General features: G+C 32.0%; 2 protein-coding genes, 1 long non-coding RNA gene and 1 pseudogene across 3 annotated transcripts; 3 read left to right on the top strand and 1 right to left on the bottom strand.

The window, feature by feature from the left end:
• Nucleotides 1-17,584: 17,584 nt before the first annotated feature.
• LOC123206135 lies at nucleotides 17,585-19,067 on the bottom strand (annotated as a pseudogene).
• A 36,136-nt stretch (nucleotides 19,068-55,203) lies between these two features.
• Nucleotides 55,204-62,607, top strand: LOC123206138. The gene is made up of 3 exons (XR_006499948.1): nucleotides 55,204-55,468; nucleotides 56,241-56,329; nucleotides 62,369-62,607. It is a non-coding gene; the product is annotated as an uncharacterized LOC123206138 (long non-coding RNA).
• A 2,210-nt stretch (nucleotides 62,608-64,817) lies between these two features.
• LOC123206129 (homogentisate phytyltransferase 1, chloroplastic-like) lies at nucleotides 64,818-79,388 on the top strand. The gene is made up of 13 exons (XM_044623260.1): nucleotides 64,818-65,027; nucleotides 65,184-65,234; nucleotides 65,917-66,167; nucleotides 66,350-66,433; nucleotides 66,522-66,596; nucleotides 67,205-67,288; nucleotides 74,048-74,137; nucleotides 76,634-76,735; nucleotides 77,553-77,648; nucleotides 77,829-77,900; nucleotides 77,984-78,079; nucleotides 78,374-78,478; nucleotides 79,095-79,388. Exons 1-13 carry the CDS (start codon nucleotides 64,976-64,978, stop codon nucleotides 79,134-79,136), a joined length of 1,200 nt encoding a protein of 399 aa, XP_044479195.1. The 5' UTR covers nucleotides 64,818-64,975; the 3' UTR covers nucleotides 79,137-79,388.
• Nucleotides 79,389-87,345: 7,957 nt separating this feature from the next.
• Nucleotides 87,346-94,865, top strand: LOC123206128 (lysine--tRNA ligase, cytoplasmic-like). Its single transcript, XM_044623259.1, has 17 exons — nucleotides 87,346-87,576; nucleotides 87,700-87,775; nucleotides 88,128-88,193; nucleotides 88,299-88,464; nucleotides 88,546-88,639; nucleotides 89,332-89,417; nucleotides 89,807-89,961; nucleotides 90,042-90,104; nucleotides 92,042-92,167; nucleotides 92,293-92,575; nucleotides 92,683-92,779; nucleotides 92,883-93,039; nucleotides 93,588-93,731; nucleotides 93,853-93,921; nucleotides 94,011-94,154; nucleotides 94,244-94,295; nucleotides 94,555-94,865. Exons 1-17 carry the CDS (start codon nucleotides 87,476-87,478, stop codon nucleotides 94,566-94,568), a joined length of 1,893 nt encoding a protein of 630 aa, XP_044479194.1. The 5' UTR covers nucleotides 87,346-87,475; the 3' UTR covers nucleotides 94,569-94,865.
• Nucleotides 94,866-144,179: the final 49,314 nt, after the last annotated feature.

Below are 144,179 nucleotides of genomic sequence, written 5' to 3'. Positions count from 1 at the left end.
TTATCAAATGCCTTCCATCTTGAGTTTTGAAAAACAAAAGTCCTACTGAAACTTTATCTTAGTTGTGTCTTGATTCAGTTTCAACTCATACTCTTCAAAAAAAAAAGTTATTTTCTTTACATTGTGTAGCTTATCTCTACATTCATACGACTCAATAGGGCAAACAAGATCATAGGGCTTGTAAATGTGTTTTTGATTAAGAAGGTTATAAATGCTAAGATCATTGTCAAAGGAAAATCATTCTCTTTGGATGTCACATTCAATTAAATCAAAAGATATTTTAAAAAATTGACTTCGAGAAGAGAAAACAAGTGAAGATGATTTTTGCCCAAGTTCTATGGTATTCCTTGACAACTTAATGTGTAGCCATGACTCATTTTTTGACACCTAAATTAGTTGATGTTTCTAGCTATGAGAACCTAACATCCAACCTATCTAAGTTAAGGATGTACTTCAATCGAGTCAACAACCACCAATCCAAGCCAAGACTCAAACTTTAACCAGGTTAACCAAGTCTCAATCACCAATCCAAGCCAAAATTCAAACTTCAATCGAGATTCAATCATCAGACAAAACTATATTATCTTTTTTGTAGATCATTACAAAACTACCTAAAAGTGACAAAGAGAAGACACTAATCACTATAAAAATATCCAAACTTGACAAAGAGCGAAAAAAAAATTGAAAACTAAGTTTCTCAAAAACCTCAAATTCTAGCTTAAAAAAAAAAACAATATTATAAGAGAGACTAGTCTGCTCCAACTCTAAAGCAACTCTAAGACTCCATCCCAAGCTTATGAGAATATCTTATATGACTCTTTGATTAACATTAATCAACTAACTTTAATTTTTCTTCAGATTCACCTAATAACCCTCCAAACACTACCTTATACCTTTATCTTCCTATTATTCTTTAAAAGGTACTGAAACATGTATCAACACTATATATCTCACTTTGTATCTTCACAATGAATCTTTTTACAACAAAAAGCCTTTTTTTTTCTACCTTGAATTCAATTAAGACTCCTAAAAAAAATACAATGTGAAATCAATTTAATGAAACAAACATTGTATATATCTAATGTATTAGTACATGATGAATTTATACATGACTAATATCCTATACAAGGAAAACAAATAACTATACAATAGGAAACACAATATATAGCAAATAAACTAGGAAATTATATATTCTAAAATATATTCTAGCAACCACCCTTAAACTCAAGTAGACAAAGAGTTTGCTAGCTTGAGTTTGTGATTTAAGTCATGAAACTGTCTTGGAGGATGAGCTTTAGTGAATACGTTAGCTATTTGATCCATAGAAGACACTGAAGCACGATGAAGGATATTATTGACCAAAAGATGTCAAACAAAATGATAGTTAATCTCAATGTATTTAGTGCATTCATGAAATCCATCAATATAAGTAATTTGAATCACACTATGATTATTACAATAGATATTTATAGCTTTGGATTGAGAAATTCCTATATACTGCAACAACCATTAAAGCCAAATGAGTTTGTAAGTAGTGTTAGCAATTGTTTTATACTTTATTTCAGTACTTAAATGAGAAATGACTATTTGCTTCTTATTACCCCAAGAGATGAGAGAATCTCCCAAAAGGAAACAATAACTAGTTGTGGAATGTCTATTTGTAAGATCACCTAGCTAATCAATATCAAAATATGTATGTAGTATTAGTGATGACTGAGCAGAATAATGAAGACCATGAAACAAAGTACTTTTAACATAGCAAAACTTATGAAGTATTGCTGCAAAGTAAGTAGTACGAGGAGCAACCATGAACTGACTAATAATATGAATAGTATATGTTATGTCTAGTCAAGTGGCAATTAAATACATAAAAACTGATTGTCCATAGAGAGTATGATCATTTAGAATAGTTCCCTTAATAGGAGAAAGTTTTGACATTGGCCTCAAGTGGAGTGTTGGTGGTTTTATTACTAGACAGACCAACATAAGATAAAAGATTAGTAGCATACTTGGCTTGAGATACATAATAACCATCACCGTTAGAATAAACTGTTATGCCAAGTAACTCAAGTGACCAAGGTCCTTCATTTTGAACTGTATGCTGAGGAATTATTTTATCTCTTTAACACTCTAGTAATAATCATATCATCAACATATAAAAACAATAAGATACATCCCTTCTCAGTTTTGTGGATGAAACGAGCATGAGCATAATTGCTAATAAAGAATCCAAATTGGCTGATTGTAGAGCTGAATTTAGAAACCATGCTCTTGGAGCCTACTTAAGTCCATATAAAGCTTTATGAAGATGACAAACCTTGTCTGGTGGATGATTATATCTAGGTATGGGTTTCATATAAATTTCTTTAGAAACGTCCCCATTCAAAAATGCATTCTTCACATCCATATAAAAAAGTTACCACTTTTTAACAACCACAATAGTTATAAGATTGCAAATAAAAATGATAAAAGCTACTGGAGCAAAGGCCTCCCTATAATCAATGTCATATTCTTAAATAAAGCCTTTTATTAGTAACTGAATTTTATAGCATTCCACTAAGCCATATACATGGGTTTTAATTTTATAAACCCATTTACTTTGCAAAATAGATTTACCAAACAATATGTCAACAAAATGCCAAGTATGAGTATTTGTTAAGGCCTCCAATTCTTCTCGCATTGCTTGTTGCCAAAGAGGATTCACACTAACTTCTTTGTAAGAAAAAGGTTTATACAAAGAAACAATAATAGAGTAACCATGATAATCACATAGATAAGGAAGTGGTTGGCGCACTCTAGTAGGTTTGTTACTTAGAAAAGTGAAAGAATTTGGTGAAGGTTTAGAATCTACAGATGAGCTAAATTCTTCAAGGTCAGTTAGGATGTGATCATCTATATGTCCTACATTGAAAAGTGAGACGAAGGTGGAGTAGTTGCATTATCATTGTTAGAGGATTGTTTTTAGACAACTGAAACTTAAACATTGTAGAAAACGTTTTATATTCCCAAAAAGTAATATATCTATAAATACGAAGATGTTTAGAGATAGAATCCCAACAGTAATAACCCTTATGTTCAATACCATTATTGAAAAAACAACATAACCTATAACAAGGTTTTAGTTTATAATGTTCATGCAATTGTATAAAAACAAAACAATCAGATCCAAAGACTTTAAGAATATCATAATCAGGAGTTTTGTCGTACAACCGTTTATAAAGGTTTTGGTTATTAGTTACTATAGTTGGACCACAGTTGATTATGTAGACAACTGTAAGAGTTGCTTCACCCTAAAACCGCTCAGTACATGATGCAGAGATTAGAAGTGTATGGATAATATCTAGAATGTGTTTGTGTTTATGTTCTACATGACTATTTTGTTGGGATGTAGTAAGACACAACCTACGAATAATAATGCCATATTGGGAGATAATAGTAAAAAGTTTAGCATCTTTCTATTTCATAGCATTATCTATTTGAAGAATTTTAATAACATTAGAAAATTTAGTTTTGACAAGAGCAACAAATGTGGCATAAATTGCAAGCATCTAAGAATGATTTTTCATAAAATATATCTAAGTGAATCAAGAAAAATCATCAACAAAGATCACAAAATAATTATCACCTCCTATAGTATGTATGGTAGATGGTCCTTAAATATTAGTATGCATAAAGTCAAAAATAGCAGAAAAAATAAAAGTGTTATTGTTAAAAGGTAAAGTAAGATGTTTACCAAGTTCATATGAAGCATAATCAAAATCATCAATTTTAACATTTCCTAAAAGACCACTAGAGCAAAAACATTTTAATTGAAAGGAGGAAACATGACCAAGACAAAGAATTCTAAGTAGAAAGAGATACAACTACAACACACTTTGACACATTAGATGTAATTTGGGAGGGTAGTTGAAGAGATATCAACTCAAACAGATGATTAACTTTACATATGGTCCCAAAGATCTGTTTCATCTATAGATCTTGCATAGAACAACCATAACAAGAAATATTTACTTCAAGACCAGTATCAAATAATTGTCCAATAGAAATAAGATTTATTAAGACTTTAGGAACAAGAAGGCATTAGATAACGATAAAGTAAAAGTAAAGATATTACCAATATGACTAACAAATAGACTAGAGTTTTTAGTAGTATGAATAATAGGAGAATAAAACATAATATTCTTAGATTTAAAAAGACAAGAATTAACAATCATATGATTACAACATAAAGAGTCAAAGTACTAAGATGAGGATGTATTAGGGTGACAAATAAGACAAAAGAATTGGAGGTATTAGTGATGAACTAAGCTAAGGCTTATTTTAAAGTGTCAAGGTCTACCATACTAAAAAGCTCATTTATGATAGAAGAGTGGCTAGAAGACGAATCCTAGGTGATAACAGTTGCTGCATTGGAAGAAAAAGCCTTACTAGACTTAAAGTTGGCTTGATTGTGTTATTTCGTGCCTTTCTTAGATAACAACTTAAAACATTCAAAAACAACATGCCTTGGTTTATGACAATAGCAACAAGTCACTTAGCCAAAACAATATCAATGGATAGTAAAGATTGTAGTGATTTCAATGTACTTAAATGAGTCTACTTAGCACATATTTCTATAATCAACTAGGAAAGGTATTCTTATGTAACAAAGATTATCTTACTAATTCAAATTCATCATACAATGCCATAGTAAATTGATAAACTCTAAATTCATCTAGTTCTTTTGCATAAAGAATTGCATTATGAACATCATGCCATTTTCATTTAGATTGAGATAACTAGTCCCATGGAATAGTCATCTCAGATAGAAAATCATTAATTGATTGAAAAGCACCATAGAGTTGGAATCGATGAATGACATTGGTGGTAGAGTATCGTTTGGCAAGTAAATCCCGAACTTCTTTTGTAATCTCAAGATGCCTAAATTGAAGCTTAATTGATAGAGTACATGTATTATGAAACCATGCAATAATTTGATAATTTTTACTATCCTATTCTTTAAGCAACTTAATATAATTAGAACTCTCTTCTATTTGGCCTTTAGCTTGGCTAGTGATATCATTAGTAATATAATGCCATAATTTTTTACTTTTGAGAAAACCATATAATTTTGGGCTCAAATAACATATTAGAATCATTAAAGGTGGTACTAATAAGATGTGAAATATCTTATTTTTCTATGAGAATAAAACTCCAATAATAACTAACAATAAATATGGGTCTAAGTCCAAAAACACTTCAAATTAAACCAACTAAAAATTGGCCCATAAAAAAACCAACAACACCAAAACAGTAGGCTCAACTCAACAACAATAAGTCTAACTCAATACAAATTAAATAAACCCAACAACAAGCCTAATGCATCAAACACCAAAATTATAATAGCCAAGGAAATACTTAAAACCAAGCCCAAACAAAAACAAATTAGTTAGAGCAAAGGCACAAACTCACAAGTTTTGTTGAAGTTGAAAAGTCTATCAAAAAAGTTGATCATCGAAGATCCAAGAGTTAGGGAAATAAGTCATTAGAGAGATATATTGTCGGAAATCTAAGAGTCAAAGTTGGCTGAAGAAATTAAACAAACTTGAATAAGAGTGGTTGATAAAGAACCAATGATGGCTGAGAAAAAGAAATAGTTGTTAAGATGAAGCTAATAACCGAAAAAAGGAAAATAGCATCGAAAAAAAACCAATTGTCGAAAAAGATAATCCACATGATGATGGTTAGAGAAAGGAAAGAACATCTTTGAGAAAAGACTAATTGACCATAAACATAAAATTATGCTTTTGTGTGAGGTGAAGTTAAAAGTTCTCAAAAGTTGGAGGTGGTGGTTATTATTAGAAAATATCAAAACCCTACTTTTAGGGATAAATGAGGCTACTTTGAAACTAATATGGGGTGTTGGGGTTTGATACTAAGTGAAATCAATTTAATGGAATAAACTTTGTATATATCTAATGTATTAGTACATGATGAATTTATACACAAATAATATCCTATATAGGGAAAATAATTACTATATAATAGGAAACACAATATACAACAAATAAATTAGGATATTATATATTCTAACATTCAGGATGCTTTAAAAGAGATAAATTGGATACTTATAATGAAAGAAAAAAATGAGTGCCATATAGAAAAATGATACCTGAAATATAGTTAATCAAAAAGGAAAGAGTGGTTGGCTACCAAAGGGTATACACTATAAAAAAATTAAAGCAAATAAAAGCTTGGAAAGATGTAAATAAAGATTGGTTGCTAAAGAGTTTACACAACTTATGGAGTGGATTATCAAGCAACTTTTACTCTTATGGTGAAAATGAACATTGTAAGAATCCTCCAATCACTCATTACTCATTTTGGTTATAATCTTCATTAATTTGATGAAATAATGTATTTCTTAATAGTGACTTAAAAGAGAATGTTCATAGAGATACTATTAGGATTTGATGAAAATAACAGGATAAACAATATTTGTAAGCCCAAAAAAGTGTTGTTAAGATTAAAATTATCCCCTTATGCTTGGTTGGATGAATCACTAAGGGCATGATTCAACTTGGATAAAGACAAAAGTCAAGGTGATCACACCATATTCATAAAAAATTTCTTAAGAAAGAATTACTATATTGCTAGTTTATATTAATGATATCATTGTGACTGAAAATGATAAAAAATTAAATAAAAGATCAAGTAATCAATTTTATAAAGAATTCAAGATAAAAAAACTTGGGAAATTAAGGTACTTTTTGGGAATTAAGATGGCTTACTCTACACAAAGAATTTTCTTCTCTTAGAGAAAATATATGTTAGAGTTAATCATAAATTTAGCAACACTTGGAAGCAAACCTTTAAGAACTCCTATAGATCCAAATCACATAATTAGTCATTGCAAGGAAGCAAAGACAGTGGTCAAAGGGGCACTATAAATGACTAGTGGAAAGGCTAATTTACCATTCACATACATGATCAAAGATGACATATGTTATGAGTGTAGTAAGTCATTTCATGCATGACCTAAAAGAGGAGAACTTTAGTTTAGAAAATCTTTCGATATCTAAAGTTTACATGTGTGGAGAGGTGTCTTATTTAAAAAGAGGAAAGGAGTAATTATAAAAGAATTCGATATAGACTATGCCTAATCTCTAATTGATATGAGATATATTATTAGATATTGTACCTATATTTTAAGGAATCTAATTACTTAGAGAAGCAAGAAATACAATGTTGTAACCCGATCAAGTGTAGAAATAGAGTTTTGAGCTATGACTCATGAAATTTGTTTATTTTTATAAAAAAATTGTTTAATGATAGAAAAGAAAAAAGGAGAGAAACTTAATGGGTATGGAGGAAGTAATCAACAAAAGAGTCTTGGAAGATCATGCCTGGGAGATAATTGGTGAAATCACTAGAAAGGAAATTGAAAAAGTTATCTTTGGTTTGGCTAACAATAAAGCCTCTGGCCCAGATGAGTATTATGTAGTTTTCTTTAAAAAAGCATGACATATTGTGGAAGAAGATGTTATGGAAGCTATTAAGAGTTTTTTTTTTCCCTTGTTCCTAAGGTAGTGAACCCTTCTTCTTGTAATGACTTTAGGCTAATATTGTGTTGTAATGCAATCTATAAATGTATTGCTAAGATTTTGGCCAATAGACTTAAAAAGATGCTCCTCTTGATAATTGATTCGAGCCAAAGTGCTTTTATGGAAGGAAGGAAAATTGGAGACAATGTCATTCTATGCCAAAATCTTTTCCTTAATTATCGGACCTTCTAATAGAAGTAAGAATTGTGCTATGAAAATTGACGTTAGGAAGACCTATGATTATGTTGATTGAGATTTCCTTACCATATCTTTGCTCCTTTACGGGTTTCCAACGAAAATGGTGTATTGGATTTGAGAATGTATCTCCATTCCAAAGTTCTCAATTGCCTTGAATAGGGAGATTGCAGGGTTTTTTGGTAGTAAACTGGGGTTGAGGCAAGGGATCATATGTCCTTTTATTTGTTTGTTGTTGTTATGGAAGTTTCGTTGGGCCATTTTAGCAAAGTTGTTAAAAAATTCCTCCCTTCCAATTTCATCTCTAGTGTAAAGCTCTTTGCATTAACCATTTATGATTTGTAGATAACTTGATGTTATTTGTAAAGCGGAGTAAGGTTTCATTCTTTTGCTCAAGCAAACTTTTGATACCTTTCCCTTGTGGGTGGGTTTCTAAGCAAACCCTTCCAAAAGTTTGATCTTTTTCTTAGAAGTTTCTAATAATGTCAAGATAAAGCTTATGGGAATTATGGTTTTTAAAGTGGGTTACCTCCTATTAGATACCTTGGAATGCTATTAATCACTTCCAAGCTTAAAAAATCTGAATGCTCTTTATTATTGGAAAAAATTGTTAGAAAGATAGTCTTATGGAGATATAGATTCTTGTCTTATGCAGGTAGGTTGACTTTTATAAAATCGATGCTAATGAATATTCAAATGTATTGGTCAACCATCTTTATTATTCCCTTTAGAATTCTATTGGAAATTGAAAGCCTCATTAGAGCTTTCCTATGGTCGAGAGTCAACCTCAATAAATATAAAGCAAAGGTGTCATGGGAAGAAGTTTGTCTCCCATTTGAGGAAGGTGATCTTGGCTTTAGAAGACTTAGTGAGTAAAGTAGAGCGACCATTGTTAAGCACATTTGGCATTTCTCCCAATCGAATGTTATTTCTATTTAGGCTTGTTGGGCTAAAATCTATTTGTTATAAATGGCTCAATATAGGAAGTAAGTATTCCTTAAAATTGTAGTTAGATGTGGCAGAGTATTCTTAAGCAAATGAATGATATAAAACATTATTTAAAATACGTTATGGGCAATGAGGAAAGCATATCCCTTTAGTATGATAATTGGCATTCTCGAGGCTCTCTTATGGAAAGGTATGGTGAAAGAATCATTTTTGAAGCGAAGTTTACAAAAAAGGCTAAGGTGAAAGAGATAATTGGAAATAAATAGTAGAATTGGCCAACAACAAACTTAAGGGAATTAGTGAAGATAAAAAACACTATCTTTCCTAGGTTTGAAATAAGTAAAGATAGAATTATATGGAATTCAAATAAGTAGGGTTCCTTTAATATTAGATTGGCTAGGGAAGTGCTTAGAAGGAAATGAAGGAATGTAGTATGGTATCATCTTATTTGGTTTAAAATGCATATTCCTAGACACTCATTTATAACTTGGCTAGTTGTAAAATGTAGACTTTACACTAAAGATAGATTGGAGAAAATAAGTATACCTAGTAGTACTTTTTGTTACTTTGTAAAAATGCAAATGAAACCTTGGACCATCTTTTCTTTGATTGCCACCTTACTACAAAAGTTTGGAAGGAGCTTCTTGTGGATGTTACATTTTCCCTTTTAAATGAATTTTATCCCCAAAATTCACTCAAATAATTATGAGAACTTCTGCCTTATATCTTGCTTCACCTCTCAAATGGCCTTCTTTACTAAATGATTCTTTCAATGAACCTTAACTATAAGAACTTATTTGCTTCTGAGCTGCTTCACTTCGTCTATCAAGAATCTAGACTGGTATTTCTTTATAGACTAAATTATCCTTAAGTTCTATATCTTTATGAGTCATAGAGATATTTATGCAACAATAACAGGTGAAATACATTGTGCATCCTATCCATACTCGCTAATATTGCAAGTTTTTAAGCAACCTTGCCCACCCACTCCAAGATCTCATAAAGTCCCACAAACCTTGGTGCTAGCTTACCTTTCTACCCAAACTCATCATATAATGGTAGAAGGGAATTTTCACAAAGAATTTGTCGTCTATAACGAACTTCAGATCTCACCTCTTTTAGTTAATATAGCTTTTCTAATGATCCTAGACATGTTTCATTCTTTCTCAAATCAACCTTATGTCTTCGATCATCTTTTCAGTCATTTTTTACCCTAAAGACTATGTCAATGCATCGTTTTCATTAATCCCCTCCCAATGCAATGGTGATCAACACTTTCTCCCGTAAAGCACCTTATAGAGAGCCATTTGGATAGTTGATTGACAAATATTATTATACACAAACTCTAATAGTAGTAACACTTTAATCCAACATGCTTTCATATTCAAACAACAAGCTTTTAATATATTCTCTATCACCTGGTTCACAATATCAATTTGTCCTTTAGTTTGAGGGTGATAGGCAATGCTAAATGCCAATCTGGTAGTCATCAGTCTTTGTAAACTCTATCAAAAAACTAAGATAAATCTTGTATCTTTGTCTAATACAATGGTCTTGGGTACCTTAAGCAATCTTACAATCTCTTTAACATATATCTGGCACAACTTATCAGTATTGATGTTATCTTTAATAAGGATGAAATGTGTCAACTTGGTCAATTAGTTTACTATGACCCAAAGGGCATTATATCCACCTCGAACTCTGGGTAGACCAACCATAAAGTCCATAAATATATTCTCCCACTTCCATTCAAGGATAATAAAAACCTGTAATAATCTAGATGGCCTATAATGTTTTGCCTTAACCTATTGACATACTAAACATTTGGCCACAAAATCCCTTTTCATACCGACCTACCAAAATGTCTTTTTTAGGTCTTGATACATCTTTACACCCTTTGGGTAGGCAATGTAAAGGGAATTATATGCCTCTGACAAGATCTTACGTCTTAATTCTAACATCTTAGGTACACATACATGATCCTTAAATCTCAGCACCTCCCTAATGATACTATAATTCGACACAACACTCTCGATAATCCTCTTCCTCATTTAGATACACCATTTGTCTATCAATTGAGCCGTATGAATCTCAACTAATAATGTTGATCAAATTCTCAAATTAACTAACACCCTTGAGACTAGTTTAATATAGTCCCTCTTTATCTCAACATTTGTAACTTTTGACAGGTTATGATCTATGACAACAACACTTTTTTGTTTTAGGTATCAACCACCATATTAGCTTTTCCAAGGTAGTACTAGATGTCATAATCATAATCTTTAACCAATTATAACCATCTCTTCTATTTTATGTTTAGCTCTATCTAAGTGAATAAATACTTCAAACTCTTATGCTCTATATCGATATTGCATCGAACTCTATACAAGTAGTACTGCCAATTTTTCAAAGCAAATACCACTACAACTAACTCCATATCATGAGTAAGATACCAAGCCTCATAATTCTTTAACTATTTAGAGGAATAAGCTATCATTTTTCCCTTTTGTATTAATACTGCTCCCAAACACTGATAAAATACATTTGTGTATAAATCATACTCATTTCCTTCTATAGGTAAAGCCAAAAATGGTGTTGAGGTTAACCTATTCTTTAATTCCCAAAAAACTCCTCCCACAAACATCGGACCACTAAAAAGAGACATTGTTACTGGTCAACCCAGTCAACAGTCAGGGCTAATTTGGCAAAACCCTTCATAAAACATGTATAATAACCTATTAATCTCAAAAAACTCCTCACTTTCTTAGGGATCTTGGGCCTCTACCACTCTAATACCATTTTGACCTTACCTGAATCTACTGAGATACCATTAGTCAATATCACATGTCCTAGAAAAGCAACACAGTCTAACTAAAATTCACATTTCAAGAACCTAGCGTATAATTACTTATCACATAGTCTTTATAGCACAAATCTCAGATGTCTCATGTGATTCTCACAAGACTTGGAGTATACCAATATGTCATTGAAAAATATCACAATAAATTTATCGAGACAATCCTAAAACACTTTGTTCATTAAATCCATGAAGACTGTTGGTGTATTCAATAGACCAAAGGACATTACCACAAATTCATAGTGCCCATATCTTGTTTGAAAGGTTGTCTTCAAATCATCTCTCTACACTACCCTAATTTGATGATATCCTAAACTTAAATCGATCTCTGAAAATAATGAAGTACCTTTTAATTAATCAAATAAATCATAAATCTGTGGTAATGGATATTTATTCTTGATAGTGACCTTATTCAACTCCTTATAGTCAATACATATATATATCAATCCATCATTTTTTTTTTCACAAAGAGGATTAGTGCACCCTATGATAAATGGCTCAACTATGTCAATCCATTGTCTAGTAGTTCTTGTAACTGTTTTTTCAACTCTTAAAGCTCAGTTAGCACCAACTTATATGGGGCCCTAGTATTCGACCTCCCTCTCTGGTGCTAATCCTATACTGAATTCTACCTCCTTCTCCAGTTCAAATCCTTATAACTTATTTAGGAACACATCAAGACACTCACACACTACCAGGGTGTATTACAAACTCAGGATTGTTTCCTTTTGCTTACTTACTATATGAGTGAGGTACCATGTGTACCGTTTTATTAACATTTTTCTAACTTTCAGGATGTTAATCATCTTGCCCAATATTCGACCTTCATCAAATAAAAATTCTTCTCTATTTTTCAACTCAAACTGGACTTTCTTTTTCTTGCAGTCTATCTTTATTCAATAGTGACTCAAGAAATCCTTGACTAAAATTATATGGAAGTCTGGCATGTTGAACACTATCAAGTCTACCACTATCTCTTGACTTTTCAAGAACATAGTCATACTTAACAACATCTGGCTAATTTGAATTTTACATTCATTTGGCATTTCTATACTAATGTTAGACACTATGGTAGGCTCTAATCCTTACCTTGCCATAATCCCTTGAGCAATAAAGTTATGAGTAACACTAAAATGGAAAATTAATTGACTAATCATAATAGATGGTTTAGCCTTAGCCTGAGTTTGGGTCATCATATAGATTCTAGCTTCTCCAACTCCTCTGATTTTCTGTCTTACTAGGGTTGGTGTTGTTGTAGTACACTCCCAAGTGAAATGTCTTACTTTTTAGCTCTGAAACAAATCCTTTGAGTAGCAACACACTTATTAGTGTGTCTACGACCACATCTCTTGCATATTGGGATTTCCTCTCATCTCAATGGCTCATCCCATCTAGGTCACTTCTCACATCTTGATCTTTTGCTCTTTTAGCCCCTCTTAGAACCTCAAGATTGGAATATCCTCTTGCCTTGACTATTTTTGTTATCTTTGATGTCATGACCATCACGACTACTTCTTACACTATTAACCCTAAGGTCATATGGGTCATAACATTAAGTTGGTGGGACATATCTAAATCTCTCTCCTTTTTCTCTAGCCATTCTCAATCTTATGGCCTTTGATCGATGCCCATCATTAGTATAAAATCATATAGACTCATTTTTCTTTCATTGTCACTTTTTACATAGCTTAATGGCTTGTATCATTATTATACATTGTTTCAATTTGTTTTCCATTTAGATTCAATTCGATCGGGGTATATGCCATTGTCCACATAATTAAACACACCCATATTGATTTCCTTCACTAACAATCTTTATTTGGGTTTTATAATTGGTTTTCCTTCAGAAACATCTTTATAAAGTTATATTTGTCATTTTCCTAACCCATATGTTCATATTAGAGCTTCATATACTCTTTATCAATCCCAAGTGTCTTTATTTCTAAGTCTCCCTAAATGTTCACGGGTGTGTAATCATTACACATAGGTATATGTTACTCAATTCACAGAACATGCATCCGAAGCACACAAGAGTATATCCTTGATGCAGAGCATAGGATCGTGTGTCCCATGCCACATAAGACAACACGAGTGTGTGCCTATTCCTAATTCCACACTTTTTATATTTAACTTACATAATTAGACTTTTCCTGAAGGCACAAGAACATGTGTTCTAGACACACAGACGTATGTCATGAATTTTCTAGAATTTCATCTCTAATTCCTACTCTAGTTTCCTAGCTACATAACTTAACCTTAAGTATAAGAAGATGTCTCTACCCATCTAGCATCCATTCAACACAACTCTAAGCTAATATATTCACTAATTACACAACTAAATGATCCACATCAATCTATGCTTCAAAACTATGAATACAACTTGCAGAAATTATTCTTTTCATACATCTACCTTCATCTTTTACATATTCATATATCTACTTCTATGACATTTTGTTTCAAATTATATCCATAACCAAAAGTGTAATATCGACATCCTCGAGAACCGTCATTTTCCATATAACCATCCTATCAATTTCAATCAGCACTCTTGGTGAGTTTAAAAGTAATCATGTACACTAATCACCATAACATCATCACATGTAAACAATACTATTATTTGCATGTTCATACTTATAGGGTTAATTTTTAGATTAGAATGCAATTAACATAATCTCACAAATTAAAGAGAATGAAATCACCTACTTACCTTAGTGTAGTAAGCGTGATAGTCTTCTCGTGGCTTGAAATGGTTTCAAAGGCTTATTTTCTAGCAAGACACAACTCTGACACTCTCCACTATTCTCTTCTCTCCTCTCTTGTTCGGCTAAAAGGAATTTAGGGTAAAAAAATGAGTGTTGCGTGTTTTATGATCGTTTTTATTTTCAGATTGATCAGACATACACGGGTATGAATACTAAACACATGAGCATGTATGCCAATTATGAAACATTAAAGCCATATCATGTGATCCCCACAAAACGTATCCTTATCCCAGAATTCAAAATTCGTCGCTTAGACACAACCGTGTACCCTACTTACACGGGGCATGCATAATGACCAATTTTGGCTAAATCATGCAATAGATAAAAATAAACCACTTTAACCTCTCTATGACATCATGCATGAGTGTGCAGCTTTTCATGCACAACCATACATGCCACAATTCATGTAATAACTTCTCGAGTATAATTTCATATAGGAAAAATACTGAAAAAACCAAAATAACCTTAGGCATACATGTGGATGTTACAATAATAAGGCACAAGTTATGTTTAAAGGTGAAATCTAAAATAAGTCCGAGTTGATCTAAGGTTCAAGATGCTTGCTTGCTAGAGATATCATAAGGTCATTATGAGGGAGCACCATGAGTATATACTTCCTACACCACTCACAATAGGGCACGTCTGTAGTAGGGTACTCGCTTACAACAAAACATAGTTACAATTATAATTCGATTGTCCAATAATGGCATAGGCAAGTGGATTACATAACAAATGCTCACATAGCTAAAGTGTCAAATCCTTGTATTTGATCCAATCTAATCGGCCGAGTAAATAACTATAGATTTCAGTATGTTAGTGTTTTCATCGTGAGATGATATGGTCACATTAGTTTAGGATCTAGAGTAATTCCTTAGTGATTGAGCAAAATAAATTTGACCCGAGAGATATGTTATCTAGCCTAGAGGTTATCAAGTTCAGTTATGAGTTACATATATGAGTTATAAGATTCATAATCATCCTAATGAGAGTTTATGGATAAACTTTAGATGGCAAAGTTATGATAGATCGAGCTAAGGGCAATTTGGAGATTATGTAAAAGATAGTAGTAGAGTCTCCAACTTACTTAGTGACTTTTCATTTACTCATTTACTTTCTTGTGTACAAGTACAGATAATTGTGGTAGTTGTGGGGCAAGCGATGGTTAACAAGCATAATTCATGTTAGCATAAGAGTAATCAAGTCATTTCTTTTATGTTGTTTATGTTTGTTTATGTAATGAAGATTTGACACATTATGCTTACGTTATGTTTTGTTACACACTTTATATATAATGGATTGTGTGACATCTTTTGATACATTTCTACATATTTATGACATAAGGGGATTTTTGTAATTTATCATGGTTGGATGCAATATATGAAATATGTTTTTTTTAGTTGTGTATCCTTAATTAGTCAAGCAGTGGCATCTTCCTCCAAAGAACAATACTTCTAGAGGGGGTGTTATATAACACCTTAATTTAGACATCTCTAACTCACCAATTTACATTTAAACACCACATTCAAAGTAGACAAACATGAACATATGCACATTGTGTGCAATATCAATAAGAGTCAAGTCTAAATTATTCCAATATTCTGCCTACCTTATCTAAAGTGTGCTTAATACAATAACAATCCTCTATCATCAATAACCTCACCAAATATTAGCAAAAAGTCTACAAATTAAACCAGATCATACAACATCATGAACAAGCATATGACAGTGTCTACATCACTTCCATAAAACACAATAATCCATTCTCATCAATTACACTAATTGATGAATTTCATTAAAGCATAATCAAGGATCATCAATCTCACAACACCGAAGGGAAAAACCTCAGTGCATTAGCAAAACTTGAATATAAGTAGAGAGAAAATCCTACTTACCTTAATCCTTGTTGCTTGAAGTTTTGTGGTTGACTACTTGCTTTCTTTCTCTCTTCCTTTGTCATCAATTTGTTCATCGAAAAGGGTTGTCGAAACTACCACTGAAAAGCTAGGATGTTAGACAATACTCTCTCTCTCTTCTCTGGCAAAACTCGCACGTTTTGATAGGGATCAATATCTCTTAAACACAACTAACATGTCTTATTTAAACTATCAACACGTAATACCATGAACGGCCATTCATTACTTAAAATTTTTTAACATGACAATTATCTACTCTGCTGACATGGCAAATAACTACTCTGCTAACATGGCAAATGATGCATGGGCATCCCTGCCCCATGCACATTTGTTTATCAATTTAAATTCACATTACTTAATTCTTTTCATCCTTAATAAATCATAAACTTGCCTATATATAAAAATACATGTGAAGTGACTATTTTACTCTTGAAACCTAACTATAAATATTAGATTGAAATGATAGAAATAAAATTGGTCTTTTTAATCAGTTGAAATGGTTTGTACAAAAGGATGACAGCTGAGTAAAAGAGAACAAGTACTTACAGGTTGAATAAATTAAAAAGTTAAGTGATACAGTAAGTTTTTATTAAACTACACTGATTCAGATAAATGAAAGATAGGGAAAGTAAAAGCAGAGGAAACTGAGATCAAAGAGTTAGGTCTGAGAATTTTTTTTTTAACATTACATTATGAAGTTGTTTTCTCTCGAGTCTTCCATGGTGCTGTTGAGCTAGAAATGGCATCGGACGGTCAAGTGAGATTCTTTCTTCAAATATACTGCTACAATAATCCTAGTTTTTTTTTTTCATTTGTACAGATGTATTTGTTTTGCTATAAAAAAAGTTGAAATGTAAAGTTGTTTTTTAATTTGTATTCTGTAAAAGGCCAGTACGAAGAGTAAAGTTTGAATTCGTTGCATTATTCAGAAATACTGTGTTCTCTAGTTTTTTTCTTTTAATACTTGTTGAGAATGTTGAGCTTAGATCTGGAGATTTGGTATATGAAAGTCTAGTAGTTTGTTCATTGTACTGTTAGTTGCATGTTTTGTGCTGAGAAAACCTAGATCTTGTGTTGTTTCGATGATATTGGTGTATTGAGCTTCTGTTCAAAAATGAATTCGAGCTCTTCTTCTTCTTCTTTGTTACCCCAGCACGAACCACATTTAAAGTGTTTATTTATATCACATACCAGGAAAATAGGGTGGGGGTGGGGTTCGCTATTTTGACTTTAACTCAAATACTGTGAAGAACGCTAGCTTTACAATCAAAAGGAAGAGTTATGTATAGTCAACTGGCTATCAAGGTACTCCTTTTTTGTTATAATTCAGTTGAAGAAATAATCCTGAGATCTTTTCCTCACTTTTACTTGCAACCCATTTTTCATCCAAAATGTCAAGGATACAACATACTCAGGAGACTTGTTCTTTTCCTGTACATCAACAATAAACCTCTGAATCACAGATGCCACAATTGACTTCATTTGAAAATAAGCCATATCTTTCAGCATTTTCTGACGGAAATATCTCATTTTCAAGCCACCTTTCAGGCAAAAATTCATAGCAATTCTTGCCCCAGATGCTCTCCAGGCGCCGCATTGCATATGCATGGTATGATATTAACCATCCCTTGCCAATAAATGTACCATCCGGCAGTCTATCGTCGTTGTAACATACTTTTGAATCAATCGGTACCGGTGAATTCAATCGCAACGATTCAGATAATGCTGCATGGAGATAATGCATTTCTCTTAACTCATCGAACCCATAACACTCGCCTGTTCATTTTTTTAATTTTGTCCAAATCGATTCAAGCTCTTTCAATATGTTTTGTTCCACGTCTGGATGAGAAGATAATAGCCAAAAGAGCCAACTTAGAGCTGACGATATTGTGTCCCGTCCTGCAAGAATAAAATTCATTGCCATATCTCGAAAAAACTGCCGCGACTTCAAATCAAGATCCTAGTCACTTCCAATAAAATGAGACAGTAAATCCTGATCGTTTTCACTTTCCTTATCTTTTGCTTCCAATCTAGAATTTATAATCTTATTAGCAAATTCATTAACTATTGCAATCGATTATTTCAATTGTCTCTCTGATCCTATATTGCAAAACCCCTTCAACCTCCATAGAAATTTAAAAGCATACCTAAATCTCTCAACACTCCAAGTGCACGCATCTTCAAAAGCACTCATAAACTCGGCACCAACACCGCTTCCATCGCTACCGAGGCAGCCAGGATCGACGTTAAACGCCACCTTGCAAATGTTATCAAACGCAAACTTCTCCAAAACATCCTGCAAATCCAGAACTTCTTCTCTTTCCGCGGCTTCTGTCAGTATAGGTACTAACCTCGCACAAGTCTCAAATTTCACATTCTCAAAAACGAAATTTCGAAGCGATTTCGTGTTAAACTGATGGCTAGCTGTTTTGCGCTGGGCTTTCCAGAGCTCACCATCAGAGTTAAAGATTCCTCAGCCGAACAAGTCACCTTTTTTCGGGTAGTTTTCGAAGTTAATCTTGAGGATGTGCTCCACGTTGGAAGGATTTGCAGTGAGGATGCCACAGACATTGACGGGATTGTAGAATACGGCAGTGTTTGTGGGGTAGTTTTTGAGCTTTTCGGTTGTCCATTCAAGGAAGCGCTTCTGGTTTTTGATGAAACCTGGTAAGCATCCGAGTAAAGGATAAAGTTTGAAGCCATTCCCGGGGGTTTGTTTTGGTGGAGTGAAGAAGAAGTAGAAGGAGAGAGAGAGGAAGGAGAAGAAGAAGAAGGAGAAGAAGATAAATTCAAGAGAGGAGAGTTCCATGGATGAAATGAATACAAATTGCAGAAGATTAGGTTTATTTATAGAAATGAAGCTATTGTCGCCTTATGGTAAATTTATGTTAATTGTGATTTTTTTATTTTTTTTTTCTAGTGGTATTAGATATTTAAAAAATGTACTAATTATTTATAAGTATTATTTAATATTACAAAATCAATGATACCATTAAGATATATATCATAGACTTTCTCCTACTTATACAAAAATAATGTTGTGATCTCAAATGGTACTACTGAAAAGGCATTTCAGTTAAAGTAAACTTTACAATTTTGTCTATAGTGAGCATTACAGTGATTTTCAGCCCACGAAGTTTATATTTAATTGATCATATTTATTGAAGATGACAATTAATTTGAAGCTTAGAGATTATCTCGTATATACAAATAAATTATAAACATATTCATATAATTTAATATGATAGTATTTGATTAAGTAATTTTAAAATTAAAAAAATAAACAATCATATTATTTTATTATAAACTATCAGTATAATTCATACAAATAAGTTAATGAGATTTATTGATAAGTATAATTTTATTTTTTAATTATATAATTACGATAAGTCTAAAGTGGAACCAAACATTTCATCCCTAAATTTTGTACTCATTAAATCAATGAAGTATTCTGTCATTATATGTTAATCACTTATTATTTTTAATATAAACTGCCGTCCAATTGAATCAATTGGTTCTTAGTTTAAATCAAGATATGACATTAACTTTGCAATTGTCGATTAGCTTAATTAATTGCATTCATTTCAATAACTACTAAGCTTAATTAATTAATTGCATTCATTTCATTAACTTCCTTTTCTTGTCTATCTTATTGATCTTTGGATAGTCAACCAAGAGGAGCTAAGAGTTTATTTTTAGGCTTTTGTTTGTTCTCTACCTAGGGTTTGCTTCATGGTAGGTTGTCGCCGTTTTTGTTGAGGCCTTTTTGTACTTTCTTTTCTACACTGCTTAATGCAAACCCTATTTTTAGTCTTTTTGTACTCTCTTTTGTGTAGTCATACTCCTATGTGACTAAATTCTTGAAAATAACAACGACGAGGCAATCGGTTGGCATGTTGTCTACATAGCAATTCATGCCAGAATACAAGTAGAATACCTTTCTTTCCAAAGAACAGAGAGAACTTTTGCCAGTTATATTCATTCTCCACAATCTATTCAACATGCAACTACAATATCCATTTATCATAGGATCACTTTCCATAATGCCTCTAGTCATAACTGGAATACAATCAACTTCCTTCAAATCAAGAGCACACAATCTTTCACTTTCTATAACAATTGGATTCTAACATCCAACTATATAATTACTCATAAAGATTTTACTTTTTGTCTTATAAATTTATGATTGCATATAAACCAATAAAGGACACTTCTAACACACATATTACTATGATGTCGAATTGTAAACTCAATCACTCAATAGCAAACAGTTGATGTAAACTTCTGAATAGCAGATTGAATCACATTAAAAGTAACACTTTGTTTATTACAGTCTTACTGTTTTACTATTGTTACAAACTACCTTATATCAAATTGCACTCACAATTAAATATATTTTTTTAGTATGATTAGCATCAACCAAATCTAAATTTATAATTTAGTGTATGTTACTACTATAATATTGTAAAATAATGTATTTTAATTCAAATAATTAGTTTTAATTCTTATTAACCATTCCATTTCCCAGCTGCTGGATGAATGGTGCAAAATGCTATATGAATCTCCCCCATCCTTTGTAATTTGATAGACACACGCCCTTTCTATTTACCTCTCCACTCTCCTTATTTCATTTTGCTCTGATTTCTCTCTATTATATTTATATTTACAATAGTACGATATTAATACAATCTACTTATGTATATCTTAATACTATTAATATTTAAATTATGTCATTAACCTATTTATGAAATGTAAGAATGAAAGTTTCAATTATGATATTATCCAGTTTATAATTATAAACCATGGATATTTAGATTATATCGTTGTCTTGTTTGTGTAATGCAAATATAGATATTTAAATTATAATATTATGCTATTTTCAAAATACAAATCATAAATGTTTCAATTATAGGATTGTCCTATTTGTAAAATGAAAATACAGATATTTCAAATATGTTATTACCCGTTTGTAAATTGCAAACCATGAACGTTTCAATTATTATTATTGTTTTGTTTTAACTTTTTCATTATATTTTACTATTGATGTTTAAATTATGTCATTATTTCGTTTGTGTAATTTATATATGAATATTATCATGTTTGCAAGATAAAAACCATGAATGTTTAAATTATGTCATTGTCTCGTTTGTGTAATGCAAATATGGGTATTTCAATTATGAAATTATCCTATTTGTAAAATAGAAATCATAGATGTTTCAATTATTATTATTATCCTATTTAACTTTTTTATTATATTTATTTCCTGTTTGCAAAAAAAAAATTATGGTTATTTATATTTATGTTATTATTATAATCGATATACATTTGTAAATATAAATTATAATTGTATCTCACTTGCAATCTAAGATTGCAAAATCGTGGGAAAATATGGATACAAAGTCCTAAATATTATCAAAATTAAGGTTTTAAATATTATAATTTAAAACTAAATATTTCGAATATTAATCCAAAACCAGAAGTTTTGTAAAAGTAAAACAAATATGAATTTGAAGTTCTGATACAATAATTTGTGTTTAATTTATTTATTTTCATATTATAATTATAACTATGTCTCATTTGCAATCTGAAACATGCATAAATTCAATCTGAAATATCATTGGAAATAAAGTTTTAAATACTATAATTTGAAACTCAATGTTATGAATATTAAGTAATTACAAAACTAGAAGTTTTGTAAATATGAGATAGAATCTGAACTTGAAATTTCAAACATTAATCTCAATACATTTTCTACAAAAACCAAAATTTTGTAAATATAGATAATATTTAGACCTGAAGTTTCAAAAATTAATCCTAATAAATTCTCTAAGATTGGATGGATAAAATTATACAAAATGGTCTCTTGAACACGATTCTTTACTTAGATTTTATGAGCCTTGGATAAGTAATTAAATAAAGTGTCCTAAATGGACAAATCCAAGGCCAATATTTTTTTTCGAGCATCGCATCCACAAAGGATTATAAGTAGATTATGTGAATATGATGATAGATCCACTAAATTTGTTGAAAATTTTGAAAGATAGATTTGATCATTAGAATTCAGTAATACTCTCAATAGTCTGTAAGTTAGTAAAATTTTGCTATATTCAAAATCTTTTCCCGATTGAGATAATGTGGAAGAGAAAATAATTGAGAATATGTTATAGAAAACATTCTTCACCTTTCATCTCTAAAATATGCTCTAGTAATAGTAATATCGAAAAAAGATATTCTGAATTAATATCATCCTTAAAAAATTCTCTTGTAGTAGTAATATTAGGAAAAAAATATTTTGAATTAATATTATATTTGCTCATTGAAGAAAAAATATCAAACTCACCCTACTAGCATTGCACCATTCTCTGAAGAGAATGCGAATACCAGTAATAGTTATTATGGGTGTAGGTGAGGTCATAGATGAAATAATTTTTAATCCATAGATGGTTATAATAGAAAATCTCAGTCATAAACAACCACAAATAACTAATAATCCTAGAGGAGGGTAAATATGATTATTTAAAACTTTTGGGCAAATAAAATCTTTTAAGAAAATCTATAAACATGCAGAACCAAACCAATAAATTTAACAATATATCCAAACATTTAAGGACAAACTATATTCAAAAATTTATAAAAGCATACAACACATATGTAGGTATAAACTATACTCAACAACTTATCACAAACAAAAGACAAATGTAAAATCTTTCAAACAAATATTTGCTCAAAATCAACCACATAAGCAATCTCAATGAGGATAATCAAGCAAAAACAATCTTTAACAAATTCTCATAACACAAATATATAAAACTTAAAGTATAAAGAAAGATATAAAAATGTTCAATAGTTTATAGCAGTTCGAAGTTTTCTCTTCTAAGCCTCCTACGTCTACTTCTTAAAGCAACTCACTTGAAGTTTCACTCATAAAAATATCATCTCTTTGTAATAGTTCTCTAGAATTTCACCCACGTACACTAGTTTTTCGAGATTTTGTCTACCACAATAGTTTATCTAGGATTTTATCCAAAATTGTTTGGATATAGAAAAATAAATATAAAATGCCTAGGCTAATACAAAGAGTTCAGCACAAAAGGTATCTCTCAAGAATACGAATTATGAGCTTGAGACAGAAATTAGAGAACATAATGAGTATAAGATTTTACATATATGATCTCTAACCTATTCTCCATCAAGAGTCTTTAATTTATAGTCTTGGATAGTTGGAATGACTCATATGACTATTGGTTAGGATAATATATCTGTTGAGCTTCGAAATCAACATTTTCTTTATAAATTTACAAGACACACAAGCATGTGTCCAAGGCACACAGGTGTATGTCATTTAAAATTTCACTTTGCCACACTAGATCAATCTTCGGTTTGAAGCTCCCAACAATCAAATTTTCTTCTCGAAAAATGCATGCATGGGTATTCCATGATGAAGCATAGTCGTTCTTTTCTTTTATCCCAAAATTTTAAAAGCTTGAATAGGGAATCGATTGAGAAAGGAATGGAAATACAAACATGAACGACAGAATTTTGTCTATATAAGGGTGTGTGTCTGGTTTGACTTCGTTGATTTTGCCTAAGATTGCATGTGGAAGCTACATGATCTCTTCTCCTCATAGGTATGTAGGCATGGAAAACAGGCATGTATGTCTTATTTCTGCATTTTTCAATTCATGTCCACTTGGTAATGTTTTTTGCACTCCTTGGATAATGTTACACATTCAAACTTGTGTTTTTAGCATCATCAAAATACTAGGGGTCCAACAAGTCATACCACTAGATGTGGACTAAGGTTAAAGCGAAATAAATAATAATGTAGAATAAACCACAAAACAATGAAAATAGGTATGGTTATAAATGTCATTGTTGCATAACTATTGTATACACAAACATTTGGAGGATCTATATTAAGCATCCATCAAAATAAATGAGAAAAAGAAAGAATCAAATTTGTTGATAATTCAAATCCTATCAATCTAATAAATCTGGATGTTTTAGACTTCTTTCAAAGAGTAAAAATATAAGTCACTTGACTAGTGACATAAACGCCTAAGATTTTCATAATTATAGTCCATCATATTTCCTTATTTTAGAGTCATGAATATTATTTTGTACTTTTATTACCATGTACTCTTTTCCTTCACTATTTTGTATACATTATAACTAACGTAAATTTTAAATGAAATGATATGGACTCCAAAATTAAAGCATTGATTTCAAAGCCAATGATAGAGGCATGTGTTTGGTGGATAGTGCAACAATATACACAATTCTTAAAGAAAAAAATTTTTTAACTTTAACACCGATTGAAGCTAAAATAAATATAATTTTAGGGTCAATAAACCTGATTGAAGGCTCAAAAAGAGTCATAGTTTTGTTAAAAACTGGGACCAAGTTAAACATTAATGATACATTATATTTAAGTAAATTCAAAAGAAATCTACATAGTTTTAAAGATATAAAAAATAATAGTTATCATATTAAAACCATGAACAAAAATGATATAGAATTTCTTTGTATAACTTGTAATCCATTTGGTCAAAGGCGTGTACTAGAAAATTGTCTACTTTAACATCTGAATTGTTTTATACAATCATAAAAGCAATTGAACTCCACATAATATCAAACAAGAGGTTCTTAGATCCAAAGATTTTTATGTTTTGGCATGACTGTCTAGGTCACTTAAGATCTACAATAAAGTATAAGATTGTTGAAAATTCACATAGACATGCATTAAATAATCATAAGATTCTATTGTCTAGTGAAAAATTATATACCTCATGTTCAAAAGGTAAATTTGTGATACGTCATCTCCCTCCAAAGCTAAAGTCAAATCCCTATCATTCCTACATAGAATTCAATTGGATATATGTGGATTTATTCATCCACCAAGTGGGTTATTATGCTATTTTATAGTATTAATTAATGCATCTACACGATAGTCTTATGTTTGTTTATTACCAACTTAAAATGTTATCTTTGCTAAACTATTGACATAGATTATCAAAATGAAGGCACATTCTTAGATTATTTGATCAAGTCAATACAGTTGGACAATGTTGGTGAATTTAAGTTCTAGATATTTGATGATTATTGTATGTCTATAGGGATTGACGTTGAACATCTAGTTTTGCATATCCACACTAAAAAATGATTAGTTCAGTCTTTTATCAAATGACACCATGTAATTTCATGTACTTTATTACCAACTTCTATTTAGGGACATACTATATTACATGATACAACATTAATTTGCTTTTTATAATTAGTACTCTCCTCTACAATTAGATTTTAGTCACCAAGCTGATATATCTTATTTGAGGATATTTGGTTATGATGTTTATGTCCTTATTGTATCTCCTTGATGAACTAAAATGGGGCCCTAATGTCATTTGATAATTTTTGTTGGATATAATTCTGTTAGGGTAGATACCTTAGATTCAATCGAATTTAACATTTGTGAATGTAGTTTTATATTAATCATTAATAAATGGATATATTTTTATTGAACTTATATGTTGTTTATTTATATGATCATACGAATAGCATGCCTTTAGAATGATAAAACTTGGACAAGGGGATCAGATGACTAATCATGGGAACCCTAGGTACATATTAAATGGCTATTCTAGAAATGTTTGTAATCTCGACATTGCAATGAATAAGGGCACATGCAATAATGATAGATATCAAAGTGTTGAGCGACCCTATGAAACATGGTAAGTATTCTCATGTGTCGAAGATACTATAGATAGTTTGGTGCAACACATAGGTACATGAAACACCCCTCTCTAGATAAATACCTTTGATAGGAGTATATCAAAAGAGATATGCACAATTGGTCTATTAAAAAACTTTAACGCATGATCATAATTATAAAGCGTGTAAAAAAGTGATGCAATAAAAAAAACTTTATTAATCAATATTCATAAAAACCCTATATGTCTGAAAATACTAGCAGTAATGATAATAATAAAACAATAATAATAATAGTAACGAAAACTATGTCTGATAAACTGAATAATAACAAACTCTCGCCTTATGCAGCTGCTAGCTAGACTGCTAAATCCCTACCTGCCCGCTACTCACATTTACCTGTAAAACATACAAAGAAAATGAATGAGTAAAACTTATTAAGTGGTGACCTTTTGGCACCCATGGATAATAAATGGATTTATTGTTATTGAATTCATATATTGTTTACTTATATAATCATACAAATAGCACGCCCTTAAAATGGTAGAAGTTGGACAATGGGATCAGAAGACTGATCATGAGAACCCTAGGTACATATGGTTATTCTTGAAATGTTTGTAATCTCAACATTGTAATGAATAAAGGCACATGCAATGATGATGAGATTATCAAAGTGTTAAGCAACCCTATGAAACGTGGTGACTATTCTCATGTGTCGAAAATGTTGTAGATAGCTTGGTACAACACATAGGTATATGAAACATCCCTCTCTAGATAAATACCCTTGATAGGAATATACCAAAAGAGACATACACAATTGGTCTATTAGAAAACTTTAATGCATGATCATAATTATAAAGCGTTAAAAAAGTGATGTAATAAAAACACTTTATTAATCAATATTCGTAAAAACCCCATATGTTTGAAAATACTAGCAGTAATGATAATAATAAAACAATAATAATAATAGTAATGAAAACTATATGTTTGATAAACTGAATAATAACAACCTCTTGCTTTATGCAGCTGTTAGTTGGACCACCAAATCCTCCCCTACCCTGCAAAACATAGAAAGAAAAAATGTGAGTAAAACTCAGTAAGTGGAGATCTTTTAGCATCCATGGCTAATAAATTATCTGATGATAAAATTTGTGTTCCATTTGTAAACTAACTATTGTCACACTACAGCACCTCGATACCCTGACATGGATCATCCATGAAAACTAAATATCCAAGTTGGAATTAATATATTTAATACCTTAGTGAAAACTATTGTAGTGTCTTATGCATATGCCAAACAGCCTATTGGGTTATCTAACTGGGACATCCTAATCACACGGGAAAATCTCTGATAGTAATTTCTTCCCTTACCACATAAGCTTATCGAAATTACTAACTAACCATCCAAAGATAGTCCCTACCTCGGGTATATATATGATGCATCTTACTAATCATGTGAGAAATATCTAAAAGCCACATCCTTACCATGCACACCTGTACTGAACTAGGTGGATATGCATCTTGGCACTAAGTGCATAATGCATCTCATGGGTATCCAATCCTATTACTCTCACAAATATCGTCATTTACACATATAATTAGTGACTATCTAATTGTATGACACTAGCCTTAAAGTTACTAACTTTTCGACTCAAATTTGACTCATTCCGAGTTTGTGTCATCATCCACACAGTCGAGCGCTTCATTTATGTCTTTCTTGAATTCTTTATCCTCTATTAGTTTATTATTCTTCTCACATAATTCTCCCTTCTTATGTATGTAGCCTCGAGGGATAATCATCTTTTGTCTTTGTTTAGAGGTACACAGTTGTGTGTTTCTCAACCTACGCTCTTGTGCATTATGAATCATATGCACAAGCCTATGACACTCAACATATGATCATGTATAAAGTAGATGCATATGGGGAGTTAACCTGGACATACTCCCGTATACTTGGATCCACGTATATGAGCCATGTGTCCTCTGGTGCACATCATTCACTTTTGGAAAGCCATACAAGGGTATGTGTCCCATACCACACGATTATGCATTTCTCCCCTAGATCTTTAAACTTACAAAATTTTTGGATTGACACACGAACATGTATGGGATCATACATAGTTGTGTGTCACTATTTGGACATCACACCCTAAGGTTTTTGTATTGTTTCAATCGCATAAAAAGCCTTTCAAACATATATACAAGTCGATACAAAGAATCACTAAGTCCCCTAGGTAGTTTACTTACTGAAAGTCATGTCATACAAGCAATATATACATAACATCTATGACCTTATTGATCTATGAAGCCAACATACAAAATATTCATACACTCAAGAGACTAAGCATTCATATGGTTCTTTACAATCAATTACATAATCAACTCTAGACCATATGCATAATAGACAAACTTCAAGGATTTCATAATCAAGCAAGGAGAGTCACTTCACTTACTTGGATTCTAATGGTAAGGCCTCCCTTGCATGGCTACGGTGATTTCGATGATTGGTAGCGACTCCTAAAGCAATCACAGACTCTTATCTAACATTTTCTCACTTTTTAAACAATTGGAAAGCAAAATAATATGAGAGATTTAGGGTTGATCGCGTTTTTATTTTATCTCTAGAACGTGATATACGAGTGTATATAGACAATACACAATTGTGTGCCTAGTTGCACAACTAAAGAAACTTCTTATTTTACCGCAATCATAATCTGGTCCAAAAGTCTGATTTTCATTGACTATCCATAACTATGTATATCTCCATACATGGGCACATATTACTAAAATTTAAAAATCACTAAATTAAAACTAGAAAAAGATTGAAATGCCCTTGGGCTTACCTGTAGGTATTACAATCTTCCACCCTAATATGAATTTCATCCTCAAATTTCACTCAAACAAATGTGGGAACCTTTTCTGCATATCTACTTACGTCTAATAAGCCAAAAGAATCTACTTACTTTTGAGCATTTTAACTCGTCTATCTAATATCTAAACTAGTTGCTCTTTGTAGACTAAATTATCCTCTAGCCTGACATCCCCAACACTGAACACATAGGTAGAGTCACTGATATACTTATGTAACAACGATACATGGAACACGTTATGAATGTAATCCATACTCGTCGGTAGTATAAGCTAGTAGAGAACCTTACGTACGTGCTCTAATACTTTATCACCCACCTAAAACTCAAGATCACATCTCCTCTGATCTACATAACTCTTAGAGGGCGTTTGGTTATGGGTTTTAAAAATTACCTTGGTAATCTATCTTTTGTTCCCTTATTTGGTTTATCAGTAATAAAATATTACAGTAATCTTCTATTACATATGCTGACGTGGCAGGTAATATAGGTGGTAATCTGATTACCGTATTCACCTTAGATATTTAAAGATTATCAATGTAATCTTGATTTTATTATCATTATATTAGTATTTATTAATTTTTTGAGACAAAAATAAATTTATTTTTAATTAATATGAAAAATATTTAAAGATAATTATATTCAAGGGCATTTAAATAAAATAATTTACTAGTAATCTTTTATTACCTTTAACCAAACACAATAATTATTTATACCTATCAAATTTTATCAAACATAGTAATCATTTATAGCCAGTAATCTTTAAGTAATCTATCTTCAAGGTAATCTTTCTATTTTGGTAATAAAGCATTACCCAAACCAAACGCCCCCTTATGATTGTCTTGGGCTTATTTTATCATCTTTTTGATCAACCTTACATCATTAATCATTGTTTGGGTCAACTCAAGTCCCAATAACTAAGTTAAGACATCTCTCTCTCCTATCTCATCCCAATACAACGGTGATCTACATTTCCTATCATACAAAGCCTTATAAAGAGCCATTTTGATAGTTGCTTGGTAACTATTATTGTAAACAAACTTTATCAATAACAACACATCTATCTAACTTGCTCTTTTGTTTAAGCAACAAGCCCTTAACATGTCCTCAATCACTTGGATGACTCTCTCGGTCTGGCCATCGGTCTAGGGTTGATATGTTGTGTTGAATTTCAATCTTATACCCAAAGACTTCTGCATACTCTGCCAAAATGTTGAAACAAATTTGGTGTCTTGATCTGATATTATCGTTATAGGTACTCTATGAAGTCTAGTAATTTCTTCATAGATCTGACTTAGCTGATCCATATTCATAGTGTTTCTAACTGTTATGAAATGTGTCGACTTGGTCAACCGATCCACTATAACCCATAATGCATTATAACCACCTCTGACCTTCAATAATCCAACCACGAAATCCATAAATATGTGTTCCTACTCTCATTCAAGAATACTAAGGGGCTTTAAAAATCCCTAGGCCTCTACTGTTTAGTCTTAACCTACTAACACATAAGACACTTAGCCATAAAGTTACAATATTTTTCTCCATTCCTGGCCACTGAAAGGTTTTCTTAGATTCTGATACATCTTTACACTCCCAAGATAGGCCATGTAAAGGGAACTGTATGTTTTTACTAGAATCTTATCTCTCAAACTCTACTATTAGGAAACACATATCCTTTCTCGAAACCTCAAGATATCTTCTATAAACTGAACTCAGTCTTAATATTCCTAGCATCTTCAATCTAATCTATACATGTCCCTTATCTAAAGCTTGAGCTACACGGATCTCATCCATAAGTGTCAACTGAATCTTGAGACTTGTCAACTGTCTTATGATTACCTTTATTTGTTCTCTCACCAACTTCTACTGTAGCTTAAGGTAAACGATAATTTATGATACGAAAACTTTTTTGCTTAAGGAATCTATAACTATATTGACTTTACCTGGGTGGTACTTAATCTGACATTCATAGTCTTTGACTAATTCTAACCATCATCTCTACCTTATATTCAGTTCCTTTTGAGTGAAAAAATATATAAGGCTATTGTGATCTATATAGATATTACTTTTTACCTCATATAGGTAAAGTCACCATATCTTAAATGCAAACACCATAGCTGTTAACTCAAGATCATGAGTGGGATATCTAATCTCATACTCCTTCAACTAAAAGGAAGCATAAGCTATCACCTTCCCTTTTTACATTAGTACTACTCCCAAACCTTTTTGCATCAGTATTGCTCCCAAACCCTGATGTGAGGCATTATGTATAAATCATAGTCTCATCTTCTTTTGGCAAGGCAAGGATAGGAGTTATGGTCAATTTCCTTTTCATTTCTTCGAAACTCTGCTCGTAGTCCTCTGACCATTTGAAAAGAATCTTTTTACATGTCAACTCTATAATGGATCGAGTTAACTTGGTGAATCCCTCAATAAAGCATCTTTAGTAGCTTGCCAATTCTAGAGAGTTTTTTACCTTTTTAACTAACTTAAGCCTTTACCACTTTAGCATTGCCTTATTTTTGCTAAGGTCTACTGATATACCATCTACTAAAACCATCTAACCTAGAAATGCCATTCTATCTATCTAGAACTCACATTTAGAAAACTTTGTGAATAATTGCCTTTCTCTCAGTCTCTGAAGCACAAATCTTAAGTGTTATTTATGTTCTTCTCGAGTATTAGAGTAAACTAGGATGTCGTTAATGAACACCACCAAAAACTTATCTAGACAATCATATAAGGTTTATAAATATTGTTAGGGCATTGGTCAATCTGAAAGGCATGACCATAAACTTATAATGTCCATATCTGATTCTGAAAGCAGTTTTAGGTATGTCTTGCTTCACTACTCTAACTTGGTGATACCCTACCCTCAAATCTATTTTAAAGAATAGTGAAGCACTCTTAAGCTATTCAAATAGATCATCAATTCTTGAATGTGAGTACTTATTCTTCACTGTTACCTTATTCAACTCCTTATAGTTAATACACATTTTTATAGATCCATCTTTCTTCTTTACAAAGAGCATTAGTGCACCTCATAGCGAGTGGTTTAGTTTAATGAATCCACTATCCAGTAGTTCTTGTAACTATATCTTTAGTTCTTATAATTTGGCTAGAACATTATGAAGGTGGTTTTAGAAATTGGTGCTATTTCCAAGGCCAACTTAATGTTAAACTCTACCTCCATTTTTGGCGCTAACCCTAAAGGCTACAAGGAATACATTGAGAAACTGCACCATTGAAGTATCTCTACTAATTTTTGAACCATATGTACTAAATACGCCATACACCCTTTACTCAGCATTTTCTTAGCGTTGATACTACTAATCATTATGTTGAGAATTCGACTTTCTCTGAATATGAACTGTTTACCATTATCCATATTGAATCTAACTCTCTTTTTCTTGCAGTCTATTTCAACTCCATATTTGTTCAAGAAGTCCAGGCACAGTATCACATTGAAGTTTGGCATGTCTATGTTTATCAGGTTTATAACCATTGCATGACCTCTCAGGAAGACTTTCTCTTTTACCAATATTAAACTGTTGTAGACCTAATCTTCATTTGACATTTTTATTATGATCTACAGAATAACTAAAAGCTCTAAACCTAATCTCTCAACTATACCTCTAGCCATATAACAATGAGTGGCATCAGAGTCAATTAAAGCATATAAAGGACAAGTATGAAATAATAACTGACCCGTCAGAGCTATAGGGCTAGCTTATGCTTGTGCCTGAGTAGCTGTAAATACTCAGGTTTGTCCTTCCCAAACTATCAGCTTTACTGGGGTTAGTACCATTACTAGGGTTGTGTACTACCTGGCAAAATGTTCTAGCTACTTATATTTATAACATACCTTTTGTCTGGTTAAACACTCACCAATATGCCTCATACCATATCTACGACATGCAGAGGAATCATCATGTTTAGGCAGCTATTTTTTCTCTGTTTCTTACCTCTTTAGTTTTTTGTATTCTTAGGCTTGAAAAGCCTTTTGCCTCTGTTGTATCTGTTAGGACTATCTTTATTGCCTCTCTCTTAGTTTACACTAATAGTCAACTAACTCTATCTATGTATTAGGGTTCGTAGTGCAAGCTCCACTAACAACTCTTTGAACCTGGTCATGTATTGCCTCATGGTTTTAAATCTCAATGCTCGACTGAATGCCTATGAAAGTCTTGGGAGGATTATCTCCCATCATTACATCTTTGGCTATGTTTGGCTATGTTTGGCCTCAACTCTCCCATAAACATATCTAGTTTGTCTTTCTCTCAATTAGCCATGTTAGGAACATAATTGGCTAACGAGTTCAACTTAGTCGAGAACTCCTTAATAGATATGTTTTTCTATGTCAAATTGAGGAACTCTTAGGCCTTCACATACATGACATCAACTGAAACATACTCTGGCTCAAAAGCCTATCTAAAATTTGCCCATGAAATCTCTAAAACTTGACGGGTTCTATACAACATCTACCACTAGACTTTAGATCCTCATGACATTCTCTACTGCCTCTAGCCACTCCTTAGTTGGTAGTCCCTTTGAAACTACACTACCTTCGAAATCCAGAAGCTGATGATGACTAGACAGGTTATAAATAGGATACATTTTTCCTCTACTACTACTTCTAATCTTTACTCAAGATGCTCATACACTATTCCTTCTTTATAGGGAGAGTGTCTTTGAATCTGACTACTGCTCAAACATTAGTAGGGCCTAGGTTGAATGCATCACACTAGTCGACACCTCTCTATTTTGCCTCAGAACATCACCCACAATCTTGCTGATAGCAGCATTATTAATAAACGATGCAATTGGTGCACCGGATACTTATCGTCGCCCTTTGTTTGGCTCATCTTCTGACTAAGGACCTCTGGGGCATCTCTGATTAATCTCTTTGATCTTTTCATCCTAAAATCATGACAACCTTTAAGCATATATTACTTTTAATCTGAAAGCAAGTATATTATACTTATAGTGGTAGGCGTACTAGAGCGATCTCTAGATTTTTTGTATTATACTTACAGTTATGTGACACTAACCTTAAAATTGCTAACATTTCAATTCAGATTTGACTTGATTTGTTGTCCATACAATTAGACACTTCATCTGTGTCTTTTTTGAATTCTTTATCCTCTATTAGCTTATTATTCTTCTCATATAACTCTTCCCTCTTATACACATAGTCTAAGGTTATAATCATCTTTTGACTTTGTTTAAAGGTACATGGTCTTATGATTCTTTACCTACACCTATGTGCCTCCTGAACCATATACATAAGTGTGTGATACTCAACATATGATCGTGTATAAAGTAGATGCACGTGAGAAGTTGACCTGGACACACTCTTATATAATTGGATTCACGTGTTCAAGCCATATGTCCTTTAGCACACGTCGTCTACTTTTGGAAAGCCATACATGAGCGTGTGTCCCAAACCACACGACCATGCATTTATCACCTCAGAATGAGCATGAGATCTTCAAACTTTCAAGACTTTTGGAATGTCACACAGATGTGTATGAGACCATACATAACCATGTGTCACAATCTAAAGATCACACCTTAGGGTTTCTACATTATTCCAATCACATAAGAAGTCTTTTAAACACATATACAAGCTTATACAAAGAATCTCTAAGTCCCTTAAGCAATTTATTTACCGAATCTCATGTCATACAAGCAATATAGATATAACAATTATGCCCTTATTGACCTATCAAGCCAACATACAAAATATTCATACACTGAAGAGACTAAGCATTCATATGGTTCCTTATAATCAATTACATAATCACATATGTCATATAACTCATTACATTTATGCTTAATTAACTTTGGATCATATGTACAATAGACAAACATTGAGGATTTCATAATCAATTAAGGAGAGTCGTTCCACTTATTTGGATTCTAGCAATAAAGCCTCTTTTACATGGTTACTATGATTCTGGTGACCGGTGACGACTTCTCAGGCAACCACAGACTCTTGTCCCACACTCTCTTACTTTTTGAGTAACTAAAAACCAAAAGAATGCGAGAAAATTAGGGTTGAACTTATCTTTAAAACACGATATTTATGTGTGTATGGCCCATGCACTATCGTGTGCCTAGTTACATAACTAAAACAACTTCTTATTTCATCACGATTACAATCTGGTCCAAAAGTTTAACTTTTTGCTAACTATAAACGATCATGTATATCTCTATACACAAACGTGTACTACTAAAATTTAAAAATCACCAAATTTAAGTATCTAGTCAGGTTTACCTATGAGTGTTATAGTATATGTTATAGACGTGTTCATTGAACTCACTTGACTAGAGGATATCCTTATAGATGGTTGCTCTAGTATCTATAGAACAAATCCTTTAAACACTGCGAGCACATTTAATCTTTTAACTTGAAGTCAGTAGACCATTTTGTGTAAGGATTGATATGGTTTGACACTATCCAATATGTCATTGTAATTAGGGTAACTATAAAGATAGTAATCGGTTATACATGAGATATATAGAGGTTATAGTTGATCAATAAAAGATTTGTCACTCTTGAGTATAGGAGAAGATATCTCATATAAGAATATTGAATGACATTCATAAGTGTTTGAATCTATGGCCGTAGTGGGATAAAGTTGTAACCTAATCTATGTTAGTCATTGATATATGTTAGTTTATCTTGAAGAACTACTAAGATAGACATATTTTTATGTCTCAGCCTCGAGAGATATTGGTTGATAAAAAGGATTGAATTACATGCAACTATGATATTGTAAAAGCGTAAAAGATATCCACTTAATGTGTTAGTCATGTAGTCAAAAGATATCTAAGTTGAAAGGACTCGATTTGACCATGTCTTGACCAAGTACATAACCATGTAATTAATATGCTAGTCGTGTACTTGGTGAGATAGGTGCCAGCCATGCAAATGCATGATACCACTTGGTACCACAAAAAAAAAAAAAAAAAAACATGCCAATTGACACATACATTTCATACTAGTCGTGCAAGTTTTTTTTTTTAGCCATGCCTGTTGGCACACACATGTGTCCCAACCGTGTAAGTTTTGGTCATGTTGGCTGACACATACAAGTGATGCAGATCGTGTAAATGGTCTGATGGATATTGGCTAGACAATTTTTCATACCAGTTGTTCATTTGTATGTTGAAGGTATCATGCACACTTGGAATTTCAATTGTGTTTGGATACTTGCATATATATATATAAGGCATGTTTTTTCACGTAAATTAGATAAGTGGATACAAAACACATAAAACCCTAGTAGTTGTTTTCTATGCTCTCTCATTTTGTCATGAACGGTTTTTCCAATCGAGGTCCCTAATAACCTCTTTACTTAGATTTTCTTTATCTATGTTTGTGCTTCGCATGGACATCAAGGTGCCACCTCATGAGGGTTGGATAATGTACTATTTCAAGCCACATGAATTTTGAAGGAGTCATTAATACACGTATTAATTCTAAAACACTTTATGAGTATTTTGCATGTTCATGAATTTTATGTTTAAAATAGGTATCCTAGTTGGGGTTTTCAAGTTTATTTGATTTTAAAATTTTAAATTTCAGTGTGCTACCAATTATTAGTGCCCTAAAAACCCTACAAATTTACCATCCATTATTAGGTATCTTGCACTATTAACAAGTGATCTGTAAAGTATACAAATTGTCACTTTATACATACATGTAATAAGGTTTGGTCAAAAAAGTAAGTTGGCCCTGAGGTATGCGAAACTATTAAAAATTTGGAACGTGTAAGTAAAGTTGTCTATCGACTTCAGTTGCCAACAAGCATAAATTGCATTCATAACATGTTCTATGTATTGTTATGACATAAGTAAATCAGTGACACAACTCATGTTTTCAAGATAAAGGATATAAAGCTTAAAAATAATATAGTTTATAAGAAGTGCTCTGTTCAGATTTTTGATAGACTAGTAAAAAAGCTAAAAAACATGCAAATTGCTTTAATAAAGGTTCTTTGGAAAAACCATGGAGTCAAGGTAGCCACTTAAGAGGTGGAGCAGGATATGAGGCAAAGGTTCCTACAACTATTTAAGTGAATTTTGAGGACTAGATTCTATTAAATGAAGAAATGTAACACCCACAAGTATATCTAAAGTTAATTTTGTCTTTTGCCTCTTATTTTACTTGTTACATTGGTATGTTATGGTTTTTGTGGGTGTACATGATTATTTGAGGGAGTTATGTAGAGATTTTGTGGTCTTTGACAGCGGAATAACAACAAACAATCCACAAAACCTCCTGTTAGATCATCCTCATAGTACGATTAATTCATAAACATACAAAAACATGTATATGGTGTTTATTTGATACACCTACATTAGGCAATTCTTTTGTCCTTTTCTAATAGTGAGAGGTTACGAAGTTGTGTTTTCAAAATACAGGTTTTCTCCTTAATATCCACACAAAGCAATAATGAATGGAGGCTTAGTTTTGCTCTTGCCTTGCTGGAACCAAAGGACAACTTTATGGTGTAAAGGAAAGGAAATTCTCACTCACCAGCCAGTATTATATATATAATAAAACTTGTCCTTTTAAAGTAAGGAGTCACCCATAAATATACATAATTGCATTTGTCATCTAGGACTTGAACATGTCCTAAGTGGCATCCTTTTGCATGCTTGGGACAAAACAATGTCTAAAGTATGCACAACTTGGGTGGGAATTGCCTCACCTATGCACATGAATGTACAACTCACAAGAGTTTTACATTCTGTCAACACTCTCATTAATGCATATGTATTTTATTTAATTTCCATGATTCATGGGATTATTAACTTAATAAAATTAAGATAAAACCTCATATAATAGTAATTTAAATTTCAAATTAGATGATGTGGAATTGAATTAATCAAACTAAATTCTGCCAATTCTCGTATGCACTTTAACAACTCAAGATTATTACACTAATGTCCTAAAATATTATAAAATATATTTCAAGTCCATAGATCTTTTCAAGGCTTTAGATTCTCTATCTGAAATCCAGAATGAATCCAATTTAAACAATTTTCATGCCTTTAAAGTTTAATATATATATATATATATATATATATATATATATATATATATATATATATATATAATTTTTATTAATTAAATATGAATAATTACATTGAATATTAATTATGATGATTGACTCTAAGGCACTACCCTAAAAATTTATCACTTACACTATAGTCAATCATACATATATCTAATGGCATATAAGGCTACATGTCTATCATTCTTCTATTGCGATAGAGGCTTCATCAATTGGTTAGAAAATTTGTCATAAGTATCTACTCTTCTTATCTGCACATCTCTATGTTGAATGATTTCTCTAATCAGATGGTATCCCCTGAATATGTTTTTAGATTGTTGGTGAGATTATGGCTTTTTTTCTTATGTTATCACTCCATTGTTATTGCAATAAAGTTCTGCAAGATTTTTTATGGATGGAACCATACCAAGTTCGATAACAAACTTCTTGATCCATTCTACTTCTTTTATTGTATCTAACAAAGTAATATACTTAGACTCGATCGTAAAATCAACCACAGTGCTTTGCTTGAAGCTTTTACAATTAACTACTCTACCAATTAGACAAAATACAAATCCTAAATAGGATTTGAAGTCATCACGATTTATTTGGAAACTACCATCATTGCATCCTTGTATAATGAGCTAAAATTCTCCTTTATAAACCAATATCATATCTTTTAGTCCTTTTAAGGTACTTTAGAATGCTCTTCACAATCATCCAATGATGCTCTCTTGGATTCGATTAATATCTACTACAAACACTTAAAGCATATGAGACATCAATCCTCGTAATAACATAGTGTACATGATTAATCTTATCGCAAAAGTGTAAGGGATCAGTTTCATCTTATCTCTCTCTTTTTATGTTTTAGGACACATATCACTAGAGAGATATTCATAATGACTCATCAAAAGGTATCCTCTCTTGGATTTTACTATGTTGAATCTCTTCTGCATTTTGTCAATGCAACCTATGTGATTTATCTCTATAGATCTTTATTCCAAGGATATATGCTACTTCTCTTAATTCTTTCATAGAAAAGCACTTGAATAACTAAGTTTTTACCAAATACAAGTTCGATATATTGTTCCAAATAATTAATATGTTATCAACATATAATATCAAAAATACTATCTTGCTCCCACTAACCTTCTAGTATACACATGACTCATTTTCACTTGTTATGAATCCAAATTCTCTCATAGCTTTGTCAAAACAAATGTTCTAACTCTTAGAAGTTTGTTTGAGTTCATAAATGGATCTTTGTAACTTGTATACCTTATTTGCTTGTCCATTAATAACAAAACTATTAGGTTGTGTCATATACACATCCTTTACTAGGTTTCCATTCAGGAAAGCAATTTCAACATCTATATGCCAAATTTCATAATCATGGTATGTAATTATTGTAAGTACAATCCAAATAGACTTTAGCATTGCAACTGGTAAAAACGTTTTGCCATAGTTTATGCCATGTTTTTGTGTGAAACCTTTTGCAACCAATCATGCCTTATAAATATGCACGTTACCTTTCATGTCGATCTTTTTTTTAAAGACCTGTTTACACCTTACAAGTTTTACCCCTTGAGATAGATCTACCAGAGTCTAAATTTGGTTCTAATATATGGAATATATTTTAGATTTCATGGCTTTAAGCCATTTAGCAGAATCAAGATTCGAGATAGTGTATTGGTAAGTCTTAGGTTTATCATCTTGAATGACTAGTACATCATCATGTTGATTCAAGAGATAACCAAACCTCTATGGCTCACAATGTACTCAATTGGACCTACATGACTCATATATATACTGAGTTGGTTATACAACAACCCCATCATGATGTTTAAGTTTTGAGATGACATATCCTCATATCCTATGTCTGTGGTATCTTTTGATGTTTGAACTTCATCAAGTTCAATCTTCCTCCTACTCGTTCTTTTGGAAATGAGCTTATTTTCCAAGATGGTAAAAGTAGTATCTCTTAGTTTCCTTAGGATACCCTATAAAGATACATATTTCATATTTGAAATTTAACTTGTTCGAAATCAATTTCTCGACATAAGTTTCACTATCCCAAACCTTTAGATATTATAAATTGGGCTTCTGCCACTCCACAACTCATAAGGAGTCTTATTTATAGACTTGGATGGGACTCGATTTAGTGTATACGCGATTATTTCTATTGCATATCCTCATAATGATATGGGTAGATCAATAAAGCTCATCATGGATTTGACCATATCTATCAGAGTCTTATTCCTTTATTCAGATACATCGTTATGTTATGGTGTACCAAGAGAAGTGAGTTGTGATACTATCCTATGTACCTTTTTGTAGTCTCTAAACTTAATATATAAGTATTCACCTCCTCAATTATTTTGGAGGATCTTTATACTATTTCCATTCTATTTTCCATTTCACTTTTGAATTCTTTGAATTTTTTAAAGCATTCAGACTTGTGTTTTATTAGATACACAAAGTCATATATACTAAAATCATCAATAAATATAAAGAAGTAAAAATACCCATTTCTAGATTGCATTGTTAAGGCTCCACATACATCACTATGAATGATGTCTAACAGTTTAGTTGCTCTTTCTTTGTGTCTAGTGAAGGGCATCTTGGTCATCTTGCCTAAAAGGTGTGATTCACATTCATCATAAGACTCTAGGTCAAATGATTATAAAACTCCATCTTTGTGAAGTTTTGAAATGCATTTTAGTCTTATATGACTAAGCATGAAATGTCATAAATATGTGGTATTCAAATCAAAACGTTTAGTTCTCTTATTATCAATACTAAATACTTTATCATCCAAATCAAAAACATAAAAAACTATTTATTAAACTAGCAGTTTCATAATGAATATTATTCAAACTAATGGTTATAACACCAGTAGCAATCAAGAAAAAATATCCAAATTTGTCTAAAGCGGACACAAAAATTAAATTCCTAGAAACTCTAGGAACATAAAAACAATCCTTAAGTTTCAAAACAAGCACGGGGGCAAATTGATAAAATAATTTCCTAAGGCTAATACAATTATTCTAGCTTCATTCCCAGTGTGTAGGTTCACTTCTCCCTTGGCAAGTAGTCTACTCTCCCTTAGTTCATGTATATTAAAACATATATGAGAACTACATCCAGTGTCCATAACCTAAGATATAGATGCTAATAAGTTTATCTCAATAATGAATATACCTAAAGTTAAAGCAATTGATTTCTTCTTTTTGCTCTTACGGTAGGTTTTGCAATGTTTCCTCCAATGTCCAGTCTTGCCACAATGGAAGTAAACAACCTTACCCTTTCTAACACTACCTATAGGTTGCATTGGGGTAAAAGCCTACTTTTGTGCTTTGGGCTTAAACTTAGCCTTGATCTTACCTTTGCCTTTGTGTGCCTTAGTATCCGCCAGAAGAACATAAGTAGACTTCTTCATCTCCTGCTCAACAATCCTAAACAACACTAAAAGCTCGTGAGAGACTTTTCCCTTTCACTCATAAGATAGTTCATTAAGAATGTCCCATATGAGTTAGGAAGGGATTATGAGACAAGGTAAATAGCCAAGTCATTGTCCATAATCATCCCCGGTGATGCCAGCCCCTCAATATAACCAATCATCTTGACTAAATGAAAGCCTACTGGTTTTTCCTCAAACATCTTACACCTATAAGGTGTTCTTGACACCTCGTAAATCTCATACCTCACACAAGTTGCAAACATCTCGTGATGTTGAAGAAGAATGGATAAGACGTCCATATCTTCATATTGCTTCTGTGGCTTAAATGTCATAATAGCTAGAATGAAACACTAGACATCATTAGAGTCATCCAAATACTTATTATAAGTATCTTTTTACTCTTGTGTGGCATTAGGACTAAGCTTAGGAGACATTCCTTTTTCAAGAATGTATAGTTTTTTTTTCTTGACGTAGTATGATCCAAAGGGTTTGGTATCAGTCATTGAAGTTATTACCTTCAAACTTTTTTTTTTTAAATCGATCGAACATTTATATTGTTTGACATTGTGGGTTTTTTATCTACCTGTGAAAAAAGGTAAATATCAATAACCTTGATTTTAATTAATTATTTATTCAACATGGCCTTTATTGAATAAATCCTCCAATTATTTTATTCAAGCCAATAACCCTATCTATTAGACTCGAGAGCTCTTGATGGAATTCCTTGATGTCAAGAGTCCATTGCATTAGCTTTCATATTCACTTTGACAAACAAGTTTGAATTAATCAACAAATAGGTCAATCAAACCAATCACAAAAATCCACGATCTCTATTTTAGCATTTAGCATGACTCAATTGTGACTTTTGGTTTACAGCAGGGTGGATACTACATATCGTCTATGCAACGATATCCTTAACTCTACCTTTAATGCACTCACCTTTAATTTGTTGAACAAGCTAGGTGTACTAGTTAAGTTAAACCCAATAAGAATAATCACTTGGTTTTCTGCCTAGCAAAAGTATACCTTTCACATTGGTGAACAAGGTTCCAACGAATAAGAGCTTGTCTTGATGCATCGTATTGAAAGCCATTGGTCATTTTTGACTTAATATGTTTAAGGGATTTTGTATGGCCTCAACAATTTTAATTGTTCAACATATAAGGTGATTATTTTAAAAATAAAACCTAACATGCATACTACAACGTAAATTTAAATGTGTTGGCATATAATTTTAACTAATGTCAATCCCTCAGGGCCATGAAGGATTGACTGGTCAACCTAAGTCTTACTCTTTGAGTCTTCAAAAGCCTTCGTCTTCAATCTTCAATAGTACGTTGTTTTATTTCCTAGTTACAATTCTTCTAATAAAGAAAAAATAAATTCATATTCTAATTGTACATTCATAAAATAAAAACCTCGAGTTACATTCAAGGGGATTTAAGTAAGAGAAGAAGTACATTAGAAATTGAGATAAGGCAGGATGCCTATGTCTTATTTTAATTACAAACCCAATAAAAACATTCATAATATAGGTTATCTAACTATATATTAAGCACCATGCATATCAATAAACATGTATACATATAATCAAAATTAAAAACTATTAATTTTAATTAATTTAACCTAACTGTCAATTTACATTTTAGTCCCTCAAAATTTATACAATTGTAATTCAACCCCAAAGGCTAAGAAAAGTTCCAATTCAATCCCAATTCATCAAAACAAGACTAAATTAAATTTTTCCCACCTCAGCTAGGAGTGTAAGTAGATTGCTAGTCATGCGTGCCATGTTTTTAAAACTCACAAAAACTCCAAAAGTATACACGACTTCCAGAATAGCTTGGTGCTGACCATGCCAACCATGCCAACCATGCATGACCATGCCATTCAAGTACAACTTGTGGAATAGTCATGCCATTCAAGCATAGCTTGTGGCATGGTCATGTCATCCTTGGTATGACTTAAATTTCCCAAGGCACAATTGTTCACAAAAGTGTCCAATTATGCCTTCCAAAGGAATTTGTTAAGAAAAATGCTGCTTGTTCTAGCAACCAACCATGCACAACCATGAGCACAGGCATTCTCGATGTAATTTTCCAATGATTTGCCATGACGTAGGGATTTTGCATCTTCAGTAGCAAAATAACAAATTAAAATTTTAATTTAACATCAAACAATCTGCAAAACCCCCTTTTGGATTGTTCTTGTGGTATGATTCATTGACAAACAAACAACAACAAATATAGGGTGTTTATTTGATATAGCTACATTGGGCGGATCTTTCGTCTTTCTCTGATGGTGAGAGGTTACAAAGTCATGCTTTCATAACCAAGCATAGGCCTATTCCTTGGTATTTATATGAAGGAATACCGAATAAAGGGTTAGTTGTGCTTTTCACTTGCTAGAACTAGAGGACAACTTTATGGTGTGAAGGAAGGGAAATTCTCACTCAAAGACCAAGTTTGTATATATAAAATAAAACTTGTCCTTTTAAGCAAAGAGGTTCCCCTATATATACATAATTGCATATGTTGCTTGGAACTTGAACATGTCTTAGGTGGTATCCTCATGCATGCCTAAGACAAAATACTGTCCTAGGTGTGCACAACTTGGGTAGGAATTATCCCACCTGTGCACATGAATGTATAACTCATGAGGGTTGTACATTCAATCAACGCCCTCTTTAATACATATATGTTTATTTAATTCCCATTATTTGTAGGATTATTAACTTAATAAAATTAAGATAAAATCCCACATTATCCTAATATGTATTTCAAATTAGATAATGCGGATTTGAGTCAATCTAACTCAATTTTGCTAATTCACACATATACCCCAATAACTCAGGATTATTACACTAAGGTCCTAAAATATAATAAAATATATTTTGGGTCCATAGATCTTTCCAAGGCTTTAGATTCTCTATCCAAAATCTAAACCAAATCTATCTTTGACAATTCTCATGCTTCCAGAGTTTATCAACTCTTTTTATGTATAGCTCATAAGCTTTCTACTAAGTCAATAGCGACCAGATTCATGTTAGACTCTCAACCCCACATCCGTCTAGATATAGACCAATATTGGCCTTTAACAAGACATTAAGGCTACCCAATTAGTAGAGATCAGCATATGATTTCTTTTAACCGACTAATAATACAATCACTCATACAATTTGATCTTTTCATCATATAATATCTCTTTGAGGCTAAGTTATATATTAAATGTCTTCCTTAAGACTCCCCGAACTACATAGATTGACTTTTATCAAAGATCAGACAATATTAGATCAAGCATCAACTCAATCTCACTATGGCCATAGATTTAATTGGTCATTGACATCTATCAGTAAGCCCTAACTATAGCATCCACAAGTAAGTCCATAGGCATTTTAGTATTTCCTTTATATTCAAATTTATATTTGAAGTGTCATTTAAATGATTTATAGTGAGAACGGTCATGTATTGCAAAAGTAACAGTCGTTCATACCTAAAAAGGGCAAGAAAGTCATTTCACATGAGTGCATGAAAGTTTGTTAAATCAAAAAGGCGCACACATGTGTATTGTGTTTGGGCAGGATTCATATTTAAATGTAAGGTTTGATCGTTTTGCGATTATTTTACCCTAGCAACCATCTAACCCATGGAAAAAAAGGGAAAAGAAAGAGAGAAGGATCATGGCCATTGGAAAGTAGCCTATAGTCATTGAAATCCTTGTAGCAATGCCAAAAACTTGCAAGCTTTGGAAGACAGGTATAGTAGTTTCTTAGATAAGAAATCTTAGGGTTTTCATCCATAAAACTTTACAATTATGCTATTAAATTTTAATAGATTATCTTTTAGTGATGTTTAATGATTTACGATTGATTATATGTTGAGTTTATGTTAAATTATATAGAAGAATTTTGTACAGTTGATTATATGCATTAAGAGGAGAGAATTACTGAAAATTTGATGAACATGACAAAGGTTTGATGGTTTAAGCTTATATTGCATGTTTTTGGGTTAAAGACAAAACAGCTAAGGTCTTTAGAGGCATATTCTAGAAAGATTTGGTTGATTGGATGTCAAAGTTTCACTGAAAAATCGTACAAAATAGTAAGAGACAAAACTCAAATTTGTGACAAATGGTCATGTATAGTTAGCACACATTTGTATGTCACCTTTTTTTGATAAAAGAATAACGATGAAGTAGAAGCACATTGTCTTAAGAAAGATGTCCATACAATCATGTGATATGGGATATATGCCCATGTATGGCTTCTCTAACAATGGACGAACGTGTAAAAGGAAGAACAACAAAGTAGAATTGAATCAAAAATATGTTTATTCTTTACCAAGCATACCCTCATGTTTAGTCCAAGGAGAAGCACAAGAAGATAAATTAAGAACATACCTGTATAAGTTTAAGTGAAGTTCACAAGAAAGAAGAGGTAAGGGTCACATGCATAAGATACTTTAGTAAGAAATGTAAAAAACTATTTTACCCCTAAGCTAAATGTAAGGATAAGAGAGACAAAAGGAAGAAAGACATGGTAGATAGAGATAAAAGATTGTCAGACTATATGGAAGATGACACATGACCTCAACCAAATAAAATCCAAGTAAAAAATCATAAAAGTTAAGAAAAGTAGTTTACATCTAGTTAGCCACTAGCTGTGTGCAGAAGTGACAAGATACATGAAAGCAATAGGGCTAGATGCCCATGAGATGCATTATGCACTCAATGCCAAAATGCATGGCCACTCAGTTCAGTTCAGGTGTTCATAGTAAAGGATTATGGCTTTTTAGTTATTTCTCACGTTGTCAGTGGGATGCATCACATATATGTTATGGTAGATGCCCTGTAACTAATTGATTTGACATTTATAATTGTAATTTATCTCATTAATTAATAAAAGGATTTATAGTTATTTAGTTTATATGTTTGTCTATTATATGATTGTGCGAATAATATACCCTTAGAATGGTAAAATTATGACTAAAGGATCAGACAACTGATCATAAGAACCCTATGCGCACATTAGATAACAATTCTAGAAATGTTTATAATCTTGACATTATAATACCTAAGGGCACATGTAACACATAAGTGTATGTTGTAGATGTATTCATTGGACTAACTCACTAGAGAATATCTATATGAATGGTTGTTCTAGTGTTTATGAAACAAATTCTTTAAACACCATTGGTGCATGTGCCTTTGACTTGAAGTTACCAAACCGTCATGTGTAAGGATTGATATGGTTTAACATTATCCAATGTATCGTCATAATAGAGGTATCATAAAGATAATGAACAACTATATCGTGAGATACATGAAGGGTACAGTTAATCAATAAAGTATTTATCACTCTTGAGCATAAGAAAAGATATCTCATATGCAAATGGTGAAAAACATTCATGACTGATTGAATCTGTGGCCACAGTGCAATAAGGTTGTAGCCTAATTTGTATAAGTCATTAATGTGTATTAGCTCATATCGAGGAACTACTGAGATAGAGACACTTCTATATTTCAGCTTCAAGAGATATCAATTGATGAAATAATTGAATTACACGTAACCGTGATGTTGTAAAAGCTTATAGAGATGTTCATTGACATTATTATCTAGAGTGGCCATGACGCTTCGTTAGAGGCCAATCTTGATTTGTGTCTTAATTTGATCCAAATTTAGACAATACTGATTCGATAAATAGCTTATGGGTCACACATATTAAGGGGTTGACATAAACCAAGAGGCAAGGATCGTTTGACGACAATTGTGAGATCATGGAAATAGAGAAATGTATAGATATGTGTTAACTAGAATCATTTGGTATGCACGATACCATGTGGCATCGTGCAAACGAATTACATGGTTTTGATTAGACCCACTTAAGAGTCCAACTGAGCAAATGCAAATGATAGATGCGAATCAACTAGTTAAGTTAACTCATGGTTAAGGTGTTTTAGTTAAATAAGGATTTTTCAAAGGTATTGTTTGATAGAAAGTTTCGATTGAGTTGGAATCTTAATTTAATTAGGATTCCTATGCATTAAAACTTTCAATAAATAAAAAGTCTTAATTTAATAAGAACTCTTTGACACCTTATCACCTAAGCAATTAGAGTCCTAACTAACTAAGGATTCTTACACACCTTATAAATAAAAGTGTTTAGTTTGAAACAAAGTCTTTTTTTTACAACACAACAATCCTAAACACATACATCTTAAACACACATCTCTACACCTAGAATCTTCTTGATGTAAGCTTTTATCGTTATGATCTAATTTCTAAGATCTAGTCGACAAAAGCCCTAGTAGCCTTCTTTTTGGATTGCTTCCCATTCTTGTTTCATGTGGATACTAAGACGCTACCTCAAGATGGTTGGATAGTCATGTGAAGTCTTAGAAAAGCCAACAATGTAGGTATAATTTCTAAACACAGGGTGTTTAGCATGTTCATGAATTTATGCATTAAAATGGGTATCTTAGATGGATTTTAGGATCTTTGATTTTTTTTTTTTTAACTTTTAATTCTACTGCACTATCGGTTAACAATACTCTAAAACCCTATAGTGGTATTAGAACCACTGTTTAGGTATACTTTTATGAAAATATACCTACAAGTTTTGGTTATTTTAATATGTTGTTCCATGTAATTGATAAATAATCAAAACCCTAAAATTGGTAAAATTGATTTGCAATCATGTTGTCGCACGATTTGTTGAGTTCAAGAACAATGCAAAGATGTGTTAAATTTATTAAATAATTATTCCTAAAATTTCTTGAGTTTAATTGTTGATGTAAGATTAAATTCAAGCTTGATAGCCAATTTGTCATATGAGTGTGGTTTACATGCCACTGTTGCTCACACAATGATTGGTTTGCCTTTGCTCAATGGCTTCTAGATTTCTCTTCACTAGAAAGTCCAAAAACTAAGGTTGGAAACATTACTTAACATGACTGGAACTAAACTTGAATAAGGTGGTACCGTACATGACAAGGCTATTCCACACCATGACAGATACTGAATAGAATATGTTTTATGGGTCAACGAGGGGGATAATCTATGCTCCGACATTTTGGAAATGGTAGGGTAGCCTCTGTATTGTCCTATTCTTAAGGTAAGGGTTAATGAATTACCAGATGGCATCTATCTGGGTAGTTTTATTCAGGCTGCATGCTACCACTGTTGTACTCGCCCCATTTTAAACTTGCATGTGGTTGGTTAGTTTTTCTACCAAAGATGTGATTGTTTTTGGTGCAAATTATGCATGGCGGTCCTCCATTATGCCCTTAACTTGAGATGCCTACATGCCCTTTGAGATTAGGAATTAGATTTTGGTTTGAGTTTCATTGAATTGGAATCAAAACTGAAATTTCCTTGAGTCTTGGGGTTGAACAATTATTTTGCAAAGTTTGAGGGATAAAAATGTAATTTAACACTTGGTTAACTAATAATTAAAATTTAATTTTAATTGGATGAGTATATATGGAAGTATGTATGCATGGTGCCCAGTATATATCCAATAAACCAATATGAAAGTTTTTATTTTATTTATTTTCTTTGGGCTGTAATTCTCAAATAGAGCTTGAGTACCCTACCTTAATTCCTCTTCTTCTTTAGTTTTGGTTGTTATTTTATTTTTTAAGAATAATATAACTAAGAAATAAAGTCATATAATTATTGAAGACTGGAGGTGAAAATGACAAGCGCAAAGACGAAGACCCGAAGATAAAATATTCGCAAAGGTTGACCAATCAGACCTCTCTTAGCTCGAGATGTTTGACATTGGTTATGGTTTTGTACTGACGCGTTTTAATTTTACATTGTTAGATGGATGTGAATGGTTATATTTTTCCAAATATCACCTAATATGTGGTATAAAATCTGATAAGACGATTAATTAAAAACCCTTAATTTAAATATTAAGTCAAGATTAAATTTATGCTTTCCAATATGGTGTCCTAATTAAACCTCTATTCATTGGAACTTTGTTTGTCAAAGCAAATGGTACACTTCTAGCAAGTGGAAAATTAGAAGATGTTCATATTCTTTCTAACTTAACTAGTGTACCTTTGTTTGTTCGCCAAAGCAAATGTGAAGTATATTAGAGGCATGAGTAAGGAATGCATTTGTCAATGCAAGGTGATATGTAGTATCCACCCTACTGATACTAAGAGTCACATTTGAGGTTACATGATTTGTTGGGCCAAAACCTAGCTTGAGATCATAGGGTTTTGGTGATTAATTTGAAATTTACCTATTTAATTATTTGAACTTGTTCGCCAAAGTGAATGGAAGAATTAATAAGATGAGATCTCGATCTTGATCCACTAGAAAGTTCATCAGAACTTTCTTAGTACAATAATGAGGGCTATTGGCTTGAAGAAAATAGTATGAGTATTTTAACTAATTGAATCCATAATTAAAATGAATATTAATTATGAATAAAATTACTAATATCTTTATATGTAAATTGTAGATCAAATAATCACTATGTCAAACCCAACGAAAAAGAGAATAAGCTTGATGAAAGTAATTTCACTAATTAGTACAGAAATTTTTGAATCATTTTGCATCAAGATAAGAGATTGTACATCCTTGAAGGGTTGTTGCCAAAACGCTACTCTTGATGCCACCCAAGCAAAGAAAGGTATTTTCAACAAATATCTTGATGACTCTGTGGAAATTTAGTAAGTCATACTGACTTCGATGACATTTGAGATTCAAAAACAACATGAGGAAATAGATGTTCCATCCATGTTTGCTCACCTTCGAGAGTTGTATGACACTCGTGCAAGGGTTGAATGATATGAGGTGTTAAGTGCAATGTTTAATTGCGAGCTCTCTAAGAGAGAACAAATTGGCCCTTATGTGGTCAAGATGATTGGCTACATTGAGCAGTTTATAAGCTTGAACTTTAGGATAGACAATGAGTTTGCTATTGACCTAGTGCTAAAATCTCTTACTAAATCATGGGCTAATTTTATTATGAATTTTAACCTAAACAAAGAGGAGAAAACCCTTGAAAAGTTGTTATATATGCTCAGACAAGTTGAACAAGAGGTACGAAAGGTAGCTCCAACTAATATGCTTGTGGTTAAAGCTCATGCACTTAGATCCAAGGCTAAAGGCAAAGGTAAAAGCAAACCAAGGCTAAACCCAAGCCTAAAGCGAAGAAACAACCAGATACTACTACTTAGCCAACAGGTAGTATAGGGAAAAGAAAGGCTGTCGATTTTCATTATAGCAAAGTTGGTCACTAAGGAGACATTGCAAAGCCTTCCTAGAGAACAAGAAAAAAAAGGTAGTAGAAGCCTCTACTTTAGGTATGTTTTTCATTGAGATAAATTATTCTTTTTATTCATCCTGGGTTATAAACACAGGATGTGGTTCTCAAATTTGTTCTGATATGCAAGAATTGTGACACAGTTGATCACTTGCCAAAAGAGAGGTTGACCTACAAGTTGAAAATAGAGCCCACATTGTTGAATTAGTCGTAGGAATTTATTTTCTTAGATTGCCTACTAGGCTTGTTTTAGAATTAAATAATTGCTATTATTTCCATCTGTTTCTTAAAATTTATTTTCTTTGTTTGTTTTAAATAAGGAAGAATATTCTTTTTTTTTATTACTAATGGTACTATAACCATTAGCTTTAATAATATTCTTTATAGAACGGCTGCTCTGTATAATAGTTTATACATTCTAAAACTGACTAATGAAATTCTTATGTGCAAAACAATAAATATTTGAAAACAAACGAACTGAATACCACATATCTATGGCATTACAAGTTAAGCCACATGAGATCGAAATGCATATCAAGACTTCTTGAACAATGAGTCTTGCAATCATTTGACTTCTAATCTTAAGATGAATACGATTCATGCCTATTAGGTAAGATAGCCAAAACACCTTTCACTGGACACAATGAAAGGGCGACTGAACTATTAAGATCATTTACAGTGATATGTGTAAGCCTATTATAGTGTATACTAGATATGAGGAAACCTATTTTGCCACATTTGTTGATGGCCTTAGTAGATATGGTTATATATTTTTGTTGAAACACAAGTCTAAACATTTTGACAAATTCAAAGAATTCAAGACCAAAGTATAAAAATAACTTGGGAAACAAATCAAAATCTTTTAAAGTGATAGAGGATGTAAATACTTAAATGTTGAATTTAGAGGATACTTAAAGGAACATGGGATAATCTCTCAACTCACTTTTCTTAGTACACCACAACATAATCTTGTATTTAAATGGAAGAATAAGACATTGATGGAAATGGTTAAGTCTATGATGAGTTTTATCAAACTACCAATGTCTTTCTAAAGACATGCCCTAGAGACTACTACCTATACACTGAACCATGTCCCATCTAAATCTATAGATAAAACTTCATATGAGTTGTGGACTAGGTGTAAGCCTAATCTAGAATACTTGAGGATTTAGGTTACGAAGCTTATGTTAAGAAATTGACTTCAAACAAGTGTATCTTTATGGGTTACCCAAAAGAAACTAAGGGATACTGCTTCTACCACTTAGAAGAGTGAAAAGTCTTTGTTACTTGCATCGGTGTATTCCTTGAGAAAGAATTTATTCTCAAAAAGACTAGTAGGAGGAAGGTCGAACTTGATAAAGTTCTTATACCATAAGATACCAAGATGTTAGATAAGACGATATACTATTATAGATGGTTAATCATGAGGAGTTCCTTAACCTCGAGAGGAACAACCTCAGAGCATACAAGAACTATGTAGATCTACATAAGTACGTTGCAAGTTAGAAAGATTTAGTTTTCTTATGACTTAGTATAGTGATGTATTGGTCATCTTTAATAACAAACCTATGACTTACGATAATGTTGTCTCAAGTCTAAATTCTGATAAATGGTTGAATGTTATAAAATTCGAAATAGACTCTATGTATCAAAACCAAGTATGGACTCTAGTGGATGCACCTAAAAGAGTAAAACCTATAAGGTACAAATGGGCTTTTAAAAAGACAACTAACGTTGAAGATAACATGTGTACTTGTAAAGCATGAGCCAAAGGTTTCACATAAAAATATGATATTGACTATGATGAAGCCTTTACACTAGCCACTATGTTTAAGTCTATTAGGGTTATACTTGTTATTACTGCATACCATGACTATAAAATCTTTCATATGGATGTTAAAACTGTTTTCCTAAATGTAACCTTGTTGAAGACGTCTATATGGCACAACCTGATGGTTTTGTTCTTGTTAGACAAGTTAATAAAGTATGCAAGCTACAAAAGTTCATTTATGGGCTTAAGCAGACTTGAAAAAGCTAGAATATTTGTTTTGATAAAGTTAAATGAGAGTTCAACTTTATCAAAAATGAAGATAAGTAGTATGTGTATAAAAATGTCAGTGGGAGTATGATTGCATTTTTAGTATTGTATGTCAATGACATCTTGATTATCGAAAATGATATACCAAATTTGCAATCAGTAAAGGTTTGGTTCTCTAAGTGTTTCTCTATGAAATACTTAGGAGAAGCAACCTAAATTTTTGCGATTAAAATTTACCAAGATAGAGAGTATAGACTATCAGGCCTAAGTTAAAGTATGTACACAGATAAGGTGTTGATAAGATTTTGTATGGAAGAATCTAAGAACCATGTCTCATGGTGTATATCTTTTGAAAGAGATATGTCTATCCTCATAATCTGAGAAAGATAGGATAAGTAGGATTCCATATGCCTCAACTATAGGATCCATTATGTACACCATATTATATACAAGGGTTAATGTCACATACACATTGAGCATCTGTAGTAGATATCAATCTGATCTAGGTGAAAAATACCAGATGGTTATAAAAAACATCCTAAAGTACTTGAGAAGGACTAATGATGCATTCTTTGTTTATGGAGGGAATTTTGAACTCACTATTAGAAGCTACAATGATGCCAATTTCCAAATTGATCGAGATAATTTTAAATCCTAATCAGGATTTATGTTTTGTTTGAATAGTGGTATAGTCAACTAGAAAGTATCTAAGCAAAGTATAATGGCTAATTTTACAATGGAGTTTAAGTACATTACCCTTTTAAAAGCGATAAAAAAGGTTGTATGGATCAAAAAGTTCGTGACAAAACTTGGAGTGGTTCGAAGTATTTCTGAGCCAATTGAGCTCTATTGTGACAACAATGGAGCAATTACTTAAGCAAAGAAGCCATAGTCTCATCAAAGGTCCAAACACATACTTAGACGATATGATCTTATTTGAGGGATTATTCAACAAGGTAACATGTAGGAGGATTGGGTGTTAGATACATGATCGATTGGGTATAATGCAAGTGAGAGATTGTTAGGGTAAATATCCTAAAGCCAATTGATTTAACATTGTAATTGTAATTTATCTCATTAATTAATAAAAGGATTTATAGTTATTTAGTTCATATGTTTGTCTATTATATGATTGTGTGAATAACATGCCCTTAGAATGGTAAAATTGTGATGAAGGGATCAAAAGACTAATCTTGAGAATCTTATACACACATTAGTGGTTATACTAGAAATGTCCATGATCCCAACATTATAATAACTAAGGGCACATTTAATGGTGATAGAATTATCATAGTTTTGAGCAACTCTACTGAAAGGTGGTGACAAATTTTACGTGTCAAAGTTCAAAGACTGATGGCTTGGTGCAACACATAGGTGCACGTTGTAGACATATTCATCAAACTGACCCCACCAGAAGATATCTATATGGATGATTACTCTAGTGTCTATGGAACAAATACTTTGAACACATGATCCTTTGACTTGAGGTTTCCAGATCATTTCGTGTAAAGATCGGTATAGTTTTACACTATCCAACATATTGTTGTAATAGGGGTATCATAAAGGTAATGAATGGCTATATCGTGAGATACATGGTTGATCAATAAAAGATTTATCACTCTTAAACACAAGAGAAGATATCTCATATGCGAATGCTAAAAGACGTTTATAACTGCTTGAATTAGTGGCCACAGTGGAATGAGGTTATAGTCTAATTCATATAAGTTATTAATATGTATCAGCTCATATCGAGGAACTACTGAGATAGACATATCAGTTGATAAAATAATTGAATCACACATAACTGTGATATTGTAAAAGCTTATAGAGATGTTTGTTGACATTTTATCTTTCGGATAGCTATGAGGCTTTGCTAGAGGGGCCAATCTTGGTCTATGTCTAAACTCAACTTGAATTTAGATATTATCAGTTTGATAAAGAGCTTATAGGTCACATACATTAAAGGGTTGATACGAGCAGGGATCGTTTGACAACAATCCTGAGATCATGGAAAAAGAGAAACATATGGATGTGTTTGACTATAATCATTTGGTATGCACGATACCACATGGCATCGTGTAAACACAATGCATGGTTTCAGTTGGACAATTTAAGAGTCCAATAAAGCAAGGCCAAATGATAGATGCAAGTCAACTGGTTGAGTTAACTTGTGCGTAAGGTGTCTTAATTAAATAAGGATTCTCCAAAGTCTTTATTTGATAGAAAGTCTGAATTGAAATCCTAATTTAATTAGGATTCCTATTCATTAAACTTTCAATAAGTTCAAAGTCTTTGTTTAATAGAAAGTTTAGTTTGAGTTAGAATTCTAATTTAATTAGGATTTCTATATATTAAGACTTTCAATAAATAAAGAGTTTTAATATAATAAGAACTCTTAGATACCTTATCACCTAAATAGTTAGAGTCCTAACTAACTTAGGATTCTTACACACCTTATAAATAAAGATGTTTAGTTTGAGTCAATTTTTTTTTTTTACAACACAATAATCCTAAACACATACATCCTAAACACATATCTCTGCACCTAAAATCTTGTTAATACAAGTTTCTATTATCATGATCTAATTTCCAATATCCAATCGACATAAGCCTTAACAACCTTTTTTTTAAATCACCTCCCATTTTTGCTTTGTGTGGATACCAAAGCGTTTCCTCAAAAAGGTTAGATAGCCACGTGAGGTCTTAGAGGAGCCAACAACGCAAGTATAATTTCGAAACACCCTATGCGTGTTTAACATGTTCATGAACCTATGCATTAAAACAGGTATCCTAGATAGGTTTTATGATCTTTGATATACTTTTTTAATTTTTAATTCTGCTACACTACCAATTAATAGCCCCTTAAAACCCTACAATATGTACCCATGGTAAGAGTCATCCCAAGATAGTTTAGACAGTATTTGCAATTAACTTATGTGATAAGGGAAAAAACCACTACCAGATTTTTCTTTTGTGGTTAAAGTATCCTAGTTAGCTAGCCCAATAAGTTGTATGGAATATGTGTAAGGTGTCCCAAATAATGACATGTAAGGTATCTTATGCTTTCACTAAAGCATTAGATATGTTTATTTCAACTTAGGCTTAAGTAATCTATATAGGTGACCTATGTTAGGGCATAAGGGTGTCAAGTTATGACCATGTCTAGATACATAAATGGAATGCCAAGTTTATCATCTTTATATGTTAGTCACGGTACCACAATTAGTTGGCCCAATAGGCCATATGGTATGTATGCAAGGCATGATAGTTAGCGAACATGCAAAGTGTCATATGTTTTCACTAAGACATCATATATGATGAGATCAATTTAGGCTTTACTAGTCTGTATGAGATGACCTATGTATTTAGGGCACAAACGCACTGAGAATAGATAGATAAATAATGAAGAGAGCCAAAAAACATTCCTTTTAGCCAAATGGATATTTAGTGATGAAACTCTAAGATTTCAGTTTTATGTTTTGTGTAGGGCACTAAGATATCACTAGCTTACTACATGTTTTCACTCACATGTTTCTTTTATGGTTTTGCAAGTAAAGGTGAGTATTGGGGCATGTAGGGGAGCCAGCGGTCCAATCAAGTTGTTACATAAGAGTGAGAGGCAAAATCATCATTTCCAGAAATTTTGGTATTATGTGTTTTGTTTTTAAATATGAAGTTTATGGATTTTTAGTTGCTTTCATACATCTAATTTGTAATAATGGAGAATTTTAATGTATGTTAAAGTTTTCATTCAATTTACCCCTTCTTGCACACTTTTAAATATAAGTGAATTAATTGCATGCTCTTAAATTCCATTGTTTTTAATTAAGAAATCAAGCAGTGCACGTCTCTTTGAGCCATATTATATGTAAGGTTATGTTTTAGGAGAGGAGTGTCACATTTATGGTGTCAAAGCATGATTTTATAACCACAAAACATGTTAAGTCTTAACGTGTCTAAAAGTGTATAAGTAAGTCAAGGAAAGTGGCTTCCTTATGCAATGTTAACCACTTTCGCACGTCTACTACCATATGTAAGTTTTAAACCTGTATTAGATAAATAGTGTATTTTCCTAAGATCAATTTTATTTAAGGATGAAAAGATCAAGGAAACTTATTGAGAATACTTCAATGGTCCCTAACAAAAGAGGTGTCAAGCTAAGGCTCAAGGATAAGCCTTTAGTGCATCAATGAACCCTGCAATGGTCAGGTTTCATACCAGAGTTTCTCAAAGAGAAAAGAGGGACATCTGAAAGGGCTGAGTAATTAGTTCCAACCCTACTAATTATTAAACAACTACCTTGGTTGTTGAGTTATCACCCTAACAAAATAAAATGGGTAGAGAGGCATAGAAATTCCTAATTATAGTATCGAGTGGTAGTAGAGGGTAGTTTCACCCTATATATAGTTTGGTAGAAAGACATTTTCTTCTTGAGTTTAAAGGCAACCTACTTTCAAGGATAGTACTAGCAAATTAGTGGTTAGAGGTAGTTAAGGATGTCATAGAGTTGTTTAAAATGATTGACAAAGAAAAGATTTAGTATGTCAACTCCTTTATAAAAAGATATGCTAAGATATAGTGGTAGATGTTGTATGAGACCTATTAAGTAGAAGACATGACTTGGGCTAACTTCAAATGGGCTTTTAAGAAAGAGTTCCTACCAGCTAACATCATGTATGCAAGTTTACAAGAATTTATCAACTTGAAACAAAGTAACATAATAGTAAAGTAGTTTTTTTTAAGATTGAATACCTTATCCAAGTATGCCTTTAGAATAGTTAGCACAAATAAGGGCAAAATAAAGGCTTTAATGAGTGACCTTAAATCAGACATAGCCAATAATATCATGATAGGAGACCACACTCCCAATGCTTATTTAGAGGCTGTGAGTAGAGCACAAAGGTTAAAAGCCATAAGGTTTAGGATGGCCAAGAAGTGAGGTACATCAAATCAGCCTAATCTAATAACCCCAATTCAGAAGGCAATATCAGGTGACAACCATAAAGGTAGCAATAGAGATATAACAAGACTAAAAGGCCCTTCCTATATAAAGGTCATAAGAAAAGTTAGAAGGGTAAGAAACAAAGGATCAATTGAGACATGATGATCCTCTTGTTTGTTACAAATTTAGGGTAGATATGGATGACCAAAAAAAGAAAGTTTGATGATAAGTTCTCCTCTAGAGAGGATCGATTACTCAACTTTTTGATTAGTAGCATTAAAGCTAGATAGATATTAATTAAAGATTGTACAAGATTTTGGCATATATAGTAAACAAGATTAAGAGATAGTCTTAGGTGTAAAGATTACTCTAGTGGTACAAGAATTTTCAAATGTCTCCTCTGATAGTCTCCTAGTTAGCACTAGAAAGAAAAATAGAGCTCAATATAGAGTTAGCTTCTATGATAGCACTAATCTTAAAGGCATTCTATAGAATAATCACAACCAAATTATAAAAGTTAAAAACAATAGTTACAAGAGTTGTTAAACAAAATGTTTTAGGATTGCCTAGACAAATTCATTATAGTTTTCATTAATGACATTCTAACGTACTCCAGAACTCGAGAGTAACATGTATAACATTTAAGGTTTGTGTTATAAAGATTGAAAGAGAGGCAATTGTATCCTAAGTTTTCCAAATGCGAGTTATGGCTAGACAGAGTGTCTTTTCTTGGACATATAGTCTTAGCAGATGGGATCTCAGTAGACCTAAGCAAAATATAGGTCATCTTAGAGTGGTAAAGGCCTAAAATAGCTAAGGAGGTAAAGTTATAGTATATACCTCTAAATAGTTAAAAGGATATGAGACTTGGTACTTGACACATAACCTTGAGTTGGTAGCAATTGTGTTTGCAGTAAAAATATGCAACATTATTTGCCTATGGTCAAGAACAATGTTTACATAGATCACAAGAGCCTCAAGTATTTTTTTGCCCATAACAAGCTCAATATAAGACAAAAGTAGTGGTTAGAGTTAATGAAAGATTATAAGTTTGAGATCAGATACCACTTGGACAAGGCCAATATAGTTACAAATGCTTTGAGTAGAAAAATAGTTCTATTGCAGAATACCACTCACCAAGAGTTATAATAAGAGTTAGTAAGAGAGTAAATAAAAGTAATCACAAAGTAGTTAGTAGGCTTGTAAATATAACTAACTTTTTTAGATGGGATCTGTATGGCCCAAGTACTAGAGGATTGGTGTGTCCAGTTAAGGCAAAGAGTCATCAAAGGTGTCAAGTTAGATTTTAGTTTTGTTGAGAACATCCTGAGGTTTTGAAGTCGAGTATGTGTTCCTAGAGATCAGAGTTTGAGAAATAGGATCCTCACTAAAGTGTATAGTTCCCTTTACACAACCTACCTTAGGAGTGTAAAGATGTATTAAGATCTGATAAGATCTTTCAAGTGGTTAGGCATAAAGAAAGATATAAAATATTTTGTAGCTAAGTGTCTAGTGTGTCAACAAGTTAAGATTGAACATCATAAACCATTAGAACTATTGCAACCCCTTAGTATTCTAAAGTGGAACTAAGAACACATCTTAATGGACTTTGTAGTAGGTTTCCCAAAAGTCAGAGAAGGATACAATGCTTTATAGGTCATAGTTGACTAGTTGACCACGTCGATGTACTTCATTATAGTTAAAAACACCAAAAGTATAGATTAGCTTAGTCAGATGTATGTTAAAAAGATAATTAGGCTTTATCGGGTACCAAGAATGATAGTATCAAATTGAGATCATGTTGGCAAAGTATGCAAAGGTCTTTAGGTACAAAGTTAGCCTTCAATATGACCTATCAGTCCTAAACAAATGGTTAGACTGAGAGAGTCAACCAAGTGATCAAAGTTATTTTAAAGGCTTGTTGCCTAGATAGAAGAACATGTAGGATAGGTAAGTTGTTAGTAATAGGGTCATATTCAATAATAATCACTAGGTAACTATATCGATGGCTCCATATGAGGCATTTTAAGGTAGAAAGTGTCGATCACCTTCGCATATGGATGAAATAGGTAAGAAAGACATCTTATCATAAGCATAAAGGTTAGAATTGACCCAAAGGTTGATAAAAGATGTTAGATAGAGCAAAAAAGGATGAGCAAACTTAAGACTATTAGAAAAGTATATTAACAAGACAAGCTAAGATCTTGAGTATTAAATGAGTGATTAAGTTTTTGTAAAAGTAGCCTCTATAAGCATATTATGAGTTTCGACAAAAAAGACAAGTTAGCATTAAGGTAGGTGAAACCATTTGAGATATTGAAAGAACCATTTGGTCGAGAAAGCCACATAAGAGGTTAAGGAAGATATGAGAAAAAGGTTCCCATAACTCTATGGTTTAATTTTAAGGATGAAATTCATTTAAGGAGGAAGAAATGTAGCACCCACAATAAAAGATTTTAGTTTTTTCTTTATATTTAGATTTATGTTTAAAGTGTCATTTAAATAAAGTTATAGTAAGAACGAACATGTATTATAAGAGTGACATCCATTTGTACCTAGAAAGGGCAAAAAAGTTATTTCATGAAAACATATGAAAGTTTGTTAAATTAAAGGGGCACTTACCTGTGTGTCGTGTTACAACAGGATTCATATTTGAACGTAAGGTATGATCATTTTGTGATTATTTTACCCTAGTAGCCACCTAACTAGGGAGAAAAGAAGGGAAAAGAGAGAAAGGAGGATCATAGCAATCGGAGAGGAGCCTACAGTCATTAGAATTGTTGTGGCAACACTAAGAACTTGCAAGCTTTGGAAGACAAGTAGGTGGTTTCTTAGCTATGAAATTTTAGTGTTTTCATCCATAAAACTTTATAACTATGTTTTGAAATTTTCATAGATTATTTGTGAGTGATGCTTGATGATTTAAGATTGATTATATGTTGAGTTTATGTTAAAATAAGTAGAACAATTCTATACAATTGATTATATGCATTAAGATGAGAGAATTGGTGAAACTTTGATGCACATGATAAAGATTTTATGGTTAAAGCTTATATTACATGTTTTTGGGTTAAAGACAAAGTATCTAAGGTGTTTAAGGCATAATCTAGAAAGGTTTAGTTAATTAGTTGTCAAAGCTTTACCGAAAAATCATAGAAAATAGTAGGGGACAAAACTCAAATTTGACACATGGTCATGCATAGTTAGCACATACTTATGTGTTACCTTTTTCCAATAAAAAAAGATTGATGATGCAAAAAGACACTCAACTTAAAAAGGATGTCCACTCAGTCATATGGTATCGGATGCACACATATATGTGACTTTTCCAATAGTGGGCAAAAATGTAGAAAGAAGAACGACCAAGTAGAATTAAATCAAAAAGATGCTTGTTCCTTATCAAGCATACCCTCGCGTTTAGTCTAAGAAGAAGTACCAGAAGATAAATTAAGAACACACCTGTATAAGTTTAAGTGAAGGTCATAGGAAAGAATGAGTAAAAGACGCTTGTATAAGATACTTTAGTAAGAAATAAAAAATATTATTTTATCCCTAAGCTAAGTGTAATGATAGGGGAGAAAAAAAGAAAAGAATAAGAAACCTTAGTAAGAAAAACAAGGTAAATAAAGATAAAAGAGTGTTTGACTATGTGGAGGATGACATTTGACCTTAATCGAATCGGATCTAGGTAAAAAATTAGAAAAGTTAAGGAAAGTGGTCTATATCTAATTAGCCACTAGTTGTGTATATAAGTGGTAAGATACGTGAAAGCAATAAAGCTAGATACCTATGAGATTCATCATGCACTCAGCACTAAAGCTGATAGTCATTCAATTTAGTTCATGTATGTATATTAAAAGATTATGGCTTTTTAGTTATTCCTCAAGCGGTCAATGGGATGCATCATATATGTACCTATAGTAAGGGTCATCATAGGATGGTTTAGATAACAATTTTAATTAGCTTTTGTTATAAGGGAAGAGAGTATTACCAGATCTTTTTCATGTGAACAGGGTGTGCATGGTAAGGGATTGTGGCTTTATAGTTATTTCTCATGTGGTAAGTGAGATGCATCACATATGTACCTATGGAAAAGGTCATCTTAGGAAGGTTTAGATAGTAGTTTCAATTAGCTTTTGTTATAAGGAAAAAAAGTACTACCATACTTTTTTCTTGTGACCAGGGTGTCCTAGTTAGTTAGCCCAATAGGTTGTATGACATATGTGCAAGGTACGATAGATAGTGACACACAATATGTCTTATGTTTTCACTAGTACATCAGATATGTCGATTTTAGCTTAGGTTTTAGTAACCTATATGGATGACCTATGTTAGGGCACGAAGATGCCAAGTTGTGACCATGCTTAAATACATAATGAAACACCAAGTTTATTAGTCTAATATGTTAGTTAGGGTACCAGAGTTAGCTGGCCTAATAAGCCATATGACATGTGTACAAGGCATAACAATTAGTAGACACAAGGTGTCATATGCTTTCACCCAGACATCAGATATGTTGAGATCAACTTAGGCCTTACTAGTCTGTGTGAGATGACCTATGTATTTAAGGCACAAAGGTGATAAGAATAGATAAATAGGTAAAAGAGAGAGTTGGAAAACATCTATTTCAGCCACATGGATATTTAGTGATAAAACATCAAGATTTCAATTTTATGTTTTGTGTAGGGTACCGATATGTCACTAGCTTACTGAGTGTTTTCACTTATGTGTTGTTTTGCGTAGTTTTACAGGTAGATGAAAGTAGTAGGGCATGCAAGGGAACAAGCAGTCGAGCTAAACTATTGTATGAGGGTGAAGGGCAAAATCATCATTTCTAGAAATTATGTCAATTTTGTGTTTTGTTTTCGAATATGTACTTTATAAATTTTTAGTAACTTTTAGACACCTGATTTGTAATAATGGAGAATTTTAATGCATGTTAAAGTATTCATTCCGTTTACACCTTTTTATACGTTTTTAGATATAAGTGAATTAATTGCATGCTTTTAAATTCTATTGTCTTTAATTAAGAAATCAAATAGTGCACGTTTCTTTGAGCCATATTCTGTGTAGGGATATGTTCCTAGAAAGAGGTGTTACACTAACTGAGATATCAGCTCTCATGCTTAGGAGTGACAAATTCTTTATTGATCCACCATAGTCTTAGTACAGATCTCAATATGACCAATCACCACTTTTCTGGCAATACACTAATCGAACTGCATTAGGCTGGTGTTAAGCCATACCGATCCTTGTATAAGACGATCTAGTGACTTCAAGTCTAAGGATCAAATATACCTCTGTTTACTAAAAGTATATTTTCCATAAACACTAGAACAACATCTATATGAGATTCTCTTGGTAAGTCAATCTAGTGGACACGTCTACAACATGCACCCATATGTTGTACTAAGTTATCAACAAACAAGTTTCACACGTGAGAACTATAAGGTCATTCAACACAATAATAAATCTATCATTATTACCTATGTATTTAATCATGGTAATATCAAAGTCACAAACATTTTAAAAATATCCATCTAATGTGTACATAAGGTTCTCACAATCAAGTGTCGAACATTGATACCCTTACCATAGTTCAACTACTCTTAAGACAATTATCTGTTTAATATAATATACAAATAATATGAATTCTATTTTCATTAATTAAATATCAATGATTACATTAAATATTAATTGTGACGATTAGCTGCAGGGCACTACCCTAATAGTTCATATACCCATGTGTGTAATGAGAAAGGGAAGAATGGTAATTTTTTGTAAGATGCGTGAAAATAACTAAGTTTAGGAGAAATACCTGCTCATGTTTGCAAGAGTACATGCTCATGCATGCCCAACGAATTTCAATTTTGGATAAGGATCAAATTTGCAATGATTTTGAAAATTGTCATTATTGGGTAACAACTTACACGCTCATGTGTAAAGAGACACATCGTCATGTGTCATGCATTTCTAGCAAAATTGAAAGAGGCATTTGCAACATGTTTGGCTCATTTGGTTGATACTTTATAATTTAGAGCAAAAGAGTAAGTTTAAGGGTTCAAAGGCATTGTGTTAGACTAAAGGATTTGTTGGAAAATTCATCTTTGCCACAAGAAGATTCGCTTTGTTACTAGAAGAAAGGTAAGTACAGTGACTTCTTTTTAATTTTGGATCTTGGTGAATCTTGATGGATGTGTTGGATCATACAACAAAACTTGATGCTCTAGTTTTGTATTATGTGATGATTTAACATCTACTTTGAATGATTGATGTCCTTAATGAAAGGGTTTATACATATATTACATTGTATAATGCTTAATGGCATTATTAAGGTAATCTAATGTTATTTTTGCTATTTAGAGGGTACAGGATTATTGAAAACGAATGAGGATGATTGTATGTGCAATGAATGAAATTGATGTAACTATTCATGAGACTTTACTCTATTATGTTGAAGACATATGTAGTTTGTTTAATTATGCAATCTAAGAATTCTATGGTTGAATGTACTATACAGTTTGTTAGAAACATACTAGTAATAGATTTTGCTTGATTGGGATGAATTATAAATTGTAGGTGCTAGATAATTGGCTGGAAATCGTAGAATTCTTTAGGTTGAAAATTTGCAGAAATGCAATAAACTCTCATGTTAGGTATCAACATGCCTATATGTCTTAGTTTTAGAATAGTCTTCATATGTGTGGAGAGAACGAGCATTTGGAATTAGGGAAAATACATACGTCTATATGGTATGAGACACACAACTGTGCCGTTAGATCTGGGTCGATTGGCATTCCAGAGGAGAGAAGAGAGGTCGTCGGAGCATGGTGGTGCGTCGGGAAGGCTTCGTCATCGGTGATGGCGTCGGGGATTGAAAACTAAACCTTAGGGGAGGAATGCTATTTTTCAAAACTTGGTCTAGGGGGAAATGGTTAGTTTTTAGGGGTTAGGGGGGAAAAAGAGATACAATTTTAAGGGGTTAGGGTTTCGTCAAATTTAACTGTTTATAGATGGGTATTTGATATTTTCAAAGTTAAAAGGAGAAACTTGAGAATGTAGTATACCTTGGGGGGGAAATAATCCTTTGGCCTTTCCGAAATAAATTTGAAGAAGAAAGAAACCCAATTTGACGTGAACTTACGAACTGCCGACTTGACAGCAACAACAGATGAAAAAAAGGCTTACACGCTTGTTGTATTGGTTAATGCGACAATAATTTTTCTCTCTCTCACTATCAAGAGCGTATTTAAAAGACTTGAATTTTTAAGTTTTAATCCCCACTGGCGCTGAAGAAAGTTACCATTTTTCTTTGATTTGCTGGAGCAAGTTGCAGTTTTTCTCACTCCCATGGAGACTCTTCTTCTTGTGTTCTCTCCTGTTTCTCCTTTAGTTTCCTCTGGTCTGTGTTTATTTATTTATTTATTTTCACTTGCTTTTGGCCTCTGGGTATCATTTATTTTTATTTTTCAATTTCAATTTTTGTAAAAGTTATAATCCCTAACATTCAAGGACACTATTTTTTTATGTTCTACCTGATGCATGGTTCATTTTATAGGTGGAAGCAGTTCTTGCTGGAGTAAAAATTTGAAGGCAGGTCATTTTCCAAGTAAGTTTTTCTTTTCTTATAATCTTATAATGTTTGCATGGAGATTATAGGCTTGGATTTACGTTACTGTACCTTTGAGGTTAAAAATTAGCAAAATGAAGGATGAAGATAGTTGCATAGGGGCCTGATTCTGAAAGTTCTGTAATAGGATTATAGAATAGTGGGTGAGAGATGTTCAAACTTCATGAGCTTCTTTTATAATTTAAATGGTTTCCATGATGCCAAACTGTAGCTTGGACTAAGCTTTTAATTATTACTGTTGAGACCCCTTCGGCTTAGGTAAAATTATAGGATCTTACTAGTCAACATTGGAGCATTGTTTTTTTCATCTTTGTTTTGTAACTTGTTTGTCAAACTAACTTCAACTTGAATTATAAAATAATCTATGAAGGATTTAGGAAATTGCTTTAGAATTAGTTTTTTGATGATCTAACCTACTGTCTACTCTGTTAAGCCTAGTTCCTAGGTATGATAGTTGAGCATTCTGTTATGCACTTGGAAATACATAGTGTATTGTGGCATTCATACATTGTTCTGATAGTCCACCTTGTTTGTGGCTAGATATCTGTCACATTTTATGATGTTATTTTCTCACTGATCTGTAAAGCAAAATACTTCAATTCTGTTCTTCAGCATCAGTTATACTCCTGCATTAACACTGTTCAAATCTCATGGATAACAGGTTCTAGTGTCAGAGTCCAAGTTTCGAGGCCCAATTCATGGAGCATCTTGGAAAACTCTTGTGTTAGAGGAATAGGGCCTCAATCAACCTTCAACCAGGGTAACAATTCTAAGTTTCTGGCAAATGCAGCCTCGGGTAACCCTCTTGATTGTGAGCCTGAAGCTTATAAACCCAAGAGAAGTTCAGACTCTGTTACAAAAGCCGTCGATGCCTTTTACAGGTTTTCAAGGCCTCACACAGTCGTAGGCACAGTTAAGTATACATTTGATTGTATAGATTTATAAAATTTAAATATTGATTGGTAGATCTCCTTGGGTTTGCATGAGTAATTTAATTGTAAATTTGATTTATATGGTTTTACGTCTATATAATTGGTTTGTATTGAGAAGGGAGAAAAGTGCTGAGCCACTAGCCATATGTTTTCTCGATACAGGCATTAAGCATTGTATCAGTTGCCCTCCTTGCAGTTGAAAAGCTTTCAGATATTTCTCCATTGTTTTTCACTGGAGTTTTGGAGGTATGCACCAACATCTAGATTGATTGAACAGTTAATTGTTATGCCTAATCAGTGCCCTTTTTTTATCATTTGTTAATTTATATTTCAGGCTGTTGCTGCTGCACTCATGATGAATATTTATATTGTTGGTTTGAATCAATTGTCAGACATTGAGATAGACAAGGTAGGTTTATGGATGAATCTTTTTGATAGTTTTTCAGTATTGTTAAAATTTTTTTTTTAAAAAAAAAATTTGACTGCCTCCTTTAGACCTTGAATCTTTTTCACTGATAGTTGGCAATATGTTGGTGCAAGTGCTGGGAGGATCTGTTGTTGGATCATCAATCTGCTTGTCATTGCTGGCCATATATTGAATTAATCAAACAATCTAAATCTCCCACCTATTCATTATTCATCTTAGCATCCAATTCTAGTATGTAGTTGAGACATAATATGCGAATCCATATGTGGAAATCAACAACTTGTGATGCTTTATTGTTATTTAAGGAGTGATTTTACTTTCATAAATACAAACTGTTGTGGGATAAAAACAATGGGCAAAATAGCAAAGGAAAATAGTTAAGTAAATTAAATCAGATGATGTGGCAATGATGTAAGGAACAAATTAGTTTGTGTATAAGAGTTTGTTTGGTTGGTTTCTGAGTATCCCATTACTTGTTAAGAGCTCTAACTTCATGTACCTTCATTGTGTGGACAGAATTACAGAAACAATTCCAATATACAATATTGGGATCATCTAATTGCAAATGTGTACTGCATGTGTCATTGCAGGTCAACAAGCCTTATCTTCCTTTAGCATCAGGGGAATATTCTTTCAAAACTGGTGTGCTGATTGTTTCATCCTTTTCCATCATGGTATGGGAACTTTAAGTTGTTCCTCTAATTTTTTTGGGTTTGACTATAATTGAATAATCTGCTGTTTAGACAGTGGTATAAATTATATTTTGCTAGCTGCAAACTGGAAAATTTTTCCTCAGTTGTTGCACCCGATGATCATATAAATTTAACTGCTGAAAAAGTAAATGAATAATCTTGTTGTGGTGGTTAAAGTTATTATGTTTCAGAGAAAAATATTGGTTTCTTAATTGAATCCATTTGTAATCTATTTTAATGATCCTTTTTTTTTTTTTTTTTTGTATTACTTTGTTATCATCTAAATATCAAGTAGATCTGATTAAGCAATGAGAAAAAGCACATAGAGCTGATAATCTTTTGTCCACCTTGAAAAACAAACTACTAATTCTAGTAGGATAATGGATGAAGGAAAAGGTGCTTCACAACTTAAGTTTTCTAATTGAGATTGTGAAAGGTTGTCTGTGAAATAGTAACTTGAATTGTTTTAGGCATTTAAAAAAAAAAAAACTTATATCCTAGATGAAAAGTAATAATAAATCCTTAAGAACATGAATGCCCTCATACATAATTGTTATTGGATTAGAAATGGTTTTTGGTAGGATACCATCTCATAGGCATTTTCTTTACCTTCTAAAAAGAGCTTTTGATGTGTACTTGGCCAGAGTTTCGATTTGTCTTCCTCAATGGTCACTCCTCTTTGTAGCAGTAAATTTAGACTTCTACAAGAATGTAAGACTAAGAATAGTAAAATTCTCACTAGTAACACAATAGAGTCAATACAGAAAGTAACTAAATAAGCCTTTTATTGATTGGAATTAAACAAGACACATTTTCCAGCTCAGCTGGATTATATTGGTATGAATAGAAATAGAAAATATATTGGTACTAGATCCTCCAGTTCGTAGCTCCCAAATTCCTGAATTTCCTTTACTTTTTCCTTGATCCTTTCTTTCTGTATTCTCCCCTATTAAACAACCAACCAGCACATTTAAAATCTAAATTTGTTTTGTTATCTTTTTGTTGTCTTTCTACGTGTGTTGAGTTTCTTTTTTTTCCACTCCAGTTGCTACCACCTCAACATGTGATGAATTCCCTTGTTGTCCTCCTTCATTGATACATTTTGATTGTTGATGGTCTATCAAACACCCCCCTTCCCCCAACGAGTTTCACCTTATCCTCAAAATGAAAGGTATGAAACATGGTTTCTATACTATCAAAATTTTCTCACGTCCTCTCCCATGAAGGTTATCGATCTCGCTAAATTAAAACCTCCAACAAGTTGTGGCCATCCCTCTGCACATCCAAAACATCATGATGTTGCACCTGTAATTCAATATCATTAGTGAGACATTGAGGCAGTGGTTGACTAACCTGGGTAGGACCGATAGCTTTCTTTAATTAAGAGATGTGGAAAACAAGGTGGATGTGAGCATAGGGAGGAATAGCTAGATAATAGACAACAACACCAATTTTTCCCACAATTTCCTAAGGATTGTAGTAGTGCGGGTTCAACTTTTCGTTGGGTTGAGAGGCCAATGATTGGAGCCTATATGGTTGTAGTTTCAAGAAAACCCAGTTGCGTTGTTCAAAATGCACCTCTTGGTGAGAATTGTTAACAGATTACTTTATGCAATTTTATGTCTTCCCTAACTTGGTTTTAAGTTCATCTAGAATGAAATTTCTTTCTTGAATCTATAGGTTGACATCTTTGACGTGTGATTCCATATCCCCAAATCGTAACAAAATTGGAGGGTCTTCACCATACAAGGCTTTGAAAGGTGTCATTCCAACAACACTATAAAAGGTGGTGTTATACTAGAACTCCACCCACGAAAGCCATTTCACCTCTATTTGGGTTGCATACCTAAGATATGTTTCAAGACTGCGGTTGACCACTCTGTTTGCCTATTGGACCTAGGATGATAAGCGGAACTAAACTTCAGGGGTGTCTTAGCCATTCAGAAAGGTGCTTAAGAGTATCCTATCTCAGTTAGATACAATAATACGAGGTTATCCTTGCAGTCGAACTATCTCCAAAGTGAACAAATCAACCATCTAATGGACTATGTAAGGATGTCTAAACGAAAGGAAATGATTATATTTTGTAAGTTGATCGACTACCACCATGATATTGTCGAACCCATTAGACTTTGGTAATCCCCTGTAAAATTCATAGCAATATCTTCCCAAACTTAGGCAGGAATAAAAGAGGTTGTAGAAGGTCAGTCGAGTGAAGTGTCGCATACTTGTTTCTTTGACATACCTTACACATTCCCATGAAAGCTTGAACATCACTTTTTTGCCTCTCTCAATAAACTAGTGTTTACACTCTCTTATATGTCTTGAAAATTCTTGAATGACCTCCTCTTGGAGATAAATGAAAATCCTATAGCAATTTCGGAATGAGTAATGAAGTTTTGGACGCAATTACCACCCTTTATAAAACAAAGTCCTTTGTCTGAGAACATATTTTGAATGAGATTCTGGCAACCGTAGTAAATCATGAACTATGACCTATAATTTACTATTAGTCGTGACCTCCTTCGTAATACCATTTGTATAAGAGCTTGAACCACCGAGACTACTGAAAGCTCCCCTTGTTTAGATAATGTGTTGGCAACCCTATTTACTTGCCTCAGCCGATATTGAATTTCAAAATCAAATTCTAAAAGTTTAATTATCCATTTTTGCTGATCTTCCTCCAATAACCCCTGGTCCATTAAATACGTTAGACTTCTTTGATCCATTCTAATGATAAAATGATGACCTAATAAGTAATAATGCCACTTTTTTTTTGCAAATACTGTGACCATTAATTCTTTTTCGTAAATTGACTTTAACTAGTTTCTATTGGAAAGAGTCTAGCATATGAAGGCAATTGACTGCCTCTCTCACATTAAAACTGCTCCAAGCCCAACCCCTAATGCATTAGTTTCCACCACAAACATCTTGGTAAAGTCTGGCATGGCAAGTACAAGCTCGGTGGTCATTGTAATTTTGAATCTCTCAAACGCTTCTTGAGCTTCAGCATTCCATTTAAAACCTTTTTTGAGAAGCCGTATAAGTGGTTTAGCTATTTTACCGTACCCCTTCAAAAAATGCCTGTAATACCCAATAATTCCTAGGAAGTCTTGTAATCCCTTTACATCTTTTGGAATTCTCCATTTTAACATGCTCTCAATTTTGGTTGGGTCAACCACTACTCTTTCAACTGAAATGATATGACCAAGGTACTCAATTTGTTTGCACACAAAGAAACACTTCTTTTTATTTAGTATTAATTGATGATCACTTAAGAGTTGTAAAGTCATTCAAAGATGCATCACGTGAGCCTACATGTTTGAATTATATATAAGTATATCATAAAAAAAAAACTAATATGAATTTTCTCATATGGGGCCTGAAAATGTCATTCATTAATACCTGAAAGGTTCCAGAGTGTTGGATAACCTAAATGGCATTACTGTAAAGTCGTAATGGCCATTGTGGGTATGAAATGTTGTTTTTTTTTCACATCCTTCTCTACCACCATTATTTGATGATAACCTAACTTTAAAACTAACTTCGAAAAAATGGTCGCCTTGCTCAATTCATTGAGAAGTTCATTTATGGCTAGAATTGGGAACTTGTTTATTATAGTAACTTTATTCAAAGCCTTTTAACCCACATGGAACCTCTAACCACCATCCTTCTATTAAACGAGTAAAGTCGGACTTGAATATGGGCTAGTATTGGGTCTTATGATGCCTAATTCTAACATTTCTTATACTAGTTTATCCACCTTATTCTTTCGATAGCAAGGACAACAATAAGGCCATATATTTTGGGCTTTTGTACCTTCGACAAATCTAATTGCATGATCACTCGAGCGTTGCGGAGGTACTGTGTTGGGAATCTCAAACAATCTTGGGAATTCCTGTAACAACTCATTTATTTCTTTGTCTATTTCCTGTTTGTAGGATTCAACCTGTTCCTCTGTGCTTCTCAACTCTATCCAATACCTAATCCCTATCTCCTTAACAGTTTTAACAAAGGTTTTTAAGGAAATTTCAAATTTGGACAGTGTTGGATTCCCTTGATTTTCGATCCATTTCCCATGCGACTGAAATTTTAGAGTCAGCACCTTCCAATTCGTTTTACCTCCCCTAATTGGTATAGCCACTCTACCCCTAAAATCACATTCACATTTCCAAATTTTATAGGTAAAAAATCCTCAATATTTTAATCACCTGAAATTTCAATTTCACTTTTTGGTAAACCCCTTCACCTTTAATCTGATACCCATCACCCATAATAACCCTAAACCCCTTAGTTGGTGATATGCTCAAATTAAGTTCTTCTATTAAATTGTGGCACCTCTGTCAATTAAAACACACACCTCTCTGTTGTTAACCTTCCAAGTGATTTTGAATGTTCTGTAGGGTTTGATTTTGGCAACGGAGTGGTTGACAATTTAATCTGAGTATCCTTGTCGTCACATTCTGGTTGGATTTCGTCGATGTTCCTCCTCTCCTTGTTTGGCAATTGTCCTTCCCCCTCACATCTTCGTTGACCAACAACACCTATTGTAGCTTATTCAAGCACTGATGATTAGGCCCAAAGCTCTCATCCCACTTAAAGCACAAACCTTTAGTGTACTTATCTTAATGCTCGACATTAGACAATTGCTAAATGGGAAGTTGGTGGTTGTTAGCCTGGGATTTTTTTAAACAACCTATTGATTGTCGGGAGAGATTAGGGCTTGAGTTGGAGAGTGGAGGATTTGATTTCAATAGTGTTGGGATGAATGGTGCTCAGTTTAGGTTGGTCAAGTTGGTCCAAATGTGTGGTTGGATGTTGGGTTAGAAGTATTGGGGTCGAACATGATTAAAGTGGTTGGAATGGGTTAATTGGGTAGGAGGAGTTTAGGTTGGTGGTGGTGTATTTTGGTTGTGGGGTTGCATAATTCCATCATGAAAATGAATTAGGTGTAGTACTATGATTTCCTTTTAATGGGTTGGCCCTTTAGCTTCCTCATTTGGTCCAAGATTGTGTTACGGTCTTCAATTTTCTAGGCCATTTCCATGACTTGGTTAAATGTGCTAGGACCCATCACGATTTCAGCCCGAATATCTTCCTTCAAGTCATTAATAAATGTCCCCTTCAATAGTTCATCAGGTAAGTCTAGTAAAAGCACTGACAATCATTCAAACTAGCTCCTGTATTCTGCTATAGTACTATGCTGCCAAAGTGAAAGTAGTTCTTCATGCGTTGTTCCATGATGGTTGAAATCTTTTTTTCAAGGCTTGCTTAAATTCCTTCCATCATATGATAAGTGGACACACTTCCACCACGGTAACCAAATTAAACCCAAGTCATCCATACAAATTGTAATTGTCAAAACCTTGTCCTTGGCCCTAATGCGATTCACGGTAAAGTATCGCTCATTCTAGAAAATCCACCCCATAGGATCCTCTTCATGAAATACGGGTAAATCAATCTTCCTTAAATGGTTGTCGACTTTTGATTCCACTGATCCTTCGACTCCTCCTTGGTTTGACAACTTTGGTTCCCTCCATTCCATGACTCTCAATCCCCCTTGGGGACCCTCTTTTTCCTTCTCCTATCTCGTATTGAGCCTCGGAGTGTTCCATCAAGGCTTTATCTCTATTTGCCTGATTATTTGATAAATTATAGTCAACAAATCCTTGACATTTGTTAGGCCTTCCTGCAATGAATGAACCCTTGATTCTAAATCATCAACCCTATTCTTTACATCTTTCTCCAATTGCTCAAATTTGGCGTCCATTCTTGTACTCACCATAACACATCTTGAAGCCTCGCTCTAATACCAATTTTGATGCATACCTAGTCAGAGTTCCAAGTTGTCTTCCTCAATGGTCGCTTCCCTTTGCAATAGTAAATTCAGACTTCTGCAAGAATGTTAGAGTAAAAGTAGTAGAATTCTCACTAGCAGTAGAATAGAGTCAATACACAAAGTAACTGAATTAGTCTTTTATTGATTGAAATTAAGCAATACACAGTTTTCAACTGAGTTAGATTATTTTGGAATGAATAGAAATAGAAAACCAATAGCAACAGAGGTGCCAGATCCTTTAGGTCATAGCCCCTAAATTATCGAATTTTCTTTACTTTTTCCTTGATCCTTTCTTTCTCTACAATCTCCTATTTAACAGCCAACCAGTCCTTTAAAAATATACTTCTATTTTGTTATCTTTTTGTTGTCTTTCCACTTGTGTTAAGTTCCTTTTTTCCATTTCAACTATTGCCACCTCAGCCTATGATAAAATTCCCCTATTGTCCCTCCTTTGATACACTTTGATCATTGATGGTCTATCAGCTTTATTTTCCAAATTGGCAAGGATTGTGCGATTGGTAGCTTATTTTGAAGTTAAGATATGGCTTTTCTTTTTTTGTTTGTTTGGAAGTTTATTTTGTTACTCTTCCCTTAATTGCAACTTGTCTTCTGGTCTTATGCATAATTTGGGGTCTTTTTCTTTTGTTTTGAAATGTCAATAGAATTCCTTGTTTAAATTTTGAGCATGAATAAACTTAAAAGGTAAAAACCTTTAGGATTTAACTTTGAATTGCCTGAAAACTTTAGGTGAACATTGATGAAGTGTTATGTGTAATTTGTAAAAGAAGACTACTCTTGTTTCAATCATTCAACTTTGCGAATCTTATTATTCATGATGCGGAATGTGCAAGTTGGATTCTTAACTGCAATGACTATAAATAACTTCCTTTCTACCTTTACAGAGTTTTTGGCTTGGATGGATTGTTGGTTCATGGCCATTGTTTTGGGCTCTTTTCATCAGTTTTGTACTCGGAACTGCATATTCAATCAATGTGAGTTATTATTACAATATTAATTTGTCATTTATTTTCACTCTCAATAGGTTTTTATAATGTACAACTTAGAGATGGCGATGGGCAGTGTTGGGCCGACTTCGGCACAACCCACCGTGCCTATGGGTCGTGTCGGGCCAAGGCCTATGGCACAACCCTATATATATAGGATTGTAATGTTGGGCCCTTATCGGGCAAGCCCAGAAAATATTTAAAAAATAATAATTTAAAAAACAATCATTATTAAACTTTATTAATTTATATTTCCTTTCAAATTAATACAACCAAGGATCGTAAATTGTGGGTCTATCCTTCAAATCATATTTTGTACATATTTTCAAATGGTGTAAAATCATTTCCTAATATTGTTTGTTGTATTTAATTAAATAAAACTCTTTTTTTCACATTGGAACTTGTTTTCTCTAACTACGTTTTCTTAGTTTACCTGACACTTGAGATCCGAGACATGTTAGTTGTTCACATGCTCCCACCAACAAGAAGACTCAAGTAACTCGTGCACATGGTCGTTAGACAGTGTCCCTTCTCATATTTTTGTTGTACCTCCTACTGTCACTGTTCTTTTAATGTCTATTAACAATTGAGTTTTTATTATGTATTTTTAATTTTGTTAATTATTAATTTTCTTTAAAATATTTTGATAATGAAAAAATTTAGTATTTTACAAACGAAAAAGGTGTTCAAATGATTGGGATGATTTCACTTTTCTAGACTCAATTAACCCAAAATAGGTGTAATGTAAACATTATAAGAAATATCTTATAGAAGTTTTTATTTGTTTCTAGAACTCTTATTTGTTTTTACAATGTCTTTTTTACAGTGTTTAAATTGCACCTATTTCTATTCAATTGACTCTACAAAGTAAAGTTGTCTCAATAGCTTGTGCATATTTTCTGTTTAGAACATTATAAAAAAATAATAATAATTAACAAAATTGAAAATACAAAATAGAAACTAAGTTGTTAATAGATATTAAGGAAAATGGTGGAAGTAACAAGTACAACAAAAAAAAACAAGTGACACTTTCTATGGCCATGCGCGCAAATTTCTTAGTTCTTCTTTTATGCAAAGTGTATGAATGACAGTTGTCTTAGATATCAAGTGTCAAGTAAGCCAAGAAAACTTAATCAGAGAAAACAAGTTCTAACGCAGTGTCACTAATAAAATAAAGAGTTTATTTTAATTAGAATATGATAATTAATAATAAAAAACGAATTTACATCATTTGAACTTATAAACAAAATGTGATTTAGAGGTTTGACCTATTATTTATGATTTTCGATTATATTAATTTGAAAGAAAATATAAATTAATAAAGTTTAATAATTATTTAAAAAATATATATTTTTAATATAAGACCGAACACAAAAAAATAAATGAAGAAAATGTAGAGAGAAATTGAATGAAGAAAATGTAGAGAGAGATTGAGAAATTCGGTTTGGATGTATATGGTTAGAGAGTAGGGAGGTGTGGGGTTTATATATAAAAAAATTTAAAGTTGGCCAAGCCAACAGCTACTTGCCAAGCCAGTAGTCAAGTAGTCATTGGCTTGGCCAAGCATCCAGACCTTTTGCAGAACAGTTTCCTGTCAGTAGGCCAGTAGCTATTGGTCTGGCCAAGGGTCCAAGCCTTTTGTAGAATGACTTCTGTAATTGCAAAAGCTGTTCTGCAATATTTTTAAAAAAAATTTTAATTTTTTTGCTACAGTTTCAGGCTTGCTCGAGCACGACCCTTTACCATAGTTTGTTGAGACCAAAAAATAGGGGCCCAGGCCCTGCCTCGGGCTTTGCCGTCTCTAGCACAACTTGATATGTGTTATTACTCGCAGGGCAACATACATGTGGCTGTTATTTGCTTAATCTTGCATGCTTGGTACTAATTTGCTTAATCTTGCATGTATGGTACTCTTCAAATGGCTTGCGAATAAGTCAAAAGGAAACATGTTAGTTGTGTTTACATAAAGATAAAATGCAGTCATGTTGTCAGCTTTATGCGTCTAAAGTATCTGCAAGTCATATCAAAGCTAAGGTCAACACTTTAAACCTATTACAAGTTCTTGATATGGAGCATGCTAGTATTAGCTTCTGCACTCCAACTAATTATTGCTAGACATGAGTTTTAAACACATAGATGGACTTAAAATTATTGCTAGACCAGTACTTGTTAAATAATTTGAAGCATCCTGTCAACACAAAATAAATCAATAACCTAGGTAGAAGACTTTTTGCTTTCTTGATCTAATGTTCACTAGGTTTCTATAGTATACTTTGAGTTTGTCAATCATGAAAAGTTATTCAATGAAAAAAAAAAAAATGGCGCATGCTGGAGTGTATAATATATTTGATGCATCTCAAGCAGTGGGCATGTTTAAATGCAAATGCATTTGCAACAGAACAGCAGCAGAGAAACAAGAGACAGTCATTCAAACTATGGAGTTGGTTATCAGATTTAACAATTGTTTCTCTGTGTGTATTTCAGTTGCCCCTATTGAGATGGAAAAGGTCTGCAGTGGTTGCGGCAATGTGCATCCTAGCAGTTCGAGCAGTAATAGTTCAACTTGCTTTTTATCTTCACATGCAGGTCATTCTTTGCCTATTTCCTTTTCAAGGCTCTTAGAAGTTTCATTATTCCTTAAGCAATTTTTTTATCTTTTGAATTTAAACATTTTATTCCTGATTTGGTTTGATCTATTCTTCTTTGACTGAGTTTGCCTATTTAAGGAGGCATTATGATAGTTATTGGAAGTAATTTCTGTTTCCTAATCTGTTTGGTCTTGGCCAATATGTAAGAAGAACCTTATTCTCTGTTTTCAAGATGACTTGATGATTATTGGATACTGAAATATTTGTTTCTCCCCTGAATGTTTCGTCCCCTTTCTGATTCTTACAGTTTATCATTCCTTTCTTCTCCTTATTTTGCTTTATTTGTTCTACTCTTTTATTTTCTGCTGGACCCCCATCAAACATCACTCTCCCTTTGGTAATACATGGCTTATAGACCTTTTTTCCGATTAAAAAACCATGATTTCTATCTTCCTAACTGATATAGTTTTTGATGGCAAACAAGAATATGAAGAAATTGTTGCATGTTACAAGGCTCTCCTCCCTGTTAGCACTTGAAACACTAGCTTGTATATATATATATATATATATATATATATATATATAAAACATAAACGAGAGTGCTCTCAATTCATGTCTTGATTAATCTGTGTTTTTGAAAAATCCAATGCGGACATCAAAAAACTTAATTATTTTCACATGGATGTCAGGACCGAAATATTGTCTGACTTCATTATCTGCTAATCTGCACAAAATTTTTCAACCTTGAAGTGTTGCCTTTTTCATGCCTTGTGCACCTCGAATTCCTAAATACTAACATGATAGGCAATTTCCAGACTCATGTGTATGGAAGACCAGCCATGTTTTCAAGGGCTCTAATCTTTGCAACTGCATTCATGAGCTTCTTCTCAGTTGTTATAGCACTATTTAAGGTAACTGTTGTTTCATTTGAATATTAATAAATGTTGATCCTGTAAATACTATGTATCATTTCTGGTGTTCTTTTTGTTTTGATCCAATATGCATATATTGTAATTAACATATTCTGGCCTTGCAGCTCTCTCAATTTAAATGATATATTTTCTTTTACGCTCACACTGGATCTTATTCAGGATATACCTGATATTGAAGGAGATAAAATATTTGGAATCCGATCTTTTACAGTACGGTTAGGTCAAGAGCGGGTTAGTTTTAAATATAGGCATTCTCCCTTGAGTCACATTTTCTTTTGTCCTTTTATCCTCATGTGTGTGCTTGACTTTGGCAGGTGTTTTGGACTTGTATCTCTCTACTACAAATGGCTTATGGTGTTGCAATTTTAGTCGGAGCAACATCTTCCTATGTTTGGAGCAAAATCATCACTGTAATGTCATTAGTTTCTTTATGGGTGAATCACATCAATGGCATCTATTGAGTTTTGTTCAATTGAACAATTCAGCTTCTCTTTCCTATATAATTTAGGCTCTGTTATTGCATGACAAGAAGTTCTACACATAAAAAACTGTTCCATGCAATAATAGGGACCTTTCACTCACTTATTAAGCAATAAATAATATAATCAAAGTCAAATTTTAATATCTTGCAAACAATTCAGTTAGATTTTTTTTGTGAATTAAGTCGCCATAGAATATGATTTACTCTCTCTGAATTGGTTCAGGTTTTGTGTCATGGCATAATGGCTTTGATACTGTGGAACCGTGCCAAATCCGTAGATTTAAAGAGCAAAAGTGCAATAACTTCCTGTTATATGTTCATCTGGAAGGTAACCATCAATTTTTACCTTATTGAATGCAAAGTTTGCTACAAGAATACAACCAAAATTTACACCTCAACATAGCCTGTGAGTATTTTAATGAGAGTTAGGAGTCAGTTCAGCTTTCTATTCTAATGAGCTACAGCCGGACAAGCCGATTTTATATAAAGCTCTTTCTGAAAAAATTATGATCACACAAATGTGAGTTCAAAAACAGGCCCAGGTTTTGATACTGGTAGTTTTCAATCTGTCAGCTACTCTCTTTAAAAAGCATATCTAGGTTGTAGCCTTTGCATATAGCAGTTAAATGGAATTCAAGTAGTAATATTTTTAACTATGCTAATATTCATCGATTAAAAGAACATTAATTTAATTGATCTTCCCTAAAGTTTACCAAAATTAAAAGCGAACCTTTCTGATTAATAAAATACATTGGAATCTCTCTTCTGGATGTTTCTGATAAATTATATGAAATTTAGGTGAAGTCTCTAATGAACTTCATTGGAGAATTTTGTCATTATCTAAACTTCAAAGGAAATTTCTTGACGTTTTTCAAATTAAAGTTAGTCTGAAATTAGGCAAATCAAATATGTGGTTTCATGATAAGATGTGTTTTGTGTTGCAGCTGTTTTATGCAGAGTATTTGCTGATACCATTTGTAAGATAAGTGAGCAGAGGAAGATTAACTTGCAATCCAAGGACTTTTTATAGTTTGTATGTAGTTTATCTTCTTGAATCTTGACCCACCAATGAGACATCTATAATTTCTATGCTCTTGAGCAATATAACATCTTTGGTGTACCTCATTACAAATGAGTTTAGTTTGATTACATTTATGTATGTAATGTCTCAACAGTGAAGTTATTGATATGCTTGTGCCAAAGATATTTAATAGTTCAGGAACGAACCATTTCAACCATTTACCTCAACAGAGTTTCGCATAAAGTGGGGGTCTAAATTTTGGAACACTCGTAAGTCAAATTGGCTTTACTTCAAAAAGTGGAATAGGTTTCGGTTGGTTCATCTTTATGAAGTCTTGTAAATTTTAATCATCAAAACTTGTTTATTAACATTCCTTGGTAGAATTATTAAGCCATTTTGATTTTGGTTTTGAAATCTCCAAATGAGTAGTATTATATGCATTAACAAGTAGAACTGTGGGTACAAATGTTGATGTGTCATATCATGTAACTGAGAGTTATTTTAATTCAAAATCATTTAATTTGTTAAACCCTTAAGTGTTTTGATAATAACGTAAAGTAAGTGAAAATATCTAAATTGTTCATGATATGAATTAGATCATAATCAAATTTGACAAAAGTTGAAAAATGTAATATTTTAGGTTATGTACAATCGTGTTTTTGGAAATATGTTTGTTATCATTCAAATATGACATGTACGACTGTACATAATAAGACATATGTTCATATATTTTTAAATATAGGCCAATCACAAGTGTCCTCTTCCTGTACACATCAAGTTGTGCATTTACAAGAAAAGTTAACACAGGTCATGGTCAAAGTTTCATGTACACTCGTACATTCAAAGAATGTGCATCTATACATATGTTTATTGAAAAAGTCACGAGAAGGGTGTCCCATATGTGAAGAAGTCGTGCATCGTCGAACATTCAAGTCAAAGCAAAACGTATGCTCATGCATTTATAAAGCACATGCTTGTACATTATATTTACGTAGAGTCACGACTCGCTTTTCTCATACACAAATAGTGTATCCAAGAAAAGTCAAATCAAGTCAAATATCGTTTTTACACTGATGCAAGAGCAATGTACATCCATGCATAGGCAAAATTTAAGACGTACATGATAATCGTCCACAACTCTAGAATTAACAAAAACATTTTATATACACCTATATATGCCTATGCATAGCATTTGCACACCCATACATGTGTGCCTCAAGAAGGAATTTGACTATTGGGAGGTCTGACCGAAGTTGATTTTATTTGAAAAGTCAATTTTGCGGTCAAGTATGCTAGTACATCTTGCTAGTATGCTTGTATGCATTTGCATTTCAAGAGAAAAAAAACTCATTTTTAGATGTCAACAGGCACCTCTCTAAATCCAACAGTCATAACAATCTTCCTAGCCATCTAAGCCGATAAATTCATGTTATTTTCAATTTGATAAAGTTAGAGATCATATATATAAAATTTATACTTTTTTTCTCCTAAAAAATTCTCTCTAAAGCTCATACCCATACATTTGAGAGAATCATCATACTTCATATTTTGTATTAGCCTTTGTAAAGGCATTTCCATTTTTTTTTATTTGTAACCATCTTATTGGGTGAAATCTTGTATCACTATTTTTGGATACAATCATTAATAAATTAGTGTAATTAGGTGAAATTTCAAAAAACTATTATAAAGAGAAGTGATTTTTACAAGCAGAATTTCAAGCTAGTTGCTTGAAGAAATAAACGTAAGAGGCTTGGGTTGAGAGGCTCCAAACAATATAAATTTTCAACACTTCTTTCCCTTTCCCTTTATTCTAAGTTCATTATTATGGGTTTTGATTTTGATCAATTATTTATATGAAAGTTTTAATTTTCCATAAGTTTTTAAATAATCATAATCTCATCATCTAGGATTATATTAGCTATTAAGATATTTTTATAGTCATATGATGATATGTCAATAATTATATCTTTGTTTACTAATTGATAATGTATAAAATATTATTGATTATTAATTTTTTTCTTCAAATTACAATAAACGCATGAAAATAAAAGAAACCTTGCAATTATCAATATCTACTAAATAAGGGTATACTTATAGTTTTCCAAAATAATTGAGGCTCTTCAATTACTATATAAAATAAAATAGGAAAAAAATTCTTATTAGTTTTACCTACTTTTTTTTATTTAAAAAAGCAAAAAGATATGTTAATGTTAACTTTAAAGCCAAGTACTCAATTCGGTCAGATCCATGTAATATTATACCATTGGACAAAAGCCTTTAACAAATAAAAACAATTTGGCTAGTAGGCTCCATTGTGTGTGTGTATGGATTTTACTGTATATGACACCTTTTCCATATTATATAAAATATAAACTCAAAGAGACGTGTATATTTAAAATTTCTACTCAAATAAACAACATAATTAAAAGTATGATATACACTTAATAGTGCATTGCGTGCAAAAAGGTGTATATAACAACTTAAACAAAACCATTTCCAATCAAAACACATAAAGTCATACAATCCATGTCTAAAATACAAATCCATAACTAAATATTGTATAATCATCATACGTAATCCCAAACTATAAATCCAATACAATAACTTACAAATAAATACAAATGACTAAAATGCCATGCAAGCTCCATAAGTTAGATCACTAGCTCTCTTGCATGTCTCGCTATTCACCTTGTATATTTGCAAAATCACAAACAAAAGAATGTGTGAGTGCTATAACACTCAATAAGTAGGTAACCTTTCATTACCCTTAGCACAACATAACTAAACTAGCGTTTCTAAGCTGAACTGAAATCTCATAAGGTTGTGGTCTACCTTTGGATGTTTTTCAACATCCTTGATACCCATCCGACTAATCTATAACATATTCATGCCCTAACTCCATAAGCACTATCATCCTAGATGACTAGTCCTAAGCTTACGATATCATTGAGATAACAACTCCTAATCTTGGCATCTCTGATGTCATGTGAATACATACTAAATAATATCTCAGATGTTTACAACTACTAGTGCACATAACATTATATTGATTGAGCATCGAGCTAACTAATCATTGACACCCTTGTCACACGAGGAATCTGATCGGAGTCCTTCCCTTGAGGAATCTAATCATAATCCTTCCTTTTTCCACGTATACATAACTACAAAACTACTAACTATTAACCATCATCAAATGACCTTTACCACGAGCACATATGTGAAACATCACGTTGACCATGTGAAGAACTAAACTAGTGCAATTCTCTTTTATCATGCGCACTTGAATATAAATGAGTTGTTAATACGCCTTGGTGTCGAGTGTATGATGCATCTTATAGGCATTTAGCTTTTAACCTTATTGCTTTTATATATACTACGCCACTTCGCACATAGATGGTGACTAAATTGATGTACATCATTTTCTTAACTTTTCTGAATTCAACTCAAGTTTGTTTTGTTTAGGGTTTATGTCATCTTTTACACAATTAAGCATGTATAATTTGTTAACTCTCTTGAGTTGCCTTTAAAAAAGCCTCACTATCCTTATCCTCATTCTAGTGTATATCATAGGGGCAAAATCTCTTTTCTCTACTATGTATGAGCATGACTAAACCATACATGCCCATACCTCTAAAGGACTATGTACGAACGTACATTCCTTGGAGTCATAATTGTGCATCGTAAAATCCTTGCTAACAACATGCTAACTTGACTAACACTTGTTAACCTTAATTTCATTCTTCATGGTCATACATTGTCCTCATATTGAAATACCTCTACACGATTGTGCGTTCGCTTTGAACATGTACTAGCATACACCTGATAATGTATAACAATACATAACCTAGTTATACAACCTCACGAGTGTGAACTAATGCACAAATTGATCATTGCCTATTTAAAGCATTTACAATAGTACGACCTATTTGTACGGTCGTACATCATCATTTGATAATTTGTTTCTAGCATTTTCTAATACAACCAATCAATCTCTACTCCTATTGACACTAAAATAAGTCTCTAATACTGAAACATCATATTATACCAACCTAGTTCATCAATGACATAGTTATTCTCCTATTAATAAGTATAATGCACAGATTATAATCCATTTAGGCTAGGTATTCAAACGTAAATGTACAGGATCTAAACTACAACATGCCAATCAGTTCGTCTAGAATTCTTAAAACCATAGTTATTTTACCTACCTTTCCTTCGTTGAAACAAAATCTTCATGTGGTTTTTGGAGTTATTTCTGGTGATCCCACACTCTCTTCCAATACTCTTTAATCACATTAATATCTCTCACAACTCTCTCTTGTTTCTCTTGTACAGTAAAAATAAACAAAATGCACAAATGCCTTAACACCCAACCTTCACCTTTTTTTTATTTTACATAAATAATGTCACTTACGATCGTGCAACCCTTGTGCACTGGTGTACCAATGGTTTCATGATAAAAACCATGACTTGTGATCATTGAAAACGTTTTTATCCAAAATTTAAACCCTATGTACGGTTATAGATTTTGTTATGCATAGACATATATCGCTACTTAGCCAGCATTGTTCCTTATTTCTCTGGTATATGAATGTGCACCATCAATATGCATAGTCATACATCCTCCTTTACATGAGCAAATCATGTGATATGCTTAAAATGACAATTATACCTTTCTTGACTCATGTTTGGGCATACACTCTGGATGTGTACAACCATACATGGTTCCTTATACTAAAAAAATTAAAGCAACCAAAAGAGAAAAGACGACAAAATTACCTTTAGACATACTTATGAGTGTTATTGGTACATTCTTAGCCAAAACATGTAACAACATCCAAAATACAAAAATTTGTTTTCACTATTCATTTGAAAAGGGCAGTTTTTCAATTCATTCGAGTTGACAGTCAAGACAAATTCCAATCCAAACCAAACTTATATTAATACATTCACAACACAATGAGATATCTTTTGATCTATGACAACACAAAAATGAGACAAGATAAAACAATCAAAATGAAGATAAAACTCAGTGGTAGATTTAGTAATTTCTTTGCAACTCTCTGGTGCATACACTTCAAACATACACAAATGCATTCAACTTTGGATTTTAAGAATATAAAAATGAAACCAAGGCATAAATGAATAATTCCACCAACCTTAGGGCCTTCCACCACTAATCTTCCACCAAGATGATTGGATAAAGGAAATGAGAGATAAAAGCTTCAATGCTTTATCTCAAGTTTCATTCAAAATGCCAACCCAAAAAAGTACAAATAAAGAAGGCCCACCCCTTTATATAGAAAGCATGGATGACAATGATACAATTTTGTCAACAAAATTAATTAAAAATCAACCAAACTCCTTAATATATGCTAAGTCATCCATCATATACTAAGCCCATATCTAAACAAAAGTGGTTATCTTTTTCCCTAAATCTAAGAAATATGTCTCCTATTTTTGCAACAAAGTTTTCATCTAGTTTTAAAGCAACTAAATATACAAGTTTGAGCCAAATGGGTTTCTTAAAGCTCTTTGGACGGTTTGGGCTCGAAATGGACATCATTTGTTGCTTTTTTGGACTAATGAGTGCAAACTATTCACTTGGACCTTGACTGCATGTTATGAGGTTATGCCCAAAAGTGAGAGTAGGCCAAAAATAAGAAAACAATGCTTCTTTTGGCTTGTGAGTTGTTGGATTTTCATTCTTCTTAAACTCTTGGATGACATGGAGGCTTGAGGAAGATTTGGAATCCAAAAATGGTGATGGAGTCAGGTCTGCATCAATTATAGGGATAACAATGAGAAGAGGTGGGGCCGAGTACCCTATTCCCCATCCCCATCCTTGTCTCCGTTACACAGATGACAGAGATTTATTGTCCCCTCCCCCTCCTAGTACCTATAGCCATGGTAAAAAATCTCTATCCCGTACTCTTTAAACACAACATAAATATATTAAACAATAAAATTAACTAAAATTAAAACAAACTTATTTCAAGTGTCACAAATAACACATGCCAACTACCTTAATATACACAACAAAAATATAAATGAATTTTAAAAACATAAATAATCTAAAATTATAAAAGTATGTTAGTATTTTAAGTAAAAATATTAATATAAAGAGACGATGATAGACATGGGATAAGGAGGGGAGGGGACACATATATCCTCGTCCCCGTTCTTTTTCTTATTTTTATTTGGAGATTTTTTCCCCATTAGGATTGGAAAAGGTTGAGGACCTTAAATTCAAATTGAAATTATCATCTCTAGTGTTTTACACTATGAATGTGACATAATTTTATCCTCCTTAAAAAAAGGAGATGATTTTTAACCTATATTAGGACTAGACTTGAACTGAGTTATTCACACCTTATATTTTTTAAACTATAATTATAGTTCTAATAGATTGAAATATTATATTTACACTCTTAATTTGTTGCAATTTGTGTAGTTCTAGGAGGTGAAAAAGTCTTTTTCCAAACTTTTGAAGGGCATATTAAAAATTTTTAATTAAAAAAATTCCTAAACTTTTTCAAATCTCCAAAGAATCCTCTAAAAAATTCATTAACGCCTCTAACATTTTCAAAATTAGAGCTCACCCTAAGCATGCGATTCTACGTTATTGGCAACCTTTATCTATTTTTGTACAAGTAAAATTTTTAATTATTTCTGATTGAAATTAATATTAATTAGAGATAAACAATTTAGTTAATAAATTTTAAGGACAAAATATATTTAGTTTGAGGGTTTATCTTTTCTTTTCAACAATTTCATAAAAAAATTAGCATATTTTTTAACAAATTTAACAAAAGTGTGATAAAATGACTCTTTAAAATTTGACAAGTGGGAATATCATTTCATCAAACATTGGGTAGGATACTCTATTGGAGGGTATGGGACTAAGTATCTCTTGGAAAATATGAGCTTTTTATACAGGCTTTGGCTCTAGGGAGGGACTTTTACATTGTTTTTATGTACAAGCTTCAAAGTCATCTATCCTATTTTTGTTTTACAAAAGTGATAAATGTGGTGATATCGACATTATAATATTCATTTAGAACTAATATGAGTTAGACAATCATGCCTTTTAATTATAATTGAATGGTATTAATTACAATTGCACAATACAAGTGATAACATCAACATTGCAGTATTCACTTATGAGCCGACACAATGGACATTGGAATTGCAAAGCATGGTCAACTCATCACTCTTACGAACTGGTATTTAGAGTGTCTTTATACCTAGGTTTATATCACAATCCAATTCACCAATTCATTCTATGGATCCTCCAAAAGTAGGTTATTTAATTTTAATTTTAGTAATTTTAATAATAATAAAAAAAGAAAAAAATCATATGCCAAAGGAGTACTATTATCAAGTGTCAAATTAGTATTAGGCATTACAACATAAAATATACGAGTATATTACCTTTTTCCACTTAAGGTTTGATATAAAAACACCTCGTCACCCTTAAAATGATATAAAGTAACACTTTTCAACATAAAATGAAACAATATTAATGATTAAAAAAAAACTCTCGAAAGTGAGATTATTATTTTATTTTTTAAATTTATCATATAATTTTAAATTAATAAAAATTAAAAATAAACACTTTAAATATCCAAATTACATAATAACTTATTTCTTTCCTTTTTTTCCCCCTCACTCCTTCCACTCGTCTCGTTTTCAAGCCATTATTGATTTCATCATTTTCTTTTTCTTCCTTAATTCTGTTGTACCATTTCCTCTCATTTTTTAACTTAACTATTTTAAGTTATAATCAATGACAACTCATATTATAACAGGAGAAAAAGTGATAGGGGTTAACATCAATGACACCATAAAAGTAGTGAATGAAAGAAGTTGACTACTAAAGTTTTCAAAAATTTAGGGATTGTTTTATAAATTTTCAAAAATTTTTTAAAAGCTAAATGTCATATTTAAAATATGTGGGTTTAACATGTAAGAGATTTATTTTTTAATTTTTCAAAATTAATGGACAGTGAGATTACTATATACTTTTACATCAATAGTGTTTTTTTTTTTTTTTTGAAATAAAATATAATTTTATGTGAAAAATTGTTATTCCTTAGTCCAATCCTTAGGCGGGACACGGTGTCATTTACTCCTTACATATTTTCCTTTTAGATCAATTTTTTCTCAACTTAACAAATAGAAACCCTACATATACTGTCTCAGTGGCGGCTCTTCCCTTCATCTTCTACTTCCCTCTCTCTCATTCGACTTTCACAGCTTGCCATCTCACACTCAGACCCACGCACAAACGAGCCAAAGGTAATGGAGGGCTCAGTTGGCGAAACAGCCAAAGCTGTTTCGAGCTTGGCCATGGATTCATCCTCTTCTGAATCTTCAGCTCCCGAAGAAACAATAAGCAAAAAGTCTCCTTCTTTCTCTATCATTTCTGGGATTTTTTAAATAATGAATTTTCCCTTTTTTTATTTCTTTTCTATTTTTTGAATTTTAGTTAACTGATTTATCTCTTGTGGGTTTCGTGTGTTCAGTGCGCGCAAGAAGGAGCTGAAGAACAAGCAAAGAGAGGAGGAGAGGAAGCGTAAAGAAGAGGAAAAGGCGAAACATGTACTTAGCGTTTATTTTAAGCTGATAGCTGGTTGAGTTTTTTATATGTATATTGGGTATTTGTATTCGGTTTTTCTATTTGTTGGTTTTTGTTCTTCTTTGAGGATAGACCAAAATAGAAGTAATGAAGTTATTAGTTTGAACATATGTGTTTATGCATATTGTTGATTTTTTGTTCGTTGTAAGGATTAAGAAACTAGAATAGGTGTAATGTAGTTAATAATTTGAAGTTAAATCATAAGTGTGTGCTAATGTTGGTGTTATAATCTTCTTGTCTGAGGATCAAGAGACTAGAAATGTGTAATGTAGTTAATGATTTGATGTTAGTTACACATTTGTTTACAAATTCCAGGCAGCTGCCAAGGCAAGCGTGCAGAACCAGAAACCTGCAGCTGATGATGAAGATATGGATCCAACGGTATGATTGCATGGTTCTCAGCAAAAAAATTTGAGGCCATCTTGTATTTCTTTTGCAGATAACACCTGTTTGCTGTTTTGTTTCTCTGATTTGTTTCTTCTGCAGCAATACTTCGAAAATCGAGTGAAATATCTTTCTTCCCAGAAGGCTGATGGAAAAAATCCATATCCCCACAAATTCTTTGTTGACGTGTCTATACTTGAGTATACTGAGAAATATGGGGGCCTAGGCAATGGGGAGCATCTCGAGGAAGTGACTCTATCATTGGCAGGTATAAAAAATGGGACTTTGAGCATTGTAGCTATCTTCTGATTTTTTTTATTTTTTTAAATATCAAACTTTTTTTCTCCAGGAAGAATCATGAGCAAACGATCTTCATCATCAAAGCTCTTCTTCTATGATTTGCATGGTGGTGGTGCAAAACTCCAAGTTATGGCTGATGCTAGGTTTTTTTTTTTTTTTTGATTACTATATTATCTATTTCTTAAAGTCATTTGCATTTTACATATTTTCTCTTTCAATTTGGGAGGATGAGTAGGATGGGGTTAAATTACAAATAAATTTACGTTTCTGCAATAATAGTGAGATTTTTCTATGTCATTATTTTTATTTGTTCAACTAACTGAATACTTTAACTATTAAGGTCTAGCTTGATTAAACATTCAAATATAATTTTTTATTTTTAAAGTAAGGGTTTCAAGAAATTTTAAGAAAATTATTTACTTAAAAGCTCTAAAATAGTTTTGGGATAAAATATCAAAAGCTATTGTAAAACCATAAAAATGAAATGAAGTCAAGATAAGAATTTTATCCTGAGTGTTAAAAGTTGAATCAGGGGAAATGATTACTTATCTGAAATAAAAAGACAAGGAGGAAGAATTTGAATTTTTCTCCAAGATAGAATTGGCCCTGGTTTTATAAGTGCGGTTATAATAATTTGTAGTTTGTATGAGTTGGTACTATTTGCCCGTCAAGGTTGAAAAATTCCATATCCTGTATCTTTCAATATGTGACACCAAATAAACAACCTCTCTTCTTGTATTTTGTTAGGTATTTGTTTCTGATTCCCTTTTTGTTCTGTTTTGTTTTATTGTTATCATTCTATTTGGGCTAACTAATTGGAATTTACTGATTGTAGTAAGTCAGGCATGGACGAAGTTGAATTTTCGAAGTTCCATTCTAGTGTGAAGCGTGGTGACATCGTTGGTGTCACTGGATTCCCAGGTTGGATGTTAAAATTGTTAATTAATTCACATTATCGTTTTAATTCACTATACGTGGATTCTAGAAGTTATTGATTTGGTCAGCTTGATTGAGCTTAGAAAATATCAGAATACGTTACCTGTGGCAGATCACTTTATTTGGATTCAAGAAGTAATTGATTTTTGTCTGATTGATTGTGCTTAAAAATATCTAAAAATATATTAGCTGTAGTAGAGATCTGCTGGACAAAGTGGTGATCCCACTTAATAGTTTTTTATCCACCCAAAAAAACATAAAAATGTATCTTCATTTGCAATTGATGGTAGTGCGTTTTCTGGTCTGAGATACAAACCTTTATACTAGTTAGTTGCATATTTTTGGTTTAATTTTTCTCTTCCTCATTTTTCCAGGAAAAACTAAGAGAGGGGAATTGAGTATCTTTCCTAAAATATTCGTGGTGCTTTCTCATTGTCTCCATATGATGCCAAGTAAGAAACCCAGTCTTGGTGGGGATAATACTAAGGGGAACAAAATTAAACCTGATCCTGCTGTGGATAATTCTAAGGTGTGCAAATTTTGTTCTGAAAGATTTGATTTTGACGAAGATTCTTTCATGGTGTTAGCTATCTGATCCTTTTTCTGCAGAAAGCTGACATATGGGTCCCAGGAAGTACCAGGAACCCTGACAATTATATATTAAAAGATCAGGTATCAGTTATATCAATTATTAAGAAGTCATTTTTGCGCTTTTTAGATGTTTTGGACCATGTTCATGAAATTAAACTGCATCCAATTTGGGCATGCATAGATTATCTTGGTGTATTAAGTGTGCATTGTCATACATTTGGATCTGCATGAAATTCTGATGCAAAATGCAAGAAGCTAATTAGAGAACAACATATAAGATTTGAGATCGGTTTTTTTTGTCTTTACATTTGTTGATATATTTAGTGCTAAACCTGTGGTAAGGATTGATTGTGGTATTCACAGCTCAATTGGAGTTAGTCTGTTTTGAGTGTTTCTCCTTTATCTTAAGCTTGGCAATGTCCAGGTCTTGGAAACATGAGATATACTGGTATAGCAAATTATTATTTTTTAATGTGTAATGAGTCAAACACTGTAATAACTAGTGTCACCTTGTTAACCAACTCATGAAAATTTTTAATAGGTTTGATGATTATGTTAAACAATAAACATGCTGCAATTAGTACCTTGGATTATTTACTGCCAGCGTTCAAGCCCTTTTTGGAATTTTAGTTGAGCCTTCCATAGAAAAATATTTTGAGGGTCATCATTGGAGAGTTCTGGGAATAGTCTTTTTCATTACCATCTTATGACAATGCTACATCTGTATAAATCAAAATAATCTACTCCATCTAATGTATTCAAGTTTTTGCATGTGTGTATAACCACACATATATGTATAGTGCAAAATTTGCAGATCTGTGTTTTTCTGCTTATATATATTGTAAGTACTAAAATCAAGTACTATCATTATCATCTTTCATTGCTTAATAATTATATTTGATTGTGTTATACTTGATAAAAAGTACATGTTATTTTTTCCAGTGGTATGCACCTAAGGCTTTCACAAAAAGTTGGTTCAAAACCAAACCATGAACAGTTGTTGTAGAATTTTTCCATCAAACCTTCACATATGTAAGCTCAGGCTAGTTGGAATTATTTGGCCTGTCTGTTGGCGATCCTAATTTGAGCAAAACCTTGGTTGATGTTAGTAGGTGATATCAGTACGTGAGACTGAGGATCTTACTTATTATTGATATCTTGTCTTCCAAACTTAAGTGGACATTGTTGGCCTTAGGATTGAAGCTGGAGTGTGTGATAATGGCTGAAAATAATTTTCAAAAGGAGAAGTTATTCTTGAGTTGCAACACACTGCTTTTGTATTTTACTAAATAGTCCAGTAGGGAACTTTGGGCTTCTCTCATGGGCTTTTATATCCTTGAAATGTAAGGAAGCTCTGTTTTTCTTTATTCTTCAAAGTTGGGAAGCTTCAGTAGCCTAATTAGAAAGGATCTTCTTGATTTATAGGCTAAGGCTTCACTTGTTTTTGGATTTGAGCTAACTTTTTCTTGTGTAGCTTCTGAAATTTTGGGTTTTGAAAAGCTTTTTCCTTTCTTTTTTTCGGTCGGCTTGTCCATTATGTTGTATCCTCTTTTTTTCTTAATATAATAGCCTAATTGCAATTTTTTTTTCCATAAAAATAAGCGTTTGGAGCTATAGCAACAGGGAAATAATATGAATAATTTGCTAAGAGGGATGTCACTTCAGTATTGTGAACAAACCTGCTTTGTGTGTTGACAAATGTAGTCACCCTCTAATGCTTCTAGGCAGGCCCTCTAGTGCAATAGATGAAGCTTGTCTGACTATTTAATCCTCTTAATTCTTGCATAATTTTTGGTGGTGAGCCACGGATTTCACTTTTAATATCTAATCTCTCATTTCTTCCTTTTTAATCTGTATTATTTTATTAATAATTACTTTTGGTTTGAGCCTGAGGAATTTTGTAGTGTTTTTGGTAATTATGTGAATATTGTAAGCGTGTTAATATTTACTTTTCATCAATTTAGTTTAAATTTGACCTTTTGTTAGCAGTGATTTAAAATGTTAATATTCCTTTGTAGGAAACTCGGTATCGTCAACGTTACTTGGACTTGATGTTGAATCTGGAAGTTCGACAGATATTCAAGACCAGAGCGAAGATTATTTCTTATATTAGGAAATTCCTTGACAATCTTGATTTCTTGGAGGTTAGTCATCTGTCTGGTTGTTCAGTGGTTCACTTTCTTTGCTGGAATTAGCATACAAATATATATATATATATATTTGGCTTGAGTATACTTTTTATTTTCATTAATTCTGTATTCACCTTTAGGTTGAAACACCCATGATGAACATGATTGCTGGTGGAGCAGCTGCACGTCCTTTTGTTACCCATCACAATGAGCTTAATATGAAGTTGTTTATGCGCATTGCACCTGAACTGTATCTTAAGGAGCTAGTTGTTGGTGGACTGGATAGAGTTTATGAGATTGGAAAACAATTTAGAAATGAGGGTATTGATTTGACTCATAATCCTGAATTCACCACTTGCGAGTTCTATATGGCTTTTGCAGACTACAATGATTTGATGGAACTTACTGAATGTATGCTGAGTGGTAAGGAGAAAATATTGATATTTTGGGAAATCTGAGTTTCCAGTATATTAAGCTTTTCTTTTTCAACCAGGCTTTAGACAACTTTTGACTTTGTTTAAATGAAACAGGGATGGTCAAGGAAATTACCGGTGGCTATAAAATCAAATATCATGCTAATGGGCCTGATAAGGATCCAATCGAGATTGATTTCACACCTCCTTTCAGGTCCACAATCCTTTATTTTTGGGTTATCAAGGTTATAAAATTAAACGTCTGTGTGAAGATCTGTTTTGGGGTTGAATTTGTCCTGATTGTTTTAATGTTACAGAAGGATTGATATGATAGATGAGTTGGAGAAGATGGCTAACCTCAATATACCAAAAGACCTATCAAGTGATGAGGCTAACAAATATCTGCAGGATGCTTGCTTAAAGTATGATATCAAATGTCCCCCTCCTCAAACAACAGCCCGGCTGTTAGACAAGGTTAATTTTCTTTTTTGGTTGACTATCAAATTTATTGACGCAAATTGAAAACTTTTATTGCCCTTCTATTGTGTAGTATGTACTATGATTCTTAAAGTTTTGGATTTGGGAACATAGGAAAATTATATTGTTTTAGAAAAGGTCTACAGGACTAAAAACAAAAGATCTTTGTTGTGACTCTTGTTTTATGTTTCTATTTCTATTTATACTTGGCCTCTGGCTGAAATATTCTTTTCACTGTTATTTAAGCATAATCATTATATAAGAAGTTTTTCCTGAGCTAATATTTGTGATTTTATCAGTAATTTTTTTGTCCCTTCCCATCTATTTGTTGAGGCTTGGTGGTGTGGGTTCAGGACCTTCAGTAGTCTGTGTCCTGGATTATCAAATAGAAGATTTAATTTTTCACATACACGTGTGCACATATGAACTCTAAGCATGAATATTCAACTGGAACATGCATGCACCATATATTACTCCCCGAAATGCCTTATGTTCTAACTGTATTATCTATCTTATTGATTAATCTTATTTTTCTGTGGTGGCAGCTTGTGGGTCACTTTTTGGAAGAGATGTGCGTTGATCCTGCCTTCATCATTAACCATCCTGAGATAATGAGTCCTTTGGCGAAGTGGCACAGATCAAAGCCAGGCTTGACTGAACGTTTTGAATTGTTCATTAACAAGCATGAAGTATGCTCATCTGATTATAGGATTCTAGTTTGTTTGTTTTTTTTTTTCATTTGCCCATTTTGATGTAGTTCTTTTTTGGTCTTTAAATACTATTATTTCTCACTATTATGCAACTACACAGCTTTGCAATGCATACACTGAGCTGAATGATCCTGTTGTACAGCGTCAACGATTTGCTGAACAACTAAAGGTATGGCAAATGTTTAGAATTTGGGGTCACAATTTTGTCATAATAATCCGCCATGAATTTTGTGATCTGAAGTCTTGTTCAAATATCAGGACCGACAATCAGGTGATGATGAAGCAATGGCTCTGGATGAGACATTTTGTATGGCTCTAGAGTATGGATTGCCTCCAACGGGTGGATGGGGTTTGGGAATTGATCGGCTGACCATGTTGTTTACCGACTCTCAAAACATCAAGGTTTGTGTTCTCTCTCATGCATTTCTTCCTTGGCATTAGTTGCGTTTTTAGCAGTCAGTGTTCATCACTTGTATCTTATTTTGTAACAGGAGGTTCTCCTCTTCCCAGCCATGAAACCTCAGGATGAACCTGCTGGTAAAGGTAATCCACCTACATATATATTTTATTTTAAAACTTTATTTTAGCACCTGGATACATGTTTGTGCTGGTTGCAAGTAGGGAACAATTCAGGTTGCATATCATTGAAATGTACCCTTCTTTGACATTGGCAAATTTGAAAATTTATCAGCTTGATAAAGGTTTTTGCTGGTTGCATGAGCCTTCAATTTGTGGTGCATATTGCTGAGTTTCTCAATATTTAATCTAAAGTTGGTCAATTTGTTTTCTCTTTTATTGACAGCTACATCGAATTAGGAGTTTAGGGAGGCAAAATCTGAAAAGTGAATTTATTTTGTTGCTCTAATCCAGAATTGAAGTGGTAATCCTGCGGTAAAAATTTTGTTACTAGTTTTGCACAAGTTTTATCATTGTTTTTGGCTGTAAAGGGTCTTACCCTGATATGATATTGTAGTGCTCGCAAGTACACACCACACAATGCTCATATTGAATATATAGCATACTTATCAATTCTTCTAGGTTGCCTACGTACTATTAACTTAAACATTTTTTTAACCGATTGAGTTTCTGAAGCTATTGTTGAATTTTCCGATTCATAATTCTATTCGATTGTTGATTCATTAGATGAAAATGTTTACAATTTCTCACAAAAATTTTACCACCCATATGTTTGTGTCAAAATTCTTGTGGTTGAGTTCCATATTAATGTACTTAACCAAATTGATCAATTGGTCAAGGCCATATTTTTGTTGAAAATTGCTTATATGAAACTCTATTAATATAATCATTGATGTTGAAATGAAACTTCCTAGTAGGGATGGAAATAAGTCGAGCCAAGCTGAGTTTGAACAGAGCTTGACTCGTTTTGGACTGGACTTGGCTCAGGTTCAAGTTTGTACTCGTCGAACTTGCTCACTCACATGTTCGTGATTGGGTTAATGTTTGCTGTCTCAGGCTTGTGTTCATGTTTGTCTGAGCTAAGCTCGTTTCGGGTAGCATAACATTAGCTTCAATTGAACAAGTTTGTTTTGAATCTAATCTTATCTGTAGATAAAGCTAGAAATAACGTTGTTTGCTAAGGGTTTAAATGAGTTATGCTTGGCTTGCGAGCTGAGCACGACTGTAGTTTGGGGTCGGGCTTGAATTCGTTTCTAGTTTTACTTTTCAGCTCATGCTCGGGTTTGTGTTTGAGTTTGTTCGGGCCAAACTCATTTTGAGTTTGAATAAGGCCGCTTCGAATCCAATTTTACTTCCTAGTAGAGATTGGATTTGAAGCGGGTGGAGTCTAAACAAGGGTTATAACAAGATTGACTTAAACTTAATGAGCTTATTTTGAGATTGAAGTAATTCAACTTTGGCGTCTAAGTTGAGCTTACACTATCAACGAACTTGGGTTATTTATGAAAATGGCTTTAGTCTTTTATTTGAACAAGGGTTAGGTCGAATTACAATGCAACCATATTTCTATGTGTGGTCAATAGGCGGGGAAATCAGAGTGGATATGGAATTATCATTCTAGGTTTTTCCAATCCGGTCTTGTTCTGCCTAATTTCAAGGCTAACTCACTTGTTTAATTTTAAAATTAATATTCATCACTTGAGATGATTCTATTTTAGGTTATGCTGATAACAGTTTTGTTTAGCTATTTAGTATAACTTTGAGATTACTTGAAAAAAAAAAAAAAAGGGTTCAGGCATGTTTCTAAGTCAAAATAGATCCCAATAACGTAATTGAGATTAGTGTAAGTGGTGCATTTCATGTTTAGGCAAACTACGTGCCTGACCAAATGATTTATGATGCAATTATAAAAATGAAAACGGTAGATTGTTGTGAGCCAACGTAAACAAAAAATAACTCTTCCTGAAAATTTGAACAACTAACTTCAATTGGTAAGAAGACACAATTTTGGAAATGTATGAGAAGTACATTTGGAGGAAACAGGAAAGATTCTTACAGATTAAGCTCCATTGTCTCAGCCATGAATGGTCTAAAAAGCTTCACTAGAATTCCGTTCGGCCAACGGAGGCCTGAGCTAAGCCCATGTGGAGAACACATCAACAAGGCTGTAGATGAAGGAAGCCTTTGATACTTGATGAAGGAACCTCAGTTTTACCTTTTCTCTGCCTTGTCAATCTAAGAGTATGCAGATAACTTCTCTCTTACATTGGCCGGCTTATAAAAATCAAGGCCAAAGGACTTATTCCCACATTTTCCCAAGTTTATATTATTTTAACTATAAAAATCTCAAAGACCCACTTATAAGTAGTTAAGTTTAACACTTTTTGTTAAAGTATAATCAGAGTGACTATTTTACCCTTTTCAATTGAAATGTCAAAAATGCCCTACAAGCCAAAAGATTATATTATCTTGTTTCAATAAAATGACCAAAATACCCTCTAAATTAAATGACTAAATTAATTTATTTCAAATTACTGTTAACAATGTAAATTACCAATTTACTCTTTACAATGAAATTACCAATTTACCTTTTAGAATTTAAATTGCCAATTTAAATAGTAACAATGTATTTTGTACATTTGTTAAGGTGATTTGTTATCTTCTTTGGCCTGAAAACAATACACTTAAATGTAGTATTTTGGCTTGAAAATCTAGATTGAATTACAGATTGATGCTTGAAAATGCCTTGGATTTTGATACGAGAATGTAAGTGACTAGAGATGGAATGAAATGCAAATAGTGGAATGTATTGCAATGCCAGTACTAGAAATGCAATGCACGTTTTGCTTGCAAATCTAGAAATGCAATGCAATGCAAGCACTAGAAACTTGGAAATGCAATGTAATGCAAGTACTAGAATCCTGGAAATGCAATTCAATGCAAATACTGGAATGCATGCAATTATAGACAATTTCGATTAAAAAATGTTGAATGGAAGAACACAGAATATTTCACTCCAGAGCAATAATCTACAAAATTTACAAATGTATATGCGGTGCAAACATACTCCAACAAATTTATCTAATGTAATCATCCAATTGCCATATAGTTCAAAATTAACAGATTCATATATTCAACAGAACTCCATCAAGTGGTATTCATTGCCTTTGTGACTGTGGATGCTGTGAGGAGGAAGAAGATGAAACAAATTGATTTCTAGCTAATTGACTTGCCACGGTTGAAATTGTTCTTCTCTGATATAAGGAAAAAAATGATTAAGTTAAATAAAAAATATTAAACAGTAGCATAAAGAAGAATAACATGAAAACAAAAGCAATACCTTTGGTTTTTGTCTTTTTACATTGTCTGGATTGTGGTGGCAAGACCTTTTGTTGTGGCCCAATTCATGGCATTGATTGCACTTAAGTGTAAACACAAGTTTTCTCTTTCTCTCTTCAGTAGGGCTTTTCCTCCTAGCTTTTTTGGGCCTATCAAGTTTGGCATGCCTAATAGGTGGCTCCAGCTTGCTTTCACAGTTCTCTAGCCAACTTCTCTTCTTAGGAACAGGATGAATAATTTCAATATATGTTCTCACATATGATGAAGTTTGTAACCTGCTATCTACAAACTTGTTAAAGGTGGGGAAATTCATGTGCAATATTGAGTAGATCGCATGCTGGCAAGGAATCCCAGACAATAGCCATATCCCACAATCACACATTTTTCTGTTCAAATCCAAGTTGTACGTTATGCTTGGAATACCACTCATATCAATCACTTCGAACTCTTTCAGTCCAATATACAAGATAGAGACATTTCGTGTTGTCTCAATACTTCTGTTTAACTTTTTAACAACCAATAGGGGTAGTGTGGTCATCCATTCACTACCTACCTTTAGCTTATTTTGAAGTTTCTTCATTATTCTTCATCGATACAACTCCAAGAAGCTGAAAATAGACAACTCTCAATCTTCTCCAAGCCAACTATTAAATGTTTTAGACATATTATTTATGATATGGTCAAATTTGGCTTCAGTGTCAAAGCCAAATCTAGACTATTGATTTGACTTGTTATCAGTTATCCATTTATAAGCTTTTTCATCAACTGCCTTCAATTTATTTAATACCTCCTGAAAATCCACTTTATTTGATGAATGAGAAATAATCTAAAACAGATTTTAAAGATGTATCTTGGGGAAATTTTTTCTGATACTCGCGTATACATGTCTTGCACAAAATCGACTCTTCGCATTAGGCCACTGAATTTGCAAAGTATGTATTATTCCTTTTTGCCTATCACTTTTGCATTAGGCCATTGAGTTTGCAAAACATGTATTACCCCTAACTAACATTATTTTCTACTTCACTAACACAAATTGCCAATGGGAATATCCCATTGTTTGCATCAATCGCCATAGTAGACAATAAGGCTTCCCCAAAATGCCTCTTCAGATGACATCCATCAACGCTTATAAAATGACAACATCTATTCAAAAAGCCTTTTTTTTGTGTAGTAAAACTGAGAAAAAACCAATGAAATCATGGTGTCGAGGGAATTTCTTCCCTAATTACTTTTAGGACAGTCTTTGATCTTGAAATGATCCTAAATAAAACATGACAATATTTAAACAATGAGTTAAATAACTCTATGTGCTCCTTTGCTGACGAACCATTGACTATTTTTTTAGTCTTATATAACTTTTTATGATTTATCTTTAAGAAATGCTCCAAGTCCAATTGAATAGCTAAAGGCTTAATGCTACTCCCCTGTTGTGGCCTTATAAAACTGTTGAGTTTATCTCCTATCCATGATGCACTCACATCAGGTTTATTATGAACTTGAAGGCAAGTGTGTGTATGTTCGTACTAACATATTTAATAGGAATGACCATTTACCATCATAGTTGCATAGAGATGGAATAGGAAGCCTTCAAATCTACACAACTTTTATTCTTCTCTTCTCATTGTATATCTTTCTTGTAGCAAACCCACGATGTATATTCACTACAAAAAAAAGGGCTTTAACGAAGGAAAAATTTCTTCTATTCTCTTTGTTAATACTTTTAACAGTGAAAGCTATAATGACGGTCGATGATGAAATTTTTCCTATCGTTAAAACTTTTTAATGATGAAAAATAAAATTTTAACAACAATTTTTTATTGTTAAAGTTATAAATTTCTTTAGTTTTAATAAGAGTATAAATAATTGATTGCTAAAATTATAAAAGAAAATACTTATAAAGACAGGATATGACCCCCTCATTATTACTTCTCTCGCTAAAGCTAGTATTTTTTTGTAGTGATTGTAGTCTTTAAACACATGCCTAAAATGGTCAACACTCCTGAAAACATGGCCAACCTCGAAATAAATCTTCCCATCTATACCTTTCCTAAAAACCTTTCCCCTTAGATGCCTAGCTAATCTGCTTGCACCATCCTCTTCTCCTTTATCACTTTTCATATCACCATTGTTAAATTCATAATTAAGTCCTCGTTTCTCCTTGGCACCCTCAGTAGTTTAATATCAGAGTTCAACTTTAGTAGGACTAAAAATCTCATCTTCATGTGATGCATCACTCCAATGTAAGTTATCATCATGTTGGATAAATACTTCACCCTCATTAGAACTTTCAAACAAGTTTGTTGCATGTGGTGTTGTGAAGATTGGTTCTGATGTTTGTGAGTTAGATTCTACTAGTTGGATGTTGGGTTGATTGTTTGGGTGTGGTGGTTTACAGGTCGGATCTGATGTTTGTGTGTTAGGTTTTAATGGTTGGGTGTTGGGTTGACTGTTTGGGGGTGGTAAAACTGGAAAAATTTCGTTGTTTATTGGTATAAATTCAACATTTATCTGAATAGTCTGTTGACTTGTTTTACAATACTCTGCAAACATATACATCATGTCTTCATCATTATCAATGATATAATTGCCTTCTTCATTAGGCTTTTTAGCTTTTACCTTTATCTGTTCACTCGAATAAAATTGTTCCTCTTCATTTTCATTTGCAATATAATGTTTCATCTCTTTGATGAACACAATGAAACTATACTTCTCCATATCAACATTTTTTATTTCACATGGTACGTCACAAGCTTCAAATTTAAGAGTGATCAACATTGTAGAACTCATCTTATAACACACAGAATTAGTTAAAACAATAACATTTAATTTAAAATAGTAATACTATTCTGCATTAAACAAAACAGTAATGTAAAAGCATTCATGTAAGTAATTTGGAATGTTATTAATGTGAAGTTGTATGTAAGCAATTACCCTAAAAATAATTGCATCATTAAAAAAATATTGCATTGTTGTCATTAAAAGAATATTGCATTGTTGTTGAATTATCGTCATAACTTGCATTATTGTTACAAAGCCTTGTTAGACTTATGAGAATTAAGGTTTAAAGAAACCTTCTCTTTCGTGCCAGTAGCACTACACTCTCAGGTTTTCTAGCTTATGTAACAATGAGACAACTTACATAATGACACAACAACAACACCCATTTAACAGAAATATGACAGTATGTAAACATAACAATTAAGAAACATGACAGTATGCAATATTAAACAATATTAAGCATGTTCAGTATGAAAACTCCACGTGCAAACATTAAGCATGCACAATATTAAGCAAGAATAATTATGTGTAGTATGTAAACTAACCAATGTTAAGTAAACATCCATTATGTAAACATATTAGCAAGTTTCAAGCATGAAAGCATAACCCTAAACACTAAATATCCAATCAAACTTATAAGCAACTCAGAAATAATTGCATCATTAGAAAATTATTGCATTGTTATCATTAAAAGAATATTGCATTGTTGTTGAATTATTGTCACAACTTGCATCATTGTTACAAAGTCTTGTTACAACACACATGAGAGAATTAAAGTTTAAAGAAACCTTCTCTTTCGTGCCAATAACAATACACTCTTGGGTTTTTCATCTTATGTAACAACAAGACAACTTATACAATGACATAACAACAACACCCATTTAATAGAGACATGGTAGTATGTAAACATAACAATTAGGAAACATGACAGTATGCAATATTAAGCAATATTAAACATGTCCAACATGTAAAGTTCACGTGCAAACATTAAACATATGTAATATTAAGTAGGAATGGTCATATGCAATATGTACACATACGAGCATGTATACTAACCAAACATCCATTATGTAAACATATCAGCAAGTTTCAAGCATGAAGACATAACCTATTTAACAGTAACTTAATGCACTTACACAAACAAATTGATCATACATCACTAAGTAAATATACATATTAACTCCACTAAGCAAACTGATCGTGCTTACAAAACTCATACATAAGCCAAACAAAAACATTTAACACTCATACACAGAACTGAACGCTCACGAAAATATAAGTTAACCCTAAATAATATGTAAATAGTAGACATGCAAAACCCCCACGTTATTATTATTATTTTTTTGCCTTAACATATACATATAATGCATGATCCTAACAAATACCCTAACAAAACACAAAATGCTATAATACCCAAATACTCTAAAAAGCCAAAAACATCAACTTCATAATATATTTTACATCACACATACAATACACTTAGCAATATCGGTAAACAAGGTGGCCGAAAGAATAAACCTTGATAACATGAAAAATTTGCTAAAGGCCTCACTTGGAGCAGACTTTGTCATTGTTCTTGCTTAACCCACCATAAAAAACCATTACGCTTGTCGTTGGAATTGTTAGAGATCAAACAAGCTGTATCCAATCGATCAGGTTATACTTTCTCATCTTCGTTAGTGCTAAACTCCTTCGTTCACCCTTGGTTACATCGAATGATGTGTTGTAGTGGTCATCTTTGTTGTCGCTGTTAAAAGTTCACTTATGATCACACTCAAGAGTACACTCAAACACTCACAAAAGTACTTACAAAAGCCTCACACACAATGAATGCCAAACGAAAGAAGGAATTGTAAAGGGTGTTGCATTATTTTTATTCAAATTGAATTCTGATGCCGGTTGAACATGTGTTGCCCCATTAACTGGTGAGACAGAAAAAATCTTTTTATTTTTCTTTAGATTTGTTTTTTCAAATTAGAGTGAAATGACATAGAGCCCTTTCATGTGTCGCTTCTTCATTGGCTCACTTTCCCTAGACTAATCCATTGTCGTCGATTTGTGCCAAAAGATTTCCACTATTGATTTCAAAATAATCACGCTGCACTTAATACATCCTACAACATGTTGTTTGAGCATGACATTTTCAACTATCGAGTCCAATTTTTATGTGTCTGGTTTTTCGTGTTTTCAGTAGGTGTCTTCCTTTCGTGTTGCCACTTCAACCACTAAGGTTATGCAAACCCTAAATGGTCAAAAAAGGCCAAAAAATCACAGTGCGTTTTAAAAGGCAATGCCACACATCACCAATCTGTGCATTGTGTGTGCACACCTCACTTGCAACATCAATTGGTTGCAAATGTTCTCTTTATTTGCAACCCATTTTCATTTCTCAAAATCGTTTATAAAGTTTATAAAATTGGGAAGCAGATTTACCATATTACCCTTTTCCTAACAGAAAGTGTTAAACTTAACTACTCATGGGTGGGTCTTTGGGATTTCCATAGTTAAAGAGTGAAAATTTGGGAAAACAGTAATTTTTGGGTTGGGATAAGTCCTTTGGCCTAAAAATCAACTACTATTCTCTATAAGTCCAATCAAGTACAAACCTTCGTAAGCCTTGCAACAATATGAAAATTGACACTTTCAATAACATTAAATTTTACCGTTAATTCTCAATGTCAAAAAATATGTTTGTGTCTATTTGATAGTATTTGTTTGATAACGTTTGTAGAATCCAGAAATGTAATTGGACTATAGGAATTCTAAATAATCGAGCTATGCACATTTATTTCTAATACACATAAACAGATGCAAATTAAAACTTGGAAATGAAAACTTACCTCCTGCCATTAATTCAAATAATGAGCAACAACAAATTCCTTTCTAATACATAAAATTTCTAGATTCTCTAGTTCTCTCAATGATAGTTTTAAGTAAAATTTCATAGTTACAAATTGAAAGTCTAGGCTAACGACATACATATATGACTTCTTTGTAAACATCTTTTCCATTAAAAGATGTAACCACTTGACTTAATGAATTAATTGATTGTGGACAGTTACAATGGAGAAAAATCAACATTCTTCCACCACATCCGTAATTCATGAATCTATATACTTAAAAGAAGAAATAAAACACATGAATCATGGGATAATTTTTCTAAGAATGAGTTCCATACGACATAGTGTATTCCATTTTTTAATGTTAACCCATAATTAATATAACTCAATGCATATGCCTTAACATTTATTTTATGTCTAAAATGACTTTTGTTCTAAAAAATACACACAAGAAAAACAAACCAACTGAATACGAGTTTCTTACACAAAGACATTTGTACATCAAAATCACATGATGGAACGAACCTCCCTCTTTACTATATCAAAATCACATCATAGAACCAATTCCAGTTTGTACTAGATAATACTTAAATCTCTTTAGTGGCATATCTTTTGTGAAATAATCAACAATCATTAATTCAATGCTAATGTAATATAGTATTTATGGTTATTATTATTATTATTTATAAAATATGATAAATTTTATTTTGAGATAAAGATAAAAGATGTGAATTATGACATATTTTGAATCTTAAAGATAAGTAAATAAGAATTTTAATGAGTTTGTTTTGAGATATGGATAAAAGGATATAAGATAAAATTTTAATTATCTCAAATTCCAATTTGAAGAAGATATGATATAATTTGAATATTAAAGATAAGAGATAAATTTTAATTTTGAAAAAGATGAGATAAAATTTGAATATTAAGGCTAAGGAATAATTATCTCAACCTCCATTTTAAATAAAGTAGATATATCTTAAGGGTGATGTACCATTAAATTTACTTTGTTCTTGTGTTATACTTTTGGATTTTCACCTAAACAATAACACAAACACTATACAAGAAAAATTAAAAGATTGTGATTATTATTATTAGAGAAGGCAAAAACATTATTGAAAAAGAATATAAAGTAGTAAAGAAATATTGTTAAAAGAGTTTTTTATAATATAGTAAAACTTCAATATTTAAATTATTTGTATATAAATATGATATATGATTTATTAATTAAATTAGTTTTGTTAGAATAACAGTTCATTTTTATATATCATAATAAGAAATAAAAATTATAAATAGATTGACATAAATATAAACTATTTGTTTTGTCTGCATATATTTTTTTTATTGTAACCCTATATGTTTGAAAATAGGGGCCAAAACTAAAGCTTATGCCTTTGTAAGTTATACAATATTTTCATAAGCAATTTAAAAAAAAAGATTTATATAAATATTTTCATAAGTTATATAAATATTTTGTTTTGATTATATATATTTACTTTCGTAATTAAAAAATATTTTCATTAGCATTTCTTTTAAACTAAAAATTTATACAAATGGTTTTATAAGTTCTATAAATATTTCATTTTTTCTGTATATAAATATTTTTATAAGTTATAAAAATATTTTTGTAAATGTTTCTTTTTAAACAAAAAATTTAAATAAATGTTTTCATAAGTTATATAAATTTTTTATTTTGTTTGTATATAAATGTTTTCTGAAGTTATAAAATATTTTCATAAATGGTTTTTAAACAAAAAATTTACTTACTTTGACCTTGATTTATAGAATCTACTGTTTGCAGCAACCAAAATAGAATTTTCTGTGATGCATTTTCAAAAGTTAAAAAAAAAAAACTTATTTTTCATTTATGAATTGAGAAAAAATATAAGTTTTGACTCATTGTCTGTAGTATTTGAATATCAACTCTAAACACTGAAATAAGTTTGGTCTAGTTGGATTATATGTTTAATTGTGCACACTTCTAAATTTTGATTGATCACCAAGAATACAAGTGACATATAATGATGAAATTTTGGTCAGGTCACTGAGAATTCTAATGATATCTAAGTCTAAAATTTTGGTCGGGTCATCGGGAGTACAGATGACATATGATCTAAAGTTTTGGCTAGATCATCAGGAGCACAGGTGACACTATGTGACATAAGTTTTAAGATATATTTTGGTTTAAAATTCAGTATATAGAAAGTTAAGAAATAGTTTCGTATTTATACATTATTTTATATGCTTAGATATCTCTTTTTGTTTGATTTTCATTATTAGTATCCGAACTAAATATTTTACGTGCATATGTCACGTTCAACTTTAACTTATCGAGTTGACGACTCACCCCCTTATTATTAACTTTTTGCAAATTAGAGTTGATATAAAAAGTGAGTAATTGCTTAGCATTTGAAAATAGAGAATAAACAAAGTAAGCCAAGGAGACTAAAAATAAAAAAATTAGTATTTGTTTGATTGTGTATTTTCTTTTGAGGACATTTAATTATTCTGTTGTATTAAAGCTAGAAACTTTGAAATCATGGCTATTTATATAAGTAATTTCTCAATTATATTGTGCGCTTATTATTTGATGGTTTTGGGGTGTTACATGTACGTCAAGTTATGCATTTGGATTAATGTCTTGTATGCTTTGAGTGTATGTGCAAATAATAATCAAATATAGGTGAACACCACTAGCCATCTATTAAGAACATCCAAAGTATCTAAGAATGATTAAAGATGTTTTCATAGTTTATAAAGAATAGACTCACTGTAAAAGAATATAATAATACTAGTTTTCAATCTAACAATGATGACTATAAATCATGGTTTGGTTATATGTTTAATCTGAATGAGGTTATGGTTAGCTTGAAAACTTAGATCTATATCAAGTGAGAGAAATTTTTTTGTTCAAATGCAACTTGCTTGCTAAATGAGATAAAGCTTGCCTTTTTATACAAAGGGTTTATGAAACAATTTCTAAATGGTTTACACATCCCTTATGGAAAATATTTATTATTAAAAAGTCTTTGATATAAATCTTATTCACATCCTTGGTTTACGTATCATCTCATATAACATTTTAACACTTTAAAATGTTATATTTATATTCATAGAATAATTTCATATGAAATAACTTTATTACCCTTGGAAAGTGCTAGCTATCATTAGATAATCAACTTTCTCTCTAACCGCTTAGGTTTTTTATATGTGATCTTTTAGGTTCACTGTGACTTAGTTGTGAGCTCAAAATTAACTTCAAAAAAAAATTTTGTCTGAAAGCTCATTGATTATAGTAAACATCTAACAATGAGTCATAGTCCTTAAACTACAATGAAAACAAACTCCATAGAACCTTTTTTCCAATTGTACATGCCATGTAGTAAAATCTCTCTATTGTCAAATTTCAATTAAGGACGGGTTCATGGTATGTCAAAACTCTAGTTTTAATTATTTATCAAATCTTTGATAAATATATTTGGAATGTGTCACCACGAACAACCTTTTATGTGTCTTTCTTTATACTTTGGCTAAAGGTTTTGTTTCTAATATTTATCGACATATGTCTAGGAACTCTAAATCAAATTATTTTGAGCCAACAAATTCCTTCTTAACTATCACTTGTTTTCGCATACAAACAATGTATAATCAATTTGGCTTACTGTACATGACATGAATAGCCTCTTAATTATATACCATATGAAACATACATATCCATATCATATTCAATTGTGACATCTCAAGTCTAAGGATTAATGGTACACTAGTACAATTTTACGACAAATCATTGACATGCATTATCCATGCACGATTGTACCTTAAACAAAATGAAAATTTTAGCCCTACTTATTCCAAATTCGAATCTAAGTCTCAAGAAAAGTTAAATATGTTCCCAGAGTGTACCTAAAGGTGTTACAATATGGCATTAAAGGCATGGCATAAACTCTCCTCTAAGTGATTGTCATTTTACCTAGCATCTAGTCACTCCTAACCTTCCCAAACTTATGATCCACCTATCGAAAGGAATTAAAATCAATAAGTAGAGAGTCTTTGACCTCTTTGCCTTCGTTAAGACATGATTTGACAACAATATTTAGTATGCCTTATGTATTCTAACACAACTCTTCCTACTCGTTCTTAAGTTTCTTAGTTGCTCAACCAACTATCGATTGATAAATTTTTTTCCATCACAAGTTTCACCTTTATTATTCTTTTGTTCATTTCAGCCATTAGGTCACTCAATTTCACTTTCCTTTATCTTTCGCCCTTTAAAGCTTGTCATTCTCATTCCTTTCCTTTATGTTTAGTAACTTTTCAGGTTTCTTCATCTTGCTATTGACAATGGTTACAACTTTAGCTTAACCTTTAATACTAAAATTAACTTCTAGTATAATGCGTTAACCTCCTTTCCACAAGCTTTGATGCAAGCTTCATATGTCCCTCCAAAACCTAGCGACCATATGAACCTTGCTTTTTACCATCTTGGCTTTGATGCAAACTAGGTATTAATCTAAAAAATTTGGGCACCCATATGAGCTTGTCTCCCTATGAATCTACTTTGATACTAATAGGGTATCTATCTAAAAATTTGGGCACCCATATGAGCTTGTCTCCCTATGAATCTACTTTGATACTAATAGGGTATCTATCTAAAAATTTGGGCACTTACACTAGTTTGGCTCTCATTAAGCTTGCTTTGATACCAATTGTCAAAAGTTTATCTATCCTACAATGATCATATGAAATACTTAGCCATTCTCGAAGCTAAGTCAACGTCCTCAACCTAGGCATACAATAGTAACAACAAAAAAACACAAAAAAAAAAATGGAATAACTAAGGGTGTTAGAAGGTGTTTTGGAAAGGAAGTTGTGTATTGCTTAAGATCTATGTTACATGTGTTTCAAATGTTGCACACTTGTGGCTATTTATACACACTTGATCCCTGAAATATCTAACATGGTATTCACTGGAAAAGTCTAGAAAACATACTATACAAATTTATATCTACACACCCTAGAAAACACTAGATGCTTACCCAAAATAAAAACCAACTTGAACATTCTAGATAGTGCACTATGCAACAAAATATTCACCCCATCCAATAGCTTTCAAATGCCTTTTGCCAAATATCCCATTATTTAGAACTTTGGCTAGTTGTTATGCTAAAAATATGGGTTGGACATGCCTAATGAGGTTAACCTTGGATTTTGGCTAGTTGTTATGATAAAAATGTGGGTTGGACATGCCTAATGAGGTTAACCTTGGACTATGTTTGCTTGTTGTGTCGAGATAACCCTTGCCCTACTCAAATTTTACAGGCCATGACAATATTTATCAAAATAGCTCACATATAAGAGTTTTGATATAAAAATACTTAATAAATTATTGGTTTCATGTTCCACTTTAAATTTTAGGTATTTAATTTAATTTCTCTCATGGTATACATATATATAGTGCTTCGGATTAAATTTCATTCATAAATTTAAGAATCTGTAATGCACTTGTCACTTGAATGTCATTAAGTACTATAAAACTTATATGGTTAAGTCTTGAAAATGGTAAACAACATCCGTCCTTCAATTACAATATACCTAATTAGAAGTACATACTTTCTATAGATATACATGACTTAATTAGAACCAAGAAAGCATATTTAATTAGTAATTAAGTTAATAGGCCCCAACAAAAAAATCTAATTTTTTTGGGTAAGTCTTAAAACTTCTTTGGCAAGTATCTCTAATTGCACATGGACTTTGTTCATGTATGCTCTTTTTTACGTATAAATAATAGTAATACACTACAAAGCACTTGCACCACAAAAACACTTTCAAACGGTTAAAAAAATGGCCAAGGGCTTCATATCTTGTTATATTGTTCTCATCCTTCTATTTTTTTTTCGTCAGGTAATCTTCCATTTTAATGAATTGAAGTATATTCAACTAATTTGTAATATTATGTTGCTAATGTAATTCATGCTATGCATTATTATGTCATAAATTTTTATTTCTTAATATATTTTTTACTTATTTATTAATTTTATGACATTTTATTTTGTTTAAAACATTTTATAAAAAAATTTGCAACTAAATATATTATTAATTGTAAAAAATGCATTAATATATAAAGTGGCAACATCTAACAGATTTGACTTAGAATATTTCAAATAAAATCTAATTTATCACAATTTTGAGAAATTATATTATTTCATTTTGTGTTAATCTTTACATGAAATCTAACTTGATATAAATGGCGACAAATGCAATAAGAAAATTCTTTTGTAAGGTTCGAGGTGATTTATGCAAAGAAGATTTGGGTCCATGTGATGCCAATTGCAATTCAAAGTGTGCATCAAAACATCCAAATGGGTTCGGAAATTGTATTGCTTAAGTACACAAATGCGTATATGAATGCAAAATATGCTTATCAACCATTGAAAGATGTAGTTTCTAGTTGTAGCAATGACCATTGCAATAAAAATTGTGCAACTACACATCCAAGACCATTTGTGCATGGCATTTGTCGTAGTAGCGACAATATGTGTATTTGCTCATTTACTTGTTAATTAATTATTATTATTATTTTTTTTTGCATTTCAATTTGAAATAAAGGTTGTTATAATCATTGAATAATATTTCAACTTTTTATTTATTTTCTTATTTTAGTAACATATTGACCTTAGACAAGTTTTATAGAGTAATGGCTTTTCCCACCAAGGCTTGGCCCAAAAAAACTTTTCCATCTCTTGATGACAGAAATCACACTTTCTCACATAAGGTTTGACCCAAGAACAGTTTCAGTCCTTGATGGAATAAATTACACTCTCCTACTCAAAACTTAACCTCATTAATATAAATATCTACAATAAAGGAAAAGTTTGTCATTTTCATTTTTAAAATTTAACAAATAATAAAAAATGAAACAAATTGTTTCTTCAAATTCTCTCCCCTTCACTCACTTCCTTGCCCAAAAACGGTTTTGTTGGAAAAACTATTACTGCAACAACACACAAATTCTTCATTCTTGGTTGATTTTTCCTCTTGGTAATGACATTACATGCTTTTATAGTTTGGTAGCTATATTATTTTGTTACTGATTTGCTTTATCTCTTGCATTTACTTTGTTACACACATCCCGAACAGTGAAATCTAATAGTGGCTCTAATAGCAAAGCAATTTGCTAGGCAAAGAACTAGTAGGGGTAGATGACTTTCGACTGGGGAAATATCATAGGCACTGACTGTCGGTATTTGGGATTAAAATTTTACATGGCAATGGTAGATTACAATAAAAATTACACGAATACACACCAAGATCAAAAGTTAAAGGATTAAACATGCATATAAAACAATCATAGGATGTTTCAAATAACATATAACCGTGGGCAAATTCTTCCATTAGATTATCTTTGTTGGAATTTCTACAAACCCAATCAAGGATAGATTAGGTCCTACTAGTAATCACAATGGTACCAAAATGATCCACAACAATCAAGAAGGGCTATAAGTGTTAGTATATGCTTCAGGAACCAATCGTATCATATATTAAATTACAAAGTTTTGAATTAAATAGTCCAACTGTGCATATCTTTTTAGGTCATAGTCTTGGTAGGGGTAAATATCTAGAGATAGGTGTTACAAATACTATATGAAAACAAGTATGAGTCAACTTTGCTACCATTTAATACCTTGAATATTTCTACAAAAGCTCACCTTAATAAGGTTGCTTTTGTTTTACAATGTTTGTCGTTGTCAAAACTCTCTTTCAAATATCCCCTCAAACAAAAACTAAATGCAATGGAAATTCAAATTCAGCTAGGTTTTCATCCTTAGTTTGTCCATGTTAGACAACATCTTATCTACCTAAGGTGCTTTGCAATTCGCATACTATTTGTCTTTGTTAGCATTGATTCAAAGTAAAATATATATATATATATATATATATATATATATATATATATATATATATATATATATATATATATATAAAATTTTAGTTGAATTTTTGACATCAACCAAAGAGTTTGAATGTTAATATCATTACATGATATATATCAATGCATAAAAGTACACAATTGTTTATGTAGATTGTTCTCAGATAGAACATTCAAAGTTCAAACTCAACAAGAAGAAATTGGTTGACTTACTTTGTTGACGTTGCCAAATGCTAAAAGTTTTTTAAAGAACCTTTAGACAATGGCCAAAAGTTAGAGAAGAAGTGAAATAGAAAAGTCGGAATGCAGCAAAGAATTGAAGTGACATGAAATGCAACCAACAACGTCAAAGTCACAACGGCTGAATGAGAGAATTGGAGGAGGTAGCATTGAGGAGTGTGAGCGATTGAAGAGGTAGAGTCTCTAAACTTTGGAGTTTGAGGTGGCAAGCAAATTTTTTAGTTTTAGGTTTAGTTTGCTGAATGAGAGAATTGGAGGAGGTAGCATTGAGGAGTGTGAGCGATTGAAGAGGTAGAGTCTCTAAACTTTGGAGTTTGAGGTGGCAAGCAAATTTTTTAGTTTTAGGTTTAGTTTAGATTTTTGTTTAAAAAATTTTTCTTCTAAGTATATAACTAGCACCATATGGTGTTGTTTCTGCAAACTTAATTTTTCTAAGTGAGTCATGTTTGACTCACAAGCTAAGCAGGATCTATGTTCAGATTTGACTATGGGCTCGTGCTCATATTTTGCTTTAACCCAAGCTCATGTTCATACTTATACTTGTTTAGGTCGAGCTCATTTTGGGCTCATTTCAAGCTCGAACAAGCTTGCTTTGAATCCGATCTTAATCTTTAGTATCAAGGTTTCAAATTTAATGATTGCATGCACTAACTTCATACCTACCTTTCGATAGTCTATATAAGTCTATTTTCATGTGCAAAGTTAGGCCCTAAACTTGGCACACATAATTAAATACCATTTATTAAATCAAACATTTATGATATTATTAAAAATAAAGTAAAGGTTCTACAAATTTATGGGGACTGTTAGATCCCTTTTAGTTCCTAGAATAAAGAAAATTAGTCACTTATGCTAGTAACAGAAACAAAATAACAAATATATGAAAACATTGTAACCCAAAAGCATAAAATAAAGAATTGTATTATCACTAGTATATGCGTTTGAGTCACTGGTTGTTGTTGCTAACGTAAGCTGGTCTTGTATTCCTAGTGGCGTATGGAATGCAAGGACTGATTACTGTGTCGCTAAAGCACTAGTTTATTGTTGGAAGTTGTATCAATGTCTAGTGCCAAAAGCTTTCACTATTTGATTCTTTAGCAGTTTTTATAATGTCTCCTCTCAATGTAGAAGTAGGAATATTAGATTTTGTCCAGATTCACTCAGTGTCAGATTTGCTACTTCCTGATTCACCCTTGACATTGACGACTTGGATCATGTTTCCTGTTTCCTATTTCCACTACAACGTATTCGACTTCCTAATGTGATCAGGAAACTCAACTGTCTTTTTCCTTAATTCAACATTTTTTCTCTTGCTTTTTCCTAATTTTCTCCTACAAAATAAGATTTAAACAAATAGTAAACTATCTATAAAAACTTATAATATTTGATTTATAATCCTAATTTATTTTATTCCTAAAATGTAGAAAATGATGACTTCAGGCACGGGAAATGGGCTTAATTTCCAAGTGCAACAAATTCCCCCAAACTTAAACCTTTGCTTGTCCTCAAGCGAAATTAAAATTTGAAAACAAGAAAAAAAATGCACTACACAGTCAATGTCCCCTTATAATGCAAGTAATTTAAGCAACCAGTAAAATCTATTTTTGAAGCGCAATTTTTTAAAAGGCTCAATTTCTCTAGGATATGATCTTAGCTTGGTTGTCAGCTTAATCGGCTCAATCAATCCTGAGAACCTCCTTTACACAACTTTCGTATTTAAGCCCATTGCACTTTAGATAAAGCCTATATACACCTAAACTCTTATCATAACCCCTTATACGCTGATGTGACTTAGTCTCCATAGGCAAGACTGTGCTTTCAATCTACAATATTGTAGGTTCCATACCTTGAGTAATCAACCAGGTCTTTTTTTTAATTGTAATGTGGTTTGAGGTTATGGCTTATGATTGAATCGGATAGGGGTTTTTTCTTCTTTGAAAAACCATTGGTATCTTCTCCTAGGTTGGAATCCGGTGCACTTGTATATAGTTTTTTGTTTGATGATTCTTTTTTCCTTTATTTCAAGGCTCTTCTTCTTCTTGCCCTTGTCTTGAGAAAGTTTTTTTTTTTTTTAAATCAAACATCTTCCCCAAAACTTATTCTTTTGTGTTTCTTGACATTATTTGTACTTGAGCCTTTCTTCATTTTGTAGGAGAGGGAAGAGAATTTGATGTTAGACTTAAAGTGGCCTACTTATTGAGCATTATGATTTATATTAATTTTTGTAACTGTTATTTTGAAGAATTAAATATGGTTATTAAGTTAATTCCTTGTAACTCTCTTTTGAGAGTTAATATGACTATTATTTCTTTATAATATGTTAAAATTTTGTAACTCTCTTTTGAAAGTTAATGACCATTATGTTTATTATTTTTGTAACTCTCTTTTGAGTGTTAATGGTTACTAGGTGTATTTTGTAACTCTTTTAAGAGTTAATAATAGTCATTAAACCGATAGCTAATTAAAAATTTAATACAATTTCTTGATGGTAGAAAACATTTTTTTGTTTTTTATTAATGTACCTGTAGATATATTTTTATTTTGTATATTCAACAAATGGAATAAGCAGCAATATTGCTTTGAATAGAAATATTGCTTTTATTAGTGGTATCAGAACCTCACTTTTGCCATATTGTTCAGTATTTAGATCATAAATTTTTTCTTTTTTGAAATTTATGTTGTTTTATAAGATTAATCGTGTATGACATGCTTATATATATGATGTTAGTATCATATAGTTTTATGTAACTAATTCATATGACCCATTGAATTGTTTATCATAAATTTGATTTCTTTTGATGCATGTCTTTTTAATGTTTTAGAGTATGAATTATTGCATGTGCGTATAATCTAATTTAGCATGCATGTTATTTTCAATTATGAGTTATTTATTCATAATTGGATTGGACATGAAAGCATAAATGTGCATAAAGAAATCTTTTATTAAAAGAGAGTTTGATGAACTTGTACATGCACACTATAGTATAAAGTTTTTGTCCTATTTTTAAACACCACATATGCATTTATGTTAAACTTTTGTTTTATTAAAAAAAATATTAAATATATGGTTTCTTATTCCTTTGATACGGATTTCTATGGACGTCTCATTCTAAGTATTGGATTTCATAGTGATGTCTTAAGAATGATCACAACATCTTAAGTCATAAAGTATAACAATATAAATATTTGGACAAAGATTAATGAACATCTAAATTTTATAATTGATTTATAAAATATAGTCACTTTACCCACAAGAAAGTGATTATTTTTATAAATTAATTACGAGGTAGTGAGTTCAAGATGCAAAACTAATATTTTTATGTCTTTTGTTATGGATTATTCTTTTTGTATTTGAACTTCACTAATCTTAAAGTTAATTGATAAATTCATGTTTGGTATAACCTTTGCCCACAGGTAGGATAGACTTTATCAATATTTCATATTTATTTTTCTGTTTTATTATATAAGATTTACATATTTCTTGGTTCTCGATCATTCTCATAGAATTGATAAAACTATAAATGTTAAATTTCTTAAGGATTTGAGCATAGCCGAAGTGACCTTCCTTGAAAAATAGAATTTGAGGAAGCAAAAGACCAAACTATGAGTCCCGCATTAAGACAACCAATTCAAGAACAAATATTTCATGGGGAAAAATTCATAATGAACATCAAGAACAAGTTCATAATGAACAAGAAATACAAAAAGCAATAGGAATGTCTGACAAATATCAAAGTAATCCAAGGTTGGAATATTGTAAAGTTGCTAAAAAAAATCATGCGATATTTGTAAGAGACCAAGGAAAACATGCTCACTTATAGTATACTGACCATTTGGAATTGGTTAGGTATATATATTCAAATTTTGGTGGATGTATGGACACAAGAAAGTCCATTTCATGCTATATTTTCCTTCTTATTGAAGAAGCTATATCTTAGATAAATGTCAAATAAACAATAATTGTTTCATCCACTATGGAAGCAAAATTCATTGCATGCTATGAAGTTATATCATAGGTATTGTAGTTGAGAAATTTTGTTTTTGGATTAAAAGTTATCAATTCAATAGATAGACCCTTAAAGTTTATTGTGACAACTTGGCAGCAATCATTTTCTCGAAAATGACAAAAGTGAAAGTTGTAGCAAGCATATTGATATAAAATGTCTTGTTGTTAGAAAATATATTAAGAAGTACAAAGTGAATATCTAATATGTTAGTATATAACTAATGATTGTAGATCCCATGACAAAAGAATTGTCAATTAAACAATATAAAGATCATATAGATTGTGTGGAACTTGTTAGTTCATTCAAGTTTTTATTTTATTTTGCTTCTTATTCGGATGTTTGGGTTAAGAATTTTACAAAAACAAAATTAAGATAAAGAAAAAATTATTTTGTGCTCAAAAGAAATTTTGTATGTCTGCAGGTTTTTGAATGGACCATTGGATGACTATTTCATCATTATTACTAGAGTTTTCATTGATGGTCATGATAATTTTCAACTATTAGTTTATTCAAATAGGCCAAGTGCGAGAATATTAGACTTAAAGTGGCCTAATTATTGAGTATTGCGATTTACATTAATTTTTGTAACTACTCTTTTGAAGAATTAAAGATGGTTAATTCCTTGTAACTCCCTTTTGAGAGTTAATATACCCATTATTTCTTTATAACTCCCTTTTTGAAGGTCATTATGTTAAAATTTTGTGACTCTTTTGAGAGTTAATGACCATTATGTTTATTATTTTTGTAACTCTCTTTGGAGAGTTAATGGTCATTAGGTTTATTTTGTAACTCTTTTGAAAGTTAATAATAGCCATTAAACTAATAGTTAATTAAAATTTTAATATAGCAGTTATGTTTTCTTGATGATAGAAAACATTTTTTTGTTCAATAAAAAAGGTCTGTGACAATACCATTATTGTACTGTCATTTTGCATTTCACTGGTATAGGCTAAAAAAATTCAAAAGAGAGGTGAGAGTTTATGTTTTATTGTTTTTGTTTGAACAACAATAGTTGAAACATCATATATATTTTTATTATATATATTCAACAAATGGAATAAGTAACAATATTGCTTTCATTTGAAGGAGAGGGAAGAGAATTTGAAGAAACATTGTAATTATTTTTTATTTTTTATTTTAAAAAAGAAAATGATGATTTTGTTCTTTATAGTAAATTTAAATTTTCCATTAATGAAGATTGGTTTAATGATTTATGCTATATAAGGGAGGGAAAATTATTCTTGGGCTGCATGAGAAATTGTAATCCACTGTTAATTAATAATAATATCCCTTTTACTGACTCCCTAACACTAGAAGCGCCACTACTCCACCTTTGATCAACCCTTGATGTCGATTCGCTAACATTCCACATAGATATGTTGGTGATAGCTTAAGGGCGGAAATTTTTCTAGGCTCTCCAGGAGCGTTTAGTTTGGGGTAAGTAAAGATTAATCTGATAATCTATTTTTTATTATTTATATTATTTAATTTAATTTATAGATAATAAAAAATTATAAGAATTTTCTATTATTAATGATGATATAACAAATAATATAAGAATAATTTGCTTACTACTTCCATCTTAGATTCTAAAATATTAGAATAATTTTGATTTTATTATAATTATATTATTATTTATTAATTTTTAAGAACAAAATTAATTTTATTTTTAATTAATATAACAAATAATATAAAAAAATATTTTAGAATAATTATATCTAAAAACAATTAAGTAAAAAAATATATTAGCATTTTTTATTTCTTTTAACCAAATATAATAACTATTTATATCTATCAAATTTTACTAAATAATTTATATTTAGTAATATTTTATCAAACGTAGTAATTATCTATATTTAATAATATTCAAAGTAATATATTTTCAATCAATTTTGATAATAAAATATTATCTATAATAAACACACCCTCAAGATACCAATTATCTTTGTTTTATTGGTGCAATTTCATAATCCAAACACAAGATCGATCCATCACTACTTGATTAGATTAAAAAAGAATCACAAAATTTTGTTGAACTGACTAAAAATCATTTCTAAAAGGCTAGAGGACCATTTTCCACCTAAGTTTTAATATAAATACAAATACACACTTGTGAGATTTGAAAAACACAAACACTTACTCATTTGCTAACTTTTGTTAAATTTTTCTGTTTGAGGAAAGGGCAAAATCATTATTTTTTTCATTGAAACCCTAAATCCTATCAAAATTACATCATTTCCCCCCTAAATTTAAAAAACTAACAATTTTTCCCTAAGTTAAACTTTGAAAAATCACATTTTCTCCCTAGGGTTTCTCTTTTCTTCTTCTCCATCTCTGACGACCGAAATCTGGTTGTGCCTATCTGTGTCCTGTCGCCAAGCTTTCTTCTCCCAGATCTGCCATAAATAGTGACGAAGATGTCTTCCTCTCTAGTTGGAGACAAAAACAAGGTTATCATCGGAAGGGATCTGGAATCTCTTCATCATCATCGTTGTATACAGTGGATCCAAGAGAAGAAAACATCGACGGCAGAAGACAGAGAAACACGACAAAATTTCGGTCATTGGAGATGGAGACGAAAAAAAGAGAAACCCTATGAGGGAAATGTGATTTTTTAAAGTTTAATCTATGAGAAAATTATCAGTTTTTTAATCTAAGAGAGCAAAATGATATAAATTTAGTAGAGTTTAAGGTTTAGTAGTAAAATGATGATTTTACCCTTACTTCTAACAGAAAAATTTAATAAAAGTTAGTCTATATATAAGTGTTTGAGTTTTTTAAATCTCACTTATGTGTTTTGTATTTATATTAAAACTTAGGTAGAAAACAGTCATTTGGCTTTTCTAAAACTTAGTTGTGTGCACATGTGGGACGAACTTCTAAATACTGGACACGGTCCCTGCATTTTATAGAAGCTTGCATTTTCAGTTATTGCAGGTACACTTAATAGTATAAATGTCTTCTGCGTTTCTTTGGTTTTCTTGGTAAACAAACAGAACTTAGACTGACATAGTTTATATGTTAGCTTTTTCATTTTCCTATAAATTAATGACTCTAAGGTGTTTTTTAAATATATGTTTTATTAGATCAGATTCTGACGTATTTGATTCTCGATTCCTAAATTGTTTGATGAAATGCCTTGGAGAATTATGAAAGTTGAACTTGATTTGAATGATGATAAGAAGAGTTTCCAAATCACTCAATGATAAAAAAGAAAAGAAAAGAAAAAAAAAAATTAATTTAACCTTCTATCACACTTTCAATTTTTCAAATTTATCTTGAGCACTAGTTACAATTGTGATTGTATTTTGGTATTTATTAGTGCAACAAATTAGAAGATAGAAATATATATATATATATATAGAGTTGTAATTGAGAAGCATATTGTCTTTTTCTCTTTCTCTTCTTGGAATGTATTCATATTTAACCCATTTTTGGGAAAGAAGTAAAAAACTAACTGTTAGAATAGCTAAAAAATGTTTTATTTCTCTCTAGCTGAAGCCAACGCTGTATATGGTGCTGTAGAATTGTTGCATATGTACTACTAAGGTATTTCTATATTTGAGTGCTTACTTCTCTAAGTTTCTTAAGGCTGGTGTTTTACCGTGATTGCAAAAATGCAAGTTTGAGTTATAGATACAACATACTGATACGAACCGTCGTCAGCAATGTTGCATTTCATTCCAGCTCCTGCGGTATCGTTTTGTGTGTTTATTAGTAGAATAAAACGTGTTGGTAGTGTGTGCTGATATGACAGCCTTTGTTCAATTTAGTATAAAGGGCTGTACAAAAGAATTTGGATTTTATGGATGAATAGTTTCCCATTCAGTGTCTTCTTCCTTTCTCCTCTTTGTGTTTCAAACTTCTCTTCAGGTTTTTTCTCTTATTCTTCAATCCTTCTTCTGATGTCCAAAGTTCTGACAACAAGATGCCTCAATTGGTATCAGAGCGGGTGAATTTCGGCTATGGAAGACGAAACGTGGGAGCAAGAGCTCAAGAGGGAAATGATGCAGCTGATAACTCTGCCAGCAGAGGTTATTGACGTATTCCTTTGACGAAATCAAAAGTATGATTGGGGAATTTAGAAGGCAGCAATCAGAGATATTTACTAAGCAGAAGCTGGTGGATCTCACGGAGGGAAAACCTTTTGTAATTATGAATGAGGTGACTCCATGGGGGCGATCCACTAAACTTGAATTCCCCAAATTCAGTGGCGAAGATCTGGACAGCTGGTTACTATGGGCTGAGTGCTTCTTCAACGTCGGCGGTACTGCACTAGAAAACTCGGTGAAGGTGGTGGCCCTGCATTTAGAAGGTAAAGCACTTCAGTGGCATCAAGGTTTTATAAAAACAAGAGGAGATCAGTCGATCACCTGGCAGGAGTATGTTTGGATGTTGAGTTCAAGGGTTGGGTCATTGGCCTATGGTGACCCTCTTTCAGGCTTGAGCAATTTAAGGTAAGATGACTCACTCAAAGACTATTTAAATGCTCTTGATGAACTTTACTGTAGAGCAGGAATTAGAGAGGATCAGGCTCTCAATTTTTTCCTCTCAGGATTGGTAGATGTCCTGCAAAATTCAGTTCGCATGTTCAAGCCAAAAACTCTTGAAGAGGGTTATGCCTCAGCCAAATGCAAGACCAGCCAAAACCACACACTAAAATATTAGGATTTACCTATAGAACCAATGTCAATCGCGCAACATCAGAGACAGACACCAACCAACTCCCTAAACCAGCAATTCAGACAGGCTTGTTACCCACACCAAACTTACCAAAAATTCAACCATTAGTTCCACCTAAGAGTAACCGATCTCTTACTAATAAGGGAATAGATGAGAAGATGGCCAAGGGCCCTTGTTTTTGGTGCAATCAAAGGATTCATTTGGGCATAAATGTAAGAAAAAACAGTTATACACTCTGCAATTACAGATGAACACAGGATAAAAGGACGAGTTGGAGGTTGGGGTATAAGAGATAGGTGAGAAACCTAGTCTAATGCTGCTCTCTTTGGTTTCTTTTAATGGAGTAGATGGGCTAAAGGTGATGAGGTCTGAAGGAACATGTTAGGAACCCAATTCTTATTCAACCAAAACACAAAATCAAAACACAAAAAAACATAATAAACTAAAATATTTCATTACTAAAAACATTACAAGATAAACCGAACAATTCGAGGAGCTCGGGACCTCCCATTTTCCGGCCATTCGAGGCGCCGGAGACCTCCCTAAATCAGCCAAAGGTGGCTGCCCTCAAACCCAAGCTCTAATATTTTTCTTCTCTTCCTATCTTTTAAAACTCAAACATATATTTATAAAAGAAATGAGCCATTGGATTGGGGACAAATGTCCCAATCCTAACATTTCTCTCCCCTTCAAAATCATCTTGTCCTCAAGATGAGATTTTTTTTTTTTAACAGCTGTCTCTTTTTTTTTTCTTTATATATATATATATATATATATATATTTCTCTCTCCTGTGCTTCTTCACTTTTCTTTTCTTCTTTCCAACGGCCCCACTTCTCTTCTTTTTCTTTTCCCAAGCTACTACCTTCTTTTTGCTTCCCCTATAAGTTAGCCATATTTCTCTTTCTCTTTTTCCAACGCCCTAGCCTCCACCTTTTTTTTTCTATTTCTTTATTTTTTTATTTCTCTCTCCTTTCTTTTTCCTTCTCCTTGTCTTCTTCTTTCTTCTTTCTTCTTCTTTCTCTGTTTTTTTTTTTTCTCTTTTCTCAGCTTCCGCCGGCGTTTCATTTTTTTCTCCTTCTTCTTCTTCTATTTTCGTTTTCCTCTTCTTCTCTTTTTGCACTTTCAGACTCATTTCTCCAGTGAGGATTTTTCTTCAAGTCAGCCTCCTCCATGAACATTTTCCGATGCTTCTTCCCTTTTTCGACCATCATCTATCTTTCTCGCTGGATCGAATGCTCTGATACCATTTGTTAGGAACCCAACTCTTATTCAACCAAAATACAAAATCAAAACACAAAAAAAACATAATAAACTAAAATATTTTATTACTAAAAACATTACAAGATAAACCGAACAATTCGAGGAGTTCGGGACCTCCCATTTTTCGGCCATTCGAGACGCCGGAGACCTCCCTTTTTCCAGTCATTCGAGGCGTCGGAGACCTCCCTAAATCAGCCAAAGGTGGCTGCCCTCAAACCCAAACCCTAATATTTTTCTTCTCTTCCTATCTTTTAAAACTCAAACATATATTTATAAAAGAAATGAGCCATTGGATTGGGGACAAGTGTCCCAATCCTAACAGAACACTCGAGAGGAAACCAAATTGTATTTTGGTTGACTCATTCATGTTAAAACCTGTGAAATGACCTAAGATGTTGGTAGCCAATAGGTAGAAGTTGACATGTAATTTGTTTTGTGAGGGGTTTGAATGGAGAGTGCAAGGGTGGCAGCTTCTTGTGGATCCTCATATCCTTCCTTTATACGACTATCACCTTATTTTAGGCATTCAATGGCTTTCCACTTTAGGAAGCATATTATGGAACTTTGAAAAATTGAAGATGGCTTTCACTAAGGGAAGACGGACATGTGTCTTGAGAGAGCCAAGGGAAAATAGACTAACCACAATCAATAACTTGCAACTGGAGAAGTTGTTAGTGGAAACTTAACAAATAACTTGTAAGGTTTTAGGGCACTTATAACCAGCTGCACAACAGAATTAAAAACTTATAAAATCATACAATCTTAAAACTTTGATTAGGATACCTATTTTAAAACAAATTTAACATGAACATTTAAAACAACTATAGGGTGTTTTAGGGTTTATATCTACGTTGGTGTGTCATCCAAGTCTTCACATGGCAAAGAAACGAACATTATCCAACTCTCATGAGATGGCACCCTGATATTCACGTGGACCACGAACACGAGAGGTTGTCTTAGAAGAAGGTTGTTAGGGTTCTTATGCTGGACGAGAATGTGTTTACGAGAAGATAGAAATTTTAGAGAACCCGACGACTAAGGTTTTCTGAATCTATATGTGTATTATTTTTATTTTATTAGATTATATTTAACTCACTTATTATTACTTATTTATATGCAAGTATCCAAGTGCAACAAAAGTTTAACTCATATTGGACACCGTTATCACACATGCATAGGTGGTATAATGTGCCACTTGACACACTTTAACCCATGCATGAGTGGACACTAAAGTGTACTACCTTGACATGAATTATGCCTTGCACAGTTGGACAATTTGTGTCATGCATTGGCCTTTGCATGATTGGAAAATTTCCAGTCCAACTGTACTAAGCTTCCATTTTTTATAGTGTCATGTGGCTCTATACACACCAAAGGATTTTGGTCAAGCATGGTCAACAGAGTTCTTCTAATATTGCTCTACTGACTTTTGTAAGCTTCAAGTTTTCAAGAATTTTGAGTCTTTCTATAGTACTTAATTTTTCCTGTAGTTTTTTCTTTCCTTTATCCTACCTTTGGGCAGTATCTTGTTTTACAGTAGTTTCTCTTTTCTTTTGAAAGTTCCTTTTATAGGAATTCAAGGGATATTTAGAATTCCCTTTACTAGTGCTTCCAAATTCAAAGTTTTTCTTCTTATCAGAGTATTGTTGTGTCATCACGCTTGTTGTTGTAGTCTTCTGATATTTTGGGTTATGCTACTCAGAAGTATCCATATCCAGAGATTTTTTAGCTCTAGAACGTATTAAGCTTTGTGGAACAACAACGAATTCCTATAATTGATTTATAGTGATGTTGTAATGTTGTAAGAATCTATTTGAAAACTGTACTTACATCTTGTATTTGCAGAGTATCATCCACTTTCTTTGAATTAATAGTTTCGGTTTCAGACTTTTTGCTTTTAAAGTTGCTACTCATAGAACTTGACGTTTTCTGCATTACTACCTTTTTCCTAGAAGGGCAATTACGCCTCAAATGAGTTGTTGATTTATATTTGGAGCATAAAACCTTTTTTCCAATTTGATCCTTCTTATCCATTATTTTGTGATGCTCTAGACAAAAAGTCAGTGATAAAATTAGATTTTTCATATATAAATTCAATCTTAAAGCGATATTTCGCAAACCAAAATTAGATTTTCCATATATAAATTCAATCTTAAAACGATATTTCGTAAACCAGATTTGTCATCTGATTAATCTAGTTTTATCATCTTTTACTACTAATTTCATGAATGATGTCAAATATTTAGAATCAATTCTTAAAGTAAACTTTTAATTGATAACAAATAATCGAAATCGGTCAATACATTCTTTTTGTTGCTAAAACTTCTTTTTCATAAACAAGATAGTTTATTTTTGTAGGAGAGAATTTTTCTAATGCATATCAAACTATTCTTTTGATATTATCAGTGCCTTTGGCTTTCAAAACTCCTCTCTGATAATAATTCGTCGCATCACTCTCTATTATTAGAGAATCAGAGTCTATAGGGAGTGTTAATGTCTTAATTTCTGAGTCAAGTTCTTGGTCTAGATAGCGCAGTTGACATGCTCTATAGTTCATGACCATGGTACTTTAGAGCTAACCTTTTTTGTTAATCTATTTATTACCTTAGCCAAATTTGGGATGTATTCCCTTATTTGGTTCGCAAGTCCAAGAAATTACTATAACATAAGCTTATCTTCAACATATTAGAAAATTCCAATAGTTTCTTTACAATATGATTTTAGAGTTGGATTCCTCCTTCTTTAATTCAACCCCTATGAATTTAATCTAAGTTTGAAACCAATTTATCTTTCTTTCAGATAAGACCATTCCACATTCAAGGAATTTTTCGATTACTTGTTCTAGATGATTTTTATGTTCTTCCTTAGTTTTGCTAAAAACTAATACATCATCTACATAAACAACAGGAAATCAGATAAGTCGAAAAAAACTTTATCCATTTTCCTTTGAAATATGACAGGTGCTTGTTTTAAACCAAATAGCAACACTAACCATTCAAGCAATCCTTTGGGTAACTAAATGTCATTAAAGGAATGTTTCGTTCCCCCATTCTGATTTGTGAAAATCTTGATTTCAAATCAAAGTGTGAGAATATTTTTCCAAATCTAACTTTGCTTAATAAAGCTAATTTGTGTTAGGATCCCAAGTGCAAGGTATGAGACTTAGGTCCCACATTAAAAAGTATGGGCAACTAGTGTGGGGTTTATATGGCCTTGGGCTCTCCTATCTCAATAGCTAGCTTTTAAGGTATGTGTAACATCCGAATTCAGGTGTGTCAGTAAACTCCACTTCCAAAATTACCCCTAGAATGGATTTTATAACTTGTTGTGTAAAGAAATTGCAAAAGAATTATAGAAAACTACTAAATGAGCAATATTTTTCAAAGGGGGTAAAATGGTCATTTTATAAAGATTCAAGGGACAAAGTGGGAATTAAAATTGAAGGGCACACTTGAAATTATATGGTGGTGTTAAGGGTTTTTGGTAATTGGCTAAGGATAAAATAGTAATTTATGGAAAAGGTTAAGGGCAAAATGGTCCAAAAGGCTTATAAACTTATGCTATTCATTTTCTCTTTCATTTTTGCCGAGAACTCCATGGTTTTAGCTAAGCTTTTCCCCTTAACCAAAATTCGTCCAAAAACCTAGCTAAACCACCTAATTTCCAGAGGCCCTAATTATAAAAAGTGTAGATCTGTCAATTCTGGTCAGTTCTAAGGTAAGAAATTTAATTTTTAAGATATGTGAAATTTGGGAGTTTGATGAATGATTATATTTTTGGTTGATTAAGGTTGTCAAGAAGAAGAAAAGAAGGTGAATAAGCTTAAATCATCTATTTGGCAAAGAAAAGGTAAGAATTTCATACTTTACATACTTGAAGTAAATTTGAGTTAGGTTATTTAAATAACCTTTACTTATATAAGTGTGTAAGGTATTAGAATTAGAGTGATTTATGCTTAAAAGGATAAAGAAATTCATTAGGAGATGTAATTTTTGGCCATAAGGGTAAAAAGGTAATTTTGGCCATAAGGGCAAAAATGTCATTTTATGCGATATAGGTTAATGTTGTTTAATTATGTGCATGTTATGTGAAATAACCCTTATATTAAGCCTATATTGTATAATTGAAATTAATTTGAGGCATGATATATATATATATATATATATATATATATATATATATATATATATATATATATATATATATATAAATGCATGAGAAAATAATATGATATTTGAGAAGGAATGAAAAGAATAAGGGAAAATAACAAATGCGCATATTTCATATTATGGTTATATATGCATACACGAGGAATCATAACATATGCATGATTTAGAAAAAATAAAGGAAGAGGAAAAATATTTTCTAAGTCATGCATGTTTTTACAATGACTCATATGATATAGGAAAGTAGAAAACATACTTAAAATCCTTACACGTCAGCTGTACTGTGTGGACAACAAATAAAATAATCGGTTGTACTGTGTGGACAGCAAAGAAAAAAAAATATCAGCTGTACTGTGTGGACAGCAAAGAAAAATATCAGCTGTACTGTGTGGATAGCAAAAGAAAAAATATCAGCTGTACTGTATAGACAGCAAAAGAAAAATATCAGCCGTACTGTGTGGACAGCAGAATAAAAATATTAGCTGTACTGTATGGACAACAAAGAAAAAAAATATGCGTGTAAGAGAGAATTATACTTTGTATGGTGACTGCAAGTACTGTCATATGTAGTCTAGACCAGTCAATGAGAAAGAGAGAGAAACAAATTAGTAAATATTTTATGAAAGTAAATTGCATTAGAATCATACATACAAGCCTATATGGCCGATAAAGAATTGAGAAAGATGTATGATCAGAAAATACAAAAGTCATGACACTCATACATGCATAAATCATAACGAATGAATCATATTTGTATAGTAAGAAAATGAATAAATGTGTGAAAGAAAAGAATTATGATATGTGTTAAATGCGTGTTCTGTGTCAATTATTTTGTTGTAAATAGTTCAGACACGCTGAGTATGGAAAAAATTATAAAAGATTAATATTGGTATGAAATACTTTAAGTGTTTAGTATGATTTTCTTACTGAGCCATAGTCGCTCACTCCGTTTAATTTAATATTTTACAGGTAAAGAAATGCAGCAAAGGTTCCCGGGGAGCACTAATGAGACATGAGGCTAAGGGAGGAAGGCACCATAATTTTGTGATTTAAATGTTATGATGTATATGTAATATATATATATATACGACTAGATTTGAAAATTGATTATAAAGTTTCTGTAGGTGATAATTTTTATAATTGTTATTATTATTATGTATTTATTTTTACTAATTATGATTAAGTTGATAAAAATTCAGTCGATTGGTAGGACTGGTTTGTGTGAATTATAAATTGGGAGTGTTACAGGGCATAATGAAAAAGAGAAAAATATTCCCCGGGCCCTCTACAATAGGGGAACTCATGCCGTTTTTCTGTAACACACCCAATGGTTAGGAGATGTTACAGTATGCTTCTCCTAAGATTCGTATCATTTGGTATCAGAGCCATCACCATGTCTCCCAGTTGTAATCATGTGACGTGGGTGGTGACACTAGCATTGCAATGTTCGCCTGGGGCTAGCAAGGAGCTAACGCACAATCAGCCTGCATGGGCACCGCAGCTGCGGAGTGTGGTGGTATGTTAGGATTCCAAGTGCAAGGTATGAGACTTGGATCTTACATTAGAAAGTATGGGTAACTAGTGTAAGGTTTATATAGTCTTGGGCTCTCCCATCTCAATAGCCAGCTTTTAAGGTATGGTTCTCCTAAAATTTGTATCATTCGTCAGTATTATAGTGTTCGCTCAAAGCTAGCGGGAGCTAGTGCACAGCCAGTCCGCGTGGGCACCGGGGCTGCGGAGCGTGGTGGTATGTTAGGATCCCAAGTGCAAGGTATAAGACTTGGATCCCACATTGGAAAGTATGGGTAACTAGTGTGGGGTTTATATGGCTTTGGGCTCTCCCATCTCAATAGCTAGCTTTTGAAGTGTGGTTTTCCTAAGGTTTATATCATTTGGTATCTGAGCCATCACCATGTCTTCCAGTTGCAATCGTGCGATGCGAGTGGTAACACCTACTCATAATCCCTCACACTTCGTTGAGTTGCTCTTCGAGGCATTCAATCCTTTCTTTAGTGGTACCTATAACCGGCTCTGATACCAAATTTGTTAAGTATGTGATTACTGTTGTAAAAAAATTGACTTTTGTGGTGTTGAACAGAAGGAACTTTGTAGCTTATATTCAAAGATAAACAAACCAATTTATGGAATTGGCAACCCCTTACAAACTTAATCAATTTCCCCCCTACAGACTAAGCAACGACCGTTATGTATAACTCTTAAAATAACAAACTCCTAATTAACAGCAACAACTCCTAAGAATAAGTAAATAATCAACATCCTAATGATAACTTTCATTCCTAAAATCATGACCACTTGCAGCAAACTTCCAACTCACGCCTAGCACCCAACTTCTTATCTTTCAGCCTATTATTGACTGCATCTTCTGACTTCTTTAGCATCCAACTAATCCAAATACTTTGGATTTGGTCTCCTCACCCGTACAGGCCTAATAATTTGTTAGGGATTTTATATGCATCATCTATAGTTTTGCAATTTAGCTGCCTATCGTCGATTACCATTCTAGCATTTCCTCTCATTTGCTCAACTTTATGCATTACCATGAAAGCTAGAGGAGAATTAGGGTTATTGCTCTCTCAAATTAATCCCTTTGATAACAATTCTAGAATTTGCTTTGTGAATTTCTCTTATATATTAGCGGAGTATCTACGAGATTCTAATTTTACTTGATCATTAGGATCTCGTAACTTTATTTTAGTAAATACTTCATTCATTTCCTATAATTTTAATGGTAAATCATCAAAACATGGAGAACGTTCCTCTTTAAATTCCTTAATTCTTTCAAAAATTCAAGAGTTTATATGACTATCATTTTTTATTATTTTGTTCCTCGTTGTTATTTTATTTGTGCTCTCAAGCATGCACCAGAGGGTTGAGCTTCCTGTGATCTACCTCATGCAATCTAATTTATATGATTTTGAGGATTAAATTTTTAAAAATTCAAATGACACATCATTTCATTCCTATTGAACTTAGAATACTTGATCCACCATTTCTCTACAGACTTTATGGAGAATATAATGTGTCCCCTTTCAAGCTGTAGTTTTTTGTGTCGAAAGCCATTTCTAACTTTAGAGAGGTCTGACCTTGCTAGAATAGGAATTGTACGTCCTCCAAGAAAAATATAATCATTATCTTAGATGAACAACCTCATTTATATCTATCATTGTAGAAACAAGTTTTCAAGAATGAAATCTACTTCTAAGTAATCTAGTAGCAGGACTTCCTTAGAACAAATTTCTTCTTATTTAACAATATTGTGACATCTTGGACATACTCTGTGATCATATTTTGTCCACCATCTACAATAGTGTTCATAATCAGTTTTATTCATAACTCGTTGAGGGTTATAGTTGGTTTTATTCATAACATTTTGTGACCAAGTTGAAATATCCATTGTTTTGTTAAGTTCTTGAATTTGCTGAAGTGTTGCTCGCCCTATTAAGATGTCTTTTTGAACCATTATATTATACCATGACTCTCCTATAACGAATTCCTAGATTTGTACAGGTTGAATGTTATCGTCTTTTTGAACCGAGAAAGCAATAACACAAATACACAGAGTGGTTGTTTAATTACATCTGGTATTTCAGGGTTTACCATCACTTCTTGCACATCAATCTCTATTACATCTATCCATCCTTTCTTTAAAAATGATTCGTAATATCCTTTCTAAAAACGTTTCCATGGAACATGTAATTTAATAAGTTCATTTGAAAATACAGAAAGTCTTCTTGAAGATCTTTAATGTCTTTGTCTTTTAGATGTGTCATAAGTCTTTTTAAAGTAATTATTTCTAGATACGACATTTCAAAACCAGTTATATCTTTTAGTAGTCTTGACTTTAAAAGTGATTGTTTCCGAAGAATAGATTTTCCTAAAAGTTCTTCTTATTTATAGTAAATCTGGTCTGCTACAAGCCAAGCTAGTCGATTGACTAGTCTTCGCAATATTTGCTCGAGTTCTACTTTGCCTTGTCCCATAGCTAGAGTTATATAACATTGAAGATCCAGATCTTCCAATATTGCTTTACCGGCTTCAAGTTTTCAAGAATTTTGAATCTTTCTACAGTGTTTAATTTTTCATGTAGTTTTTTCTTTCCTTTTATCCTGCCTTTGGGTAATATCCTGTTTTTTGGTAGTATCCTACTTTGCAGTAGTTTTTTTTTTTCTTTTGAAAGTTTATTTTATTGGAATTCAAAGGATATTCATAATTCCCTTTACTAGTGCTTCTAAATTCAAAGTTTTTCCTCTTGTCAGAGTTTTGTTGTGTCACCGCACTTGTTGCAATAACCTTATGATATTTTGAGTTACATTGCTTAGAAGTAATCGTATCCAGAGATTGTTGATATCTATAAAGTATTAAACTTTGTAGAACAACAATAGATTCCTGTAATTGATTTACAGTAGTATGTTGTAATGTTGTAAGAACTTGTTTTAAAACAACAATATTTACATCCTCTATTTACAGAGTATCATCCACTTTCTTTGAATTAATAGTCTTGGTTTCAAACTTTTTGCTTTTAGAGCTGCTAGTCATAGACCCAAATTTTCCAACATTACTACATTTTTCCTAGAAGGGCAATTATGCCTCAAATAAGTTATTGATTTACATTTGGAGCATAAAAATCTTTTTCCAGTTTGATCCTTCTTATCCATTATCCTGCAATGATCTAGACAAAAAATCAACGATAAGATTAGATTTTTCATATATAAATTCAATCTTAAAACGATATTCCGTAAACTAAATTTGTCATCTGATTAATCTAGTTTTATCATCCTTTAAGACTAGCTTCATGAATGATGTCAAATATTTAAAATAAGTTCTTAAAGTAAACTCCTGACTGATAACAAACAATCGAAATTGGTTAACACATTCTTTTGCTGCTAAAACTTCCTTTTCATGAACATGATAGTTTATTTATGTAGGTGAGAATTTTCCTGATGCATGTCGAACTACTCTTTTGATATTATTGGTGCCCTTGGCTTTCAAAACTCCTTTCTGATAATAATTTGACATATCACTCTTTATTATTAGAGAATTAGAGTTTATAGGGAGTGTTAATGTCCTAAGGTTTTGAGTCAAGTTCTTAGTATTGATAATGTAGTTGGTATCTTCTATATTTAGAGCTTATATTTTTTGTTAATCTATTTATTACCTTAGCCAAATTTGGGACGTATTTCCTCATTTGATTCGTAAGTCCAAGAAATTGTTGTAACATATGCTTATCTTAAAGCATATTAGGAAATTCCAACAGTTTCTTTGTAATATGATCTTGGAGGTGGATTTCTCTTTCTCCAAATTTAACCTCTAAGAATTTAATCTTAATTTGAAACCAGTCTATCTTTTTTTTAGATAAGACCATTTCGTGTTCAAGGAATTTTTTGATTACTTGTTCTAGAGGATTTTTATGTCTTTCCTTAGTTTTGCTAAAAACTATGACATCACTTATATAAATAACACAAAAATCAGATAAGTCGAAAAAGACTTTATCCATTTTCCTATAGAAGGTGCTTGTTTTAAATCAAACAAAAACACCAACCATTCAAACAATCTTTTTTGGGCAAGCAAATGTCATTAAGGAATGTTTTGTCCTACTATTCTGATTTGTTAAAATCCTGATTTCAAATCAAAGCGTGAGAATATCTTTCCAAATCTGGTTTTGTTTAATAAAACTGATTTTTTAGGGATTTTGTATGCATCATTTGTAGTTTTTCTATTTAGCTGCCCATAGTCGATTACCAATCTAGCCTTTCCTCTTATTTGCATAGCTTTATTCATTGTCATAAAAGCTAAAGAAGAATGAGATTATTGCTCTCTCAAATTAATCTTTTTTATAGCAATTCTAGAATTTGCTTTGTGAATTCTTCCTCTGTATCAAGGGAGTATCTATAAGATTCTTATTTTACTTGATCATTATGCTCTAGTAACTTTATTTCAGCAAATACTCTGCTCCTTTCCCATTATTTTAGTGGTAAATCATCAAAACATAGAAAAAGTTCCTCTTTAAAATTTTTAATTCTTTCAAGAATCTAAGAGTTTATATGCTACCATTTTTTACTATTTTGTTCCTCTCTATTGTTTTATTTGTGCTCTCAAGGCATACACCAGAGGGTTGAGCCTCTTGTGATCTACCTTATGCGATCTGTTTTATATGACTTTGAGGATTAAATTTTTGAAAATTCAAATGAAACGTCATTTCATTCTTATTAAACTTAGGAAACTTGATCAACCATTTCTCCTTAGACTTTACAGAGAATATAATGTGTTCCCATTCAAGCTACAGTTTTTTGGGTCTAAAGCCATTTCTGACTTTAAAAAGGTTTGGCATTGCTAGAATAAGATTGTATGTCCTCCAAGAAAAATATCATCATTATCTTGGATGAATGACCTCACTTCTGGTTGTCCTTATAGAACTCTTTTCTAGAATTAATTGCAAAGTTATGAATAAAACCCTCAACAAAGTGTCGTACACTTGATTTCTTGTTCAGTATATCCTTTGATAGGAAATACTTGCTCATTGGCACTAAAAGTTAATAACATAGGATAATTTTATATCTTTATGATATTATTAGAAAAGCGATAGTATTAGAAAAGTCAAAATTATTATTGGTCAAGGTTCCGTGTTTACCTATTTAACAAAATAGTAAGAACACGTTCCAAAGCTATAAGTCTTTATAAATCAAAACTATAACACTGTATGAGTGTTTTGCATGTTCATGAATATAGATCTAAGACAAGTATCATGGTCAGGGTTTTAGGGATTTTTTATCTTAAAATTTTTAATTCTGCTACATTGTCGGTTACTAGTACCTTGAAAACCCAACAAAACTATTATGTGATGCTTGCTCTTGGTGCCTATGGAAGAGCACTTCTACTGAGGTGAGATGCTCTGAGACGATCACCTTATTAGAGACTTTCTATGTTAGACTTACTTGCGTACCCTTAGGCATGTCTTGGCCCTAACGTACTGGGTATTTTTATTTTTGGTATTTTCACATCCTAAAATAAGGGAAATTAATTAATTTTCCCAAACTTGATGGGTCAAAAGAAATTTTTACAAAATTTTTGAATATAAACGAAAATGCCTATTTCACAGTGAAGACAAAATTGCTCTTTTTGAAAAAAGCGAATAAAAAGAATGAAATATCCTTCCCAACCACATGAAAACGTTTATTCATGTGCACTATTTCGTAAACGCATGATTGATTTTCTCAAGCAAATTTGGAAACTTTTCCAACGATCAAAATGGATGAAAAGTTTAGTAATATAATCCTTGTCATGTTTTTATGCATTTTATTATAAGATTTAATCGATTGGATGTGGTATTTAGGTGTTTAGACTTAGAGTTTTATTTGAAACATTTAATAAAATTGCTTGATTTGTTGATGTTTTGGTTTAATTTTCTTAGGGCTTTTGTGTTAGATCAGGTATAAAGTTGATTATTGATGAAATAGGATTTAAAAAACAAAGTTTGGAAGGTGAACTCTCACCACATGAATTTGGCTATCACCACATGAAATTTTTGTTCACCACACGAATTCATATGGTGAGATTTCTTGGAGACGAAGAGGTATTGGGCAATTTTCAAACTTTCTATACCACACGAATTTGTGTAATTGGGGGCCAAAGTGCGAGTTTTTAAACAGTGAATCATGTGGTAGAACAAAAGTGCAAATTTGCAAAAAGGGTGACACAAGAATTCGTATGGTGAAGGGAAAATTACGATTTTTTTAAGTTTTCCCACCATATGAATTCGCATGATAAGGTTTGGGGGCAGAATGATATTTTTAAATTTTGCATGTTTTTTGATATTTTTCATATGAGGCGGTAAATTAAAATTTTTTCATTTTAGGGTTTTTTTTATGTGAAAAATTCAAATTTGTGATCTGTTTTTTTGAATAATGTATCAATTTTGAGAATTAACTCATTTTTAATATAAAATTGATATAAAGTTGATATAATTGCAATTTAATTTTCTTACAGAGAGTTTTACAAAAGAGAAGAATGGATGATAAAAATAGTGAAATGAGATTTTCTATCGAAAAGCACTTCAAAGCTCAAGTTACTAAGCATAGGTATAAAGATGTAGGAGTTATGATTAAGAAAATATTGATAGAGAAGCAGTTAAAAATGTTTTGTCGTATCTATTTTGGACACTTCCTCAACCTCAAGAATAGTCGATTCAGTAGAGTGTTAGTACACTCTTTCATCCTAAGAGAGGTAAATAAGGCAAACTCAAGTGATGAGTTATGGTTTAGAGTTAGTAAGGTTGACATCAAGTTTAGCTTGTACAAGTTTGCCATTATGACAGCCTTTGATTTAGTCGACTATTGGACATTGACATGTATCTTCCATCGACGACCACAAAAGGATCTAACATACATATTTCCTTGCGCATAAGTCAGTTACATACATTGAGTTGAGTTGCGTTTTTTAACAAAAGTGTTGGGGGGAGGATGACATTGATGTAATAAAGTTGGTCCTGTTGTATTATTTTTACATAGGTATTAGGGAGTGATTTGAGGAAAATAATCTCCTAAAAAATATTACAATTGATGATGACATACGTGTAAGGAAGGTATGATAGTTGAAATTTTCGCCATGTACATGTTTGCTCCGTAAGGTCAACCACACCATCATATTGGGCACTACCCAAAAACCTTGTATTGTTGAGATGTAATAGAACGCACCTCTAAGTTTGAAGACTTTCACATATAGTTGGCAATTTTCTCCTCTGCTGAAGTTGTTATCAGTTTGGTGCAAACATATGCAAATCATATAAATATCAACACATATGGTAAGTAATTAAGTATATATAAACACATTTATAATATGTTATATTATTAAATATGTACTTACTTGCATGATTTTTTCTTTCATAAAACTATTGTTGCAATGTACTTCTAATTAACTCGATAAGTATAGTAATGAGCAAACCCCAAACATGTTTGACAAGTGCATTGAATGACTCGATAATATTGATAGTCATTATATTGTACCTATGGCCTAGGAAACATGCGTTTGCCCATCGATCATAACTTACCTCATACAGGTATACTGCTGCATCAGGGTGCATATGAGACAACGACTTCATTATCTCTCGAAATTCATACTTTGTATATGTATTAGCTGTTTTCCAATACATCTATATGACTTTTGTATTCTTCTTATAATTAGATCGCATATTATGTTAAAGGTGATGGTAATAACAGTTGTAGTGCATACCTAAGAAGACTTCAGCCATTATAGAGAAGATATTAACATGTCAATCTGAAATTATTGCTAAATGAAGTAGCTCACTCAAACAATCTTTTAACTTTGTTAAAAACCAACACCACGTGTCATGAGCTTCCCCTGATCAATGTCAAAAGCTAATGGGTATATCTGATTGTTACTATACAAAGCAACAACAATAAATAATTGGCCTAGATATCTACTATTTAAAAAGACAGCATTAATAAAAATTACTAGGTGAATATGTTGTTGGAATACATAGATATTACAATCCACTGTGATGTAATAGTATTTAAATCATTCATGCTTATCTATTAGTGTATGCACCATAGTCCCTGGATTACAACGTACTAAATTATAACAATTCTCTGACAACAATATAAACGACTCTTCTGGTGTGCCCTTCAATGATTGAAGTGTCCAATTTCTTGCTTGTCATGCTTGTGCATATGATATATCTATTTTATATCAGTCAACAATGTCCACAATGATCTCTTTAGGTCGATACACATGATTAACCAATATAAATCTTGTCCTCAAAATTTATCTTAAAGCTCAGGTCACTGCTTGCCTATGATGAGGCATTACCTGATCTCAAGAACATGTGTGCTGGCTATCAAAACGACATAGTTTGAAACTGTGGATATGGAATCATCTATATCTTTTGTACTCCTTAGCTAATGGATGTAGATGATTGGTCAGGAAATTTAGGTAACCAATGAAATGTGCCAATACAAACATTCCTGATATCAGGATTTGCTTGTGGAAAACTATTTGTATCTCCATTCTCAATGGAAATATCATGCATAACCTTCCTATCAAATTCACTCCAATTTGGAAATTTCTTTTCATTACCACAAGCAAATTCTTTTACACTATAAAATACATCAACTTGAACATCATTTAAATATACGAAGTCTTCCTTAGAAAATTTTTATTTTAGATTGATCCTGATATTTTGAATCCCTTCTAATCCAATGTCATGATTTTATGGATAATTATTGGACTCATCACCTTATAAACTTAGTCATCATTTAGTGTAGTTGTTACAAAAATGGGAACATATTCTTTAAAAAGGTTAGACAGACTATTAAAAACCTCAACATTTTATTATTTAAAATTTCAACTGGGATGTCATCATCAAGATGTCTGGGTCTCATACTTATCTTAATGTTGCTTACTATGTTACACTTTTCGCTTATCATTTGGATTAATTCCTCGAATGTCATGTGCTCTAGAATTTTAATCAATTTCCTATTACCTCTAATATATTTTATTATATTGTTATCCATTTTTATCCATTCCCCTCCCTTTCTCCCTAGTATCAAATTGAAACATATCCCGCCATTTAGATCAATCCTACAATGACATCAAAAGTGTACAAATATAATCAACATAAATAGCATAACCAAAAATACTATCGAAAGATTTTTGTTACATTATTTTAATAAGTTCAAAGTTCATGATTTTATTTCTATTGTTTGATTACACATATTCTATAATTCTACTATATATTATAACTGTTAATATACTCTGAATAATTTGGTATTACTTTTAAGAAATATCACTTTATCTCTATATCATCAACTATCATTATATACTTAAATATTATTTAATATATCTAACACCGTTCATTGTAAAATATAATTTCACTGCTTACTACTATAATCATAAAATACCCTTTATAATTTTCTACTATTATTTTAATTTTTAGACACAATTCTATGTTATTATATAAAACACCACATATAATTATATTATTAATAAAAGTAATAACGATTGGAGTTATGTTACGTATAAATACGTCAATATCAAAAACTTTTTTATCTTGCTCGAAATCATGATCACGAACTTTTTTCTTTCTCTTAAAATCTCTCTCAGATAATGAGTAAAACTGTATATGTTGAAAGATAAAGGAAGAGTTATGATTTATATAGAATAAAGAAATGGTAGTTTTGATATTTTGTTGGATATTTAGGGGATTTTCATTTACCTCCTTTAAAATATGGGTATTTTTATTTAAGCCACAAAATTATAGGTAAATTTTTTATGACCCATAGAATATTGGTAATTTAATTAATATCTCCTAAAATAAAGACCCTTTTCCTATACTAGCATAAAATCTTTAATAACAAATGTAATGTTCATAACCTCTAAGGCATTAGTCTCACGTCTCATAGTCAAAATAGATATTTAATTGTAATGAAATCTAGGCTCTTTGACTCATCTAATTTGGTTATTATATAGCTATTATAAGTAAATCTTTATCTTCAGTTCACTGATTTAATTGTCTTTCACTTTATATAGAGATTTTTTACAGCAATTAGTATTTGTAACTTAACTAGCTTGTAGTATACTTTTCACCTTTGACCACTTTCATGGTTGAAAGATATTCTAGTTGAATCTTTTTAAGCATATCATATTAATTTTATTCTTTTGGTTTGTTGAACCAATAAAGATTTCATATATCAATGATTGTTCATTAGGTTACAAAAATGCAAAGGAAGATCTCTTTGCCTAGATTGAACCGTGTGGAAATTCTTGTTTTTAAAGAATTTGAGTATCTTCTTCATTTTTGCAATGGAAAAATTCATAGTTAATGTTGAGAATGTAAGATTTATTTACCATAAACTAAATAAATAAATCAATCAATTATACTTCTAAGATCTATGTATAGATTATAAAATACTGAATTATTCTTTAGGGTTTAAAAATACATGGATCGTCATGTAAACTGAATTCATAAAACTTCTGAAATTACCTATCAAGATTACCTTTCAACCTAACTTAGTCTTTTACTTTAAAAACCTCCCTCAATGACATTTTTGAATGAGTAAGTTATATGCAAACATAGTACATGCGATTTTGGAGTAGGGACCTAACTAATATATATAATAAGTTAATTGACCCCCTATCATGCTTCAATAAACCTCAAGACTCATACTTATGTTGTCCACCCAGACCATATTTATTAAATATATTGGGCTTATCTTTATGAGCAATGCTATGTGTACCCAATTTTGGTACACAATTCATGTACACAATGATGTCATCATATGAAAAAAAATATCCAATCGCATGATGACACCTCATCTGTGTACACAAATTGTGTACCAAAATTGGGTACACATAGCTTTATTGTATCTTTATAGATTACTTAAGCGTATCTGTAAACTGATAAGAAACTATTCAATTATCCCCTTTTTTTAAACTAAAAATATAATTAATGTTAGCCTGTATCTTGAAATTTCTAACATTCTTTCAGTTGGGCAACGTTAAGTATTTTTATTTTATTTTAAGAAAAAAAAAATTTTGATTCTTGAGTAATTAACATTTTTAACTTTAAATGATCGTTATTTTGGAAAACAAAATAATTCAAAGATAAATTATACTTTAATAAACAATCTAGTTAATATGATTATCAATAACGAATCAAGACATTACTTGTACTCTCTATCACAAAAGACTGTCTTTTATCACAATTACTAATAATCAAATCAATACGGATCAAATTTGAGAGTGTGAAGAAATAGCACCCAACAAAGTGATCACAAACATGTGTTATATTTCTATTAATCCTCTTTATGATTTCTATTTAACCTTATGTTTCAAAAGAAACAAGATAAATTTCTTTGCTTCCAACCAAATCTGTATGTTTCAACATTGCTTAAGACTTATGAAACATACACATATAACTGTTATACTCAAAACAACCTTATATTTAGACACATATTGTACCTTAACCATATATATATGTGCATACATTCACAGACAAATAAATATGTCAATATGATCATGACCAATAAATAAATAAATATATCAACAAAAAACAATAATAATAAAAACTCCCACTACTCCTAGACATCAAAAGCCCTAAACACCTTTTATGTTCTCAATATAACTTTATGAGCTACAAGTCTTATTCCTTTGGTCAAAGGTTTAACCTGTATTATCTTTGTATTTTGTATTTTAGTCTAATGTCTCACTTCTTTATGAGATTTTTGGCTGTAAGATATTTTATTTTTATATGACTTTAGCTTAATCGGTGATCTTTTACCTAATTATACTACTATCATAATTAATAGAGTTAACACCAAATAGTTCAACCAAGTAATCCTTTAATCACACATATGAGAAATTGCCCCATGGCAAATTACAAATCCAATGTCTATGGTTGAGACTATTACTAATGACTACTTAGTATTTTTCAAAGTATGACCCATTCAACAAGTATAATAATATATCAAAAAATAAACTTTAGCATAACTTTACAACCACCAAAATCTTGATCTTTTGCGAGTCTCATTACCGCTTAAACCATAACCTAATAATCAAAACTTAGATTCTAGAGGTATAAATTGAAAACCTTAAATGCAAAAGTCATACTAGGCTCATGCATATTTATGCATTCATCAAGCTTCCAATAACACTATCATAAGGGACATTTCATATAAATTCCCCTTCAACCTCAATCTTTACACAATGTTTGATGTTAAGCTTATCTCCTTTCACAACAGACACATCACTCACCCTACAATCTTGTATATTGAACCTTTTAAGCACATGCTTCAAGTATGCATTGAGATAAGTCACTAAGTCCATGAATCTTTTCACAGTGGATATCAATATCAAAAAATAATTATGTATCTTCTTTAAGATCTTTCACATCATATGTCTTGAATAAAACTAACTTGATTCATATGAACCAAGTTAACATCACTACTACCAATATATTGAACCATACCATAAAGACAAATTTGTTCCCACTAATTTTTGTATGCCTATATTAGTCCAATTTGTTCCTTATAAAGTTATTTGAAATTAAGACACTATTATCAAGAAGTTTATTTCAACTAAGTAGTCTATTCGAACCATAGATAAACTTTTCATTATTGCATACTAAAAACTTCTTTCTTTATGTGCTTGATAATTCTTATTGCACCATATAAACTTTTATACAAGAGTTTCATTCAAAAAGACAACTTTGTCATTCACATTTCATAACTCTAATCCAAATGAGCTTTCAATAACACAATCTTCCTTATTAAGATATACATAAAAATTCTTAATGATAGCAAATTGTCCTTTTATAGTAGACTTTTTTCATTAAGGTTTCCACCATTATATCAATTGTATTTGACTCATCAACTATGAGGTTAACTACCAATATCAATTCTTTAGTAGGAACGTTCTTTAAGGTGATCTCAAATTCTATTAGACTTTGTAAACTTTATTGACTCCTACTATTGATTTAGCCGTGACATTATCCAACCTTATAGACATTTCAAAAATTAGATGTCACCATAATTGTGGTAATATATACTATATTATTTGGAATACTCTATATGGCCAATGACATAACAATGAATTTATCTTGGATTTTGTCTCTTCTCAATAGGATCATAAATATTTACTTAAGTGGACTATCCCTAAAACAATCAAAACTTTAGCCTAAGTTCTTTTTCATGTTCAAAACTCAAATAAATCTTTAGTATAGATTCACAAAGAAATTTATTGAGAACATACTATGCCACCTTGACTACTTTATCCCATACATATTCAATCACATTTGTTTATCATTAAAACTTCAAGCTATGACTAAATTTTTTCAACTACACCATTTAGACTCTCAAAATCTTGGAAATATAGAAAAATATTTATCATGCCCATATTAATGACTTCAATGTCCATATAATTTGCAAACCTAAATGTGGAGTCCCATTTATCTATTGACCAACTTCACATCCAAAAACCGTAACCATTTTTAGGTAACAAGACTAATATTTCTTATTGTTGTTCATCCTTTATAATTGGGCATCATTTAAACAACCAAGCCTACCATTAGAACTTCTTCACTTTTTGCTTCTCTTATTCAAGAACATTTAGAAATCATATTAGCAATGCTTCATATCTAATTCTAAGCCATATACTAGTCTTGATTGGATTGAAGTCAAATGTGAGACTTGTGGTGCCTTTTAAACTTTAATAATTACTTATCATTTTTTGAGTCCTTTATGACCATCATACCTTATTAAATCCATATCACTCACTAACCAATATCTCTAATATTGTAAGATGTTTTAGTAACCTTAAGGTAAACCTCTAATGAGGTAATCATTAATGGATTCTTTATGGCTAGCAACCTTAAACTAATGGATTTCTCCCACTTACCATAGAAATCTTTTTATTTAATTGAGCTGCTATCTTGGGTTTAGGTGCTCCATAAACTTGTTTGGCCAAAACTATATCCTCAGCCCACAGTACAAATTCAAATTTTATCTCTAATTCTGTAAAGTTAGAATCAATCAAGACTTCAATTATGGTTTTATCATTATTGACAATAAATAGCTTCAAACCTTATAAGTTATTATCCTTGAGGGTTATAGACATATCATCATATAATTACCTTTGGGTAGAGAATACGACATGTAATTAGGACCTTCAAGCATAAAGTTACAAGGAGAACAAATAACTTTTGGAAAGTCTATCACCTTTGGGCAAATAGACCCCTTAGGTTACTGCTCTCTTTTGTACTAGGAGAAAAACATATGTTAATTGAAAATTCATAACCACCTTTAGGTAAATTGAAATTTTTACAAACAATGTAATTCTATGAACACCTTATGCAACTATCAATTTTTACACACATAATAACCACCTTTGGGTAGGAATTATATGTATAAAATAGAAGAATGCCTTTTTCACCAAATATAGAAATTTTGCAAGTTTTAATGAATGTATCGCTTTGGGGATTACACATTCTTACAACTTACAACAATTTCTATTGAGACTAAATAATATTGTCAAAATTAAGATTTTATGAGAAACAACACTAAATTATCTCTGACAATCTTAATTAAGTATTGTAATAAATTTGTATTAGACAATAATTAAGGTAGCTTTAAAACTATATACGTCACACCTTATAGGAATTCCTAGTGCATCATCATTAAATCACCTTTGGATAGAGAAAATGATTTGCTATTAGGATCTCAAACACAAAGTTTAAGTTATATAAGGACATTTGGAATGTATAGTTTTTGAAAGAAATACCACCTTTGGTAAATGAAACTTTCTAGGCCACTATTTCTCCTCTATTTAATAGGAAAACACATGTTAATTGAATAAGCCCAACCACCTTTGGTGTATTGAGTTCTCCACAACCAGTGCATTTGTAAAATTAACCTTAAAAAAAAAACAAAGAACATATCATTACTGAATGAAAAATATTTTAAGTTTCAATGATGTACTACTTTAGCGATTAACATACTGAAAACTTACAAAATTACTCCAATGATGCTAATTTTATTGTCTTAATTAAGATTTCATAAGACACTATACTTTATTGTCCTTGAAAATTTTTCTTAAAATTGTTGCATCTAATCTAGTGAACAATAGTTTTGATTTAATGTAATAATTTAACCACACATAGTAAAGTTGTTATTATATTTTATCAATCCTAATAAGAGGAAGGTACTTTAATAATCCTAATGTCATAATATTTAACATAAAATTCAATTCACCTTCAAATGGAAACTTACAAGGTGTCTAATATGTCTTTATATGCCACCACAACCATTCACATGCTACTATAAGCTTTTACACACTCTAATGTGCATAAATGATCCTTTATGCATGCACATACCCCCTACTAGATACTTGATTACATACAATTACGTGCAACCACTAGATTTAATTTACTATTCACAAGCATTGACACACTTTTACAAGACCCTACAAGTTACTTGCACTGACTATAAGTGTACAAACACCTTCAAAGACTGCCAACACACTAAACAAACCATTTCACGCACTCACATGCCACTAGGAAAGGTTTCATGTGTCGCACATGTCATTAGAAATGCCATATTGCCTTGTTGTGCTTCCAAGATTGCTTCATGCGCTTACATGCATTTTGAAATATTGTTCACACACTCCCATACGTATCAAAATGTACTCCACATGCTTGAATGTACTCCTCTTTGCACACTCTTTTCACGCATCTGGATGAGCTCACATGCGCGAATTACCAATATACATAATTTACCTTGGCGCATGTACACAAGTGCCCTCAGTTGGGTTTGATTAGATGGACCCAGGGTGGTTCCGAGTTTGGTGCGACCTGGTTTGACTTTGACTTGATCAACTTAGCCTATTTACATATGGGTCAAATATCCTGGTTTTCTCAACCCGGAATTGACTTAAGATCTAGAAAAACCAAAGGTTCAAGATCTCTTCATTGTTGACATCTCTATCTCTCGTTTTGATTGTCCAATTTGTCCAATACAAGAGGGGAAACAAAAGTCTACTCAAGGCGATTGGTTTACTAAAGACTTAGCCACCGGATTCAAAGTAGTACGTCACGACAGAGGAGGCAAAGCCAACAACACCAATGGTCTTTTTCTACAGATTTTATTCACTTATTAGAGGTTTTGACTGACGAAGAAGTGGAGTGAAACAACACTCACGTCGTCGATGGTTCATCCGCCCTTATTCCACTGCTAATCGCAACAGTATTTTACAGAAGACCAGATTAGGGATTGTCATATTTTAATTTCAAATATTCATTTTTAAACATAATTTTTAAAAAATAAATTAAACCCAAATTAAAAAAAAAACCCTATTTTTGAAATTTTAATCCCTAATTTCAATCTCTATAATCCTGATTTCATTATTTAATTCATCAATTAAAACCCTAAAATTGAAATTAAATCAGTCCCTAATTTAAAATTTTAAGCCCTAATTTTGATTCAATAACCCTAATTTAGAATTAGAATTTTCAAATTTAAATTCAGAAATATCTAGATTTTATAACTTAATGCGTTTGCTCTGATACCACATATAAGATTTATTTTACATAAACTGAATAAATAAAAAAATCAACTATAATCTTAAGATCTACGCATGAATTATAAAATATTAAATTAAACTTTAAGATTTTAGGAATATCTAGATTACCATACAAACTAAATTCTTAAAGTGTTTGAAATTATCTATCGAGATCACCTCTCGACATGACTTAGTCTTCTACTCCATAAACCTCCCTCAATGATAGCTTTGAATGGATAAGTTATACTATAAGTATACTGCATGCATTTTTGGAGCTGAGACTTAGTCAATATATAGTAAGTTAATTAACTTTCCATCAGGTGTAATAAACTTTAAGACCTATATTTATGTTGTCTATACAAATCATAATTTTTAAATGTATTGAACTTATCTTTATGGATCACTTAAACTCATTTGTAAACTAACACTGGATTATCCAATTACTCAATTTTGTTAAACCAAAAATATAATTAATGGTAGCCCACATCTGATAATTTTCTAACAGAAAAACCATTAATCTCAAAAATATAAGATATTAAATAAGCCTCAGTAGTAATGTTTTAGTTGTAATAAGGGCCCTCACATGGATAGCTTTAGCTGGTCTGCATTCAAACATATACACAATTGCAAACATTAAGACGTCTTTTTTAATGGGAGCTCGAACAAAAGATCTCTTTG

This window comes from Mangifera indica, unplaced genomic scaffold (genome assembly GCF_011075055.1).
Source record: "Mangifera indica cultivar Alphonso unplaced genomic scaffold, CATAS_Mindica_2.1 Un_0025, whole genome shotgun sequence".
NCBI lineage: Eukaryota > Viridiplantae > Streptophyta > Magnoliopsida > Sapindales > Anacardiaceae > Mangifera > Mangifera indica.
This window is presented reverse-complemented; position numbering and strand designations above follow the sequence as displayed.

Coding starts and splice junctions, on each gene's coding strand:
- LOC123206129 (XM_044623260.1), top strand. CDS start 64,976: ATGGAGACTCTTCTTCTTGTGTTCTCTCCTGTTTCTCCTTTAGTTTCC. Junction 67,289..74,047: donor TTTCATCCTTTTCCATCATG/GTATGGGAACTT, acceptor CTACCTTTACAG/AGTTTTTGGCTTGGATGGAT. Junction 78,080..78,373: donor TTTGGAGCAAAATCATCACT/GTAATGTCATTA, acceptor GAATTGGTTCAG/GTTTTGTGTCATGGCATAAT.
- LOC123206128 (XM_044623259.1), top strand. CDS start 87,476: ATGGAGGGCTCAGTTGGCGAAACAGCCAAAGCTGTTTCGAGCTTGGCC. Junction 87,577..87,699: donor GAAGAAACAATAAGCAAAAA/GTCTCCTTCTTT, acceptor TCGTGTGTTCAG/TGCGCGCAAGAAGGAGCTGA. Junction 93,922..94,010: donor GATTTGCTGAACAACTAAAG/GTATGGCAAATG, acceptor TTCAAATATCAG/GACCGACAATCAGGTGATGA.